The sequence below is a fragment of the Podarcis filfolensis genome, assembly GCF_964270895.1.
Source record: "Podarcis filfolensis genome assembly, chromosome: 17".
Classification (NCBI taxonomy): domain Eukaryota; kingdom Metazoa; phylum Chordata; class Lepidosauria; order Squamata; family Lacertidae; genus Podarcis; species Podarcis filfolensis.
In genome coordinates this window covers 33036908-33141479 of record NC_139621.1, presented here as the reverse complement: position 1 = coordinate 33141479, position 104572 = coordinate 33036908, and the positions used below count along the sequence as shown (strand labels likewise).

The window sequence follows — 104572 nt, the reverse complement described above, 5'->3', positions numbered from 1 at the left end:
TGGCCAGTGCCAATTTGCCAAGTGGAAAAATTCCTACCAGGCCCCACGGACAACCAAGGCGACCAACCAAAGTCCATAGCAAGGCCATTGCCTAACCTGCAAAATAGGGAGGGAGGGAGGGTGATTGAGGAAGCGAGAGAAAGAGGGCGTCCTCTGGCTCGCTCCTCCATTTAAACGGGCCCCGGCCACGCCACGCCCAGCCAGCGGATTGGCTGGCCGGGCTCTGACGTGGCTGGGATCCCCTAGGCAATGGGGGACAAAGTCCCCCGCCCCCGGTGGGGAGTGGGTGGCCATGCTGTCCACCGAAACACCTCCCCACTGGGAAGTGGACCGGATCTGTCCCCCAAATCAAGTAAATAAATAAAAATACTTCACTAACTGACAAATCGTGTCTCAGATAGCCCGCCCCACATAAATCTTGGCTACGCCCATGCAAGCGCACATACAATACCGCATAACACTCTGCTTTGAGAGAACTGGTGGGATTTTTCAAGGGCATTTTGTGGTGTGGCGTGTGGATCAGCTGTTTAAAGGGCAAAGAAAATTTCAAAAAAATATCTCCAGGCATATCTAATCCAATACACCCAGCGTAGCTGAAACAAAACAGCTGGTTTCAAGGTAGGAGAAGCTGCTGACTAACGGTCTTTGTCAATTCGATTGACTGCCCTAGTGTGAAGTGAGCAACACTTTTTTTTATGGATGCTGTCCAGAAATTTGTCCTGCTCTTACCTGATTTCTTTTCAAACATGCAAATGCAATTTTGTGACAAGGTTGCTCACATCAACCATATAGTAATCTATGGCTGCATACGCACTGTGCCTTTAAAGCACCTTCAAAGCCCTCCTCAAAGAATTCTGGGTAGTGTAGTTTCTGGTAATTGTCACTCTGCCCATTCTTTGAGATGGGGGAAGGGCTTTGAAGGGATAGTGTGTGCACAGCCTAAGTCTCATATGTTTATCGTAATTGGTTAAAAGCGTTTGTGCAATCTGTGTGGTGAAATGTGCTGTTGAGATGGAATCCTTAATTGGAAGCTCTTAATTAAGCAAGCCGGAAGTAGAGCTGAAACATACCTACATGACAAATCTACATGAAAATTTGTCCACCCAAAAACTTGCAGGTGGAAACAGTATTGAAAATCAGATCCCTCATAACCATCCTGATACCATCATGAGGACAAATAATTGAATGTGCAATGAAAAAGACATCTGGAGAGGTCCTCTCTTTCTTCAAAATCTGTCACTCTTTAGCAGGACAAAAAAAAGCAGAACCTAGAACTGTACAAAGGTGCAGACAGGAGTTGGTCTTCATTCTCAGTGACTCAGGTTGAGTTCTAGGAGATAAGCAAGACTCGAGGAATGACTGTTATTCATTGCTGTCAGAGGGCAAATCCTGTTTCTTGCAATCACTTTAGAGAAATAGAAGGCAGGGACAGATTTGGAAAAAGGAAATTTGTCTTCACCGCATGCTCTTGCCTGACGTAACACTCTCAGCAGTGGAAGGCAGGGTGGGAAGTAGGGCAGAAGAGGCAATGAAAGGAAATGGAGTTTCGCAGGGCCTCTGACAATATACAGTGGTACCTCAGGTTACATACGCTTCAGATTACAGACTCCGCTAACCCAGAAATAGTGCTTCAGGTTAAGAACTTTGCTTCAGGATGAGAACAGAAATCGTGTTCCGGTGGTGCAGCAGCAGCAGGAGGCCCCATTAGCTAAAGTGGTGCTTCAGGTTAAGAACAGTTTCAGGTTAAGTATGGACCTCTGGAACAAATTAAGTACTTAATCCGAGGTACCACTGTACATACTGTACCTTTTAAAGCACATTTTTCCTCTCAAAGAATTCTGGGGACAGTAGCTTTTTAAGGGTTGCTGAAAATCGTAACACTGAGGGATAAACTACAGTGCCCAGAATTCTTTAAGGGAAAGGTTGAGTTTTGATTGTGTTTCAAAGATACAATGTGTACACAGCCTCTTTTTCCATCCTTCGCATATCCTGCGAAACTTGAGAAATCTTTAGCAAGTGATAAATTCAGGAGTGTATAAATCTAAGCAACATTAGCCTTATTTGATCCTGGCTTTTAATCACCACTGACTTGTTTATATTTGCCAATAAAGCCTCTGACAGTTTAATTTTACTCTCCTTTCAAGATATGGGATCCCATCACTGAAACTTTCCTCAAACCACACAGTTTGTAGTTCTCACTTGAACGTGCCATTTGCAAAGCATGATGCTGCACTTATGAGTTGTTTTTGGCTTTCAGCTTTCATTTCAATATTTTATGGAATCAATTTGATGTGATGCCAAATTCATTCTTGCTATAGGCTCATTAATACCATATTGACCCTGGGAAGAGTCTTCCAGTGTCTTTAAGTGCGAGAGATTGAGATTGCCCTGGAACAATTTGGAACTGGTTTGGCAAAGACCAGTAATGAGCACAGGGTAAAACTTGCCATTCGTGGCTGTCTTGTGAAATAGCTTGCAGTGGATTGAACTGCCTGTGTCTGAATCTCCAAGTAAAGAACACTAAAGAGAAATGCAATAAGTATGGTAGACATGGACTGTAGCTGGCTTTTTCACATGAACTCGGGTGCACTTGCTCAAGTGCTCTCTTCCACACAAATATTTATTAATACAGGAATCTTTCCACTGCTACATTCTGGCCATGATGGTTGTGATATATTTCTGAAGTTATTTTTACATTTCCATTCATTATAGTATGCTTGGGAAATTGTGTGCTTGTGTGTTTTAAGGGCACATCACAAAATTAAGACTCAGTAGTGGCTGGTGTGGTTGGTTGGGTGAGTGAACCGGTCTGCGAACGTTCTTTGGAACCAGAACATTTGACGGGGCTTCCATGGCTTCCAGTTGGCTGCAGGAGTTTCCTGCAGCCAATCGGAAGCTGCACTTTGGTTTCCAAACATTTTGGAAGTCGAACGGATTTCCGGAACGGATTCCAAAGGTCCGTATAGTAAAAGCTATGGTTTTCCCAGTAGTGATGTATGGAAGTGAGAGCTGGACCATAAAGAAGGCTGATCGCCGAAGAATTGATGCTTTTGAATTATGGTGCTGGAGGAGACTCTTGAGAGTCCCATGGACTGCAAGAAGATCAAACCTCTCCATTCTTAAGGAAATCAGCCCTGAGTGCTCACTGGAAGGACAGATCGTGAAGCTGAGGCTCCAATACTTTGGCCGCCTCATGAGAAGAGAAGCCTCCCTGGAAAAGACCCTGATGTTGGGGAAGATGGAGGGCACAAGGAGAAGGGGACAACAGAGGATGAGATGGTTGGACAGTGTTCTCGAAGCTACCAGCATGAGTTTGACCAAATTGCAGGAGGCAGTGGAAGACAGGAGTGCCTGGCGTGCTCTGGTCCATGGGGTCACAAAGAGTCGGACACGACTAAACGACTAAACAACAACAACAACATATGTTTTTGGAAACATTCACACACACACCCTTCTTGCTCTGAGATCTTCATATGCTCCCCTGGTGGAGATACACTGCTATAGGTGCCTGCCTGATCAGCTTGTATATGCAAAAAGCACTATGAGGATACTGCCATTACATAGCTCAGTTTCTACATAACATTGGAGGCTTCTGTTGCTGTTCTTTCTTTTTTAAGAGAGGCAATAAAGTTCTTGCGCAGTGTCCTGGATGGGCTGTCCACTCTAAGGCTTCCTTCCCTGGCAGGTGCCATAACGCTCCAGTGCTTTCTCCATACTAGGGGAACTGTCCCTATGAATTGCTGCTTCCTGACCATTTTCCTGATTCAGGAAATGGGAGCATAAAATAATATTTAATGGTCCCCCCGTATGTTTAGTCCAAGTGCGTCTGTGCTCTCTGGAGAGCCGCTTCAGTTTTGTCCAGCAAGGGTTTGGCCAAACTGACAGAGGAAATCATTTATTGCTGCAGATATCTGTAGGCTGCAATTACAGAACTGCTTTCCGTTTTGCTTTTGCCGTGGCCAAAGTTTTTTTTCTTCCTCCAAGTTCCAAGAGCCAGTCACGGAATCCGGTTTAAACTCACCACCCAAGTGACCGATTAATCATATCTCAGCAGCAAGCGAAGTTATAACAGAATGCTTTTCAGGCAACACCCAGCTGAACTAGACTAAACCGGAGGAACTGTTTAAATATTAGCCATCAGTGGTGTTGCAAGCGGCAGCATGCCCAGAAATGCGTAGCGACTGCCTCTGGGCCAAACGTATATAGGAGTGAAGATTTATCTATCTGGAACACAGTGGTTTCTCTGTGAGGTCTCAGCTGGCCACCCACTATGCGTCATATGCAGAATGTCACTTTAATTTCAGTCTGAAAACTGATCTCAAGAGTGGCTAAAGCTATAGGAGATGCTATAGCTACAACTGTGGCATCAGTCAATCTTGGAGAGCATTTGACATCTAAGGCTGATGGCAGTTGTAGCAACTTAAGTACACTATTGAGTCTGAACCAGTGGCACAGCGTGGGGGGACCCACGGGCAGTTGCTCCTGGTGCAAAATTGTTAGGGGCACAATATTTCAACACCCGGTGCTGCCTCAACGCAACTGCACGCTGGGCTCCATTGAAACGGCTTCTCCATGCAAACCAGGAAGTGACCTCTCCAGACAACAAAATTACTCTTCTTTTCTTATCTCTGCAGTTGCCATCTCCTGGGTGATGCAGACGCAGTTGGGCAGTTGAATATGCATGTGTACTCTGTTTCCCTCACTCCTGCTCCCCCTCCCTGGCAACCCATGCTACACCACTGGTCTGAACACATGTTCAGCGCTCTGGAAAGATATTTCAGAATGTGTGTACAGCTTCGAGCACACTTAAAATGCAATGCCTTCCTTTGGTCTTAGTTCGAAGGGGCAATCAGGTCACACAGTAAGCCAAATGTAATGCTTTATGGTGTCTTTGCTTCTGATTCTTTACATAAAAAGGGTAAAGGGACCCCTGACCATTAGGTCCAGTCATGGACGATTATGGAGTTGCGGTGCTCATCTCGCTTTATTGGCCAAGGGAGCCGGCATACAGCTTCTGGGTCATGTGGCCAGCATGACTAAGCCACTTCTGGCGAACCAGAGCAGCGCACGGAAACGCCGTTTACCTTCCCGCCGGAGCGGTACCTATTTATCTACTTGCACTTTGATGGGCTCTGTGGCTTAGACCACAGCACCACCTGCGTCCCTATTCTTTACATAGGACTCTTTACATAGGATTCTTTACATAGGACCCCAAATATCTCCCCACACACAAGTTTTTTCTCCTTTTAACAGGTGTTTGTTGGGAACTGAGCCCACCTTAACCTCGGCTGTGAGGTCGAGTTTCGCTCTCAGCTGCAATATGAAAGAAGCTCAGTGATGTCTCTGCTTGACATGAAGAAACTGAAACTGAGTTCCTTGAGGGAAGAGTTGGATAGAAATGTAATGAATACCTAAGACCAGGGGGTCAGCAACCTAAGGCCCATGGGCCGGAAGTGGCCCACAGAGGTCGTTTGACTGGCCCACGAACCGCCCCCTGAACCAAGCCGCCTGCTTGCATGCTGTGCTAAGTCAGCGCAGCGCAGGGACTCGCTTCTGTGGTGCCGGAAATCGCATCTGTGCACAGACGCTGAAAATCATGGGCACCGATCTGGCCCAGGCAAGATAAACCTTGCTGACCCATGCCTAAGACCATAATCCTGTGCACACTCACTTGGGAAAAATGTCCCACTGAAATGAATAAACATGCATAGGATTGGCTGTAAGTCAACCTGGCTGTGAGAATCAACTTCTGCCTTTAGTCTCAGTCACATGCAATAATCCTTTTTCAGTTGGCGTGGAATGTTTCTCAGCGTGCCCTGGCCCTGGGCTACATCACTTCCCTCGCTTGGGCTTTAACGGTTATTTCCCAACTCAATGCATACTTGCAGCACTTAAAATAACTGCCAACTGAAACTCTTGCCTTAACTACACCTTAGTGTGTTTGAGAGAAAAGGCTCACTGCGCTACCACTATATCCCCACTACAAGGAAACAAGGAAATTATGGTGTTAATTGGTTGAATGAAGAAACAGTTCTGCTAAATATGCTGAGGGGGCAGGGAATAAATAGCCGCAAATCTAGACTTACTGTTCTGATTATAGTTGACTTTCTCATAGTACAGTGGTACCTCAGGTTAAGTACTTAATTCGTTCCGGAGGTCTGTTCTTAACCTGAAACTGTTCTTAACCTGAAGCACCACTTTAGCTAATGGGGTCTCCTGCTGCTGCTGCGCCGCCAGAGCACTATTTCTGTTCTCATCCTGAAGCAAAGTTCTTAACCCGAGGTACTATTTCTGGGTTAGCGGAGTCTGTAACCTGAAGTGTATGTAACCTGAAGCGTATGTAACCCGAGGTACCACTGTATTGATTTGCAGAGGAGGCCCTATTGTGAGATAACGACCTCAAGTGGTGGAGTTTGGGCACCATAACAGGCATTATTGGCAGATGACAACATATGTTGCACTGGAAGACACACAGGTGAATGAACCTTTGATGTTGTGCTTTTGTTTGAATGTCTACTATTTGTTACAATCTCCCTCCTTCGTATGTATTTGTACCTGCAACTCAGGGCAATAATTCATTCAGTTTGATGCAATAGTAGTCACTAACCACCATTTATCAATGAATTGTATTAAAATTATTATTGAAATAATGAACAAGCTAATAAATATACTGGTTGACTCAGTGCCTTCCATGCATATGGTGCTTTATTGAGAGGTGAAGCTGAGGCTCCAATACTTTGGCCACCTCATGAGAAGAGAAGACTCCCTGGAAAAGACGCTGATGTTGGGAAAGACGGAGGGCACAAGGAGAAGGGGACGACAGAGGACGAGATGGCTGGACATTGTTCTCGAAGCTACCAGCATGAGTTTGACCAAACTGCGGGAGGCAGTGGAAGACAGGAGTGCCTGGCGTGCTCTGGTCCAGGGGGTCACGAAGAGGCGGACACGACTAAACAACAACAACAACAAGGTGTGTGTGTTTGTGTGTCCCGAGGAACTTCTGAGCTGAATTGCCACAGTGGGTGAAAACAGTAGGAAAGGAAATGGGGTGGGGGGAGTGAGACAGGATGAACAGGAAAAAATACAATTCAATCTGTACTTAAGTTGGGCATGAAGACGAAAGGTTTTTTCTTATGGGCTTTGCTTTTGCTGCAGACAGCAAGAGAATAATGTGCTGCCCAGGCATTTCCCCAAGAATCTCTTCCATTCCTGTCTTCACGAAAAGGTGAACGCTTTGTGGTATTTATGTGTTCTGTGCAAGCGCTCACCTACTTTTGCGTTTCAGAGAGGCATGAATAATATATACACAACTGTCTCAGTTCAGCAGCACTCAGCAGACTCCCAAGGGGAAGGGGAGAGGAGAGGAAATCCTACCGGTGTACTGCAGCAAACTGTTTGCTCATTAGGCAGGGAAAGAGAGGAGGGAGAGAGGAGGAGGGATAAAGAGATCTGTTTATATCAGTGTGTGAGCCGTTCATCGAAACAACTCTTGGGTGCATTTGCAAGCTCAGATCACACTGATGATTATTTGCGTTGGAGTTGTTACTGAGGCAGCCATTCCCATGTCCCCCTGCCAAATCCGTCCTCACTCAGGATTGAGAGAGCTGTGTTAATTAAAACCACTCCCAGCCTAGGGGCCGAGGTCTGTTCGGCCCACCTCCCAATAAAATATTTGAGGGGGCCGCCGCACCCTCCCAAGTTGATGGGCGTTGCCAGTCAAACGGTGTGCATGTGCAGTGTTATGTGATGAGTTACCTGGGCTCCCCAATATTTTATTCAAGTTGGCACCCCTGCTCCCAGCTGATGCTAGGAATAGGAAAAAATATAATAATAATAATAATAATAATAATAATAATAATAATAATAATAATAATAATAATATATTTATACCCCGCCCATCTGGCTGAGCTTCCCCAGCGACTCTGGGCGGCTCCCAATCAAGTGTTAAAAACAGTACAGCGTTAAATATTAAAAACTTCCCTGAACAGGGCTGCCTTCAGATGTCTTTTAAAGATAGGATAGCTGCTTATTTCCTTCACATCTGAAGGGAGGGTGTTCCACAGGGTGGGCGTGGCGCCTGTGGAACAGGCCCTCTGTCTGGTTCCCTGTAACCTCACTTCTTGCAATGAGGGAACCGCCAGAAGGCCCTCGGCGCTGGATCTCAGTGTCCGGGCTGAACGATGGGGGTGGAGATGCTCCTTCAGGTATACAGGACTGAGGCCGTTTAGGGCTTTAAAGGTCAGCACCAACACTTTGAATTGTGCTTTGGAATTGTTTCTTTGTAGCCAGCCACAGCTTTCTTTCTTTCTTTATCTTTTTCCCCCCAACTGAAAGCAGATGGACACCATAGCAAATTGGGCAGACGAGTTGCATAGATGCATTTGTTTTCGTCTTGAAAGTACCACAACGTTCTCTGCTGTTTTTCTTCAACACAACTATGCCTCTGCATTTTGACTTCAAGACTACAGCCAGAAAATGTGTTGCTCCTTAGGGCTTGCTAAGGATCGCCCCAGTGGAGCGCCAGCCTTGCAGTGCAAATGAGTTGGCATAAGTGACCAGCCTACCATCTTGGTGATTTAAATATGCTGCATAAATGTCATATGAGCAAGCCAAATGAATAAACTCAAGAGTTGTATCCAACTAAAGCCTCACCTGCACTGTACAGTTAAAGCAGTATCATACCATTATAGTCAAGGGATGCGGGTGGCGCTGTGGGTTAAACCACAGAGCCTAGGACTTGCCGATCAGAAGGTCGGCAGTTCGAATCCCCGCGATGGGGTGAGCTCCCATTGCTCTGTCCCTGCTCCTGCCAACCTAGCAGTTCGAAAGCACATCAAAGTGCAAGTAGATAAATAGGTACCGCTCCGGCAGGAAGGTAAACGGCGTTTCCCTGTGCTGCTCTGGTTCGCCAGAAGAGGCTTAGTCATGCTGGCCACATGACCCGGAAGCTGTACGCCGGCTCCCTCGGCCAGTAAAGCGAGATGAGCGCTGCAACCCCAGAGTCAGCCATGACTGGACCTAATGGTCAGGGGTCCCTCTACCTTTACCATTATAGTCATGGCTTCCCTCACGGAATCCTGGGAACTGTAGTTTGTCAAGGCTTCTGAGAGTTGTTGGCATCTTTCTGTCTCAAGAAACAATGGAGTGCACCTCCAGGGGTGAAGTCACACAGCTGCGCTAGCAGGACCGAAGTGATGCCCTGTCTATCATCTAGGTCATGGAGATGCCAGGGCAAATAGCTCAGTCAACAGAGCACGAGACTCTTAATCTCTGAGTTGTGGTTTTGAGCATCACATTGGGCAAAATATTCCTGACTTGCAGGGGGTTGGACTAGATGACCCTCAGGATCCCTTCCAACTCTGCAATCCTAAAATTCTATTAATGATGCCATTGTGGCTACTCCTAGTGCAGGTCTTCTGCTGACTCATGAAGTGATACCTGCCCTGTGCCTTCAAAGCACATTATTTCCCTCAAGGAATTCTGGGCACTGTAGTTTGTTAAGGATTATAACCGTAGAGTTGGAAGGGACCACAAGGGTCATCTAGTCCAACCGCTTGCAATGTAGGAATATTTTGCCCAACATGGGGCTCGAACCCACGGCCCCGAGATTAAGAGTGGTGGGAATTGTTTTTGGAGGAATGTGTTTTGAACATCTTTAAATGTATAGTGTGTACACAATGGAAACACTCGTTTCATTCTAAAATTGAAAGCTCATTGCAGATTGATTTTTTATTCCCCTGCAGTGTGTCCATTTGAAAACAGTTGTCGGCAGTCCTGACAATTTGGGTGTGGGTGTGCACATCCACATCTGCCCAATGATGTTGTGAGTGGGTGTATATCAAGATTACAAGCACCACTTCCTTCTTTGTTCACTTGGACCATGTGCAGGGAGGGAAATATGTGTATATCCTAAAGAGGAGGGTTTTCAAACACATAACAAGCAGCACATCCAACCTCATGAATAGCAGGATCTAGAAACACTCTAAATTGAAAGCAGCATGTTGAAGATGAGCATGAATGACTCCGGATTGGGAAAATCTACATCTTTTGTAGATTTAAAGAACCTTTTAATGAGGGTGAAAGAGGAGAGCGCAAAATATGGTCTGAAGCTCAACATCAAAAAAACGAAGATCATGGCCACTGGGCCCATCACCTCCTGGCAAATAGAAGGGTAAGAAATGGAGGCAGTGAGAGATTTTACTTTCTTGGGCTCCATGATCACTGCAGATGGTGACAGCAGCCACAAAATTAAAAGACGCCTGCTTCTTGGGAGAAAGGCAGTGACAAACCTAGACAGCATCTTAAAAAGTAGAGACATCAACTTGCCAACAAAGGTCCGTATAGTTAAAGCTATGGTTTTCCCAGTAGTGATGTATGGAAGTGAGAGCTGGACCATAAAGAAGGCTGATCGCCGAAGAATTTATGCTTTTGAATTCTGGTGCTGGAGGAGACTCCTGAGAGCCATGGACTGCAAGAAGATCAAACCTATCCACTCTGAAGGAAACCAGCCCTGAGTGCTCACTGGAAGGACAGATCCTGAAGCTGAGGCTCCAGTACTTTGGCCACCTCATGAGAAGAGAAGACTCCCTGGAAAAGACCCTGATGTTGGGAAAGATGGAGGGGACAAGGAGAAGGGGACAACAGAGGATGAGATGGTTGGACAGTGTTCTCGAAGCTACCAGCATGAGTTTGACCAAACTGCAGGAGGCAGTGGAAGACAGGAGTGCCTGGCATGCTCTGGTCCATGGGGTCACAAAGAGTCGGACACGACTAAACGACTAAACAACAACATCTTTTGTGCTACAGATGGGTTAGGCTGCATACCCACCAAGTCTGAATGGAAAAGCTGGGCTGTTGAAGGTCGTATGTCAGCAATGCTATACTTTACATTTTAAACCAATAGGCTAGGATGAAATGCAGAGGACAGTGTTCCCTAATAGTAGAACAGAAGAAGGCATTCTGATTGGTACAGCTTGTCATGTAGGGGAGAGAAAATCCGCACAGCTATTAAAAGGCACAGAAGTCAAGACAACTTTTTCTTGAGGTACCTCCTACCAAACAAGCAGGAGGCACCGTCTCGTGGCTTTAAAATGCATTCACTGGTCGAGTTCAAACCTTTTCCCAGTCAGCATAACCTGAACTGCAGTGATCTCTGAAAGCAAACAGAATGTCCATATAGGGTTTTGCTTTCAATCATCACTGCTAATTATGTTGAGGCCTTCAGTTCCAAGAAGGGGGACTAGCTTAAATTATATCTTCCTTTTCATCACTTCTAAATCTGTTCCTTGAACCACTCAGGCATATTCTCTGAGAATATCGCTTGCTTGACTAAAATAAGAGTGCTTATGGGGGCAGGCAGGAGAGACGGTTGATCAATGTCGTCCTCCAAACCTTTCCCCTCCACCAACCAGGTATTATATTTCAACAAAGCAATTTTCAAGGGAAAGACGGCCGGTATGCTACAAACAGGAGCAATGATTTAAAATTCACCACCCCTTTCTTTCTTTTTAAGCCAACTTTTTTTAAAAACAAGCACCCAGTCTTCATTCATTCTATCATAGAATGTTCTCTATACATAGGAGTGAGAAGCAACTGCTGTCCTTTCCAACTGTACCCCAGATTACTTTTCCAACTGTATAGCCCATTTACTTTGCTCCATAGAATTCAATGGGCAACACTGAGATCCAAGCCAGCCCCTCTTCCCATAGTCTTTCCCTTATTCTCCTGTGCAGGTCATGTTCTTATAGTTTGTACTCCATGAGATTTGGGTGGATTACAAATTCAGTTCCCTTGTATTTCCATAATGTTTTAATTTGGAATGAAAATACTCATTTCCCATCAAAACCCTGAAGTGACCCCATGTCAAAAATAAAGACATTTGTACCCACTGTATGCTGCAAGGGACTTTTTTATGTGTCATTATGACAGGTGGTGGAAGGAGCGAGCCGCATTCCAGTGAGTGAGCCTGTCCCTGGCTATAGTACTGGTTTTAGCCCTCTCACTGGTCAGAGCTGAAGGAGTTACGGGGCAGAGGGATTAGGAGAGGAAGGCTGGGAAGATGAAACAGGTTTGAAAAGGCAACTGAAACCAGTTTAGGTTAGATGCTTTTCAAAACTATTGGGATTTTTTTATAGAGTAAATGAAGGGATTTCACTCTGCTGAAATTCATCATTTACAACTTTTAAAAGGGACACAGGTAATTTTAACCTGTGATCTCTTTCGTGGTTGATTTCAAATACTGCACACATATATCTTAATCAGGTATCGGTCCCTAAAAGGTGTTAGGAGAGGCATTAAATTTCAGATTAAAAGGAAACTGAAGGTAAATAGAAGATCAAAGAAGACTTAATCCTAATAACACAGGGACAGTAAATTGTAGACAGATAATGGACCTTGAGAAAGTCCCCCCAAAAAGAGTTTAGCCAAGCAAAATTTAAATTGAAAACTCAGAAAAATACCAAGATAGAGATTTTAAAGAGAATCAAGAAAATCAAAAATTCTTAAATGGAAAAGCCAAGAGAAAATGAAGATAAATGAAGGATGAAAAGTGGAAGTACATGAAAGGGCACATGAATATGACGTTTGCTTAAAGAAGAGGGAAGATGAGTATGGAAAATAAAAGGCATTTCTTTTAAAAGGCAACCAGAGAAGTCATTCCATGAAGGGAAAGTTGGGGGTTTTTGTTACTGAAGCTAGAAATGTGCATGTCGAGAGAAAAAAAGCATAGAAGACAAGGAGAGGACAAAGCCATTCCTTCTAATTTCATGTTGGCTCAGGTTGCCTTGGAAGGAGAGAAAAACAGGTAAGTTTAAAACTTGCTGAAAAGGCAAATAAAGCATTTTGAGGATGAACCTGCTGATGGCGACTGGAGAGTGACTGCTCAGGGACATGGCAAGTCCAGGATCCTGGGGGAAAGTGCTTTCTCCAAAGGAAGTTCCTGAGAGAGGTTAGAGTGCTGGATTAGGACCTGAGAGACTAGAGTTCAAATTCTCACTTTGCCATGAAGAGCTCTATCTCACAGCCTAACCAGGATCCAATGAGGAAGCAGACTAGAACATCAACTCCACTAAGCCTTTCCAGCAGAACCTGCAAGATTATGAAAAGATATGGGAAATGGAGCTCAAAAGGTAACTATGGAACAGGCCAGGCAAGATTACCCCTGATGTGTAACGTGGCTCTCTGGTGGTAATAACCAAGGTTTTTGGATTTTATTTTATTTTTGCTAAGCATCTTCTAGGAGCAGCTATTTAGCACAAAGCTCAGACAACACAAAGTGTTGACTCTAAATAATAATAATGATAAAAGGATCCTCCAGCACTGAAGGTAATATATTTAAAATATCCATTTTAAAACCAGATCTAGCAGTCAGCTTCCTTTGCCAGTAACTTCCCACCTGGAAACTAGCGCTGCAGTTGAAGGAAGGTAACTATTAAATACTCTTGACTTTTCAGAGGTGGCAAAAGGTGCAAATCTCTTAACAAGTAAACTTGAAATGCTACATCATAATTAATGTAACAAATCAGTTATATGCATTCTGATTGAAGGGCTTCTAGGTGAGCATCTCGTGTTTGACTGGAGAGAAAATCTCTTTTCAGAGATTTTCCTTCGCTGGGAAGGAAATTTACCGTACTTTTCGCTCTGTAAGATGGACTTTTCCCCTCCTAAAAAGTAAGGGGAAATGTTTGTGCATCCTATGGAGCGAATGCAGGCTGCGCAGCTTTCACTGAAGCCAGGAGAGCAAGAGGGATTGGTGCGCACCGATCCCTCTTGCTCTCCTGCCTTCAGGGATAGCCGCCCGAAGTCTCCTGATCGCAGCGGGAGCGCTCCCACTGTGCTCAGGAGGCTTTGTGTTGCTTTCGCTAAAGCCAGGAGAGCAAGAAGGATCGATCCCTCTTGCACTTCTGGCTTCGCTTCGGTGGAGAGCCGCTGCGCGGCTTTCCCTCTCTGCGTAGCGCCCCTTCAGCGAAGCGGGAGGAGAAATGGAAGGGGTTCCGCTTCTCCCGCCGCTTTGCTGGAGAGGCGCTGCGCAGAGAGGGAGAGAACATTTTTTTTCTTGTTCTCCTCCTCTAGAACTAGGTGCGTCTTATGGTCGGGTGCGTCTTATAGAGCAAAAAATACGATATATTGTCTTCCTTCTGCAACTCTTTGTGCAAAGACTGTTTCAGGTCACAGGAGAAGGACGATCACACCGCCATGAACTCACTGGAGAAAAGGTAGGTTACTGATGTAATAATACATAAAATACACAAGTTCCTAAGGAGCTTGCACTTAGCAACATTGGTCATTCAGTCATTTTTTTCAGATGAGCTGGGAACTGAAGACGCCAGGTGGCCGCCATTCCTGTTTCCAAGGGAACTTCTACTGTCAAGATGTCACTGCAGAGAAGGCCTTTTCCTGTGTTGGTCCACAATGAGGTACACTTGCGGGCGGGACAACGCTCTTTCTTTTGTTCCAGATCTTCTGTTTTACAGACGTCGCAGAGTTCACTATGTCTGAGGCAGAACTGTTTTGTTAACTCCCAAGATGCAATGTGAGTAAGAGCTCTTGATACATCAAGTAAAAACCTGCAGTTATTATTGAGAGAAACTTGCATTTTGATTGTGTAACTTTAGGTAACCTGCTGTTTTTGTTCCTCTGTTTCTGTAGGAGAGAGAAAAGGTGCTGAAGACCCCAGTCTCTTCCAGGTGCATCTCACTGACACCCTCTCTTTACAGTTGTGTCTGAAGAACCCACAACACTCAGATGAAGCCACCTCTTCCTGCAGAGTCACAGAAGTCATGGTGGACATATTTTACAAACAAACAAACAAAAACTGAGAAAAATACCAAGATGGAGATTTTAGAGAATCAAGAAAATTGAAAATACTTAACTGGAAAAGCCAAGAGAAAATGAAGAGGAAGGAAGGAAGGAAGGAAGGAAGGAAGGAAGGAAGGAAGGGGGGAATTCAATTTTGCTTACCTTTCAAACTAAGGAGACTTTGGATGAACAGAAGGAGCACATGAAAGGGTACATGGATATGAAGTCCGCTTAAAGAAGAGGGAAAATGAGTAGGAAAAATAGAAGGCTTTTCTTTTAAAAGGCAACTAGAGAAGTCATTTCGTGAAGGGAAAGATTGAGTTTTTTGTTGCTGAAGCTAGAAATATGCATATGGGGGGGAAGCAAAGAAGACAAGGAGAGGACAAAGCCGTTCCTTCTAATTTCATGTTGGCTCAGGTTGCCTTGGAAAGAGAGAAAAACAGGTAAGTTTAAAACTTGCTGAAAAGGCAAATAAAGCATTTTGAGGATGAACCTGCTGATGGCGACTGGAGAGTGACTGCTCAGGGACATGGCAAGTCCAGGATCCTGTGGGAAAGTGCTTTCTCCAAAGGAAGTTCCTGAGAGCGGCTAGAGTGCTGGATTAGGACCTGGGAGACTCGAGTACAAATCCTCACTCTGCCAAGAAACGCTCTATCTCTCAGCCTAACCTACCTCACAGGGTTGTTGTGAGGATCCAATGAGGAAGCAGACTAGAACATCAACTCCACTAAGCCTTTCCAGCAGAACCGGCAAGTTTTTGAAAAGAAATGGGAAATGGAGCTCAAAAGATAGCTATGGAACAGGCCAGGCAAGATTACCCCGATGCGTAACATGGCTCTCTGGTGGTAATAGCCAAGGTTTTCAGATTTTATTATTTTTTTTGCTACATAGCTCAGACAACACAAAGCGTTGACTCTATACAAAAAAACTTGGTTCCTCCAGCACTGAAGGTAACACATTTAAAATACCAATTTTAAAACCAGGTCTAGCACTCAGCTTCCTTTGCCAGTAACTTCACACCTGGAAACTAGTGCTGCAGTTGAAGGAAGGTAACTATTAAATACTTTTGACTTTTCAAAAGGTGGCGGCAGGTGCAAATGCCTTCTGATTGAAGGGCTTCTAGGTGAGTATCTCGTGTTTGGCTGGAGAGAAAATATCTTTTCCACCTGCAATTCTTGTGCTAAGACACTTTAAAGTCTTAAAGTTTTATTTACCTTACAAACTAATTAGTCTTTGGATGAAGACAACTCAGTGATCTTTTTCAGTGCAATGCTTTTGTACTGGTCTCTCCTTTTTAATCTCTTCACCAGCTTCTTGAAAAAATGACTGTCAAAATGGCACTCTTTGACTGAACCACATCTAGGTGAGTATCCCTTGCTTGACTAGGAAGGAAATATCTAGTCAAAATGGTACTCTGTGATTCCTCATTTGTTTTAAGGTTGCGGCAAGACGGTTTGCGACTTTTTACCACAAAGGATTCTTCTGTATATTCCCATCCTAAAATGGAGCCTTTAACTCTGGAATATGTCTCCAGTGTGTCTTGCAAGTGGAGCTGTACTGAAAGGACTAGCCTTTCCAGCAGCAACGACAGGATGACATAATCCCCCTTGCTTGGCTAGGGAGAAAATCTCTATTTGTGTTCCGTCTGCAACTCATTGTGCTGAGACTCTTTCAGGTTGCAGTGACTGAGTTGTCAGAAGAGGCCCTATTCCGTGTCACCACATTGAGGCTCACCTGATGGTAAGATAAACCAGTGACTCTAGATCGCAGACCAACAGAAGGAGCTGCCAGACACATGAAGTCAAATGGACAAACAAAAGGGTGAGCACTGAGCAATCTTTCCTCTTTCCACACCAAGCTTAATGGCAGACATTTAAGTCTGAATCTTATCTCTCTTTTGTGCCCTTCTAGGTCAATGGCTCATCCAGCTTCAGACAAAAATGGCAGTCAAAATGGTATCCCATTGTTCAAGGGTATTTAGGTCAGTACCCCTTGCTTGACTAGGGAAGAAATCTCTTATCGTGTTCCATCTGCAACTTTTTGCACTAACATTGTTTTCTGCTAAGACTCTTTCAGGTTGCAATCCCTGACTCGTCTGAAGTGGAAGCCCTTTGCAGCAGATTTCTTCATAACTCTTAAGGTTTTTCTTTTTCCTGAGAGAAGATTCGCAGAATGTTCTCTCAGGTTTTGCTTTTCCCCTTGTTGCATTGCTCAAAAAAAAAGCAAAAGACACTGGTGGTCGGCGCTCCTGGTTCCCAGGACGGGGTTCAAATCCCTGCGGTGTCCATGCTTACTTCCAATGCAACTGCTATCTCTCTCTATCCCTCTCTATCTCTCTTGTATCTCTCTATCCCTCTCTGTCTCTCTATCCCTCTCTATCCCACACTGCCGAAATAACGATTGGCTCCATTTTTCTTAAGCCAACGTATTAGCATGGGAGGGTGCTGACTTCAGTGACTGAGCTTGATTCTTAACTCCACCATTGCACCAAAGGACCATTTCAAGCACCACCTTCCAGGTTTCCAGGACGGGGTTCAAGTCCCTGCAGTATCCTCGCTAACTTCTAATGCAACCATCATGCCCCTCTATTTCCCCCTATATCCCTCACTTCCCAAAGTATTAGCATGGGAGTGTTTTTGGGTGGCAATTTCAATGAATAAGCTTGGTTCTGAACTCCGTCATGGCATCTAAGGACCAGTTCAAGCAACCTGTGCACTGTGCCTGGTGCTCTAATGATGCTCCCCTGATGCATCACCAGGTGTGTCTAGATAGGCTGGATCATGTGGGTGCTTCCTATCCTAGCATTCCCAGGTACTAAGGAGTACTACTCCCCTAGTACTTTTTTAAAGAGAGTCTAATTTCACATCTATGTTTGTTTAGGAAGCAACATGCACACACACAAAAAATGCAGCCTATTTAAATTATGTGGAAAATGGACAAGGTCTCAATAACAAAGCAACTGGTACCACACGCACACATTAGCAGAACAAGCAGGGCAAAGACAGGGTGGTCAGTGTCCTCCTTTGGAGAAGACTTGTGTCCATTTGAAGGGCTATCAGAAGGTTAGGATAAGGAGAGGTGGCAGAATAAGGTTAGGATAGGGACGGGATAAGGACAGGTGGCCGTTCTCTCTCTAATGACCTCTATTTGATTGGCTGTCCATTCCAAATCTGGGTTAAAAGTAAAGGAGGAAAGCAGGGGCCCAGAAACTGCCCATCAGCAGCCAGCCCCTTGGCAGACGTCTGAGCACATGCACACAGGCCCTGGTCCTCCCCACTACAGTGAGATGTATTCCTCTAAAAATTACAGAGCGATATCTAACATTAGTCATACTCAAGAGTAAAATCATGCATCCTTCTAATTCATACTCAGACTCACCGAAACCAATGGGTCTACTTTGTATGACTCAGTAGGGTAGTAATCATTTTTAAATATGCATCTGTATACAGCATTTGCAAATTAATCTCTCTGTTTTTTAAGCCATGTGTCAGTGGCCGGGATAAGCAAAGACGCAAATTTCTGCAATTCGGAGAATCTAAGGAAGCAACAAATGGTGAAGGGCAACAAAGTTTAGTGAGCAGGAAGAACCTGTGGATGGAAGCAGTTCAGACTCCGAGGCTGAAGCAGAGGAGGGGCGTCAAGAGACTGATGAGGAATCCAGGGAGTCTCCCTCTCCTGCTGTGACAAGCTCCCCTCCAGCCTTGTCTCCAAGAAGGCACAGAATAATGAGGAGAGTGGAACAGAGGCCAGAGATGCTCAGGTGCTGTTTGAGACTGCTTGGGAGAGGAGGAGCCTCAGAAGGCAGGGACCTCAGTCCTGACAACTGCTCCACAGGGCCAAGACTTACTGGGAAGTGTTGCTGAGTTGTATGTTCATTTCCTTGAATAAAAAGTTGACTGAGCACTGACAACTGGCCTTGCTTCTTTGTGCTGACCTGCATCTGACTCCAGCCCTGGCAGCCCGGCCCTTTGTTTTCCCCCTGATCATGGGAAGTGCAGTTTGACCCTAACTCTGCTTAGACAGGAGAGATTATTGGTCAAGGCCCCGGGTGTCCTGGTAGCTGTCCACCATAAAGGCTGTAGCTCAGTGGGCAGAGCACATGCTTAGCATTTAGAAGGACCTGGGTTCAATTTCTGGCATCTCCAGGTACGGGTGGGTCCAACTCACTATCCTTTGATATGATTACCTGTTGAAAATCTTGGCATATTGCAGAGATGGCAAAATGGATGGCACTGTTAAAACATACAAATTTAGAATATTTTAAGGAAGACTGGAAACCCTTTCTAGTCTAAATAAAAGGTTATTATTTCCCCTATTGAAGGATCACAGCAGATCATCAGTGGATGATCACAGACATATCTCAACCTGAACTACGGTAACCTCACAAGGCTGCTGGGGTGAGGTAGAATGTGAGCTCCTTGGAGGAAGGGTTAGCAAAAGCGAAAAGTAAATAAACAGACACCTGTGTGAACCTTGGTCTCTAATAGTTAACTGCTATCTTCCTCCACAAGGAAGTGGGAATAGAACCAAGAGAACTCAAGAAGCTTGGGTTGGGCAGTGTAGAGAGGGACAAGGAGGCGAGGCCATTGTCTAACTGCAGTAGTGATCCCAAGTTGCTCTTATTTATTTCAGTAGTGCTGGTGTTGCGGACCTTCGGGCTGCCAGATGTTGCTGAACTTCAGTCCCCGTCATCACTGGTCGCTGCACATACTGGGGCTGATGGGAGCTGTAGTTCAGCAACACTAAGCAGGCCAAAGATCCCCCCACATTGGCAGTTAAGTATTGTTCCTGAGAATTGCCCCCATGGATTGAACCAGTTCACAAGCACACACAGAGAGAGGTATGGAGCGCTCCCTGAAATGAATTTAAAAGCTCTCAACTTCAACTAAATGGTTGGCTCTGCCTTGCATGTGTGAATGGGTGGCACTGTGGGTTAAACCACAGAGCCTAGGACTTGCCAATCAGAAGGTCGGCGGTTCGAATCCCCGTGACGGGGTGAGCTCCTGTTTCTCGGTCCCTGCTCCTGCCAACCTAGCAGTTCAAAAGCACATCAAAGTGCAAGTAGATAAATAGGTACCGCTCCAGCGGGAAGGTAAACGGCGTTTCCGTGCGCTGCTCTGGTTCACCAGAAGCGGCTTAGTCATGCTGGCCACATGACCCGGAAGCTGTACGCCGGCTCCCTCGGCCAATAAAGCGAGATGAGCGCCGCAACCCCAGAGTCCGCCACGACTGGACCTAATGGGCAGGGCTCCCTTTACCTTTACCTTAATTATCATTATCTTCTTTACACAGATGGAACTTTCACATTGCAGCACACCAGTCCCCGGAACACCCTGACTTCCTGCAGGTCTGAACCTTAGGTGAAGTCAGGAATGCCAACTTGAATAAAATATGGGGGGGCAGGTAAGCCCCACCCCACCTAATCAATCATAGGACACGCATGGGCATAGCCAGGGGAGAAGGGGGGCAGCTGCCCCCTTAAATCAATAAAAAATGCTTAACTGAGGTTCTGCCCCACACATAAAGCCTGCCCCCCCAACATAAATCCTCATACACCATTTGAATGGCAGTGAGCATCAGCTGGGGGGCTGGCCCCCCTCAAATATTTTATGGGGGGGTGCTAAGGGACCTTGGCCCCTCGGAGTTGCCTCCTTTGGGTGAGGACGGCGAGCCTCGTTCATGGAGGCGAGCCGGCAGCAAAGGGAAGCGAGGAAAAGCTTGCGCTCCAGGCTGGCGCGCCCTTTCCTCCTGCAAGGGCGGCTCCGACCAGGCGTGCACTGACGCGCCGAGGGGCGGCGCTGCTGTTGCCGCCGCCGCCACGGGCACCTCCTCCAGTTTCCTCCCCTCAGTCCCGGTTCGGGAATCCGCCGGCGCCGCCTTGCTGGGAGCGGCCGCCCAGGAGAAAGGATGCTCCTCCGGGCGCGGCGGCGGAGGAAGAGGCGCGGCGGACGGGACATCCCTGCGGCCGGCAGCCTTGCCTAGCGCAAGACGCGCGCAGCCTCCTCCATGGCGAAGCCCCGCGCTACGTTGCAGCGGCGAGGCCCGGCTTGCGGCGGGGAGCCCGGCGGCGGCGGGGGCGGCGCTGGTGCCCGGGCCCATCTTTCCTCTCGCCTCGGTGCGCCCTAAGGACTGCGGCGGCGGCGCTATGGCCGAGACGGAGCGGCCGGAGGAAGCGGCCCGGCTGTGGCGAGACGCCGCCCTGCGCGCCGGCAAGCTGCGGAGCGACCTCGGGCAGCTGGAGCTGGGCTCCCGGGAGGAGAGCGGCCCGCAGGCAGAGCCGGAGCCCAAGTCCGCGCTGCTGCAGCAGCCGCCGCACCAGCAGGAGCAGGAGCCGCCGTCGCCGCTGGAGACGCTGAACCTGAGCGGGCGCGGCCTGGAGGAGCTGCCCGAGGGCTTGTGCGCCGCCGTGGGCAGCAGCCTGAGCGTGCTCTCGATGCGCAGGAACCGGCTGGCGAGGCTGCCCTCGGCCGCCGCCCTGGGGCACCTGGGCCGCCTGGCCGAGCTCGACCTGAGCCACAACCGCCTGCGCTCCCTGCGCGACGACGGCCCGGCGCTGGCGCTCCTGCGCGGGCTGCGCAAGCTCAGCCTCAGCCACAACCAGCTGGGCGCCGGCGGCGACGGAGCACTTCCCGACGCCTTGGGCGAGCTGCGGCAGCTGGAGGAGCTGGACTTGAGCTTCAACCGCCTCAGCCGCCTGCCCGGCGAGGCCCTGGCCCGCCTGCAGCAGCTGCGCGCCCTCGACGTGGACCACAACCAGCTTCCCGCCTTCCCTCCGGCGCTGCTGGCGCTGGGCTCCCTGGAGGAGCTGGACTGCTCCGGCAACCGGCACCTGCGGGCCCTGCCTGAGGGCATCGCGGCCCTGCGGCGCCTGAAGATCTTGTGGCTCAGCGGCACAGGCTTGGCTGCCCTGCCCGAAGGCTTGTGCCAGCTAGGGGCCCTGGAGAGCCTCATGCTGGACGGGAACCGCTTGAGAGGCCTGCCCGCCGGGTTTGGCGGCCTGCAGCGCCTCAAGATGCTGAACCTCTCCTCCAACCTGCTGGCCGACTTCCCCGCAGCTGTGCTGGCCTTGCCTGGCTTGGAAGAGCTGTACCTGAGCCGCAACCAGCTCACCCTGCTGCCCGCTGGGCTGTGCCAGCTGGGCCAGCTGCGGACCCTGTGGCTGGACAACAACCGCATCCGCTACCTGCCCGACTCCATCGTCCAGCTGCATCACCTGGAGGAGCTGGTCCTGCAGGGCAACCAGATCGCCATCCTGCCCGAGGGCTTTGGCCAACTCAACCGCATCAGCCTCTGGAAGATCAAAGACAACCCTCTGATTCAGCCACCCTATGAGGTCTGCATGAAGGGCATCCCTTACATCGCGGCCTATCAGCAGGAGCTGGCCCACTCCCAGCCTGCCCTCAAGCCCCGGCTCAAGCTGGTCCTGATGGGCCTGAAAAACGCAGGCAAGACGCTGCTGCGGAAGTGCCTCGTGGAGGACGAAGACGAGGGACAAGGGCATGGAGAGCTGTCCTTCGCTGCAGCCTGCAAGGACGCTGGGAGAGCTCGGACCAAGGGGTGCTTCATGCAGACCCTAAGAGACCTGCCCCCTCAGCCTCTTTCCCCCAAAGCACAGCCACACCGCCGCCCCATTGTCGAGCAGCCAGAGGCTTCTCCTTTGCCAGCCTCGACCCTGAAATGTTCCCATTTGGGATGTATCTCCAGTGAGCAGTGGGACATGCTCTTTTACCCTTCCCCGAAAGCTGCTGGGCAGACCCAGGTGGGATGTTTTGCTGCTGAGCGGCAGGACGATGCTCCGCTGGCCCCGTCACCAAAAATAAATGGGGAGGCGCACTTAGGATATTACCCTCCCCTACGGCCCATTATGTCCCCAGCTCCCTACGCAGCCGGGTTGCCAGGCAGCAGCAAAGGCATAGAGGTGACCGACTGGACTGCAGACGTGGAAAGGGGCCTGACTTTCATTGTGTACGAGCTGGCGGGAGACCCAAGTTACGACGTGATCCAGCCCTTCTTCCTCTCTCCGGGAGCCCTCTATGTGCTGGTGGTGAACCTGAGCACTTACGTGCCGCAGTGTTTTTATCCCTCCGTGGGGCACTTCCTTCACTGGCTGGGGGCAAAGGTGCCACATGCCGTGGTGTGCATGGTTGGCACCCATGCTGACCTGTGCGCTGAACGGGAGGTGGAAGAGAAGTGTTTAGACATCCACCGCCAGATATCCCGGCAGGAGAAGTGCGACTACGAGGGCCTCCAGAGTCTGGCCCAGCAGGTAGACGAAGCCCTAGGGCAGGATTTCGACCTGCGCTGCTCCAGCCCTCACGTCGCCTTCTACGGGGTGTCGGACAAGAACCTGCGGCGCAAGAAAGCTCAGTTCCAGTATTTGCTCAACCACCGGCCCCAAATCCTTTCCCCGGTGCTGCCTATCAGCTGCTGGGATTGCTGCCAGGTACGCCGCTTGCGAGAGAAGCTCCTTTCGGTAGCCGAGCATAGAGACATCTTTCCCAATTTGCACCGGGTGCTGCCAAGGTCCTGGCAGGTGCTGGAGGAGCTGCACTTCCAACCGCAGGCTCAACAGCTGTGGCTCAGCTGGTGGGACTCGGCTCGGCTTGGCCTGCAGGCAGGGCTGACGGAGGACCGTCTCCAGAGTGCCCTTTCCTACTTGCACGAGAGCGGCAAGCTGCTCTACTTTGAGGAGCACCTCACCCTTCGGGAATACGTTTTCCACAACTTGCCCAGGCTCATTGACATCCTCAACGTCTTCTGCCAAAGGGATGCCACGGTCTTGCTCCAGAAACTGCTTGGCAATGCCCATGTGGACGAGCTGAAGGCCACGCAGCTCCACCACTATGTGGAAGGCTTTTTGCTCCACGGGCTTCTTCCCGCCCATGTCATTCGCCTGCTCCTCAAACCCCACATCCAGAGCAGAGAGGACCTGCAGCTGATCCTGGAGCTGTTGGAGAAGATGGGTCTCTGCTACTGCGTCAACAAGCCCAAGTCCAAGCCCTTGAACGGGGCGACGGCATGGTACAAGTTCCCTTGCTATGTGAAGAACGAGATGCCCCACGCAGAGGCGTGGATCAATGGCTCCAACCTGGGTGGGCAGTCCTTTGTCGCTGAACAGCTGCAGATTGAGTACAGCTTCCCCTTCATCTTCCCATCGGGGCTCTTCGCCCGCTACAGCGTCCAGATCAACAGCCACGTGGTTCAGCGGTCTGATGGGAAATACCAGATCTATGCCTACAGGGGGAAGGTACCTGTCGTAGTAAGTTACAGACCTGCCAAAGGCACCCAGCAGCCAGATACTTTGTCTATCGCTAGTCATGCATCCTTACCAAATATATGGACAGCCTGGCAAGCCATAACCCCACTAGTGGAAGAACTGAATGTCTTGCTTCAAGAATGGCCAGGCCTGTACTATACTGTGCATGTCCTCTGTTCCAAGTGCCTTAAAAGAGGGTCGCCCCACCCGCATACTTTCCCAGGTAAGAATATTTTAATGCTCAGGTGTTTCTTTTGTGTGTGTGCATGCGTGCGCTACTGGGTTACTATCGAGTATGCACATGTAATTGCCTCGTAAGCGGGTGGATAGATAGGTGCAAGCTGTCTTTCTGCAGCCGCTTGCCGCTTTGCAAGATGATGCCGGTAATCTCACCTGGAAACCTGACTACTGCCAGGTGAGAGAGGTTACCCCAGGATAAGTTTGCTTACCTATTTGTGCTCCGTGTTCCATTCTGCCAAGCAGCAAGGAATCTTTGCACTTCTCTGTTCCCCCCAGATTTCTGGCCAGGGTTGAAAATGTCAAATTCTCCCTCGGCGCTTGGCAGAACAATACAGGATTCACTTGTGCTTTGACGTAGGCGGTGAAATTCTTACTTTGATGGTGCAAATAAGTCCATACAGACGATCAGAATACACCCCCAGCGAACTCTGTTGCCATGAAGCATATTAGTCATCCATATTTTCCAGTCAAGTGATAAGTTGGTGTTTTGTGAACATATGTGGTTAAAATGGCTGTCTGCATCTTGGCCGAATAACAGTGATACCTGGCGTATTTTTATAGCCTCACTTTGTCAGCAGCATGCACCCTTGTCACAATTATGTCACTTGGCCAAAGGATCGTCTGTTCCCACCCACTGCTGTGTTTAGTGAAAAAAATCCCCCTCTGCCTCCCTTTGTGCGGCTTTTGCATATGCTGATGTACAAAACAGCCAAAGGAACTGATTTACTTCTGCTGGCTCCTGTACGTGTTTTCATAGAGAGTTCATGTTTGTTTCTTCATTAGATTCCGTATTCTGTTCTTCCTTCAGTCAGGTTGGCAACTTCCTATGTGTGCGGCATGTGTGTGCTCACATATGTTGAGGCTCTGAATCTTAACAAGCCTCCAAAAGCAACCATAGATTGCGGCCAGCCAAGTGTTTGGTATTCTCCCTGCCCGCCCACCACTCCCGCCCCTGCCTGCGACTAAATGCTGAGGATTGAAAAAAGCGGGGGGGGGGGGGGAGCTTGGGAAAGCCACAATAGATGGTTGGTGGGCCTGTGCGTTGTGCAGACCTGATGAATAGTATGTGGATGTATTCTTCATACTTTGGAATACTTGCAAAGCAAATTGATTTAGGGCATGTGTTTCAATTGTTGGCTTTTAAGATGAAAAACCCAAATAATATCTGATTCTAGAATTTTTGTCAAAATTGCCTGTAAGGGGGGGGGGGGAAACGTTAGGTGGAGGTGATTGCTTTTTTGGTTTCTTAATGTTGACAGTGGCCAACAAGAAGGATTACTACATATGGCGTGTATATTCATCCCCCTTTCCCCTCAAGCCTGGTAGGTTTCTGTGTTGTTTCAATGCAAATGTTGACCAGAGGCGATATATGGGAAGCTGTGCCTCTCTCAAACCCCATCAGTTATCTTAAAGATAATGGGCCGGATCCAGCTATGTAGGTGTGCTCGTGGGAGCCAGGGCAACACATTCTGCTAGTGCAGGGCGGTCCAACTTTTCATACCAGGTGGGCCGCAAGAATATGGAACCAACGGGCTGCACTTTGCCATGTCATGCTCCCCCCAACAAGGCCAAAATTTGACAGCTTCCCAAAGCCCAGCATATCACGTACCTGGCTTTGGGAAGCTGGTACAAGGGGCATCAAATGTTGCCAAGGGCCGCCAAAAAGGCCTCAAAGGTTAAGTGTTGGATCACCTTGCCCTAGTGAAACAGGGCTCCCTCCAGCACCTGGGTGCCATCCCAGATCAGCTCTGGGGTGTCTGGAGAACTCCTAGAACAGCATGAAGGACAGAGAGGGGAGATTGTTCTGTTGGGCAAGCTGAAATGTTTGCACTGGTGGAGCCATTAGAGGAGTACAACAACATGGAATTCCTCCCAAGCTATTGTGCAGTCGTACACCAGCAATCCTGAAAACTGTTCAGGTTTAGTCTCCTTTTAACTGTGTCCTAGCTTGCTTTATCACCATAGAATTCAAAGGGAGCCACTGATAAGTCATTCAGGCCCTCTTTGGATAAACTTGTCCGGGGGTTCTTTTTCCCCACTATGACACTAGCCAGTGATGTGGAGCAGAAAATAACCCCAGCAGACTTCCATGGAAAAATTTCTAGCAGTGAAAAATTTCAGCAGTGAATGGATGTCAGCTGATAATAGAATATTTGAAAATACAATATGTGAATCTTGACGGTTTCAAAGTTTTCAGTTTTGTTTACTAAATGCAGGAAAAATAAGAAAAGTAATAAATTAGTAGCAATGAATGGGTGTCAAATGAAAACACAATATTTGAAAATATAGTATTTGAAACTTGACAGTGTCTTAGTTTTCAGTTTTGTTTCCTAAATGCAGGAAAAATAAACATGAACACACTATCTAGGGACATCTGAATTTTGGGGGGTGAAAACTGAAAATTTTATAGTGCACGTTGCCCTAGGAAAAGTCTTCCGATTCAAGCTTTTTTCCGGAAAGTTTGCATCACTGCAAATGACCTTTATGCAGAGAGGCAATTAAGAAGAAGAAAAGATGCACTGGTTTGCTGGAATGATTTCTTCCTTAATTATGAAAGCTACTTCCACTGTTGTGGTCCCCTCTGAGCCCCAGCAAAGAGTGACTCGTGAGTCACTCACTGCAAGAGAGAGTTGCAAAATGACGGCCTCGCTCTCCTCCCCTAGTCTAGGTTTCAATTGTGGGAGCAGGCGAGAGGACAGCCAACACAAAGAGATTGTGGTTGCGGTGGTGACTCACAGCTTCTCTTCAGTGCGATAGCTGGAGACTTTCTGATGATGGTTTGTTTTGAATTCATTACTTGTGTGTAACCAGTTGATACTTTCCTGCTTTAGTAATGCAGACTTGAGTCAGAACGCCGGAAGAGTATTTTTGGCAGGAGGAGCATATGTTGGCATGAAATCAAGACAAACTTCTGACCTTAATAAGCAATGTGTTTATGGGACTTTTCTTTCAACAAAGTACTTGGGAATGTACTTCATAAAGATGGAGGGAGGGGGGATGAGTTAATTTCGCTCTTATTCAAATGTGTGTTTTGGCTCGTTTGCGTTTTTCTTAGAATGTGGTTAGTTTTTGACCTGGCTTGCTGCTGCTGCTTCTACATACCTGGAAGGAAGGGCCAGTAGAAGTCATTTCAGAGGACGCAGTGGTCAGATTCATGACCTAAAGATTGCTCTTTCCTGCTTCTGTTAATGCACTAGGCCCCTGTTGATTTGCAGGTTGAAGCTCTTAGGTTAGAGTTTCTGCTGTCAACATAACAGGGTCAATCAGGGTTGCCCATAGCAAATCTGATGCAGCAAGTTTTTTATATTGTCTCCAAAAAGTGGGACTTCACAGTTTCCTCCATAGCACTCTTGTGTTTCTGTGAGAGAGAGAGCAGCCAATGTCTGGTAGATCTTCTGTGCTTCTTTTTCCTGGCGGCACGCGCCGATACGCAATACCGGCACCTTTCTTCAACAGCTTAAAGTAGGAGAGCAATGACTAGGAAAGGTAAAGGGGCCCCTGACCATTAGGTCCAGTCGTGCCCGACTTTTGGGTTGCGGCACTCATCTCGCTTTATTGGCCGAGGGAGCCAGCGTACAGCTTCCGGGTCATGTGGCCAGCATGACTAAGCCGCTTCTGGCGAACCAGAGCAGTGCACGGAAACGTTACCTTCCCACCGGAGCGGTACCTATTTATCTACTTGCACTTTGACGTGCTTTCGAACTGCTAGGTTGGCAGGAGCAGGGACTGAACAACAGGAGCTCACCCCGTCGCGGGGATTCGAACTGCCGACCTTCTGATCAGCAAGTCCTAGGCTCTGTGGTTTAACCCACAGCGCCACCAGCGTCCTAGAGCAATAACTAGCAGCTGCAAAATCATATGCACCTTGGAAGCACCTCCAGGATCCCCTTTCCCTCCTTCCCACCTTCTCCAGTTTCTTAGCATTGCTGGTCATGAACACCACACTCCACCCAGTTGTCGCTCAACCAATCCCATTGGCCAGAAATTAACCCCGGCCCTGGCCTCAGCTGCCTCCTCAGACCACTCAAATTTGGCCAGTGAGGGAGACTGTTACAGGTGACTAACGACTGGTTTCTTGGTGGATGGGTGAGCAGGTGAGGAGCAGTGACTGGCAACTCTGCAAGCCTATGGAGGCATGATTTGCAAAGGCGGGAGGCGCCAGCAGCCAATGAGCTTTTAGAACAGAGCGGAGGGGGTTGAGGGAAATAGGCTCCGTGAGAAAGGCATTTCCTGTGCCTCGTCCCACCACACAGACACTGTCCCCCGCCCTTTTCCTGTCCTCTTGCGCAGCCATGTCACCAACGGAGACTGCGGCTGCTGCATGCACAGGACCTCGCCTCAGCTGGCTAGTGGGAGCGCTTCTTTTGGGAGTGAGGTGGGTGTGCCTTTGAGTGGTACAGTAAGTACCGGCACCTTTTTTCTGGAAAAAAAAAGCATTGGAGCTTCTGTTCTTGCCTGTCATTATTTAACATAGGGCAATCAATGTACTGGGTGCTTTAGTGAGCAATACAGTGGTACCTCTGGTTGCGCTGTGGGTTAAACCACAGAGCCTAGGACTTGCTGATCAGAAGGTTGGCGGTTCAAATCCCTGCAACGGGGTGAGCTCCCGTTGCTCGGCCCCTGCTCTTGCCACCCTAGCAGTTCGGAAGCACGTCAAAGTACAAGTAGATAAATAGGTACCGCTCTGGCGGGAAGGTAAAAGGCGTTTCCGTGTGCTGCTCTGGTTCGCCAGAAGTGGCTTAGTCATTCTGGCCACATGACCCGGAAGCTATATGGCGGCTCCCTCGGCCAATAAAGCGAGATGAGCACCGCAACCCCAGAGTCGGCCACGACTGGACCTAATGGTCAGGGGTCCCTTTACCTTTACCTTTAATCAATGTACTGGGTGCTTTAGAGAGCAATACAGTAGTACCTCTGGTTGCGAACGGGATCCGTTCCAGAGGCCCGTTCGCAACATGAAAAGAGCGCAACCTGAAGACCATATCTGTGCAGGTGCGCGGCACGATTTGGCGCTTGTGCGCATGCGTGAAGCGCGATTTAGCACTTCTGTGCAAGCGGCGAAACCCGGAAGTAACCCTTTCCGGTACTACCGGGTAGCCGCAGGACGTAACCTGAAAGAACGTAACATGAAGCAAACGTAACATGAGGTACGACACTGATGACAGTTCTTCGCCCTCAGGGTGGTCACAATCTGAGTACAGTGGTACCTCGGGTTACATACGCTTCAGGTTACACACTCTGCTAACCCAGAAATAGTACCTCGGGTTAAGAACTTTGCTTCAGGATGAGAACAGAAATCATGCTCTGGCGGCAGCAGGAGGCACCATTAGCTAAAATGGTGCTTCAGGTTAAGAACAGTTTCAGGTTAAGAACGGACCTCCGGAACGAATTAAGTACTTAACCCGAGGTACCACTGTATTGACTGTGACAGAGAGATCAATGATAACAAGGGGCAATAACTGAGAAAACACAGTTAAGAATCCCTTCAGCCCAATTCTATTTTCCTGCCATTCTTAAATTTATAGTATCTTGTTAACCAAGCCAATCATCCCATAAAGAAAATGAGCATCTGTTTGTGAGCAAAGTTCATTATCCCTCTCTAAAGTGCTTTTTGGAAATGGGTGCCCCCTCCAATTTGGCCTTCTGTTGATAGATACAAAAATTGCATCCAGGCACTAATAATTCTGCAGATAACTGCTAAACGAGATTTTAGTTTTAAGTATATGCGAACCACTGAAAATGTGAACCACACTGCAATCATTCAAGGACAAGATGAGCCCTCTGAGCCCAGAGGATACTGATTAAAGGCTCTGCTATTTTCAGGTCACCTTCATCATTGGATTAAAAACATACAGATGAAGCCATCTTATGCTAAGTCAAACCACTGGACATCTAGCTCAGTGCTGTCGACATAGACTGGGAACAACTTCCCTGGGTTTCAGGCAGGAAACATTTCCTACCTTACCTGGAAATTCTGGAGATTGAATCCTGGGGCTTTTAAAATGCAAAGTGCGTGTTCTACCAGTGAGCTAAAGCCCTTCCTCAAGGGTTACAGATTGCAGGGTCAGAGGAACTCCTTCCTGGGAAGAGATGAGTTCATATATGTTTGGTCCAGGCCTAAATAGTTCAGCTGGTGAGATACCCTTTGTTTCATTCTGAATTTCTCACCTTGTTTGGAAATGTGTTCCTCTTTCCTTCTCAAAAGAAGGAAGAAAAAATACGATTCAGAGCATGACTACATACAGTCATACCACGGGTTGAAGTCGCTTCAGATTGAGCATTTTTGGGTTACGCTCTGCGGCGATCCAGAAGTAACAGAATGCGTTACTTCCGGGTTTCACCACTTGCACATGCGCAGACGCTAAAAATGACGTCATGCGCAGAAGTGGTGAATCGTGACGTGCAGACACGGGTTGCGTTTGCTTCAGGATGCGAACGGGGCTCCAGAACGGATCCCGTTCGCATCCAGAGGTACCACTGTATTACTGTACTTGCAGTTGGTTATAGTGAAGCCCAGCGGTTAGTGCCAACCGTGGTTTACAAATCCACTTAAAAGTAATGGTTTCTGTTTCAGGTTTATGGTAGAACCATAGTTTATATTAAGGGTTGTGCTTGGATTGGTGACTTTAAACCTAGGTTAAGTCTGACAAGGAACAGAGGCAAGGGAAATCACTTGGAGAGCAGCCTTGCATTTTCAAAGCTGGTGCTGCATTTAAAAACTGTTTTCTGGGGAGTCATTATTACGTGGTATTGGAGTGTTGCAGTATAGAAAACCCTAGAGCAGGGAGTGGCTAACAGTGCTAGAAACTCAGGTATAAAAGTTAGGCACCAAATGGCTCGTTAAACCAGGGTTACAGCTGCCAAAACGGAATGCCTGGTTGCCATTTTGGGGCCAGACAGCTCAAAAAACACATTTTTCAATATGACATTGGTTCCTGAAATTTACTCTGTGCAGATAAAATATAATTTTACAGGATGCATTGCTAGTATGTGAAAACAGTCAAGATCCAAGGATTCCCAGGCATGCACCTCCAGATGGTGACGTCATGTGCCATCCTGGTGAATGGGCATCTTTGCTTGGTCACAAGTGGCCAATAGCCACCTGCAAAATGAATTTTGAACACTGGTGGCCCTCTAGTGTTGTTGAACTCTATTTCCCACTATCCTTGATGTGTTAGCCATACTGGCTAGGGTTTATGGGAGATGGAGTCCAACAGCCACAGGAGAGCCACAAGTTAGTTAGCACTGCCCTATAGGAACAGTGTTACATGATAGGGTCACTGTGGGAAAAGCATATTAGCAAACTGGAATATTCGCCAATGGGACCAGGGGCAGGGTGTGTGTGGGGGTTTTAGGAAATGGTCGGAAAAATTATTTTGAGCACCCTGATTAAGAACGATCTTCTATGTTAAAAAGACCACTTAACTTAGCGTTTATTTAAGGCCTGAGTTTTTTATGTTGAACTTGGGGTTCTGGTTTTAGGTATGCCTTGTGAATTTAAGAACACCAGACAGCATGATGTGACAATAAAGGAGCATGCAGAAGATTACCGATGAGATAAGCACATTTCAGAGACTCTCTTGGATACCCCATTGAGGATTTGCTTTGCTGTCTTTTTACAATTGTCTCATTGTGCGTCTGAATATATTCTAGACTAAAGAATCTAATGCATGCTGTCTGAGTCACTAAATGATGCAAAGAGTGCGGCTTCCAGGATCTCCCCAGTCACCCGGATTATGGGAAGAGGAGTGGGTTAAGGAGTTAACTGATTGGTTAAGTGGTTTTTGAGAAAGTTCTGTAAAGTGTGGAATGGTTATTATGGTCCTAATCCCATTTAGTGACTAGAAGGGTAGGATTTAGGGTTTATGTTTCTTCCAGATTAATTAATCTGTGCTAAAGTCATGAAATCTTGTGAACACCCCTCTTGAAATATGAAGATTGTTTTCTAGTGTATGCTTATGTGGTTTGGCTCTGTTGAGACATTTTCTGTAAACAATTCACTGAATTTGTGTTGCTGTCCTATGCATGCTTATTTGGTGATAAATCCTTCTGAAATCAGTGAAGTTATTTCTTGAGTAAACGTGAATGAGATCTGATTATTAGAAAACTAGCTCATAAGGGAGAAAGGTTCTAGCCTAGCCTTCCACCTGAATTGTTTTTCTACATGCAAAAAAGGTTCCTGGGCAGGTATCAAAGCAACATGCAGAGGTACCAAATGTGCAGGTTTGAAGTGCAAAGATACAGGATTGTTGAGAGATAGAGACATTATTGTCAACAGTTGTGATCGTTTCTGAATTAGAGCATTGTGCTCACAATTTGTTCAGATACAACAGCAATGGAGGGGTGGGGAGACAGTATTAGCCTTTATGAAGCTGCTTTGTTTGTTAAATTTATGAGGAACTGCATCTTTAGGAGAAGCTACGTCTGTTTTCTCCCAAATGAAAGCAATCAATGAAGTTGTTCATACTATATAGCTCATCTCAATCTTCAGAACTCAAGAATCCAGCCATTGCATCAGAGAGCTGACTATGAAATACAAGAAACATATTCTTTGAAAGTGTTTTGCTGCCTCTCATGGAAGAGGCATGGTACGGTGGAAGAACTAAACCTCTCCAAAGAGCCTCCATAATAGGCAAATACCACTATGAGTGAAAGGAGAAGAGGTCCAGTGGTACGAAGTGCCATGCAGATGGATGCTGAGGACTAAAAATATCTAGGAGAATGCTGGTCCTGTAATGTTAAAGATGCTGCTTTGAGGGCTAAAGCTGACACTGAACTATACTGATAAGAAAATCTCTTAGTTTTCAAGAGTGTAATCTATATTCCAAATATCACATGGTACAGGCCTCTCAGGTATGTCAAAATAATTGATCCTACACAAACTAGAGTGTCACAAAGAAGACTAGATTAAAAGGTATTATAGCTTATTAAAATGTTAAATTCAGTATTATCGTTGAGTTAAAAATATTTTAGCATAATTTCCCCCAATTTGGAACATCAACTTCCATGTTTACTTTAAAGTGATAAACACAACACAATCCTGGAAGTCAGTCCAGTAGTATTTAATCCCAAGTAAATGTGTTTAGGAATGCAGCCATCATAGTGTTTTTTAAACCCAAGTTTTGATCTTTGAAAAAGCTATTATTTACATTTGTAAGGTTGCACACCACTCACTACCTGCTGCAAGTACTCTTGTAAGATTAATTCTTTGCAACTCAAAATCCCTGGTGGCCTTACTAGTAATGTTTGAGCCACTGGAAGACTTCTCCGGGAGCAATTCCAGACCCCTGTGTTTCCCCCTGCTCTTAGAACTTTCTCAAGTGTTTTGCTTGTAGCATGGTATCAGTTAGAAGGAAATCATACTCCAGCCTTCCACTTTAAAACAAAAGACCCTAAAGAAATTTGCAAATGCTGTCACATATTTGCAATACTTAATGAGCTCACGTTTACATTTGTGCTCCCAAACATGTCTAGTAGGGAGAGTGTAACCAGCCTTGTGTGACAGAATAACGTCTGTTCACGGTTGCTGGGTCAAGCAGTTGCATTGTTGATCATTTGTAAGTTTCAGGAGGAAGCTGGGAGACAGCACGTTCCCTGTTAATCCCTTCCCAACCAAAACTGCACTGGCTAGCTGTTACAGCTTAACTCTAGTGCACCTACCCCATCTTCAGTTGTTAAAAACATCTCGTTTTCCAATAACGTGAATGAGTCTGCACAAGTGTCAGGCGTGTATGCTTCTCTTCATTTGCATGCCACTGGAAGAGATCAGAAAGACATGCTTTTGATTTCAAACTAACCACAGTTTCCTGTGACATCCACACTCAGAGATAACTGGTTTGACTGTAGTTAGTGAAATAAACCAGGAGCAAGTATGATTTTATGTCCTGTTTTTGTTGTTCTCAAATCAACTTACTTAGAGTAGGGGGCCAGGGTAATGCCATGCTGTGTGGCATTGATTGCCAACAATGCCCATATATGCCCATAGAGGCCTTTCCGACTAAGTGTAGGAAGAACCTTCTGACAGTAAGAGTTGTTGGGCAGTGGAACAGACTCTCTAAGAGGGTGGTGGACTCTCCTTCCTTGGAGGTTTGGAAGCAGAGGTTGGATGTCCACCTGTCATGGATGTTTTAGCTGAGATTCCTGCATCACAGGGGCGTTGGACTAGATGACTCTCGGGGTCCCTTCCAACTCTGCAATTCTATGAATGATGCCACTGTGGCTACTCCTAGGCTGCAAGCCTAAGCTGCCATCTTGTGTATGCTTCCTTGGGAGGAAGCCCCACCCAATTCATCCGTGGAATTGAGCTTCATGGCTGCAACCCTAAGCATAGGAACAAAGGAAGCTGCCTTATAACTGAATTAGGCCAGTGCTCCCATCTGGCTTTGTATCAATGACTGACAGTTTCAGTCATTCTCTAAAGATTTTCCCCAGCAGCCATATCTGAAAATCTGTGGCCTCCTCCATACAACACACACACTCCACCACTGTGTTATAGCTGTGCCCCCAAGCACACTGGCCGGATCACTGGGACTTCCTTCTAAGCAGAGTTAGGGTCAAACTGCACTTCCCATGATCAGGGGGGAAACAAAGGGCCAGGCTGCCAGAGCTGGAGTCAGATGCAGATCAGCACAAAGAAGCAAGGCCAGTTGTCAGTGCTCAGTCAACTTTTTATTCAAGGAAATGAACAAACAATTCAATGACACTTCCCAGTAGGTCTTGGCCCTGTGGAGCAGTTGTCAGGACTGAGGTCCCTGCCTTCTGAGGCTCCTCCTCTCCCAAGCAGTCTCAAACAGCACCTGAGCATCTCTGGCCTCTGTTCCACTCTCCTCATTATTCTGTGCGTTCTTGCAGACAAGGCTGGAGGGAAGCTTGTCGCAGCAGGAGAGGGAGACTCCCTGGATTCCTCATCAGTCTCTTGTCGCCCCTCCTCTGCTTCAGCCTCGGAGTCTGAACTGCTTCCATCCACAGGTTCTTCCTGCTCACTAAACTTTGTTGCCCTTCAGCATCCAGCTAGATTCTTTGAATTGCAGAAATTGGCCTCTTTGCTTATAATGGCCACTGACACATGGCTTAAAAAGAAAGAAAGAGGAGACTAATTTGCAAATGCTGTATATAGATAGACACGTAAAAATGATTACTGCCCTACTGAGTAATACAAAGTAGACCCATTGGTTTTGGTGAGTCTGAGTATGAATTAGCTGGATGCATTATTTTACTCTTGAGTATGACTAATGTTAGATATCACCCTATACTTTTTATAGAGGAATACTATACATCTCACTGTAGTGGGGAGAACCAGGGCCTGTGTGCATGTGCTCAGACGTCTGCCAAGGTGCTGGCTGCTGATGGGCAGTTCCTGGGCCCCTGCATTCCGCCTTTACTTTTAAACCAGATTTGGAATGGACAGCCATTCAAACAGAGGACATCATACAGAGAACGGCCACCTGTCCTTATCCCGTCCCTATCCTAACCTTATTCTGCCACCTCTCCTTATCCTAACCTTCTGATAGCCCTTCAAATGGACACAAGTCTTCTCCCAGGGAGGACACTGACCACCCTGTCTTTGCCCTGCTTCTTCTAATGTGTGCATGTGGTACCAGTTGCTCTGCCATTGAGACCTTGTCCATTTCCCACATAATTTAAATAGGTTGCATTTTTTTGGGTGCGTGTAGTTTCCTAAACAAACGAAGATGTGAAATTAGACTCTCTTTTAAAAAGTACTAGGGGAGTAGTACTCCTTAGTACCTGGGAATGCTAGGATAGGAAGCACCCACATGATCCAGCCTATCTAGACACACCTGGTGATGCATCAGGGGAGCATCGTTAGAGCAGCAGGCACAGGGCACAGGTTGCTTGAACTGGTCCTTAGATGCCAGGCGGAGTTCAGAACCAAGCTTATTCATTGAAATTGCCACCCAAAAACACTCCCATGCTAATACTTTGGGAAGTGAGGGATATAGGGGAAAACAGAGGGGCATGATGGTTGCATTAGAAGTTAGCAAGGACATCGCAGGGACTTGAACCCCGTCCTGGAAACCTGGAAGGTGGTGCTTGAAATGGTCCTTTGGTGCAATGGTGGAGTTAAGAATCAAGCTCAGTCACTGAAGTCACCACCCTCCCATGCTAATACTTTGGCTTAAGAAAAATGGAGCCAATTGTTATTTCGGCAGTGTGGGATAGAGAGGGATAGAGAGACAGAGAGAGAGAGGGATAGAGAGAGTTAGCAGTTGCATTGGAAGTAAGCATGGACACCGCAGGGATTTGAACCCCGTCCTGGGAACCAGGAGCGCCGACCACCAGTGTCTTTTGCTTTTTTTTTTGAGCAATGCAACAAGGGGAAAAGCAAAACCTGAGAGAACATTCTGCGAATGTTCTCTCAGGAAAAAGAAAAACCTTAAGAGATATGAAGAAATCTGCTGCAAAGAGCTTCCACTTCTGACGAGTCAGGGATTGCAACCTGAAAGAGTCTTAGCAGAAAACAATGTTAGTGCAAAAACATGCAGATGGAACACGATAAGAGATTTCTTCCCTAGTCAAGCAAGGGGTACTGACCTAAATATCCTTGAACAATGGAATACCATTTTGACTGCCATTTTTGTCTGAAGCTGAATGAGCCATTGACCTAGAAGGGCACAAAAGAGAGATAAGATTCAGACTTAAATGTCTGCCATTAAGCTTGGTGTGGAAAGAGGAAAGATTGCTCAGTGCTCAACCTTTTGTTTGTCCATTTGACTTCATGTGTCTGGCAGCTCCTTCTGTTGGTCTGCGATCTAGAGTCACTGGTTTATCTTTACCATCAGGTGAGCCTCAATGTGGTGACACGGAATAGGGCCTCTTCTGACAGCTCAGTCACTGCAACCTGAAAGAGTCTCAGCACAATGAGTTGCAGACGGAACACAAATAGAGATTTTCTCCCTAGCCAAGCAAGGGGGATTATGTCATCTTGTCGTTGCTGCTGGAAAGGCTAGTCCTTTCAGTACAGCTCCACTTGCAAGACACATTGGAGACATAGTCCACAGTTAAAGGCTCCATTTTAGGATGGGAATATACAGAAGAATCCTTTGTGGTAAAAAGTCGCAAACCGTCTTGCCGCAACCTTAAAACAAATGAGGAATCACAGAGTACCATTTTGACTAGATATTTCCTTCCTAGTCAAGCAAGGGATACTCACCTAGATGTGGTTCAGTCAAAGAGTGCCATTTTGACTGCCATTTTTTCAAGAAGCGGATGAAGAGATTAAAAAGGAGAGGCCAGTACAAAAGCATTGCACTGAAAAAGATCACTGAGTTGTCTTCATCCAAAGACTAATTAGTTTGTAAGGTAAATAAAACTTTAAGACTTTAAAGTGTCTTAGCACAAGAATTGCAGGTGGAAAAGATATTTTCTCTCCAGCCAAACACGAGATACTCACCTAGAAGCCCTTCAATCAGAATGCATTTGCACCTGCCGCCACCTTTTGAAAAGTCGAAAGTATTTAATAGTTACCTTCCTTCAACTGCAGCACTAGTTTCCAGGTGTGAAGTTACTGGCAAAGGAAGCTGACTGCTAGACCTGGTTTTAAAATTGTTATTTTAAATGTGTTACCTTCAGTACTGGAGGAACCAAGTTTTTTTGTACAGAGTCAACGCTTTGTGTTGTCTGAGCTATGTAGCAAAAAAATATAATAAAATCTGAAAACCTTGGTTATTACCACCAGAGAGCCATGTTACGCATCGGGGTAATCTTGCCTGGCCTGTTCCATAGTTACCTTTTGAGCTCCATTTCCCATATCTTTTAGTGGAGTTGATGTTCTAGTCTGCTTCCTCATTTGATCCTCACAACAACCCTGTGAGGTAGGTTAGGCTGAGAGATAGAGCGCTTCGTGGCAGAGTGAGGATTTGAACTCGAGTCTCCCAGGTCCTAATCCAGCACTCTAGCCACTCTCAGGAACCTCCCTCAGAGAAAGCACTTTCCCCCAGGATCCTGGACTTGGCATGTCCCTGAGCAGTCACTCTCCAGTCGCCATCAGCAGGTTCATCCTCAAAATGCTTTATTTGCCTTTTCAGCAAGTTTTAAACTTACCTGTCTTTCTCTCCTTCCAAGGCAACCTGAGCCAACACGAAATTAGAAGAAACAGCTTTGTCCTCTCCTTGCCTTCTTTGCTTTTTTCCTTTCAACATGCACATTTCTAGCTTCAGCAACAAAAAACCCCAACTTTCCGTTCATGAAATGACTTCTCTAGTTGCCTTTTAAAAGAAAAGCCTTCTATTTTCCCTACTCATTTTCGCTCTTCTTTAAGCGGACTTCATATCCATGTACCCTTTCATGTGCTCCTTCTTTTCATCCAAAGTCTCCTTAGTTTGAAGTTTCCTTCATCTTCATTTTCTCTTGGCTTTTCCAGTTAAGTATTTTCATTTTTTTTTTATTCTCTTTAAAATCTCCATCTTGGTATTTTTCTCAGTTTTTGTTTGTTTGTTTGTAAAATACGTCCACCATGACTTCTGTGACTTTGCAGGAAGAGGTGGCTTCATCTGAGTGTTGTGGGCTCTTCAGACACAACTGTAAAGAGAGGGTGTCAATGAGATGCACCTGGAAGAGACTGGGGTCTTCAGCACCTTTTCTCTCTCCTACAGAAACAGAAGACCAAAAACAGCAGGTTACCTAAAGCCGCGCAGTCAAAATGCATGTTTCTCTCAATAATATACTGCTGGTTTTTACTTGATGTATCAAGAGCTCTTACTCACTTTGCATCTTGGGAGTTAACAAAACAGCTCTGCCTCAGACACAGTGAACTCTGCGACGTCTGTAAAACAGAAGATCTGGAACAAAAGAAAGAGTGTTGTCCCGCCCGCAAGTGTACCTCATTGTGGACCAACACAGGAAAAGGCCTTCTCTGCAGTGACATCTTGACAGTAGAAGTTCCCTTGGAAACAGGAATGGCGGCCACCTGGCGTCTTCAGTTCCCAGCTCATCTGAAAAGAATGACTGAATGACCAATGTTGCCAAGTGCAAGCTCCTTAGGAACTTGTGTATTTTATGTATTATTACATCAGTAACCTACCTTTTCTCCAGTGAGCTCATGGCGGTGTGATCGTCCTTCTCCTGTGACCTGAAAAAGTCTTTGCACAAAGAGTTGCAGAAGGAAGACAATATACCGTATTTTTCGCTCAATAAGACGCACCCGACCATAGGACGCACCTAGTTCTAGAGGAGGAGAACAAGAAAAAAAATGTTCTCTTTTTCTCTGCGCAGCGCCTCTCCACCAAAGCGGCAGGAAATGGAAGGGGCTCTGTTTCTCCTGCCACTTCGCTGAAGGGCCCTGCGCAGCTTTCCCTCTCTGCGCAGCTCCCCTTCAGCAAAAACCTTGGTTATTATCACCAGAGAGCCATGTTACACATCAGGGGTAATCTTGCCTGGCCTGTTCCATAGCTGCCTTTTGAGCTCCATTTCCCATTTCTTTTCAAAATCTTGCCAGTTCTGCTGGAAAGGCTTAGTGGAGTTGATGTTCTAGTCTGCTTCCTCATTGGATCATCACAACAACCCTGTGAGGTAGGTTAGGCTGAGAGATAGAGCGCTTCATGGCACAGTGAGGATTTGAACTCAAGTCTCCCAGGTCCTAATCCAGCACTCTAGCCACTCACAGGAACTTCCTTTGGAGAAAGCAGTTTCCCCCAGGATCCTGGACTTGCCATATCCCTGAGCAGTCACTTTCCAGTCGCCATCAGCAGGTTCATCCTCAAAATGCTTTATTTGCCTTTTCAGCAAGTTTTAAACTTACCTGTCTTTCTCTCCTTCCAAGGCAACCTGAGCCAACATGAAATCAGAACAAACGGTTTTGTCCTCGCCCTGTCTTCTTTTTTTCCCATCTGCACATTTCTAGCTTCAGCAATAAAACCACCAAATTTTCCCTTCGTGAAATGACTTCTCTAGTTGCCTTTTAAAAGAAAAGCCTTCTATTTTCCCTACTCATCTTCTCTCTTCTTTAAGCGGACTTCATATCCATGTACCCTTTCATGTGCTTCCTCTTTTCATCCAAAGACTAATGAGTTTGAAAGGTAAATAAAACTTGATTTCCCCTCCTTCACATTCCTTCATTTATCTTCATTTTCTCTTGGTTTTTCCATTTTTAATTTTCTTGATGCATTTCTTGATCCATCTTGGTATTTTTCTGAGTTTTCAGTTTAAATTTTGCTTGGCTAAACTCTTTTGGGGGGGGGGGGACATTCTCAAGATCCATCATCTGTCTACAATTTACTGTCCCTGTGTTATTAGGATTAAGTCTTCTTTGATCTTCTATTTTCCTTCAGTTTCCTCTTAGTTTAAAATTGAATGTCTCTCCTAACACTTTTTAGGGACGAACACCTGATTAAGATATATGCGCACAGTATTTGAAATCAACTACGAAAGAGATCACAGGTTAAAATTACCCGTGTCCCTTTTAAAGTTGTAAATGATGAATTTCAGCAGAGTGAAATCCCTTCATTTACTCTATAAAAAAATCCCAATAGTTTTCAAAAGCAATCTAACTTAAACTGGTTTCAGTTGCCTTTTCAAACCTGTTTCATCTTCCTAGCCTCCTTCTCCTAATCCCTCTGCCCCTTAACTCCTTCAGCTCTGACCAGTGAGAGGGCCAACACCAATACTATAGCCAGGGACAGGCTCACTCACTGGAATGTGGCTCGCTCCTTCCGCCACCAGTAGGTCATAACCACACAGAAAAAAGTCCCTTGTAGCATTAATACAGTGGGTGCAAATGTCTTTATTTTCAACATGGCGTCACTTTGATGGGAAATGAGTATTTTCTTTCCAAATTAAAACATTCTGGAAATACAAGGGAACTGAATTTGAAATCCACCCAAATCTCATGGATTACAAACTATAAGAACATGACCTGCACAGGAGAATAAGGGAAAGACTATGGGAAGAGGGGCTGGCTTGGATCTCAGTGGCCCCCATTGAATTCTATGGAGCAAAGTAAATGGGCTGTACAGTTGGAAAAGTAATCTGGGGTACAGCTGGAAAGGACAGCAGTTGCTTCTCACTCCTATGTATAGAGAACATTCTATGATAGAATGAATGAAGCCTGGGTGCTTATTTTTAAAAAAGTTGGCTTAAAAAGAAAGAAAGTGGTGGTTAATTTTAAATCATTGCTCCCTTTTGTAGCATACTGGCCGTCTTTCCCTTCCTTGAAAATTGCTTTGTTGAAATATAATACCTGGTTGGTGGATGGGAAGGGTTTGGAGTGACTGAAATAGATGTACAGCTCCACTAATTACAGAAGAAATTTCATTTCACTCTGAAGATTAAAAACCTCAGTGTTTGATGCTTAAGAATGCCTTGTGTGGTTTAAAGTTAAGTGCTCTTTTCTCTCTTCTATCTCTGTCTTAACTTTAACCTCCATGACATGATTGCATAATTATTGTAACCTGCAAAACCGGATGAATCTTAGCACAATGTGTAAAGTTACTTTCCAGATAAACATCTCTGAAGTTGGACTGTTATTTTACAGGAAAGCAGTTAGAGGTGAAAGACCGTGTGAAATTGCTTTGGATATGGTTTTTATCCTGCTGTAACCACAGTTGTGTAATGCATGACATCATTAATCTGGTTGCCATTGCCAATAGATTTAAAATTCTCCTAATCAAATGCATTCATTTTAAAGGAATTTGCCTTGTTTGGTGCACTTCTTTCTTGCATTGGGCAAGGAAAACATTGCCACTGAGAGAGAGCAGAAGGCTGATCTATTAGATGGTAAAGTGATATTTTCCTTTAACATTTTAGCAGCCACTGGCCCATTTGAAAATGGGGGCTGACTGGTAGCATTCCAGATAAGACCACACTTGACTTGTCTAGCTTGATATCCTAACTACATATAACGTGACTGCAATAAAAGGTTTTTGCTTGAGATGATAGCTTGTTTGCATAACTATTCAGTAGTTCCTCTTTTAATACCTGACAGGAAAATGTCAGTGACATGACAGATGATTTCTCACTGGGAGAAATGTTTCATTGGGGGTCCATCTGGTTCAGTGTTTATATTAGTGCACTCTGGGAGACAGCCAAGATTCGGAGTAAGGTGCTATTTTGCTCCGTTGTATGTGTAATTTTCCTGCCCACCTAGCAGTTCGATAGCACGTCAAAGTGCAAGTAGATAAATAGGTACCGCTCCGGCGGGAAGGTAAACGGCATTTCCGTGCGCTGCTCTGGTTCGCCAGAAGCGGCTTAGTCATGCTGGCCACAAGACCCGGAAGCTGTACGCCGGCTCCCTGGGCCAATAAAGCGAGATGAGTCGGCCACGACTGGACCTAATGGTCAGGGGTCCCTTTACCTTTACTATGTGTAATTTATTTTTATTTTTATTTTTTGCATGTCCAACAAATGTGTATCTTTCAAGGCCATGAACAAACATGCCTGAATCCAAATCCTTGTACAGTGGTACCTTGGGTTACATACGCTTCAGGTTACATACGCTTCAGGTTACAGACTCCGCTAACCCAGAAATAGTGCTTCAGGTTAAAAACTTTGCTTCAGGATGAGAACAGAAATCGTGCTCCGGTGGCGCGGCAGCAACGGGAGGCCCCATTAGCTAAAGTGGTGCTTCAGGTTAAGAACAGTTTCAGGTTAAGTACGGACCTCCGGAACAAATTAAGTACTTAACCCGAGGTACCACTGTAGTCAGTTCTTGAAGCTGAAGTGCAGAAGGCAAGAAGGTTCTGCTCAGTTGAGATGTGAAAGCCTGGAGGTAAAAATAAAATAAAATAAAGTACAAAGGTGCAGTTGCTTATTTCCCATTTTTTCTGATTTCCCCCCCAGGCCTTCACATCTCTAAGCAAGGGTAAGAGGCAGAATCACTTAAAATTCTAATTCTAGACTACCGCAATGTGCTGTATGCAGTACTGCCCTTGAAGTCCATATTGATCATGTAGGTGCTCCTTTAGTCCAGGTATGGGAGCCTCAGGTGAAGGGGTTAAATGTGGCTCTCCAGAATATCTCTTCTGGCCCTCGGGACTCTTTTCAGGTGACACCCTGCCCTCATGCACAGTTCTTCCCGGGCTACACTCCTCACTAGACTGACTATTCATCCTTTTTCAATGGCTTTGCCTAGCTGGGACGTGTCCTTGAATCACTGTCATCATTGTCGTCGATTGTATAGGCCACTCAGAGCATAAAACCGTCGAAACAGTAAAACAGGATAAAACAAGCTCTAAGAACAATAACATTGATTCGGGAACAATAAAACCATCCATCCAAACTCTAGAAAAAACACCCACTGATATTATAAACCGGCCAATAACTTGGACAGGAAGTCCTAGGTGAGCTTTTTTGGAGTGGATGTGCCGCCACCAATTTCAAAACAGTGGGAACTACCTTATCCTGTAATGATGCATTCACCACATCCCAAACCACCCAAACATGCCCTGCTGGGTAGATTTTATTAACCATGAAGGACAGGGATCAAGGGAGCAACATGGTTAGATGCATCACTGCAAGCGCTTTCTTATAATGCTACAGTGGTACCTCAGGTTAAGAACTTAATTCGTTCCGGAGGTCCGTTCTTAACCTGAAACTGTTCTTAACCTGAAGCACCACTTTAGCTAATGGGGCCTCCTGCTGCCGCCGCGCCGCCGGAGCACAATTTCTGTTCTTATCCTGAAGCAAAGTTCTTAACCCGAGGTACTATTTCTGGGTTAGCGGAGTCTGTAACCTGGAGCGTATGTAACCTGAAGCGTATGTAACCTGAGGTACCACTGTACTTGCTTGCCTGGATGGAATATAAGAGAGGGGTGTGTGAGTCTGTGTAGAAAGTAGACTGTTGTACAAATGTACAGTTTTCCAGTTGGTGCTCCGCTAACTTTTGCCCCTGGCCTTGCCTTGTCCCCCGACATTTCACAGATGAGAGGACAGCCCTCAGTCTGAAAGATGGTCTCTAGCCACTGCTTCAGTAGATTATAGGGTCTGATCTGGCTATGATTTAAGACCGCAGGTTTTGACCTTGCAAGGACTTGAAGGAACTTTAATCTTTATAGCAAAGAAACCTCTCCTCTCCTTTTGTAGGCAGTATAAGGGCACCTCTTATACAGCGAATAAGAATCATGAGGCATTTAAGTGTCCCTAGTGGCTGTTGCTCAGCTCTCAGTTCATTGTCTCTGGAAGTTATCCAGTATCTGAGCTTGGTATTTTCTGGAAATGATGCAAGATGTTTTAATTATAGCATTGTAATATATAAACATGCATGCATGCAGCACCCCAGGTGGTCTCCCATCCGGGCAGCATATGGGACAAGTCCTGATTAGCTTCAGCAATAGATTTCCATCGTGTGCCTTCTAATCATTCTCTGGGAAGAAACACTCTCTTGCTGCTTACAAGGGTGGGGTGAATCAAAGCTCTTCCCCAACCATCAACATTCATTAGGAAGTCACAATGTTTTTTAAAAAAGCAAAACATCTATTGCAGGCATATGGCATTATCTCCTACCACAATGTTTTGCTCGGTGCATGGGAAGAACCTCAATTCATCAAAGGAGAGTTACATTCAGAGATAAGGAGATCCTTAAACACATGGAGAAAAACACTGGGTGCCACCCACGGAATCTGTCGTCTTTGCAATTGCATTAATTAATGTTAAGCTGCTCTTTATGATGAAACTGAAATGCTGTAGGTGACAAGCGCTACCTCTTTGCCTGCTCCGTCCCCATAATACATTCCTTTACAAAAACCATTCAAACATATGTAATGAGAAGCAGATTTCTTCTGTTGGGACTGCTATTAGTACTGTTGCTGTTTCAGAGAACTAGGGCAGTTTGGGGGCTGAGAGACTGAGTTGGGAGCCAGGAAATATCTGGTTCAGATTTCGAGTTGACCCCTAGACAAGCTCCTCTCTGTCATTCACAGCCCCCTTTCCGTGGTCTAGAGATCAGACTTACCCCCGTTGTAATGTTTACTAAAATACATGAAGGAGAACTTGGAGCCGTTCAAAAGCACTGTTATAAATGTTTGGTTTGGTTTGTTATACTTCTAAGCCACTTTCGTTCGAATGAATCCTGAAGCGGCTTACAAACAATAAATAACAGTAACGTGATAAAACATAATAGAACAATGCCAAGCATCATTAATTAAGATTGGCCCCCGTCTGTGAGCTAAGCTGATCTTGATTCTATATGAGAACGATGAAGAGGTTTAGAATGCAGCATGAATGTCACATTTTGTAAATAAGATGGTTTGAGTTTTGTGTGTCTCCTTACTTGTGAGGAAGTATGTGTTGCTCACATGTGGTGGGTTGAATACCCACAATAAGCAGCTGGTGTTTCTCTTCTGTAATAATTATTCAAGACCATATTCCATAGTTGGAGATTTTGTTGTTGTTTAGTCGTGTCCAACTCTTCATGACCCCATGGACCAGAGCACACCAGGCACTCCTGTCTTCCACTGCTTCCCGCAGTTTGGTCAAACTCATGTTGGTAGCTTCGAGAACACTGTCCAACCATCTTGTTCTCTGTCGTCCCCTTCTCCTTGTGCCCTCAGTCTTTCCCAGCATCAGGGTCTTTTCCAGGGAGTCTTCTCTTCTCATGATGTGGCCAAAGTATTGGAACCTCAGCTTCGGGATCAGTTGGAGATTAGGCTGTTGGAATTAGTGCTCCTAGCATATTGAATACATTGAGAGCAAGTATCTGAAAATGGTGATCTGATAAGTTGTCTGAGCATCTTTTTAGATTCTTACCTTCTCCTTCCTCACAGGATTATATTGTCAAAACAGATATGTCATTCCACCATGAACATCTCACCTTGTGTTTATTACTAGAGACAGTTGAGTAGTTTTTTAAAGAGAATTCAAAGTAATTTGAGAGAGGCATTGTTTCTTGTGGTGTCTATCAGAGGCAACATGAAACGTTCGTATCGAAACAGTTCAAAAACTTGCCAGACCTGATTACCAGAGGCAAAAGCAAGAGGAATATACATGCCATAAGCAGAACTCTTTCCTTGAAACTGTCTGGAGAAAAATGATGTTTGTCTTCAAAGCTGAGCAATAATAACCAAATGTGGATAAAATGAGCAGGTTTTGGTGTTTCTTTCTCAAAGGGAGGTTAGTCCAGGCTCTTCATGCAAACTGGGAAATCTTCCATAAACTATAGCTTCCTGTTTTTCCCCAAACAGGTTAATGGTTTCAGAAGTTGGTTGGGCAACTTGTGGCTTATTTGTCCACTTGCTTGTATGAAGGGAGAAGTGAAGGGACTGTTTGTGTGGCAAAAGCACTCGTACATATTTTGGCTTATTCAGATGAGATACGTTCATCTGAATGCAACCGGTGTTTAATGCAGGTCTTTTTTGAGGCAAGCATAATGCCAAAACCTGCCTCCCATCCCTGGAAAGGTCGAGTCAGGGTTCATCCCTGTATTTGTAAGGTGCCATGCCTTGATTTATTTATTTGTGATATTTATGTAGGCTGCCCAGTAGCATGATTCTCTGGGCACTTTGTGAACTTCAGATAATAAAATACAATATTAAAAATCCCAGTCGTAAAACAGTAATTGTAGCTTGAAAAACTACCAGCACGTCCTGAGTTATGCCCACATCCTATCCTTCCATGCTCTTGTATTCCCTCTCATTTACAGGAAATATTACAGAGTTCTTATTATCCATTAGCTTCCTGAAGAAAGTGAAATGTAACCACTGAGGCAGGTGTATGTTACCTGTGCTTAAGTAACCGTTCTATTAAAGTTTAAAGATCTGTGTGTGAACTTTCAAGGCCTATTAGGAGTATCACTTGCTACCTCACAGGTAACTGAAGAGCAAGCTTTTTTCTGCACTCCCTCTCTCCCTTTCCACTCCCACAATAAAGAGAGGTGGAAACTGTTGTGTACTTCACCCATAATTAATGAATGGTTTTTCATTATTGGGTATGTAGAGCGTTGCTGGTAATTGGAAGATTCAGGGCTCAGTTATTTTATTTTATTTGCTTCTCATTTTGCTTCAGGTGGCTAGAGATGGCAAGGAAGGGATTCAGATGTAGCCACTCTCAAACAGCGTACCAGACATTAATTCCTAGTTTCCAGTTGGGAGTGGGGTGTAGAATCATTCTGAATGAGCCTCCATACAAAACAATTTTAGCATTCTGTGCAGGGGTTTGTGTGGGAGAGAGCAGGTCTCTGCAAGTGGTACAGAACAGATACAGTCATACCTTGGCTCCCGAATGCCTTGGGAGTCAAATGTTCCAGCTCCCGGATGATTGAAAACCGGAAGCAAGTGTTCCAGTTGTCAAACGTTTTTTGGGAAGCTGAACATCCGGCACAGGTTCCCCTATTGTCCCTGGTGCACCTGTGCAATTGGAAACCAATTGGAAGCCGCTCTTTGGTTTCCAAACATTTTGGAAGTCAAACGGACTTCTGGAACAGATTCCATTCAACTTCCGAAGTACAACTGTACTGGTCTTACCTCCTCAGTGGAAACTATGCTGACTTTTCAGAGTAGGATAGAACAGTGGCTCTTCAAACTCTGTTCTAGGGAATCCACGGATCCTTGGAGAGTTACCACTTTCAATGATAATTCCACTATCCAACTTGTAGTCTTTGAATTCAGTGCAGAGTACAAAACGACACAGAGATGGTATGGAGAGGGAATACAGAGCTGCTCCATTAATGTGACTGTACAGATAAAAGGGGGCGAGAGCACTTAACTCAATGAGAAATGTGAAAGGCCTTTAAGTGGCAATATTATTGCATGCATTTGGCCAGTCCTCTAACACTAATGCAGAAGCATAGTGGTGCTTATTTCTGCAGCAGCATTGATTGCATTATGTATAGAGCAATCTTCCTTGTTGTAGTGCCTTCCATTTGTTTTGGATTACAGATCCCAGCATCACTAACCATTAGCTATACTGGCTAGGGCTATGAGAGTTGTAGTCCAAAATATCTGATGGGCACCAGGTTGGGGTAGGCTGTTATAGAAAGTGCATGTGAGATAATTTTGAAAAACACTCCTGCCTGTCATAATGTCTCTCTTCCTGGCCTCCCTAAGAATGCATCATCCATGTGCATTGCAAAATACTGCAACTGTCAGGGCCATGGCAGTCTTGAAATTTCATTTATCTGTATAGAAAATGATTTATGAGCTGCCCTTTGTTCTGAAATCACAGGCTGGCATTTTGGTTTGTAGGGAGGTTGGGCAATGACTTGCTAGTTTTCCAAGGTGGATTTCAGATCCAGCATCCCCCATCTGCAGTCTGAAGCAGTTGTTGTTGTTGTTTAGTCGTTTAGTCGTGTCCGACTCTTTGTGACCCCATGGACCAGAGCACGCCAGGCACTCCTGTCTTCCACAGCCTCCCACAATTTGGTCAAACTCATGTTAGTAGCTTCGAGAACATTGTCCAACCATCTCGTCCTCTGTCATCTGAAGCAGTACCGTCTCATAAAAGTTGTGTAGCATGGTTGTGCTGCAGGTTAGATTGTGTCTCGTGTTATGAAAGGGTAGTTGGAGGAGAAAGCTGATCTGCCATTCATATTCAGGGCTGCTGCTTCCGCTACCTTTAAAGACATGGGTGTGTTCATGCAAGTCCTCCCTTATGTCTGGAGAACTCATGAAAATGTCATCTGGGGCCTGCAATGCCAGTGTCACTCTCCGAGATAATGAGCTTTAGAACAATTTCTGGAGTCTTGCTGAGCACAGATCTTGTCTCTTGGTAACTGTGTGGCGTAGTCATGGATCCAGTGCTAATCATCACCTTGGTGATGGTTTTCACCTTGGATAACAGAGGTTGAAAGATTAGGAAGCAGAACTCAATCCCTACTGTAGTTGTGTCCTCCTTGATTGAACCGCGGTGACGTCCAAGAGAAGAGAGGGAGACTTTGGAATGAATTCCTGGTTTAGTTTGTGGATAAGAGCCCCAGGTATGATGAATCTGTCTCACTCTTCTCCCCCACCCCACCCCTTTCCCAGCACTGAACATCCCCTCTTTTTTTTTAATATAATTTTTATTATGTTTTCCTTATTTCATTACATTTCAGTATGAAAAATTTCAGTATAAAAAAATCAAAAAAATCATAACTTAAAGTACTACTTAAATAAAGCATCGACCTCCTTCCCTCCCTCTAACAGACTTCCATATCACTTTACCAATTTTTTCACATTCCTATATTCACTTTTTTACCTTATATAAATCTTTTAGCAATCACCTTCTTATAAGTAAATCAGCTCCTTAATTTCCCATTACCAAACATTTCAACTTAAACCTACAAACGTTTTCAGCTGTTTACAATATTCTTTCATATAAAGTAAAAATTTGCCCCAGTCCTTTTGAAACAATGAACATCCCCTCTGTTCAATGCCCCTGTTCTCAGGTCACCTGTAGTCTTGACTAAGATGCAGAAATCCTTTAAAGGCTGGAAGTTCTTAGTACTGCTTCAAGGAAAGCAAAATTAGCTCTTATAAAAGGGGGGCATAAAATGGCCTCTTTTCCCAAGGACATTGCATGATAAAAACAATTTTTAAATAGTTTCAAAATGGACGCTTCTGTTTACACTGCCCTTTTATGTGAATGCTCGTTAGATAGATGTTTTACTGGCTGCATTACAGGCAAGCAGCAGTGGTCAAAGTGGTGTGTTGTGACTATGAACACTCCATCCTTGATTTCTCTCAGAACCTATTTTCTCCCTGTGAGGTCCAGTGGGTCCTTCCAGTTTTATTTTGCTTGGTCTCAGAATCCTCCCCCTTCTCTCCCTCTCTCCTATTGCGCCCTTCCAGTTCATCTTCAGTGATAACATTACAGCTGGTGATGCAGTATGAAAGCGACTTTGGTCATAAGTGATGAATGTCTGACGATAACTTGCCATGACTTGCTGAAACTGGAAGGGGCAGCTGTGCCCCTGGACATAAACAGGTTCCCTGACACATTGATTTAGTTTCCAGATGTTACTTGTTTCAGTGATGCTGTAGCTAGATATAGCAAAGACAGTCTGTGCGAGCTGGCGGGGAGGAAGAGCTGCCTCTTTTCCTACAGTTCCTTTCAATGTTTTGCTCTACGCTGTACCAATCACATCTTTAGGCACAGTGAGGAGGGACCTGCTGCAGACAGATATTTTGGGGTACCCTTTAAATGCCAACAAAACATTTATTTAGATTTTATTTTTTACCACTGTGGCAAAATGGTGGTTTGGAATTTCTGCCCTGGGTGCCAGAATGTCTTCTTGTTGCTCCGTCCAGTGCAGCAAAGATTCCTTCTGGCCCGTGCATTCTCTGTAATTTACATATATATGTGTTAATTAGGGCAAGGCAGAAATCTGACTTCTGAATAAATTACACCAAGTATGGATGCTTTTAGCATGTTGTTGTTTAGTCGTTTAGTCATGTCCGACTCTTCGTGCCCCATGGACCAGAGCACGCCAGGCACTCCTGTCTTCCACTGCCTCCTGCAGTTTGGTCAAACTCATGCTGGTAGCTTCGAGAACACTGTCCAACCATTTCGTCCTCTGTCGTCCCCTTCTCCTTGTGCCCTCCATCTTTCCCAACATCAGGGTCTTTCCCAGGGAGTCTTCTCTTCTCATGAGGTGGCCAAAGTATTGGAGCCTCAGCTTCACGATCTGTCCTTCCAGTGAGCACTCAGGGCTGATTTCCTTAAGAACGAATAGGTTTGATCTTCTTGCAGTCCATGGGACTCTCAAGAGTCCCCTCCAGCACCGTAATTCAAAAGCATCAATTCTTCGGCGATCAGCCTTCTTAACTTATGCAAAATGGTAAAAGTTGTAGAATAATTCTTCTGCTGCTAGACATGAGGATGAGTAAGTAGTTTTGCAGGAGCAGTGAAGCCCCTGTTGCCCAAATTCACTTGAAATTTCCGTCAGCTGTAGTCTGGTTTCACCTGGAGGCATATCTGTGCAGCCATAAAAGATAACAAAATAAATGAAAAGCGAGATGCTCAGGGAGATGAGTTCTACTGCACCCAAGACTATGTTCTTGAATGGGCCCATGCACATTCCTGAAATGATAATTGCTTTAACCACATACTCTTCATCTGTAGCTTTGGGAACTTAAATTTGTGGGGAAAGGCGCATCTGAGGATTGAAATGGGTGAGGCCAAGACTACAGAGGTCCCAAGGCAGGAAGAGGACCTAAACCTGGGACTACAGATAGAGTAGGAGGAGAGAAGAAACTAGAGCAGTTTTTTTTGTCTACATTTCGGTAACATTGGACAGCCTTTTGAGTCAAGATGGCAGCCCAATCTGTTCCAGACATTACTGATTTGGACAGTGGAACCGGCCCTGATCGCCTCGGTTTGACCCACCTGGAGAAATCCAGGATTGTCATGAGGCAAGGTGTCTGACACTGAGCAGTAATTGATCATACACTGAGGTAACATTCATGATGTAAAACAGTATACCCCCCACCCCTGGCTTTCATCTGTCAGTGTAGTTCCTTCAAACTGCATGGGGAGGTCAGCACCATCTTGAACTAATAAAAATAAAAATAAATTATTATTTGTACCCTGCCCATCTGACTGGGTTGCTTGCCCCCAGACACTCTGGGCAGCTTCCAGCATATCTGAAAACATATATTTAAATAGGTACACAATTATTTATAGCTTATGATCTTAGTAAAATTATTAACTGTGATTATGGTAGTTAATGAACACCTTTTGCTTTGGGCACCTCTGAAGCAGGTTTTTTATTTTGGTTCACTTTTTTGGCCAGGGGGAGGGTACAGGAGGAGGTGGAGGAGAGAGACCAAAGTCTCGTTGCACTTGTGGAGTTCCTGTTGTATAAGTGGGTGGATAATATAATTGCATCTCTATCCTCTTTGCATTAATTTTATATTCCCCATAATTCATTTCTATCTTGTTTTCCACTCTCTGTACGGACATTCTTGCGGGACAGAAGCAGCTCAGCTGAAGAGTCTGATGACCTTGCTCAGTCATCAGCAATAAGTGCTTTCTAAATCAGTTACATAATACATTATCAACATTGGCAAAATTGCGTGGCCTGGCAATTACCTTAAGTCCAGCCTAGAGCTTTTCAAACAGCATTTTCCCTTGGGATAAGGCATTTTCGCATGCTGGGTTAAGTGGGTACAAGCAGTACGTTTTGAGGCAGCCTGATTGCCCTGCCTCTGTTTACTAGTTGTAAAATGTAATAATTTTGCAGTGCAATGTGTGTGTGGTGGAGAGGAGGGTCATAGGGGACTTTGTGCTTATGTGTGTAAGTTATAATTCCTGTACAGACACCTTATCTGCTGTATTATAACCAGCAACAGGCCCTTTCCATTCCATATGCTGAATCTCCACAAGTTAGTTGAAACAGCCATCAGTATTGGCCGCAGCCATGCACTTCAGACACTCATTTTCTCAGTGCTCCATATACAGTGGTACCTCAGGTTACATACACTTCAGGTTACATATACTTCAGGTTACAGACTCCACTAACCCAGAAATAGTACCTCGGGTTAAGGACTTTGCTTCAGGATGAGAACAGAAATTGTGCTCTGGCGGCGCGGCAGCAGCAGGAGGCCCCATTAGCTAAAGTGGTGCTTCAGGTTAAGAACAGTTTCAGGTTAAGAACGGACCTCCGGAACGAATTAAGTACTTAACTCGAGGTACCACTGTAATGTGGTTAGCTTTAGTGTAGATATTCTGACCCACACCCAGAAAAGTCGATAGGGACTGAAATGTCTTTTAATATCATTGAGAAAGTACTGTGTCTGCGATGCTACAGAAGTCCTGTTTGTGGCAATGGATTTGCAATGAGCTCATTCACACTGGTAAGACAGGTATTGAATATGGATGTACGAACTGGCTCCCAAGAGGTCAATCACTGAAGTGGCTCACCCATTTTGTTTGTTTATAACTGGGTTTCCCAAGTTTTTGGGTTCATGGACCCCTTGATGAGTTGATAAAGTCATCCTTTACCCAGAATCTTAGGAATGCAAATGGAATAAAGTCTAGGAATATCAGCATATACCGTATTTTCCCGTGTATAAGACGTCCCCTGTTTTGGGGGACTCCAAATTAAGAAAATGGGGGAAAATTGCCCCATTTATAAGACGTCCCCCCTTTTCTTAACATAATTTTAAAAGAAAAAAACCTAGTCTTACACTCAGAAAAGTACGGTAATCAACATTTAGTTGACATCACTAGGAATCATAAAATGTTAAAAAAGTGAAATACGGTAATAAAAAGTAAAAGTGTACCTGTGTACACAATTTTTTAGCAGCAAAGCAGAATGGTCGGATGCGGTTGTTTTGTGGAATCATCTTATGAAATACAGAGGTTCCTCGTTGAGAAGGAACTCTGTACATGCCTGAGGCTCATAATCTCTGATTAATTTTTTTGCAGTATACCTCGTAAACTTCTTACCCACCCCTCAGCCTTTGTCAGCCCCAGATCTTTAATCATCCCCTGCACAGTCCTATCAACCCCAAGGGATCAGTACTGACCGCTTTTAGGAAACCCTGACTTACTGTAATATTTATTTCTGTCCCCCCTTTCTTACAAGAGGCACAGCAGTTTAAAAAGTCAATACAATTCCACATGCAAAAATAAAAGCAGTAAAACAATTTGGCGTCCCAGTGTTGAAAGAGAAGGGGGGGAAATCAGTCTGTACCTCTGGGTTCTTGGGGTGTTTTGGTGGGTGGATGGGTTAGAAGGAGGCTATTTCTTGGCAATAGAAGAGTTCCTTCACTTTCTGTATTATCTCTCATTTTTATGAAACGGCTTGCCGTCAGGAGCTGGGGTTTACAATTGTGTGTGACATGCCTCAGAAAGAATGTACTATCCAAACACAGACGGGTTGCAAAAGGTCTAGTCGATGAAAAAAGCTGGAGGGATTTGTGTGTGTGTTTGTGTGTTTGTGTGTTTGTGTTTGTGTGTGTGTGTGCGCGCGTGCGCGCCACCTTCACTCTTTCCTGCCCTGTCCCCCTGCTTTCCCTTAATGCACTGAGAGGAAAAGGAGCCAAGAGTTCCTTCTGGCAATGTGACCTTTCTTGACTTTGATCTGCAGAACATTTCTAATTCCTCTTGGACTCCACTGGGGCTTAATTCAGCAGAACAGGAAAATTGTTATTTTTCCCCCCTTAAAGGATGAGTTTATATAATGCTTGGCACTGATTACTCGGGCATGTGGTAGGCTTGATAATGTGATTGGGGAAATGGTCCACAGAGAAACAAATAAGGGTGCTGCATGCTACTCAGAAATGTAATCATTGTGGTCGTCATCCCAGACGCCACTGCTGCTGCGGCTGTTATTAAACTCGTCTTAAATTGTATGTGGCGTCCGCCACCAGAACATATCATCATCCTCAGCATATAGGTCACTGACACGTCCAGATTCCCATTTGAGAGGAGCAGCAGTATGAAAATTAAATAAGCAAACAAACTCTGGCCAAGGTGCCAAGTGTACTTTTCAGAATGGCAAGGGAAATAGAAGAAAAAATGCAAAAACATGGCAGCAGGAGAAGAATCTGCACCCGTGTTCTCTTCATACTACAGATTATATGTAACACTAATAGGTATAAACTATATTATGCCCAGGGACACGTGTGGCGCTGTGGTCTAAACCACTGAGCCTTTTGGGCTTGCCGATCAGAAGGTCGGTGGTTCGAATCCCCACAACGGGGTGAGCTCCTGTTGCTCAGTCCCTGCTCCTGCCCACCTAGCAGTTCGAAAGCACGTCAAAGTGCAAGTAGATAAATAGGTACTGCTCCAGCGGTAAGGTAAACGGCGTTTCCGTGCGCTGCTCTGGTTTCACCAGAAGCGGCTTAGTCATGCTGGCCACATGACCTGGAAAAACTGTCTGCTGACAAATGTCGGCTCCCTTGGCCAGTACAGTGGTACCTTGGGTTACATACGCTTCAGGTTACATACGCTTCAGGTTACAGACTCCGCTAACCCAGAAATAGTGCTTCAGGTTAAGAACTTTGCTTCAGGATGAGAACAGAAATTGTGCTCTGGTGGCGAGGTAACAGCATTAGCTAAAGTGGTGCTTCAGGTTAAGAACAGTTTCAGGTTATGTACGGACCTCCAGAACGAATTAAGTACTTAACCCGAGGTACCACTGTAAAGCGAGATGAGCGCCACAACCCCAGAGTCGTTCGCAACTGGACTTAACTGTCAGGGGTCGTTTACCTTTATATTATACCTAATAAAGTAGGCAGGGTTGTGAGTATTCTGTGCTGCAAATATAAAAACCCTGCAAATTAGAAATGGATTTCTGTGGTCTGTGCGAATTGGGAGTGGGAAAGCTATACCCCTCCAGATGTTGAGCTGCAACTCCCATCAGCCTCAGCCAGCCTGAGGCAACATCTGGAGTGCCACAGGTTCCTCACCCCCAGTACAAATGACGCAGATTGAGCAGATTCGCACTATTGATTTTGCTTAATTTATTATGCATTTTAAAGCTTGTTTGCGGAAATGATTCTGCTTCTGCAAGTAGGGATGAGGGTGAGTCTACTACATTAACTACGGAAAAATTTGCTCAGAGAAACGGAGGATAATCACAAACCACCATCACCCTTTCATAAGACCATTTGTTATTCTCCAAGCTGTTAGTGGAAGAGATTATCAGAGACTTGGGAGGGTGGGCTGGTAAATTAAATTTCACTTTTGGGAGGGGAGACGTACCTTTTGACAAAGTGGCCAGGGGGTGGGGCAGCCATTCCCCCCCCCCCCCGCCATGCAATATCCTCACCTACCATTGTTCCCATTGTCCCACATTTTTGAAAGAAAGGCAGCCAGGCTTCTGAGTACAGCCAATCAGCTGCTTGAAGCTGCAGTTTACTTTTCTTTTAATTAAGAGGGAGACAGAGCTCAGAGGACCCTTGATCATCTTGTCAAAACACAAGCCTCACCCCACCCAAAGTGATGTGACCTTCCCTACCCTGAGATTAATATGACCTTTGGAAAGGTTGTGTGTGTGCATGCGTGCGCAATCATAGAATTGTAGAGTTGGAAGCGACCACTTTCAAGCATATCTTTACATTTGCAAGGACTGGGAATTTGGGGTGGTGTTGTTTTTAATGAAAGCTGAGTGTCGCGAGAAGCCAAGTTGTGCACCCAGTACTATTTTTTGTGCTCCCCCCCCTTTGCATTCCTGTGGGATCTTACCATCACACACACAGCCCTGAACTCAGGCAACGTAGAGACTTCAGTGATTTTTTTAAAATTTCTGTCAGCTTGTAGCTTCTCTGAGCTTCTTTGCAAGGCCAGCTTATGTCAGTAACATGAGCAAGAACAAAAGAGAGGCTGCAAATGCAGAAGAGGGAGAGCAAGCCAGAGCTCCCCAGTAGGAAAGACAGATAATAAGTTCCAGTGGTGACTGTTGCATGTGGGGAAAGTTGTTAATATCTATGACTTGCCACAACTGTCCCCACCCGCTTCAAGTTTTCTTTTGAGCCTTGGTCTCAACTAGGGCCAGAGCCTTTTCAGTACTGGCCCCAACTTGGTGGAACGCTCTGTCACAAGAGACTAGGGCCCTGCAGGACATGACATCTTTCCGCAGGGCCTGTAAGACAGAGCTGTTCCACCTGGCCTTTGGTTTGGACTCAGTCTGACCCTTATGTTTCCCTCCCCTTATGGTTTTGATCTATGGGCTACATTTAAAATGAGGCTGCGTTTTAAATTGTATTTTTAACCTGTATTTTAAATTGTCCCCCCACCCCTTATGTTTTTATTGTAATTTTACTGGTGTTAGCCGCCCTGAGCCCGGCTCTGGCCGGGGAGGGCGGGGTATAAATAAAAATTTATTATTATTATTATTATTATTATTATTATTATTATTATTATTATGTGTAACATGCTCCTTTAGGATTGCATGTGCTTGCCATTTTAAGGACAAATGCTCCTCATCGAACTCTTTACTCTCGCCTATTCATGGGGACTCCAAAGTGCAGGCTGTGTCTACAACCTGTTAACGTTCATATTGCCTTGGATGAGCATGTCCATTTTACGAGGTGGGGGGGTGGGGGTGGGAATTATTCAGAAGTGGCGAAATGCAATAACAAACCCTACATAAAGCTAGTTATTGCTTCATGAAACAAAATGTCACAGTAGTCTCGACAAATTAGTAATTAACTCCTGGAGGGGAAATTAGGTGGAAGGATTTTCCATCCTTTGAAATCTTTAAATTGCTGTTTGCTTTCTTCAATTTAAAAAAAAAAAGTTTCCGCAGCCTGGAAGTTCTGGGGCTGGATGCAGGAACTGCTGAGGATGTTGTTCTGGCCTGTTTAGCACAGAACATCAGATGAAACTGTGTGAACGGCAACGTCCATCCTTTAAACTAAAGAATCTTCAAACTCTGAATATTGCTGTCTTTATTGTTTTCTTTCCTGGGGGAATAAGGGAGGAGGATTTCCCCCCCTTCTTGTAACAGTGCTATTTAATGCTATTGTGTCCCACCCTTCCTCTAACAAACACAACACAGTGTACATGGCATGTTCTCCCCCCCACCCCCCACCCAACATCCCACTCCTCACTTACACCCATGGCACTCTGTGATGTAAGTTTGGGGTTGACTGACCCCAAAAACATCAAGTGAGATTCATGGTCAAAGCTGGGATTTGAACTTGAGTCTCCCCCACTTGACGTCTGACACATTAATTTGTATTCCCTTCTCCCTTCATTGTATTCACCAATATGGTACTTCAGGTTGTAAGCTCATTAGGTCATAGAATCATGTTGTTGTTGTTTAGTCGTTTAGTCGTGTCCGACTCTTTGTGACCCCATGAACCAGAGCACGCCAGGCACTCCTGTCTTCCACTGCCTCCCACAGTTTGGTCAGACTCATGTTTGTAGCTTCGAGAACAATGTCCAACCATCTCGTCCTCTGTCGTCCCCTTCTCCTTGTGCCCTCCATCTTTCCCAACATCAGGGTCTTTTCCAGGGAGTCTTCTCTTCTCATGAGGTGGCCAAAGTATTGGAGCCTCAGCTTCACGATCTGTCCTTCCAGTGAGCACTCAGGGCTGATTTCCTTCAGAATGGAGAGGTTTGATCTTCTTGCAGTCCATGGGACTCTCAAGAGTCTCCTCCAGCACCATAATTCAAAAGCATCAATTCTTCGGTGATCAGCCTTCTTTATGGTCCAGCTCTCACTTCCATAGAATCATAGAACTGTAGAATTGGAAGCGAGCACAAGGGTCATCTTGTCCAACCCCCTACAATGCAGGAAACGTTTGCCCAACATGGGATTCAAACCCATAACTCTGAGCTATTGGGTCATAATCCCCCTTTTTCTTTGCTGGCGTTATTCTATAAAGTGCCATGTACACTTGGAAGCATTGTACACATACTGTATTCTGATGTTATTGTTAGCTGATCTAAATGTTGACTCATTATCAGCTAATAAGACTAATTGGCTACTGTATTTTTTATATAACATTATTTGAAATACATTTGAAAGACTTGAAGAGTTGTGTGTTAATTCTCTCCTCTTCCTGTGCCCTCTGGAGCAGATTTTGAGGGTGTACAGGTAACAACAGTGTTGGACGCAACCCAAAGAAACTAAAGAGACTCCAGAGGAGAACTGATACAACAAAAGATTTGGAATGAGAGCCTACAGTTATTGGGGGTATTTAGATCAAGACCTTGAATTATTAAATATCTAAAGGAGGGAAATGTCAGCATCTGGATACCAGGCCTACCTGGGAAAACCTCCTCATCAACAATCACCTCTCCGTCTGCATTTACTCACCTATCCCGTTACCATAGTCTCTCTCATTTATTTCCCCCTCTTGTTATCTTCGCACACCGTTGAAAGGTGCTCAGCAGCTCCTTAGAAACAGGCAACTGCCTTTCTTTATTTACTCTGTGTTTGCACTAAAGAAACAATAATTTGAGGAGGAGAAATGGTTGCAAGCCATTAGCACAGAAAGGTGTGGGCTGAAAATAGATCATTTCCTAGGGGAAATTACAAATGTCTGATCACTAGAAGAATTTAGGAAAAGTGCTTGCATCCAAAGGCATGTGCAATTGCAGAGGGTCTCTGGAGGGCCTCTCTCACTTTCCACGGCTCTCTTCCGAGGCCGCTGAGAAGGAAGACTGAATTCAGTGCACCCCTGCACTGGAACATACCTAGGCAGGGGTTTAAAGTGTGACTGTGCGTCTGGCTCTTACCAATTCTTCTCATGGCAGGTACAGTTTAATTCATTTATTAAAGCCTTCATTGAGTCAGAGCCCATTTACTCCTAAATCCTAATGGCAATCTCTCTTTTTCTCTGTAGCCTTTCTTTCATTAGACTCTGGGAGTGCATGCATTAAATGTTCAGATTCTACATAAAGATCTCTAGAGTCCATCTGTCTGGTGGTGCAGGTGATTGGAGAGGGAAAGCGATGACAGCTGCTTGCGTTTGTCTTGCTTATAATCCTTCAGACGTTCAGTTTGTCAATACGATAATTGTGTCAGGTGGCATTTTTGCATTACGCTACTTCTCTTCAAAAGAGGGACGCGGGTGACACTAGCAGCCTCGTACCTGGAATTGCTCAGGAATTTTAAGAAAGCAAAAAATCAGTGCAGTTTTGAAAGGTCCAGTCCACAATCTTTATTCAAAATGGTGTCCAATTATATCCAAACAGGCAGAAATGTGCTCCTTGAGCTCAGGAGCCATGATGCAAAATTTGGTTGGCAGTATCTAAAGGCATGTCCAGATGCATAGCAAACAAACAGCTTTCCTAAATACTTTCCTAAAAACCTTCATGTATAACCAGGCCTCTGTCTGTGGCCTTCTAGAAGTGGGCGGGATGTTTTTAATGTATTTCTCTTTCCTCTTGGTTTTTTAATGAATCTATGTAGGGTCTGGGACGCAGGTGGCGCTGTGGGTTAAACCACAGAGCCTAGAACTTGCCGATCAGAAGGTTGGCGGTTCAAATCCCCGCGACGGGGTGAGCTCCCATTGCTCGGTTCCTGCTCCTGCCAACCTAGCAGTTCGAAAGCACGTCAAAGTGCAAGTAGATAAATAGGCACTGCTCCGGCAGGAAGGTAAACGGCGTTTCCGTGTGCTGCTCTGGTTCGCCAGAAGCGGCTTAGTCGTGCTGGCCACATGACCCGGAAGCTGTACTCCGGCTCCCTCGGCCAGTAAAGCGAGATGAGCGCCGCAACCCCAGAGTCGGTCACGACTGGACCTAATGGTCAGGGGTCCCTTTACCTTTACCTTACTTCTCTTCAAGCAGTTAATGATCGCTTGAGTTGTATTTTCCTTATCCACGCTTGGGAACTTACCCTTCTTGTGACTCGAGACCTGAAGCAAGAGGTGTCATGGTTGTCTTAATACCCTCTACCTTGTTTCCCCCGCAGGAGAATTGCTGAGTCAGCCCAGGCCAGAGGGAGTGACTGAGATCATCTGTCCGAAGAACGGTAACGAGCGAGTGAATGTGGCTCTGGTTTACCCCCCTACGCCGACAGTGATCAGCCCTTGTTCCAAGTAACTTCTGGAAGACACCTGCCTTTGCCCCCATATAAGGACGCACCAAACACCCCTTAATCGAACAAGCCCTTCCTAAGCATTTTTGGAAATGTACAGCCCAGAGATGTTTCTGATTACTGGTGGGACCTGGACAACACAGCTTGGGAAATAAAGGTACAGCTATGTTGTTTTCCTTTAGTGAATGGGAAGGTATTTGCAGTGTGGGGTTTTTAGGCTAGATTGCTACAGCAAAGCTGAATTTTGGTGGAGGGTGAGTATTTTACGAGGGTTCCTTGTTTTGCTTATTTATTTATGTTGCAGAATTTACACCTTAAAAGTTTCCGTTTGTCTGTGCTTTTGAAATCCGCTTGCAACTCCTGTTCTGGGCAAACATCAACCACAGCAGAAAAAAAGCCCCACTAAGGAGCATCTCGCAGTTAGCGGCACATGGTTTATTTTTGCATGAGAACCAGCGCCCACACTGCTCTGGTGACGTGTGCATGAAAGAACTATGTCACTAATACACAGAGTGGACAAGTAGTGTCCAGTTTAGATTTGGGATTAAGCAAGTTGCAGTTCTGCAAACGGTTTCGAAATATCCTCCAAAGCAAACGTAGGTTTGTTTGCTTCAGCTGCTCATTTATAATAAATGTTTGTTCATTCCCATAACGTACCAGGACTTATTAAACTATTAAAGCCGTTATTAAATAAATTACGAAGCCATTGTTAAGTAAATAACAAATTTGGTAATTGCCTAACACAGAGCTGTCTCTAGTGACTTACATTCAGTTTTAACTGTCAATAAGTCCGAAGATCCTACTAGTGTCCTGTGTTTTCGATGCACCAACCCATAAATTCCTCCTAATAAAATTATCTATGAATTTAAAAAATAATGTTACAACTTGATGGTTGATCATTATTCAAATTGCAACATTATGGAATGGCTTTGTGCACATTTAGATTTTAATAAGCTTAAGTAAGGTTGGGTTTTAATAAAATCAACCAATACATTGTCCTGTTACTCTTCAGACAACCGCCGCTGAGATTCACGGTAGATTTGCCTGTCAAACACATGTTGACACTAGCAGCCTCATACCTGGAATTGCTCAGGAATTTTAAGAAAGCAAAAAATCAGTGCAGTTTTGAAAGGTCCAGTCCACAATCTTTATTCAAAATGGTGTCCGATTATATCCAAACAGGCAGAAATGTGCTCCTTGAGCTCAGGAACCATGATGCAAAATTTGGTTGGCATTATCCAAAGGCATGGACGCGGGTGGCGCTGTGGGTAAAAGCCTCAGCGCCTAGGACTTGCCGATCGAAAGGTTGGCGGTTCGAATCCCCGCGGTGGGGTGCGCTCCCGTCGCTCGGTCCCAGCGCCTGCCAACCTAGCAGTTCGAAAGCACCCCCGGGTGCAAGTAGATAAATAGTGACCACTTACTAGTGGGAAGGTAAACGGCGTTTCCGTGTGCTTCGTTGGCTCGCCAGATGCAGCTTGTCATGCTGGCCACGTGACCCGGAAGTGTCTGCGGACAGCGCTGGCTCCCGGCCTATAGAGTGAGATGAGCGCACAACCCTAGAGTCTGGCAAGACTGGCCCGTACGGGCAGGGGTACCTTTACCTTTTTATCTAAAGGCATGTCCAGATGCACAGTGTTGTGACGTGGGGTTTGTGATTTCAGCTCTCTTGACATAATACGCTAGAGACAGTTCTGTAGTAACACTTCTTTATTAAAGCAAACAAGACTGAGAACTGAGGAGGGGAGAGCTACATTTATAGGGACAGGGAACTAGCTAGAAAGGATACTTTTTGGAGGGAACAATATCAGGCAATCACAGTCCTGCCTTTTGGAGGAAACCAATAAGACAGAGGATCCAAATACAGCAGCTTAAATGAACCAATAGTAGCTGTACCCTCTGGAACCAAAAGGCAGTTACTTTACCCTAATGCAAATACAGACAATAATAATACAGATATAAAATCCTTTGACTCAATACACAACACACAGCAAACAAACAGCTTTCCTAAATACTTTCCTAAAAACCTTCTTGTATAACCAGGCCTCTGTCTGTGGCCTTCTAGAAGTGGGTGAGATGTTTTTAATGTATTTCTCTTTCCTCCTGGTTTTTTAATGAATCTACGTAGGGTCTATTATCTGTCTGTCTGGTTGTAAGTCACTTTGGGTTGCCCCGGGCTAGATAAAGCAACAAACAAACAAACAAACTAGAAGATGATAGACATGTACAGATGCAGGATAAATATATTATGGTACAGAGAAGGTGGATCCTTAGCGCCATGAACCTTGAGACTTTCTGTTTTGTCTTCTTCAAACATGCAGATTAATGGGAGCAGGTGTGCGGAAAGGCTATGCGCTGGGGTGGACACAAATCTGTAGCCTGCCTGAATTGATCCTTACCATCGGCTGGGGTTGGAGTGGTGTGTTTCCAAGAACTTTGTCCAGAGGCTTATTGAAGCAAGAAAGACAGCAAAGCATCCTCGTCCTGTGCTGCTCTTGGAACTTTTATACACGACAGTCTGAAAACTCTGGGTGGTTTTAATTGCTTCGTAAGCACGGAAACGAGAGCATTGTTGACTGACGGCGATACGCTGGGATTGAGAACTCTGTGGACCTGTCTTGTGCACTTGTTTGGACCCATTGGTGAATGTAAGGTTGTTCTCGGTGTGGTCACTGTTCAGCTGTAGCTGAAAGATATATCTGCTGAAAAGGCACTGTTGGTAACTCGGGTAAGTTTTGACTTTGTCATTGTGTTCCTTGGGGCTTACTCTGGGTTTGCAAGGGCAAGGCACCTGCAGTTGGCCTTTTCTGCAGGGAAGGGACCTGCCATTCTTGCAATGAAAATATCCTTAGTTTCTCTGCTAATCTCTTGATTGCCATTAAAGCAATATGAAAGATGACTTAAGCAGTGGTGGTGTAGCGTGGGTTTCCAGTGCCCGGGGCCACACAGAGTGGGTTTGGGAGGGAGGGAAGTGGACAGAGTATGCATGCATATTCAACTGCCTAACAAGGCCACCCAGGAGATTAGAGCCACAGAGATAAGAAAAGAAGAGTCATTCCCGTTGTCTGGAGAGGTCACTTCCTGGTTCACACGGAGAAGCTGTTTTCAACACAGCCCAGCAATGGAAGCACACAGCTGTATGGAGACAGCACTGGGGGTTGAAATTTTGCACCCCTAACAATTTTGCGCCTGGGACAACTGTCCCTCTGCCCCCCCCGCTATGCCACTGGGTTTAAGGGTTGCTCTTTGTTTCCAGGGCAAGTTTACATACAATATAGAAAGATCACTTGTTTATTTGCGTGTGTGAGCTCTTGGAGATAATAATTGCAGGTAGAAATTGTCATGTTACCATCGTCAACTCTAAACAGTACTTTTCAGTGGAAATAGTCCATTCAGGATTTTAACTAAAGAGTCATGTAAGAGTCCAGGTGATAATACGTGGATGTGTGAACAAACCTGAGATAAAATATTCTGTCGGATAATGATTGGGGTCCAAAATAACCACAATATACTGTATTTTTCACCCTATAGGGAGCACCGGCCCATAGGGCGCACTTAGTTTTTTTGGGGGGGGGAATAAAGGGGAAAAAATTATTCCCCCCCCGGCACGGGGCTGGGGCGGGGGAAGCCCGAGCTTCCCCCGACCCCAGCCCTCAGAACAGGCTGCTATCCGCAAGCCTTGGGAGCCCTGCGGGAACTCCCGCGGTCTCCCCAGGCTTGCGGATATCTGCCTGAAGCCCGGGGCGTGCTCCGCTGCACTCCCTTGGTTTCGGGCTGCAGGCTGCTGTCCGCAAGCCTTGGGAGCCCGGCGGGAAGTCCCGCGGGCTCCCAAGGCTTGCGGATAGCTTCCTGAAGCCTGGAGAGCGAGAGGGGTCGGTGCGCACCAACCCCTCTCACTCTCCAGGCTTCAGAGAAAGCCTGCATCCGCCCCATAGGACGCACACACATTTCCCCTTCACTTTTGGAGGGGAGAAAGTGTGTCATATAGGGCGAAAAATACGGTAACTGGCTCTGGCTTTTCAGTTAATTTTTCTCTCTAGTAATGTTAGTGATTGCTTTCTTTATTTTGCTCACAAGCTCTTGGTATTTCCTTGAGGAATACCTTTGGCTGGTTATAACATTTATTCCTTGGCAAATTGTACAGTTAGGGATAACATTGATTATTATAGTAACTCTTTAAGTAGCAGCAGAACAAAAAAATCTGTTCCCAAATTAACCTTCCTTAGCAAAATTAAACAATTGTCTTTTGTTTTGATATTGTCATGGCTTGCTGCTTACTACAAATATATTACTGGCTGAGGTAAAAGGGAGAAATGCATAGACATTTCATTCCATAAAACAGTTCAATTTGGGTCACAGTTTGATTAAAAAATTCTCCTTTTTATTTCAAAATAGAAAACCAACATATTGTTGAATGCCACATCCTCCATCTCACAGATTCCAGCATTTTAGTTGTTTAATTGTCTGCCTTCCAATGACCGGCTGCTTAGGTCATCAATTTAATAATAATACTATGTAAAAGGTAGTGCACAAAAATTAAAAACAAAAAGCAAGCCCTGCCCACAAACTTGCAATCTAGTACATTTAACTAATTTTGTATACTACTGAAACTTCACTAAGTGCGTTTTGAGATAATGAAGTAAAAAAAAAGTAGAATTAAAGAAGCAAAAGCTATTAAGTGTTGAAAAGAAAGAGCATCTGTATGACAGCAATGCCAAAAGCAAAATGACCTCTGCACAATGTTCCATCCATTTAAAATGTGCCGCCCCTTTCGCTTAAAATTGCCACCTACTAATTAAAGCATTTGTTGATTAAGTGAGATGGATACAACTTTACAACCCTACACATAATAATTCCTAATTATTATCTGAAAGTTAGACGCTGGCTTTATAACCAGTACAATTGAGGGCGGGGAAATGACTGCGGTGGAGAAAAATTCATTACTGTGTAATGAAATTGCTCACATGAAAGGAAAGCAAAAATGTCAGCTAAGTCTACTCAGCCTTTTTGTTCTGCACTTGTGTGCAGATACTTATCTGGCTAGTTTAGCTGCAAGCTTAATTTGTCTTGTTAGCCTGGTATAGGTCTGGGTTCTGCTCAGGCTTGGGGATCAGAAACCTTTGTTGTCTGCAGACAGAAGTGGATCTCTTTTGTCCTCGAGAATAATTTCAATGTTTCGTATATCCTGGCTTCGTTTGTGGGGAGGGCGGTGGAGCTGGCAGGTGAGTTGGGGAGAAAATTCTCACTAATAAATGCTTGACATCAATTCACCGAAACGCAACAAATGCAGATTTCGCTGCTTAGTTTTGCATGTTGAAGAATAACCATGTCCTTTCTCTAAGCATGTACTTGCACATACTGATGTGGTTCTCAACCATAACAATGGTAAAATTGCACCCTGCCCTTCTGCCTTTAAAAAGGTTCTCTTTCCACTGATAAATTTTTATTGATATTACATATATATACATATAGACATATACAAAATCCATTACATAACTTGCACATATTATATCCATTCCAAAAATCATAATACAAAATTGTTTTAGGCTCTGCCAAGCCTTGGACTTCCCTCCACTCCTTTGGTAAGTATCAGATAGGTTTTACAGTCACGTATTTTATCCCTTTTACTTCCTAATCACTTACTGTTAGAGTTATTTCAACCCCGCCAGTGTCGTCTGAAATTTAGTTCCAATATACGTCAAATATTTATTCCAATTATCATGAAATTTCTGTTCGTCTTGATCCCTTAATCTTCCTGTTATTCTAGCAAGCTCGGCATAATTTATCATTTTGACCTGCCAATCACTTATATTGGGTATAACCTCCATTTTCCAATTTTGTGCTAACATGATTCTTGCAGCTGTTGTGGCATATAGAAATAATATCTTCATTTTTAATTTCTTTACCCATCATTCCTAGCAGAAAAGCTTCAGGCTTTTTGGGAAAAGTATATTTACATATTTTTTTTTAAGTTCGTTGTAAATCGATTCCCAAAAGCCTCTCACTTTGCTGCATGACCACCACATGTGGTGGAAGTCACCATCTGCCTTAAAAAGGTTCTACGGTAGATTAAAGTGCATATAAAATCACACAAGCGTAATCGGCTAAATCCAATCAAATATAAAACCAACACACTAATATCACATAGCAGCAAGAAGAAGAAGAAAGTAATATTTGTATATAAATTGCATCCCTCCCTCCTTCATAAATTATTTGGAACAGAAATACTTACCGTATTTTTTGCTCTCTAAGACTCACTTTTTCCCTCCTAAAAAGTAAGGTGAAATGTGTGTGCGTCTTATGGAGCGAATGCAGGCTACGCAGCTATCACAGAAGCCAGAACAGCAAGAGGGATTGCTGCTTTCACTGCGCAGCGATCCCTCTTGCTGTTCTGGCTTCTGAGATTCAGAATATATTTTTTCTTGTTTTCCTCCTCCAAAAACTAGGTGTGTCTTATGGTCTGGTGTGTCTTATAGAGCGAAAAATACGGTACTTAAATTGATTTCCTGAAGCAGAGGGAAATGGGTGACAGGAGAGCAGGGCTGGGAGATCTTTGGCCCACTAGATATTTGCTGAACTGCAACTCCCATTAATTCCAGCAAGCATGGCAAATGGACGGGGAAGATGTAGTTCAGCAATACTTGGAGCACCACAGGCTCACCATATCTGCCGATACATGACGGTTGGGTGGTCATCTGTCATGTGTCATCTAGTTGAGATTCCTTCATTGCAGGGGGTTGGACTAGATGACCCTCGGGACCCCTTCCAACTCTACGATCTGGTGAGCAGGAGTGGGGACAAATCTGTATCCCCGTTTCTGAGCTTCAGCTAGCCACAAACTGCATGCTTCTTATTCAAGTATCTTCAACTGTATGAACAGTCTTTTCCCCTGTTAAAAAACACGCTCCTGTCTTCAGTTTAATCTGAAGGGAACAATCTCTTCCTGCACAAATTATGTTTGCTTTGGAGGCGAATTTGAAGGCTGGCTTCCATCTGCTTGCTGTCTTCAATGTGTTGGAGGCAGCAGGGAGGGAGGGAGTTGAGTACATCTCAGCAAGGCAGAGTTATAACACCACAAAATCTGGATAAGAAGGTCTGGATCAGGGATCAGCTGGATATTGATTATAAGCTCCTAAATGCCCCTTGAGCTTCTTTGGAGAAAGGAAAAGGCTTGCTATGGAATGTAGGCTAGTTGCTCTGCAGACAAGAAGCGTTCTTCCTGCCTCCTGTTGGTTGGGTTCTGTTTGGCCGTCCTTTAGAGGCCTGGGGAGCAAACGATGACTTGTTCTCTTTTTGCTGCTTCGCTGAGAATAGTCTTTATTGGGCCCTCCGTCAGTTTTGTTCGGAACTTCCTTGAGTCAGCAGCTCAGCGCTAACAAGACTGCTGAGCTATGTGGAAATCCAGGAAACATTGGTTACCAAGATAGCAGAAACTAGATATGCCAGTGGTTTACTAAAGGACTTGGGTCATCCCAGGCCTGGCAGAGAATGCATCGCTATCTACCAGCAGCAAGTGAGTTGCACGCCAGCTACTGATAACCAGCCACAAACAGGCGGAAGAGTATTACAGGGCTTATTTTAAAACTCAAGATGGACAACCCTACACACCCTTAGCTGAGACTGCAACTGGGATCTGTGAGCATTATCTGAGAATGCTAAAAACAAAAAAGTGGTTTTGGAGAGGTGTGTGTGTGTGTGTGTGTTTTGAATTGGTTTTACATCTCCTTAACACTGTTTTATAGGAACTGTAGTAGGGGTGTTTGCCTAAGTCTTCCTGGTAACTTCCCAAGTAATAATAATAATAATAATAATAATAATAATAATAATAATAATAATAATTTATTTATACCCCGCCCATCTGGCTGGGCCTCCCCAGCCACTCTGGGCGGCTTCCATAAAAACCAAAAATACAGTAAAATATCACACGTTAAAAACTTCCCTGAACAGGGCTGCCTTAAGATGTCTTCTGAATGTCAGGTAGTTGTTTATCGCTTTGACATCTGCTGGAAGGGCGTTCCACAGGGCGGGCGCCACTACCGAAAAGGCCCTCTGCCTGGTTCCCTGTAGCTTTGCTTCTCGCAATGAGGGAACCGCCAGAAGGCCCTCGGCGCTGGACCTCAGCGTCCGGGCAGAATGATGGGGGTGGAGACGCTCCTTCAGGTATAATCCTAAGGGTGCGTAGGGTTGTCCATCTTGAGTTTTAAAATAAGCCCTGTAATACTCTTCCGCCTGTTTGTGGCTGGTTATCAGTAGCTGGCGTGCAACTCACTTGCTGCTGGTAGATACAAATTTGTACAAGTTTGTACAAATGGGGACATTAGCCTTGTCTGATGGATAGACCCCCTAATTTCTTTGAGAAATATAATGTGAGAAGTTTTGCTCTTCAAAGGCAATGCTCTGCTTATGACAATCAGAGCTGTCTTTCCCATAGGGCTTAGTGGTGTGTTGTGCCAGGGTGTTGGCCTCTCAGGGGCGCCCCAGCAAGTGGGGGAGCTGCGTGGCTTTGCCGCCGACCTCCCTTTCCCTGCATGCCTGCCAGCTGCACCCCGCCAACCATAAGGCTGGTGGGCGCGCAGCTTCCCTGCCAAGCCTCTGCGAGTATCACTCTCCTCCCGAGGAGGCTTCGGAGGGGCGCAACTTCACTCCCAAGCCTCTGTGGGGATCACTCTCCCACAGCGGCATGGGGGAGAGTTGTGGGGGCCCCCCATGGCTGGCAGTGCGCAGCTACGGCCACCCCAACCATATCTGTGGTAATTTGGGGGCTCTGGGCGGATATTTGCACCCCGGCGCCACATCTGCTAAAGACATCCCTGGTGACAATTATGAATATGTGGAATGTTTATGACTTGCTTCTTGTATATAAACTTCCTCTTGTTCTTTCTTTTAGTTTCCCCATAGGAAGAAATTAATAATTCTGTGGCTGTAATGTGCTGTGGAAAAGGACGCAAAATCAAAACTGGAAAATACCTCTTCAGATGGATGCTTTCCCAGGGACTGAGCATATAACTTAACCCCAGAAGTGAAATGGTTTTTAAAGTAATATATTACGTTGCAGATGAATGGTGGACTAAAGGATTCATCACTCGACCCTCAGCCTCAGGATCATTCTCTAGCGAAGAGCTGCTTGCCAACAGAGTAGGACGAAAAACTTCTCAGGGATTATGTTCAATGTGCAGTTTAAAAGCCGCAGCTGCCGTTGACGACAGCAGTATCGGGGGCACTCTGTTTCCAAGTCTGTCAAATGTGAAGGAGGATCACTGCTGAAGTTCACTGCTGTTCAGCAATTTGTTTGTGTGTGTTTTTTTAAGTGTTAATCTTTATTTTTCTAAGTTTTTAATTATCTATGCAGTTTAGAATTAATTTGACACTGGGTACAAAGGTCAGCATGGAGATTGTGCTAAATCAGTTGCTGGGTTCTGGATGTGATGTCAAAACAATGCATGCAGGTATCTATTGTTTAAACACCTGGTTTGTGCACATACATACACATCACGCACACACACACACACACACACACACACACACACACAGATACACACACACACACACAATCTTCAATTTCACTGCAGTTTCATGGTAAAATCCACCTAAATAAACACTAGCACAGATTCTTCTGGGAATGCCTCTGCCTCCACACAACAGTTGAAGCAGTGCTTGAAAGAAGCAAATGTGGTTTTGAGTTTTCTCCCTCTTGCGAGTGGAACATGTCAACGTGGTGGAGAAGGGAAAGACAGCTTTAGTTAAACTTTATTTGTGGAGTATCCAGTTGAGTGGACAGCCGTGTTGTAAGCCAGGAATCCTTCATCCCTAAACAATGCCAAGAATAATTGACCAGGGGGGAAAAATGGAATAATTGAATTGAGGCAGAAATGACTGACAAGGAGCAAAGAGCAGCGTGGAGATGGACACACCTCAGTCCTCCAGCCACTTGGGAGCCTAGAGAAAGCAATTCAGCTATTGGTGACAATGTGCCACAAAGATTGGGCTTTATTGCCAGACCCGGTTTACCTTCGGTGTATTGAAATTAAGCACTTGGAATACCAGCAGCTAAAATGCAGCTCATGTTGCAACGAAGTTGACCACCTCACTTCCAGAATTTTCTTTTCTCGACTATGGATCACGCTGGCTTTATTCATAATGTCCATCATGCTGGGGTGGGGATTGGTTCAGTGTCCTACGAAACGTGGTTTTATTTTCAAAAGAATGTATTAGTCTGGGCCCCACTTTGAACATCGCCTGAGTTATGTATAGTTATGGCACTACACTTTAAGCCATTCTGATAATGGTAGCGCCTTCTGCCCATATGTTTAGAGCAGCATTTGTGCCACATTTGCTAGATTAGGAAACTGAATTATGACACCACCATCCAAACCTACAGCACAGTCTACCTTCAGCGCATTGATTGAAGCTTTTGGTGTTACTGGAATGGTTCAGGAAAGCCACAGAGCAGAGGAAACCACACTACTCAAACCTCAAGATTATTCCCTTGTTTGAAGAATGCAGCCAACAATCTGTAATATCCACTCTTTACAAGTAAACATCACATTTAAAAAAATGTAGGGGCATTTTAACATGTAACTTTGAGGTGGATTTCCATGGGGAAATCATAAAAACAGCTGTTGAATTTTAAGCTTAGCTGAGGGAAAGATATACCTCATTTGAAAAGTGGTTGAAAAGGAGACATGAATCAACAAATGTGTCTGGTGTCACGAGTGAGCTTTTGAATCCCAGTGGCTAATTTTTGTCGGTGTGTGTTGAAAGATGTCCCCCACCCCCCCGGCTTCAGAGTCACTCCATTCGACAACTGTTGTGTACAAGAAGGTTAACTGGGGGATTAACTGCAGTTTTCTGTTGTATTTTGGGTCTTGTGGGCCATTTCAGGTCTAGTGTGAATTTAAGTGGAACATTCCCAGATCTTAATTACCTTAGCGCATCAGGGGCATGTGCTAAGAAGACGTTCCCAAGCAGATTTTGGTGCCACATCACCTAGTAAAATAGTTTGGGCTTCAGAAATGTATTGTTTAGGTTTGCCTTAAGTAGGCTTGAGCAAAACTTGGTCATTCTGTGGGAAAGTGCCAAAACAGCAGTGCTTAACCAGGCTTCAGCCCCACTGAATTTCTGGCAAATACTAGTTGAGATGAGTTTTCTAAGTGTACCTTCATTCTTCAGTGCAACTTTCTAAGTAGCTCTGACTTCTGTAAGGAGGAGCACAACTTGACATGAGTTTTCCCTCTCAAGGCCAAAATGAAGGGGGTTTTTTTGCACCTGTTAAAGTAGATCTTTGCCAGCAATGGGAGATTGATTCTTTGCTGATGTCAGCCTAAACATGGGTGGCGTTTAGTCAGTCTTGTTTTTCAGGCTATTTGCTAAAAATGCTCAGCAACATCGCACTGGAGCGGCTGAGGCGAAACACTTGCTGCGGTTGTCTGAGAACTTTTAAGAGCAAATATAATTTTTTTAAAAAATTATTTTTTGCTATGCAGGACATTTCAATACAGACACTGCAGCCAGACAAAAGATATTTTGGCTGGCGGAGTGTCTCGACAAGATCCTGTTGTGGTAGTATCGGCGGAAGACTTTTCTGGGAAGAAGGCGAGGTTTTGCTCTGTCAGGCACAAAAAAATCGATCAAGCTATTCCTCTTAAAAATGCTGGAGAATTGCCCTTGGAATCAGTCACGTTTTCTATTCCTAGGTTCCATGACAGGAAAAGCTGTTTCCTGGATATGCACCACAGTGCTGCCAAAGAAAACGTGTGCTGTTTTTAATTCCTCAAAAGATTCTCTTCCCTTTGACCCATCTTTGAGTCACTTCTGGAAGGCCAAAAGAAAGGGGTGTTTGGTGTAACATGGGTGGTGATTGTTCAGCAAGGGGCATGGGGGGGGGGCGGCTATACTTATAGCTTATCTGTTAATTCTCCATATTACAGCACAGACTTCTTTTTTTACAAGAAAAAAGAAAAAAAGAAGAAAAAATATTCTCACCAAGACGAAAACCTGAGAATAAAAGTAATCTTACAACTTGAGTTTTCTCTGACTATTTATTGACTGAACTGTAATTTGTACTTTTGCCTGTGCAGGCCACAAATAAATAAGTTGAAGCAGGCTTCTTTTTCCCCACTTTCCAAATTTGCATTGCCAAATGTGAACAGCAGTACTTTTTATTTATTAAGGAAGGTTTACAGATGGCTTAATTGTAAAACTCTTAGGCAGTGTGCACAATAAAATTAGAATAAAATGACCAGTACCATAATACCTTTAAAAGGTAAAGGTACCCCTGCCCGTACAGGCCAGTCTTGACAGACTCTAGGGTTGTGCGCTCATCTCACTCTAGAAGCCGGGAGCCAGCGCTGTCCGCAGACACTTCCGGGTCACGTGGCCAGCGTGACAAGCTGCATCTGGCGAGCCAGCGCAGCACACGGAACGCCGTTTACCTTCCCACTGGTAAGCGGTCCCTATTTATCTACTTGCACCCGGGGGTGCTTTTGAACTGCTAGGTTGGCAGGCGCTGGGACCGAACGGCGGGAGCGCACCCCGCCGCGGGGATTTGAACCGCTGACCTTTCGATCGGCAAGTCCTAGGTGCTGAGGTTTTACCCACAGCGCCACCCGCGTCCCCCTTTACTGGGGGATAATACCTTTACTGGGGGATTAATTTAAAAGCCATAGTTGTAAGCAAGCTTTTGACTTCAAACTGGACTCTTGTTTTGGCCGCACGTTAACCAAAAGAAATGATGGCCATGATGCAAGTATGCTGTTGGAATGCCTGAGGCGTTGTGGAGATTTGCACTAGTTTAGGTTGTACTCTGTGCAGAAAGATCACAGATTGCAGCACAAGTCCTGCCAGGGCAAAGAAGCAATGGCTGAAATTCCCTTTGAAAATACAAAAACCAGCAGTGATTCAGATGTCTCTCTAGGAAGACACATATGGAAAATGTAATTTTGTAGGAAGCGGTCGCTGCTGAACTTTAGAGTAGATTGCTGCCCTTTAATTGCATTCTAGAGATCAAGGTTTTCCTTGTTGCCTACAGGAAGTGATGGGACAAATCCAGAATGGAAAAATTAATTTTGTGGAGGCAAACATCCACATTACAAAACGTGGTTTTCAAGAGACTTCCACCAGTAAATCTGAGGAGAAGGACTCCACTGAATAATGAGAGACAGTTTGGATTTTCCTAATGTTGGAGAAATGCCCTGCTACTACTGTTTTTGGCTTGCATAAATGTGAATCCAAATCGCAGTGCTGTTGCCTGCATCCCTTCCACGAGATTCCCAAATACCATCATATGCCCTCCAGATTTTTTGTGATCAGAGCCTTATGCAGACAACCCTGTCAGTTTGGACAGGAAAGATGGAATTAAATTCCCTACGTTGCAAATCTTCTACAAACTGATGAAAAACATGACCCCAAGCAATACTAACATACATTTTAAAAAGAAGCATCTAGTGGGAAAGCTATTATATTTACGGGTTATAAATTGACAGTGAGATAAAAAACAAACAAGCAGAGTTTTTCTGCATTATACAGCCAAGTGTATAAAGTCGCCACACTCTTAACATTACCCCAAGTTTCTAAAATACAAGCTTTTTGTGTTTTATGAACTGATTATACCTTTGCACCTCAAGAGGAAATCTCTGATTCCACACCAGCCAATAACTGCTAAAATTTCTTCAGCTATTTGAGGTCATTTTAGCAAATGACATTGGCAATCATGGTTGCCTTGGCAAAGTAAAAACCTGTTGCTAGAGAAACCAGACATGTCATTGTTCACCTGGTTTTATCTCTTCGTAATCTAGACTCCTGTCCATCAACGGCATTTTTATCACTGTTTATATTTCTCTTTCTCACTGCTGAAGTCGGCGGTTTGAATCCCCGCGACGGGGTCAGCTCCTGTTGCTCAGTCCCTGCTCCTGCCAACCTAGCAGTTTGAAAGTACGTCAAAGTGCAAGTAGATAAATAGGTACCGCTCCGGCGGGAAGGTAAACAGCGTTTCCGTGCGCTGCTCTGGTTCGCCAGAATTGGCTCGGTCATGCTGGCCACGTGACCCGGAAGCTGTACGCCGGCTCCCTTGGCCAGTAAAGCGAGATGAGCGCTGCAACCCCAGAGTCTGTCACGACTGGACCTAATGGTCAGGGGTCCCTTTACCTTTTAATCTAGACTCCTGTCCGTCAATGGCATTTTTATCACTGTTTATATTTCTCTTTCTCACTGCTGAAGAGGTTACCAGCTAGAATTGATGTTTCAAGAGAACAGACAAATTCATGGATGGGAAGGCTAACAGTGGTTACCAGCCATAATGGCTATGTTCTGCCTCCACTGTTAAATGCTGTTGCACTCAGGTCCTGACTTGCCAGAGGCATTTGGTTGACTCCCTATAAGAACAGAGTGCTGTACAAGATAGGCCCATTTGCTGTTTAGTCGTGTCCAACTCTTCGTGACCCCATGGACCAGAGCATGCCAGGCACTCCTGTCTTCCACTGCCTCCCGCAGTTTGGTCAAACTCATGCTGGTAGCTTCAAGAATAGTATCCAACCATCTCATCCTCTGTCGTCCCCTTCTCCTTGTGCCCTCCATCTTTCCCAACATCAGGGTCTTTTCCAGGGAGTCTTCCCTTCTTATGAGGTGGCCAAAGTATTGGAGCCTCAGCTTCAGGATCTGTCCTTCCAGTGAGCACTCAGGGCTGATTTCCTTAAGAATGGAGAGGTTTGATCTTCTTGCAGTCCACGGGACTCTCAAGAGTCTCCTCCAGCACCATAATTCAAAAGCATCAATTCTTCGGCGATCAGCCTTCTTTATGGTCCAGCTCTCACTTCCATACATCACTACTGGGAAAACCATAGCTTTTACTATATGGACCTTTGTTGGCAAGGTGATGTCTCTGCTTTTTAAGATGTTGTCCAGGTTTGTCATAGGCCCATTACCTTGACCCAACTGCAAGGCTCTCTCCATGTTCTTATAAGAGTTCTGGGGCCCAATCAACAAATTTCTTGCTGAGCAGCAATTTCCCCTCCCCACAGCAAACCCACCCAGAAAAAATTCCGGCATTTTCCAGAAGGCCTGGAGGAACAGTTAAGACTGAGAGATGCTGCAGACAGAACGACTGAGCCTGACCCACAAACCGTGAATCAGAAAGTCCCCATTTCTTCCATGACCTCCCTAGGTGACTTTAGGCAAGCCGTTCCCCCTCAGCCCAACCCCGCTTGCAAAAACACACAGTCACTCGGCTTTTTGCTCAGATATTGGAAGGGAGTCAAGTTAGGAGGCAGGTGGTGCTTTTCTCCAAAGGAAAATAATTGGATTGCTCCAGTAAGCTTGCACATTAAGCACTGAAATAATTCTGCTCCCGAAGGAAAGGAGCACAGGGCAGTGCATGTAAATACCCTGCTGGGAATGTTTTTTTGAGGGGGTTCTTAATATGTTCTACAAGGAAAAGAAAGCATGGGAAGACATGCACTCGCAGCATTTTTCTAACATTTCTGTCAGCCAAAACAGTTCTTGCCTTACTTTTTGCAGCAGGTATGTATATTCCAAGTTTGGCAGGACACTGGTGTTAAGTTGTGGGTGGACATATCAGACAACACAGCGATTCTTCAAACAGCTCTTGTTTATTCTCAGGCCAGAACAGAACTGAACTGAAGGGTTCAGCCAGCCTGCTTATATAGAGCTCCACTAGAACGCAACAGTAACCATTTTCTGTAACTAGCCAATCACTGAACGTCACTTTCAATCCCTTATTTGCATATGTGGACCTGAACTATCTACAGTATCCCGCTGCTGGCCCAGGGTGAGAACTTCAGTACATAACACCTGGCAACTAGACAGTGGCGGTAGTGGAGAAACAAATGGTTATTTCCCCTTGTCTGTTCAGGACAACTGACAGTTGTAGCAGTGTTGTTCCTAGAAGGGTGGGGAAAGCTGGTTCCCAGCAGCTGTGGGTTTTCCAAAGCCAGGATACATTCACATGCATATAGGTTACCTAAAGACTTCCATTCACCTACTGCTGTAAAAGTGGGTGGTGTAGTAAACATTTTCCAGCGGAAGCTTAATATCTTACCAGGTGATGGATGATTAGCTTTCTCCCTTTCCCACTGGCAGGTTTGGGAAAGGGGTTTATTCCAACACACAATTCCCCTCGTGGGCACATCTGCCGCCTACATGCTACACAGAGCAGGATTTGATTCTGCTTGCATAAACTGGCTCTAATAACTACTTGTGAAGGGAGATACGATCTTCTGCCTAGTAGTACACAATGCCTGCAAGGGATCGAAGTGTTTAAAGAAATAAAATAAGGGCTGCTGGGTGGGGAGGGGAGGAGAGATGAGTTTGCCTATACTTGTTGCTAGGGGCACCATTATCACTGGATTCCATTCCTTGTGTAATGTCAAGAATGTGCTTTATTTCTTAACTCGCGCTCTGCAATTACAAGCAGATGCAGAGACAGATTAGCCAATCAAACAAGTGCTATTATCTTCCTCATTTGCCACTGCCATGGGCTGTTTTAGGAACGCACATGGGCAAATGTAACGAGGATTCCAATAGGACATTATCTCTTGAGAACGAAAAATAAAACGCAGGATTTCCTTCTGTGCAGTGAAGTTTAGAAGAGTTAAAATAACGGATTTAGCTTCCTTGGTAGCTGAAGCTTTTTGGACTGAAAAAACGCTTGCGCTGTGTGTGTGTTGCTTGCAAGCGAGTCACTGTTTCCTTGGCTACCACAACAAACAAGGCCACAGGCAGGCACTGGAGCCAGAAGAAAGATAAACTCTAAACTCTACTTGGCAAATCCAACGTGTGCGGAAAGAGCAACAGGAACAAAAATTAGAAAACGTCAAGGTATTTGGTATGGACAGATCTAGCTGAGACATTTCTGTTTCTTTACCATCTCCAATGAGGAAACCATGCCTATTTCTTCAGGGGCTCAGGGACAGGTTGGATTTGGAGTCGACACATCCATTCAATGGCATCCCAAAGGAGATCAAACACTCTGTATGCCACTATCTTTCAAGGTCGACTCCTATCGCCAGAGGTAAGCGGTCCGCTTGTTGTGCCTGGGAAATATTTCGCCCCAGACAAAAATGGCACTTAATTAAAAAGTGCTTTGAAATGAGTGTCTTAATGAATAAGTTGCTGTCATTTGTCACTTACGAAGCACCTAAATATTTATAGGTGCTGTACGGAAATTAAAGGACAGGACAGTCCCTGCCTGCAGGCACTCAATCTAAAAGTCAAGGAGAGACTAGAGGAGACAAGAATAGGGAGGGAAGAGGGAAGTAAACGAGTCCAGGCACTAATTATTGAAGTTACATCATCTCAGCAGTATCATCTGTCCTGGACATGTGGGCCTCCCTCTCTTTTAAGCACACACACAATTCAGCAGTCCTTACTAGTTTCCTGACTGATGGCTTCTCTTCAGTTTTGCAGTCTCAGAGCAACTGGCAGCTGGAACCCAGTGTACTTTCTGGAAGGGAGAAGGGCGTTTCTTGCATATGCTCCTTTTCTAGCCTACGGATGGGGGCCGTGTTGGTCTCCATATTGCCACAATGTTCTCCTTTGAGAGCTGGGGTGCTGTCTCTTGGTCCTCAAGTCGGGCAGAGCCTATGATGTCCTTCCCTTCAGTTCAGAGAGTGTTGCCACACCAAGTTACCACTAGAATGTACAGAGCAAAACTAGGACAATGAGGCATTAAATGACATTGCAGCCTAAATACAACATCTATGCTCCATGTTCACGTTTTCTGCAGATACTTACGCTGCCACCCTGAATCCAAAATCAGATGTTTCACTCAGCACTCAGAAGTAAGTGGCACTCTTTGAGAAGAAAAATGATTGGTTTCACATTTCCTTTGAAAACCTAAATGTTAAGAAGTACAGTAATGCATGAGCAATTCTTCATACCCGGAATGTGCTGCATTGCTTGCCCTCTGGTGGCAAGAAGGGGGAAAATATTAAGAGCAGGAAGTGGCCTGAATATGCTCTTTTTAAAATGTACATAAATTGTTTCAGACTCTCTTTGCATTCCACAGCTGTTTCACCTGTTTATACTTTCTCTGTTTAATATTTCATACACATACCAGCCAATTGAGGATAACACTTAATAAATCTGATGAAGCAAAGTGAACACACACACACACACAACACAGGCCAGTTTCTGATTTAAGATTACTGCTCTTCCTACCCATTGCTAGATTGTTGTTATCTAGTTAATGCACCACAAAGTGGGGATCCTCTGGCCCAGGAGCCAAAAGTGACCCTCAAGATTAACCCCGGGCCATGCCCCACTTCCCCATATCTTAATACCTTTTCTCCCCATAAGCCCCAGTCACCCACTACTGTACTTGTTGACCTGATTCTACGTCCTCCTTGGGGGCTTTTACCTGACTGGAATGAGTCTTTTATGTATCCTGTTAGCCTGGAGGTTTTTTTTGGTGTGTGTGTTCATGCACATATGTGTAAAAACCTCTGGCTTTTGCATGGCTACAATTTATCTTCTCAGTTCTGTTGCCTCTGACCCCAGCCACCACTGGCAGAAGGTAGACCACAAGGGAATGCGACCTACTGAGCTGAAAAACACTCCCCACCGTGTTTTAGCTCTGCCTTACAATTCCTATTCTTTGACCATTTTATCTTTTATTTACCGTACTATTTTATTATTACGTTGCACATTACTTTTGGGGGACAAAATGGCCCATGGTGACCTCACTGAAGGCTGCATCTCAAAGTTGATGTGGCAAAAACTTTCTTTTTATAGGACACATTTTGGTGAGACAAGGTGGTGACACAAAAACCTTTTGTTGTAGCTCCCGCAGAAGCAGCCAGTAATGTGTATTTAAATCTGAAAATGGGAGGATGTGTGGAATCCTGACTAATCAGAGAAAGCACCTCTTGAAATCACAGCAAAAAATCTACATATTATTTTTTAAATTACAACATTTTGGAGGGGCCCTTGTTGTTGTTGTTGTTTAGTCGTTTAGCAATGTCTGACTCTTCGTGACCCCATGAACCAGAGCACGCCAGGCACTTCTGTCTTCCACTGCCTCCCGCAGTTTGGTCAAACTCATGCTGGTAGCTTTGAGAACGCTGTCCAACCATCTCGTCCTCTGTCGTCCCCTTCTCCTTGTGCCCTCCATCTTTCCCAGCATCAGGGTCTTTTCCAGGGAGTCTTCTCTTCTCATGAGGTGGCCAAAGTATTGGAGCCTCAGCTTCAAGATCTGTCCTTCCAGTGAGCGCTCAGGGCTGATTTCCTTAAGAATGGAGAGGTTTGATCTTCTTGCAGTCCATGGGACTCTCAAGAGTCTCCTCCAGCACCATAATTCAAAAGCATCAATTCTTCGGCAATCAGCCTTCTTGATGGTCCAGCTTTCACTTCCATACATCACTACTGGGAAAACCATAGCTGCCCTTGGGGAATCACAAAAAACTGTCCCCATGGTATTACAGCAGGGGACCTATAGAATCAGTCAATATCTTCAACCAACCAACCAACCTGAAAGATCCTTTCAAATTAGGAAAAAAGACTTGGAGGCCACAAAACACTCCAAGGGTGTCAGATACGGCTCACGTGCTGTGGCTTAGCCATTATGTTTTAAAACACTGATTTTCCTTACGGATTTTTCCAATGCAGGCACAAAGCCACAGCCTGCTTGCGGGAAACCACTTTCTCCAAAGCAGGGGTCAGCAAACTTTTCCAGCAGGGGGCCAGTCCACTGTCCCTCAGACCTTGTGGGAGGCCAGACTATATTTGGGGGTGGGGTGGGAAATGAACAAATTCCTATGACCCACAAATAACCCAGAGATTCATTTTAAATAAAAGCACACATTCTACTAAAAACACACTGATTCCCGGACCGTCCGCAGGCCGGATTTAGAAGGTGATTGGGCCAGATTCGGCCCCCGGGCTTTAGTTTGCCTACCCATGCTCCAAAGGAACTATCAAAAGGAGCATCATTGATATATTAAGAAAAAGACCTACATTCACCCACTTATTCAAAGCAGCTTTCCAATTGCTAGAGGATGTTAATGGCCAGCAATGCAAAAATTCTTGGTTGATAAATATCAACATGGTAACATGCATTTATTTAAATTTTATGGATTTGTTTAAGAGCAGATCAGTGGACACACTTATTTTCAAGGAAGTCATAACAACTTATGTAACTTCTTAACAGGTGAAGAGACAGTGCGAAAAAAACCATCCAGGATATGCAGCACTCCAAAGTGGAAACCGTTTAACCATTCCAGCTACCAAAAGTACATTGCTTACCAGTGCAAAAACCAAAGACACAAGCTACAGAAGTAAAGATGACATTTCCAGATTCTCGCTTTGTACCCTACTATAATTATGAGAATGTGATGAAATAGAACTATATTTGATATTACCACATTTATTAAAAATGGAGATAAAAAAGAAGTCAGTGCCATCCAGTGGTACCTCGGGTTACATACGCTTCAGGTTACATACACTTCAGATTACACACTCAGCTAACCCAGAAATAGTGCTTCAGGTTAAGAACTTTGCTTCAGGATAAGAACAGAAATTGGGCTCCGGCGGCGCGGCAGCAGCAGGAGGCCCCATTAGCTAAAGTGGTGCTTCACGTTAACAACAGTTTCAGGTTAAGTACGGACCTCCGGAACGAATTAAGTACTTAACCCGAGGTAGCACTGTACTTCGAAAGGTCTCCTAGGTAGCTATAGGTTTTCTGAAGTTTGTACACAAAAGATCAGCAACCCGTTTGCGTGGACAGCATGACAGTACTAGAGGAGTATTGACATCACGTAAGAAATGTAAACAAACAGTTCTGATTGGTCTTCATACAGTGGACGCTCAGGATGTGAACGTGATCCGTGCGAGAAGCACGTTCGCAACCCACAGTATTTGCAACCCGCAGCATCGCGTCTGCGCACACACGGGTCACAATTCGGTGCTTCTGTGCATGGGCAAAGCACAATTCAGTGCTTCTGCTCATGCGCCGAAACCTAAAAGTAACCCGTTCCGGTACTTCCGGGTTCGGCGCAGTGCGCAACACGAAAACACACAACCTGAAGTGTCTGTAACTGTTATGTACTGAGTTGAATAGGATCCAAAATGCAGCAGTCTGATTGGTCCTAGAACAATAGGATCCAAAATGCAGCAGTCTAATTGGTCCTAGAACAATAGGATTCAGAATGCAGCAGTCTGATTGGTCCTCAGGAGCCACCCAATCCAGCTCCAGATGAAAGTGAATTCACAACCTGATTGGCCTACAGGAGAATCCCGGAATTAGCCAATCACGTGCAGCCCACTGTGTAAATAATGTATATAAAGCAGACATTCTGGGGGAACATTCATTCCTCCTCGCTACTATGAGCTGAATAAAGAGCATGAAATCCACTCTTGACTCTGAGTATATTTCAGTAACCCAAGGTATGACTGTACTGGCTGTTATTAAGGATTTTGGGCACCAAGTTTTGGAAAGGAAGTAAAATTAATTAAGATATATTCGATGTATATATTTTAATGGGTATTTTCGTATAAATACTGGTTTTATTGATATTGTCATTGATACATTATTATTTTGCGCCTTGTGCGGGGGAACTGCCTGCAACCGCCCTAAATCCCAGCCCGGGCAGAGGGCGGGGCAAAGCGGGAGTCTGAGAGGAAGGCCACGCCCCTGACGTCGAAGCGCATTGCCTAAACACTGAGAGCGGGAGTTCTCCACGTGACACTAGACGGGCCGCGGATTGGAGGAGGAGCCGCCAAACGGGAGCTTTCCGTTCTGAAAGGGGCGGGAGGAAAAGAGAGGCGGGGCGCCGGACAAAGACGCGCGGTAGCGGCGGCGCGCACGCGCACTTCCTCCTCCAGGCCCTCTCAGTCTTGAGTTGTTAAGATCAGGGGAGGGGCGTTCCTATCCTAAGTCCCGCCTTCGCGTCAATCGTCAGGTCCAGGTGGGCGGAGCCGTGCGAGCAGAGGCTCTCCGGCAAGCTTGCGTCACTTATCCCGCCCCCCTTTTGTGACGCTGCTGCTGCTTTTGATCTTCTGGCGGCCGCCCGCGCCACAGCGGAAGAGAAGGGAGCGGCGGAACGCGAACGTGCCGACGTCGCAGCAGCAGCAGCCGCTAGCGCTAGAAGAGAACGGAGGAGTGACAGAAGCCGGCTTGCGGGTGAGCGTTGCCGCGGAGAGGCTTCAGAATGGGAATCGCCCTCCCTCTCTCTCCTCCTCCTCCTCCTTCCCACTGTGGCGTCATTGGTCCAGCTCGCGCGCGGCGCCCGGCGAAAGTCACGTGAGGCGGCATTAGCCGTTTGAAGGAGGAATGGCGCTCGCGCGCGAGGGGGGGGAGGGGAGGAGAACGGTCCTGTTTAACGGTCTCAAATCACCACCACCCCGGGCCAAATTTGTGGTGCTTCACATTGTTGGGTTGAAATAATGACAGACAGGTAGTGAGTGTCATCTGGGAGGCATCTCCTGAGCAAGTCTCAAGGAGCCTCTTTTATTGAATATTACAGCATTGCCACATATGTGCTTATTGCTGATTGGTTAACACAAGTACAAAGCAAAGATTACATTAATCACCAATACATTAAAGGCTGGAAAAGGGTGCACAGAACTAGACAGGCATGAAGACCTCCTAATTAAATTATAACCAATGATTAATATATTAAGACTTAAAACAATTACTAATGATTGATATAGGAAACTCAAAAGAGCATAGTAACCACGTTCCGTAGATGTGATCAACTATGCATTAAGAACAGGCACGTTACGGTGTTTCATGAACTCAATATGAACTGAACATTCTGGGGTGGTGAGGGAATGTCTTAGTATTGTTTGTGCAGCATTGTGTGCAGGAGTGAAACTTAAGAGCAAGACTTCCCATCAGGCCACAGTTGTGTATAGGATTATTGCATCCAGCATCCCAGCATCACATTATTATTATTATTATTATTTATTCTTCTCAGAGCGGTTCGCAACATTAAAATGCCGTAGGAAAACCCCCCACACAAAATAGATAATAAAAACAAACCAATAACCCCCTCCTACCACTCCCACAACACGTTTGAAAGGGTTGCGCCGCCATTAATACTCGTGAGAGCAGCACCGTTATGAAGCCCGCCAAAATGCCACAGCATATCCCGCAAGGTTTCGGGTTCTCCAGAGCTCCTCGTCAGGCTGGAGGGTAAACAAACATGGGGCGAAGTGGGTGGAGCAGCGTGCATGTTTCTTGTGAAGGAGGGGAGGACAGGTGCCCCACCCAGGCCCGAAGTCACCCTAAGCCTCAAACTGTCCAAAATTCCCTTTTTCTCTTCTAAAACAGCTTTTCTCTGCTCTTCTCTGCTTTCTCACAAGATGCTGTTGCATAGGCAAAATGTTCCTTTTATCAGTACGAGAGAGCTTCAAAAAGGCTGATGAATAGGCTCTGTCAATGCCAAGCATAAAGCAAGCCTGGGAACTGAGTCTTATCTCACTCTAGGTGCAACACATCTTGGACACTGGACCGCAAGGCTCCTCAACCCCCTTGGCTTCTCATCCCCCTTTCCTGGGAAGGGCGCCAAGAGTCCCAAAGACAGGAGCTTTCTGTTCATGCTCAGGAAACTCATCATGGGGCAGGGCTCCTGAGGAGGAGGAGAAAGGGGAGGGAATATATGCTCTGTGCAAATGGCTGTGAACTTGTGCTTGTTTGTGAAATTATCACACTAGCTCCTTCTACCAAGCCTGGATGGTAGAAATAAAGCTTTTTCTCTGAAAATTATCCCTTGAGTGTCTGTTTGACTCCCATTTCCCTGTCCCGGGCACAATTCTCTTCCCACCCGAGGGCAAAACCTGAAAAGGCTACAATTGTAGACTCTGGTGCTGCTTGTGTGTGGCAAGGTGTGTTTTTTTGGTAGCATCCCCCCCCCCCCAATTTTGTTGAATGGTCTCTATTATTTTTTCCAAATTTTTATTATTAATTTTCCAAAAGATTTTTCAAACAAACAACATAAATCTCAGTTGTATTTAAACCAATCTTAGTAACATTGTTAAGTGACCTCCTCGTATCCCCCTGGTTGAATTTCAGTGTATATCATTTTAACAGTTTTCCAAAACCAGTATTCTTATAAGATGAACTTCATTACTTATCATCTTTCTTTCTTTCAAATTTGGCATTAAACATATTAATTCATCACATTACATATTTAAATCCTAAGCCTATCTGATATTTGCAAGTTTGGGTACTGTGACCAAGAAGGTTCTGCTATGATATTGTGGCACCAGCCACAGTGGAACTATCAGCAAGAACTCCCCAGCAGATCTCAGACTATTGACTGGTAGACTAAATCCGACCCACAAAGCAATATTGACCATCATTTCCTTCATAAAAGAAAAATGATTTCAAAAGTTACGTATGTATGAGGGGGAGAGAGGTTCCAGACTATTACAACTCTGGGGTTTTCTTTATATAATGCCCTGCATCAGGTAAAAAGTGTTTATTAGTTTATATATGGATCAGCAAATCAGCAGGAATGTGTTGAATAAAATACTTATTTTAAGCTTTGGAAGTTGAGGTCGATTGATATAAACTTGATTGTTTTGTATCATTATCACATAGCCTTCCAGAGTAAGCGGCATTATATATTTTATTGTCAAGAAAAGAAAACCATGTCTGGTTCAAGTGACTTCAGCGACCCAGTTTACAAAGAGATTTCTCTGACGAATGGCCATATCAACAGAATGAGCCGAGATGAACTTAGAGCTAAACTTGCTGAATTCAAACTTGACACCAGGTAAGCATTTGTCAGGTGTTTGTCTTTTTTGAGGATACATATGCATTTCTGATTTCATATGTAAGTAATAATAATAATTTTATTATTCATATGACGTTCATCTGACTGGGTTGCCCTAGGCCTAGCCAATGTGGGTGGCTTCTAACAAAATATAGTCGGACCTCGGCTCCTGAACGCCTTGGGAGTTGAACGTTCTGGCTCCCAAACAATCGAAAACCGGAAGTGAGTGTTTCGGTTTTCAAACGTTCTTTTGGAAGCCGAACATCTGATGGGGCTTCCTATTGGCTATAGGAGCTTCCTGCAGCCAATCAGAGGCCGCGCTTTGGTTTCCGAACATTTCAGAAGTTGAATGGACTTCCAGAACGGATTCCATTCGACTTCCGAGGTACGACTGTATTTAAAAACAAAACGAAACATCAATCATTAAAAACTACCCTGAGCAGGGCTGGATTGAGACCGGTATGGTCACCTATTATGCATCCCTATTCCTACAAGCTTTTTACAGCCTGAAGAGTAAGTGAAATTAGAGGGAAAGTTTGTCATTTGTTAGTTATTTAGAGTACATTATAAATGGAATGGAACTGAAGACTTGTGGAGAAACTGAGGATTTGATAGTTACAGCTGCTACTGGTAATGTAATTTCTGAACACATGACTTGTTGCATAATTTGTAATTCTAGAGTTTGCAATATAAGTTATAAGTCTGTATATTCTTCAGTTATACAGCAAAAGGAACATGTAAGAGAAGTTCCATATAGCCTTCCTGAAAGGATAACCTGGTAAGAAAAGGGAAATGAAGGGAGAATGACAGCTAGGAAGAAACTCAATAGGATGGTTTGGATGTAATTATAAACAGTTTACCGTTGTGGGCACAAGTCTCAGAATTGCATGCTCCTCCACTATACTACCCATGCTGGCTGGAGCTGATGGGGGCTGTGCAAAGGATCTGGAGGGCACTAGGATGGGATTGGTGGTTTAGCATTATAGCCAAACCCTAAATTGGTTAATGAGCTATGATTAGCTGAAATAAACTTCTTAGCTGTGTACATAATTGGTACTATTCCTGTTTTGCGATTAATTCCTGTCCTATCATCTATCTATCACTGCAGCTTGCCTGGATATGCTTAAGCTTATATGAATCATGAATCAAATGATTGTTATTTTTTTAAGTGTTTCCATTTCACTGCTGACTTCCTTTGTAAAGAACTGGGGTAACTCTGAATAAGGTGGTCTTTCCATTTTCTAAGACTTGCGATTTTTCTGATTCTTCTAGAGAGATTTTTGGACTTGCTTTAAGGTGGTTATTCCTTTCTCAAGAGAAGACTGTACTGTAGGAGCAACTGCTTTGTGTGGTCTGTGGATCAGAACAGCTCATTGTAATACCTTTTAGGCATTGGCATTTACAAGAGGCAGGGCTAAAGTTTGCAGAGGGAGCCAACCAACAAATAGACCATGAGATTTCTACACTTTGTATTCTACAAATACCATGGCATTTCTACACTCAGCACTTTGCTGAATAAACCTTAGGTGATGGTCAAGCACTGATATATATTTTTCCTTTGGCAGAGGAGTGAAAGATGTTTTGAAAAAGAGACTGAAAAACTACTATAAGAAAGAAAAGTTAATGCAAAACCAGACTATGAATGCAGATAATTACTATGATTACATCTGTGTTATTGACTTTGAAGCAACTTGTGAAGAAGGAAATCCTCCTGAATCTACACATGAAATCATTGAATTTCCTATTGTCTTGTTAAACACTCGGACATTAGAAATTGTAAGTGACCCTGTTTCTTCTTACTTTTTTATGGGTAGCAAACATTAGATACAGTGTGTTTTGTAAAAGAGAATTTGGGCAATACAGTGGTACCTCTGGTTACAGACGGGATCTGTTCCGGAGGCCCGGCCGTATCCCAAAAACTCCGTAACTGGAGGCGCCCTTCTGGGCACGTGCGCGGCGCAATTGAGCTTTTCAGCATACACACGTGACGTGCAGATCGCTTCTGCGTGCAGATCGCTTCTGCGCATGTGCGTGTGGCAAAACAGGAAGTATACACTTCTGGGTTTGCCACATTCGCAACCCGAAGAGTACGTATCCAGAGGGATAACCCGAGGTACCACTGTATATCCTTTTCTTACAGATACTGTTTAACCTCTTAAAAATAACTTTTAGTTTTTGTTCAGCTTTCAGTTTAAAAGCTTTTTACAGGAATTTAAAAGTAATCACGTTTGTTCCTGCAACAAAGGTAACTAGAACCTTCAGGTTTTTTTTTGTGGAAAAGCAGCCAGCAAGAAAAATGTTAAGTTATTACACTGCCACTCCTATATTAAAAACTGCAGCATCCTGCTTTTCATTTTTCAAAGATCTGTTGAGCTTCATTACACATATGTAAGTTTGTCCTCAATAGTGCAAAAAATCACATCTGTACAAGTGTTCAGTGGCTCTGATGATGTGTCCATAGTTCTTTAACAGCTACTGTATGTTAAAAAGGTCTCAGCACTACATATCAGCCGGCAAAGATACCCAAAGTGGAGGCTGTTGAGAATGTCCCTGTTCATAAGAAAATGAGTGTCAGGTTTTCTCTTTCATAAAATGTTGCCATTTCACTGCTTGTGTTCAAATATAAAAAAGCTTGGATGTTGACTGCTTGCATGCTAGTTAATACCTTAATTATTACTCTTTTCTTCTAAAACATTATACATTTTCTGTGATTCTTTTGCATTGTTGCCAAGTGAGCTATGTTTTAATATTATAGGAGGACACATTTCAACAGTATGTGAAACCAGAGATTAATCCTCAGCTTTCAGAATTCTGCATTAATTTGACAGGAATCTCTCAGGTAACATTCTCTGCAGCTGACCACAGTTATGAGTGTAAATGAAGCAAGTGCTTGTTATAATAGTCTCGGCTCCTAGTTCCAAGCATATTTATTGGGTATGTTGATGATTAATTAAGTGTGCTTAGGACAACAATGTCCCCCTTCCTTTCCTGTTTCCAGATTAACATTTCTAAAATCAATATTTCAAGTACATTAATTACGTGTCCATGATTTTCAACCTGTGTTCTTGGGATTCCTAAAGCTCCTTCAGGTCCTTATCAGGGTTTTCTCAATAAGATCGTTGATGGAAGATAGGATTCCCTAAAAGGTAGCTTGAATGATATTGTATCATTCTGAATTTTCCCACACAATGTGCTGGAAACTGTCCCTGGATGGTGTTCAGAATATTCCAGACTGTGCCTCAAAGTAAGAGTTAATCAGCAGGTGTATAATGGTTTCTAGGCAGACAGAGGTTTAAAAGAAAGTTAAAGAGCATTGTTCTGGGAGATAAAAAGGGAAATGTATTGCTCCAGCTATAAGGTATATTCAGATTGTGCTACTATTTTAAATTCTATGGGGATTATGTTGATGGATTGATTTAAAGTTTGTTTTTCCAGTATAAGTGTTAGGAATGCAGCTCCATCTAATGTTGTCAGTCTGTTGTGCAGGGAGTGGTTGAAAGTAGTTACTATCCACTGAATGCAATAGAAAACAATAACGTTTTTAGTTACGTTTTTTTTTTTTTTTTTTTTTTTTTTGGAAATCTGTTGTAGACTTGCTAGCAAGCTTTTAAAGATTTATCTTATCCAAGTCCCAATTTGTGTTAATCTTGCTTTTCACAGTTTCTTGCACAATGTTTTTTTAGATCATACCTTGTACAATATTTTTATTTTTGCTCATTGCTGTTGTTACATATTTTCAGGACCTTGTAGATAAAGCAGATGAATTTCCAAAGGTTCTGCAACATGCTGTGGACTGGATGAAACAGAAAGAACTGGGAAGCAAATATAGCTATTCCATATTAACTGATGGGTATGTATTCAGTTGCTTAAAAATAATACTTTTAACATTGCAAAACCATTAATTTCCAATCAAGAAACATATATTGTAAAAATTAAGCCAAATTGATAATCTTAACTCTGTGCTATTCTTTTATGTTGCATCTTTGGAATTATTCAGGTAACTGAAGCTGTTTTTGCATTTTTATCTGAATAGCATGTCATGATGAATAGTTCTGTAAAAGGACTCCCAAACAAAGTTGAATTCAGTGGGGATAATATGTGTAACTATTTCAAGCATGTTAGTATTCATATGTAAGTATTTAATCCAAGTGGTTCTTACAGCTAGTGTGCTGGTCGCAACCATGCTCCATTATGTTCCTATCCATATCCAGAATTATGTTCCTACCCATAATTAGTATAGCAAAAAAACTCTTCTGCATAAAAGTTGCAATTTTGCTATTTGAGTCCCACCTCTTTAATTCTAGCAAGATTGATTCTATATAAAGTAATGCCAAACACCATTGCACAGTTACAAAAACAAAGTTAGTTAATACAGTGACAGAAATTTTAAAAATCCAGCAGAGTCACATAAAACATCAGCGCATAAATGCAATTTTTATCTCACTGTTAAATTAAAAGATCAGGCAAATAGAACTGGTTTTACCTGGCCTCAAAACTCATTGGTTAAAAGGAGTTTTGCCAGTGCAAGGATTTATCCTTGTGCAGTGGAATACTCTCCCCCTCTCCTCCCTGCATACCCACTAAATCTGTTCTAGGGGTTTCCCCAACCTTCTATAAAAGGAAAGGGGAGAAGACCGGTTGCCACCTGTCCAGCCTCTGAAGGTGCCCAGAAGATGACCTCCAAAGTTCATGTAATCAGAGACACAGGGGAGATCTTCATGTGTTGGTCCTATTAGCATGAAAGGGACACCTAACTCACTCTTAAGATACTATGCATATTTTTTCTTTTTTTAAGATCTTGGGATATGAGTAAATTTTTGAATATCCAGTGTCGCATTAGCCGTCTGAAATATCCTTCTTTTGCTAAGAAGTGGATCAATATTCGCAAATCCTATGGGAACTTCTACAAGGTTTGTGTCTCTGTCACTTACATTGCCTGAAACTCAGTGCTAGGTATTTAAAATTTAAGTATATTGTAGACTTATATTATCAATATGATCTGACATACATCATTTTTGTTCAGATAATTTGTTTAAGTTTGTTTAAAAGAGGGAGCATTCCTTGCTAGTTTTTTGTTTTTGTTTTGCTGTTACAGTTATCCCTGTAGGGATAACCTTTGTTTCCTGTAATGATGATGATTTGTGTTTTCAATATTTATTTTTTCCTCTTTGCAAAAACAAAAATATGCCTTTTTCAGTATTATAGCTAGGAAGCATTTTATGTTCTTAAGCTCTAAATGTAAGTTTATTACTTTCTCAGAAAATAAGTGTTGCATATATTTCAAATCCCCCCCCCCCAAAAAACCCCCCACATTTCTATCTCCATGGCTTCAAAATTTGTGGGAATGTATACATCAAGTCCTAGCTGGCTAGAACTTAGTTTAATCAAAGCTCTGTTCCAGGTGAGGTATACCTCTGGCCAAACCGTTAGCAAACGGCAACCCAGCCTGTAACTGTTGCCTACTGTGCCTTTAGCTCTTCTAAATTGGTTGAGAAGGGTATAATCTTCGTTATTTTGGGTTGTATTGATATTTGTCATACCCAGAGTAGACCCATTGAAATGAATGCATATGGCTGATTTAGGCCTATTATCTTCAGTTGGTCTACTATCAATAGAATTTAGTTGCATATAACCCTTTGTTTGTTTGTATTGTGGCATTAGGCAACTGAACAATTTAATAGCAGCAACAACAACAATAATAATGTAGGTGGGTGTATATATATTGGTTCTCTTTCCTACCTCCTCCTGCTTTAGTATCTTTTATTTTCTTTATCAGGTTCCAAGAAGCCAAATTAGACTTTCAACCATGCTTGAAAAGCTGGGAATGGACTATGATGGACGGCCTCACAGTGGGCTTGATGACTCTAAGAACATTGCGCGCATAGCAATACGTATGCTTCAAGATGGCTGTGAGCTTCGGGTGAATGAAAGATTGCATGGTGGGCTGTTACTGACTGTCTCCTCCACTGTCCCAATAGAGGGAGCTCCTGTACCACTAATGCCAAGTTTACGATAAAAATTAAACATTGAGTTACATTACGTTGAGGACCATACCCAAGAACGCTAGGACTTCAAAAGACTTCCAAGGAGCTTAAAAACTGGTATCTGTTTCCCAGTTTAACAACTCACTGGAATTTACAATTTGTCACAAAACCACTGGTGTTAATGTTGGGTTGTTTTTATGGCTGCCTCGGTTCGTTGTGCTAGGTTTGGTATAAAATATCCAGGTAGTTAAGATGGCTTTCTGTAAAATGTAAAGTCAAAACTAGAAGCATAGAATTGAGTCCACAGGTGTAATACCGTTCTTTTCTCCTTCAATATGAAATAGGTAATTGCAACACTGTTGAACAACACCATTGAATGTGCTGTATCTCTTTTCTTTTGTAGCATACAAGGGTCTGCTTGACTTTGTGAAACAGTGGCCAAATCGACTTTACCTTCTGCTCATATTTCAAAACTTACCTGTTAATTTTTGCAAGTCTTGCTCCAGGAGGGGGAGATTCAGTTTTTAAGTTTGCCTGGCTTTAGCCCAACTAATAGCAATTTCATGCAGTAATAACCAACGTTTTTCTTTTTCGTATTCAGAAATGTTTAGGCCTTTAATTGGCCAAAATTAAGCACTTTTTAGACACCTTAAATTGTTGACTTTAGCATGTGCTTTATGCTCTCCCATTTAAATAAGTGGAACCAGAAAGGGCTTGATTTTGGCTGGAATAGGTTTCTGTTTATTTTTCTTCCTTCCATTATGAATCAAATACTTTGGTTTGATTACTCGACCACTCTACCTCTGTTGTAAAAGGATCAGTGGAGAAGCTTATTTCCACAATATTTTAATAAGATCTGGATTTGATGTGATTATTGCATAAGTTTATTTCTATGACCAAAGACAAACTCTTACATATATAACTATGCCAAACAGCCTGCAAAGTGTATAAAGCTTTGTTTTGATGTTGACATAATAAATACAAGTCAAGTTTCTATTGGTACATAAAATATTACATAAAAGTGCACATCTTTTTTGTGTTGATGAGTGTATGCTTGTCTTTTGAACTATCCTCCCCTTCTCAAGTAGCTCTGATTTGCTTATATGCACGTTACTCTATTTTATCTTCAAAACAACCCAGAAAGAGTGTTTGAGTAGCTCAGATTTCATAAGGCTCTTCAGGGCTGAGCATGAATTCAAACCCATATCTTCAGTTTCCAACACTTATCCATTCCCCTGCACTGGGTTTTTGGTTCTACGTGTAGATAAACTCACAATAATGTTTAACAGTCTATGGTATTTGTTTAATACTTCAAAAAAATTAGAAAGACCATCCAAAGCAATAAAATACAGTAAGCCCGCAACTTACATGTGGGTCACATTCCAGGGATAATGTCTAAAGCAAAGATTGTGTGTAGTAAAAAAACAATGGGTTCAATAGCAGATGGGATTGCCAAAGTCTTTTCCTGGATGCCCGCTCCTTTCTGCCTGCTAGCTAGCTAGCTAGCGATTGATTCATTGATTGATTGATTGATTGATTGATTACCAAACACATAAAGCTGAATGTGCCCAAGTTAAACATGCATAAGTTGCAAGATTACTGTACACCAAAACAAAAGATAATGCATATCCTGTACAAAATATTACTGGGCTATAACTATCTTGTTGTGCAAAATACATAAAAGTCCTCAAATAAACTCTAAGCTAAATCATAGTCACAGTAATACCATAAATACTGTATTTTTCTGTGTATAAGATGCCCCCGTACATAAGACGCCCCGTATCTTGGGGGACTAAATTTAAAGAAAATGAGGGGAGCTGCCCCAAAGTTGTTGAGCTTTTTTAGGGTGATTGCATGTGTGCCATCACCCCAGCAGGGCCGTTGCGGAGGGTTGGCAAAGTGGGCAGCCATTCCCCCCCCCCCACGCCACTGTGGGCGGGAAACGGGGTGCGGGCCGCCAACCAACTGTCTGGCTGTGCGCAGATTCCCCTCCACACTGCTGCGGGAAACGCTCCCTAGAGCGCGCACCTCTCTCAGCGGCATGGGGTGGAGTTGCGTGCACACCAACCTGCAGGCTGGCGGCGTGCAGCTCCCTGCCCCCACTATCCGTGTATAGGATGCCCCCAGTTTTTTGACATGATTTTTGAGTCAAAAAACCTCATCTTATACACGGAAAAATATGGTACTCATCATCTGCTATGAATTCATAAACAACAGAGTCTTGTGGCACCTTAAAGACTAACCCATTTTATTATGGCATAAGCTGTCCTGGTTTGCTGTCCACTTCATGAGAGGCGTATGTTACCTTGAGTTGCAGATCAAATATGATAGCTAACACTGATATTGGTAAGCCGATAAAATAAAAACCCATCTCGAGCCCTAAAATAATTAAAGATGCATCACACTACCAGCTATTGACTTTTGATGTTGATAAATTGATTCAAAGAAGCTTGTCTGCTATTGCTGCAGCAAATATTTCTTTTCACATTATAGTGGTACCTCAGGTTAAGAACTTAATTCATTCTGGAGGTCCGTTCTTAACCTGAAACTGTTCTTAACCTGAGGTACCACTTTAGCAAATGGGGCCTCCTGCCGCCGCCACGCAATTTCTATTATCATCCTGAAGCAAAGTTCTTAACCCAAGGTATGGACTGCAAGAAGATCAAACCTCTCCATTCTGAAGGAAATCAGCCCTGAGTGCTCACTGGAAGGACAGATCCTGAAGCTGAGGCTCCAATACTCTGGCCACCTGAGAAGACTCCCTGGAAAAGACCCTGATGAATGGGAAAGATGGAGGGCACAAGGAGAAGGGGACGACAGAGGACGAGATGGTTGGACAGTGTTCTCGAAGCTACAAACATGAGTTTGACCAAACTGCGGGAGGCAGTGGAAGACAGGAGTGCCTGGCGTGCTCTGGTCCATGGGGTCACGAAGAGGCGGACACGACTAAACAACTAAACAACAACAACTATTTCTGGGTTAGCGGAGTCTGTAACCTGAAGCGTCTGTAACCCGAGGTACCACTGTACATTTCATGCCACAAAATGTGGTGATGCCCTCTAGGTTAAATGGCTTTTAACGGGAGAGATAGACATATTGGCTATTAGGCATGAGAAGGGGGACCAGCAACAAAATATAGTGCAGTGTTCCTGTTTAGTACCCCAGCCAGCCATTGCCCTCTTCCTGGCTTTCTGATTTCCCCCCATCCCAACATTAGCATCCCATTCCCACTAAGCATGCACAGTCCTCATTAGGCTGTTCCTGGGATTTTCCCCACCAGGGTTTCTCCGCCATTTTTAAAATACTTGATACCTCCCTCCTGTGCATGAATGGCATTGTTTTAGCTAGGATCAAACTCAGATAATGAATTCATTAATATAGAGGGTAGCTATTGCTTTTATGCCCTGTTTGTGGTCTTGGAAGCATCTAGTTGGCCACTGTGGAATGCTAGACTAGTCTTTTGAACTGCTCTAGCAACACCCTACTTATGTCCTTGAGTTCTTATGTTTACAGTGTAAAGCCCCTGATGTTCCCTTGAACATTCTTGCATGAAGGGGACTTAATTTTTTTCAAGTGAAGCATGGCAACATACAGTATTAAGGCAGGAGGAACAAGAGAACAAGACTGCCAACTGGGAATTATCAGACATTCCCAATAAATTATGTTCAGGGTAAGCACAAAGTTATCAAACTTCGGTAAACAAGGTAATAGACTGCCAATGTGGATACCTGCCTGTGGAAGGTTTATGGGATAAAGGCTAAAAAAAGAACTCTTGCCACAGGGTAGTCTTTATGTAATCTGTTGCAAAATTCTTATCTTTTGGGTTCTGATCCAGCCAAAGTTAAGCATTTAAGTGCCACTGGCTTCAGTGAATGAGGGCATCTAGAAGGATATAAAAATGCCTAACTTTGTTGGGACTGTGTTCTAAATTTTCAATAGAGTCTACAAACATGAGTCAATGGTCTCATTCACACTTCACTTAAAACCATGGTTTCAACTTAACTGTGGTTTCAAGGTGAATGCCCAGTGTGATAGTGCATGCTGCTGAAATTGCAGTCACTTTGTCCCCCTCCGCTCCTGCTGCTGCACTACAAGGAGCTAAGTCATGGTTTGGTTTAGTATTATGTCTGAGCCCAGGCTCATGGTTTGTCAAGAACAAACCATGGTTACTGGTTGTGGTTTATTACAAGCCCCATTTGGATGTAAAGCTAAGCCAACCCATGGCTTAGCTCACACTAGTGTGGTAGCACCAGGAGTGGCCACAGTTTTCTTCCTGTTCAGCAGCACAATACACAGTCACAATTAAGTCATAGTTGAACTTAACTGGTTGAAAGTGATAAGCAAACCAGGCCATTGAGTCACATCTCCAGGTCCAAATGCCAATAAACTGAATGCACATCCCCATTGAAATAGCAGTAGCCATGTCTGCTGTTCTGATGCATCTGTGGATGCAAATGGAGATTTGTAACTGGCACCATTACCAGTGGCCCATTGACTGTAGCTTGAGCACGGCTTCTATTTCACTCGTGGGACTCTTTAAAACACACTCCCTTTAAAGCTCTTTAAGAAGTGTGGTTGCTTTTATGCTTATTTTGTCTCTTACCTGATTTATTTACTTTACCACTGCAGTAGCAAAGTCCTAGTAGCCAGGTTACTCAATAGCCAATGCAATGCAAACAATTCCACTGAATACCATGTTCTGACCTCTATTACAAAATTAATAAAGTATGATTCACCACTGCTAATTTTAACTGTGCTACTTATTTGTTTTAAAGCATTCTAAACCACTTACCGGAAATATTCTTTTAAAAAACCTCAAAGCAGTACACAAAAATACAACATAAAAACAGTATAATAAAAACAGAGATACATCATAATAACCAGTCCAATGGCATTAGGGAAAAAAAAAGATAAAAGTCAAGAATTCAATAATAATATGGTCCAATCTGATAGGTTGGGGGAGAATATGTCATTACAAGATGTCTGACACAATGCGTTTCAAATAGAAGGGAATTCCACAGTGCAATGAAACTGCTTGTTTTGGGTCACTGATATTCTGTAAGGTACAGTGCCACAAATAAAAAAATGTACGTTATCCAGATCTAAATTGGCTTTAACCAATCCAGGAAAGAGAACCTTAAATTACAGGAGCAAAACTAAAACCATTTCAGTGTTAGAAATTATTAGGAAAGGGGCTGAATATAAAACAGAAAGTACCATATAATAAAGTCACTATATTAGTTATGGTGCATATACATGGAAGGGCTAATTAAACAGAAGCAATGAGAAACAGATTATGATTATTGTTGATTTCCATATTTTCACACTCTGTATCTTCAGTGCTTTATTCTAGCCCAACCTGTTCTCTGTCTGAGATCTGCTCAATCTGTCTGCACAGGAAACCCTCCCAGGAAAACACCATCTTAAGATCTACACTGTAGCCACACGCACTGCACGTATATTTTTCTCACCATGTCTGCGGAAGAATGCTGCGAAACTCATAAACTTGCCTAATAAATCACTTGTTTACATGAAACAGTATTTGCGGTGTTAACGCCCATTTGCCCAACTGAGAGACGTAACAAAACGATGGCTGCAGCAATACAGTGGCATTAATAACATTGGAAAGCAATAAACACATTGATATCTGCATCAGCTTGGCAATTAAATGGCCATGCCACTTTGTCTAGGAGGTTTTCCTCCATGTCAGTTTGGAAGACTTTTTGTCTAGTGTCGAAGGATAATATCCTAATATCCTAGTCCTAGAAGGGGGCTGCCATTTAACTGAGTACTGGTAGCCTGCTAGGGGCTGCATGCCGCAGAACAGCCAGATGTCACACGATCCCAACCTGCCAGTGTTTAGTAAACAGACACAGCTACCGTGAGATTGTAGATTAATACATTCCTGTTGGGAATGGTGGGAGAAGACATTGACAAGAATGACCAGAAACTGTTCTTATACACAGCAACGGTGGCGAGGTTATTGCTGGCTCAGGTATGGAAACAGCAGAAATTGCCTACAATAGAAGAATGGCAGTATAAGGTTATGGAGTATGCAGAAATAGCCAAATTAACAGCAAAAATTTGACATCAGGGGGATGAAACATATCAAAAAGAATGGGGAAAATTTATGTTATATATAGAGAAGATGATGTGAAATAGGGAAACAAGTAGAATTAAAATAATATAACGGGAAAATACAATAAATTTACTGGATAATAATATCAAAATGAATTAAAAATGTATATTAGAATTATTATTGAACAATATTTGTAAATGAATATAGACAGCAAGAATTTGTATATATAGAAAGATTTATTTGTTTATGGACATTTAATGGAAAAAATGAAGAAGAACAATCTTGTGGAAAATGGATAAAGACAATGCGAAAAGTCAAAGAGGGCACAAAAAAGCCAGAAGAAGGAAGGAGGGAAGTCAGCTCAGGAGAGCAAGAACAAATGTGAAATATAATGTATGTGTATGTACAGTATGTAACTAAAAATTCACCAATGGTCCATCTAGTGCATGGGTAGTCAACCTTTTTATACCTACCGCCCACTAATGCATCTTTCTTGATGGTAAAATTTCCTTACTGCCCACCAGTACTCGATGGAAGGAGGATTCAGCTTGTGCCGTAGAGCCCCCTACCGCCCACCTAGAATCCTGAAATGCACACTAGTGGGCAGTAGGGACCAGGCTGACAACCCCTGATCTAGTGCAGCATTGTCTATATGCCATGGGTAGGCAACCTAAGGCCCGGGGCCGGATCTGGCCCAATCGCCTTCGAAATCCGGCCCACAGACAGTTCCGGGAATCAGTGTGTTTTTACATGAATAGAATGTGTCCTTTTATTTAAAATGCATCTCTGGGTTATTTGTGGGGCATAGGAATTAGTTCATTATTATTTTTCAAAATATAGTCTGGCTCCCCACAAGGTCTGAGGGACAGCGGACCGGCTCCCTGCTGAAAAAGTTTGCTCACCCCTGGTCTATGCTAACTTCAGGCTTTGATGGAGATCTGTCAGTTACTCTCTGTTGTGTCAGCAGTTGGGATGCAGAAATAAGGGAGAACTCTCCCAGAGCCTCTGCTGCTGTTCATAGCTTGGAAACAATCCACTGAGCTGCATTATGGGGAGACGAACGCCAGTAGCCAGATTAGAAGTTACCAGGGACCAGACATAGTCCCTTGACTGCTGACAGCCTCTCCTGGTGTGTTTGTTTGTTCCTGGGCTCCACAAGCACAATGCAGAACTATTTGATTACTGTATAATATTTTTTAGGGGAGAGGGTTCAATATTGGTTAACTTTTATGCCCCCCATCTTGTTTCTAGGGATTTTTTTCTGGCCTTCTCTGCTTCAATTCGCCTCCTACTCTTCCATGACCTCCACTGCCTAGAGAGGGATTTAGGGAGCACGTCTGGTTCGGTTGCACTGGTGCAGAGCCTTGGGGGTGACCCTGGGGACTCCACAACTATTATTTAGAATGGGGCGTGAGAGGCGGAGGGGCACCACATTTTAACGTTGCACATGGCGCCACTGAAATATGACACCGCAAGATCTGCCACTCATGCCCCATTCTAAATCATAGTTTCCAGTATGGTGTAGTGGTTAAGAGCGGTAGACTCGTAATCTGGTGAATCGGGTTTGTGTCTCCACTCCTCCAGATGCAGCTGCTGGGTCACCTTGGGCTAGTCACACTTCTTTGCAGTCTCTCACACTTCTTTGAAGTCTCTTTGAAACACCTCACAGAGTGTTTGTAGTGGGGGAGGAAGGGAAAGGAGAATGTTAGCTGCTTTGAGACTCCTTAAAGGTAAAGGTAAAGGTAAAGGGACCCCTGACCATTAGGTCCAGTCATGGCCGACTCTGGGGTTGCGGCGCTCAACTTGGCCAAGGGAGCTGGCGTACAGCTTCCGGGTCATGTGGCCAGCATGACTAAGCTGCTTCTGGCGAACCAGAGCAGCGCACGGAAACGCTGTTTACCTTCGTACCAGAGTGGTACCTATTTATCTACTTGCACTTTGACGTGCTTTCAAACTGCTAGGTTGGCAGGAGCAACGGGAGCTCACTCTGTCGAGGGGATTTGAACCACCAACCTTCTGATCAGCAAGCCCTGTGGGTTAAACCACAGAGCCACCTGCGTCTCTCGAGACTCCTTAGGGTAGTGATAAAGCGGGATATCAAATCCAGACTCCTCTTCTTCTTCTAAACTGTCATCTTATCTTCTTCCTCCTCCATCATTTAGAATAACTTTCCCAGATGTTTTGGACAACAACTCGCAACAGCAACAGCCAGCATGGCTGTGCTGGGAGTTGTAGTACACAACATCTGGAAGGCACCAGGTTGTAGAAGGCTGACTTAAAACAGCCCACATGGTTCCATGGAGGGCAGCCCACCCATGGCATAGACATTATCATGCTTTGTCACACTTCCTTCTTCGAAAAGTGCGGCGTCTAGACTTCATTCTAGACATCATTGTGATGCGAGTTTATTTAGGCCTCTCTCTGGATGAGAGGCTACAAAAGTGCAGATGAGAACTTTGCCAAATGAAAAGAGTTCCAGAGCTGCTGTTTGCTGTGCAGCAACAAGCCAAACGGGTTGCACAGTCCGCCTGACTACAGTTTAGTTCTGTTCTGTTTGTTTTACAAAGCAGTGCCTGAGAATAGCTTTTGCTTCCAGGCCCTCCTTTTGTGTGCACACTTCTGAATGTTTGCTTTTCGCCCTTGCAAAGATTAACTAAAATATGGTTTTTGCTTCTCATTGACAGAAGTGGCTCAACTTGGAGACTTAACAGTGCAGATACAAGCATGTCTGCTTAGAGGTCAGCCCAAACAAACGGAGCTTACATCCAGGTAAATGGATATATATATAGGTTTGGCGCCACAGTGCGGCAATAGATTTGGGGCATCGTTAGGTGGAGAGAGATCTGATCTACAAGCTCAGTTTAAATGAGACCTGTTGCCTCCCTTGTTATCAGCCCTTTTAATTACAGCACTGGGTTTATAAAAAAATAACAGAAATCCTTCAAGAGAGCAGGCTAATTCTGAGGAATTAATTGGCAATTCTAAATTTTACAAGATGCTATATAAAATAAATAAACTGCGCAAAGAAGGCTTTGCACTAGATGGGGAGAAAGGCTTGGGGGGAAATTATCTCAGAAAATATATGACAATATTTATGAACATACGGAATTAAATTATTAACCTGAAAATTATAAGCTATTAGTTTGCTGGCATTTTGTACCACAGAAGCTTAAGAAGGTTCAGTCTAATGTAGATGCATTTTACTACCTATGAAGTCATGCAGGGAAAGACATAAGAACACAGCCTTTCCCAGCCTAGCGTCTCCCAGATGTTTTGAACTACAACTCCCATGATCCCCAGCCACTGATCTTGCTGGCTGGAGCTGATGGGAGTTGTATTCCCAAGACATCTGAAGGATATCAAGCTGGAAAAAACTGATGATAGAACATGTGATGGCAATGTCCAAAAATACTAAGGATGTGTTTCAGAAACACATTATTGGTAAAATAAATGAAGTAAGCTGAATTACAGTCCCATTAAAGAACTGCGGGAGGCAGTGGAAGACAGGAGTGCCTGGCGTGCTCTGGTCCATGGGGTCACGAAGAGTCGGACACGACTAAACAACAACAACAAAAAAGGAAGTAATTCTGGCATAGTTAAAAGAATCCAGCTGGAGATTGAAACAATATTTCACATTATCAAAGCAGCAAGTTGTCAAAAGCTCAACACTACCGTGGTACCTCGGGTTAAGTACTTAATTTGTTCCAGAGGTCAGTTCTTAACCTGAAACTGTTCTTAACCTGAAGCACCACTTTAGCTAATGGGGCCTCCTGCTGCCGCCACACCACTGGAGCACGATTTCTGTTCTCATCCTGAAGCAAAGTTCTTAACCTGAAGCACTATTTCTGGGTTAGCAGAGTCTGTAACCTGAAGCGTATGTAACCTGAAGCGTATGTAACCCGAGGTACCACTGCACTTTAAAAAGTCAATTTAAAAATAGGGAAGCAATGTTGGGTTGTTATCAGTTGCTTTAAAATGACGTATGAAATTAGATGAGGTCGGTTCAAGGATATTAAAAACTTGAACATATTGGAGCAGATATGATTATATATGGTAATTGTCAGGGAACTGACATCGGAGCCAGAGGCGGAGGCAAGGCTCCCAAGCGATGCTGGAGAAGGGCCCAGCAGGGAGAGAGGCAGCTCATCAGCTGGGGAAGGAAATCAGCGTAACACCAGGGATAAAGGGGGGCAGATGGGGGAATCGGTGAGGGGGCTCCAGGACTCCTCGCCGGAGACCAGCGGGGAGAGCATGGGTCCTCCGCTACCCACACCCACCCTGCGCAGAAGACTTCCGCACAGGGAAAGTAGGCGTAGACTTGGCGTCAAAGAACTTCTTTGCTGGAAGAAGTTCAAGAAACGCCCACTGACGGATTCTGCTAGCGACTGAACAGCCACGAAGTGAATGGCTGTCCAGACAGAAAACAAAAAAAAATTTTTCTTTCCAGTAGCACCTTAAAGACCAACTAAGTTAGTTCTTGGTATGAGCTTTTGTGTGCATGCACACTTCGTCAGATACTGGAAAGAAAAAATTTTTTTTGTTTTGACTATGGCAGACCAACACGGCTACCTATCTGTAACCAGACAGAAAACGTTTAACCAGGCAACCTAGCCTAGAGTGGCGGTAACTTACGCACGAGCAACCCCTAAAACCATTACAGTAATACTGACTTGTTGAAATGATTACTTCATGGTAAATTTTTATATTGCATATAATTGATTTTCTGCAAGGACATGGTTGTGGCCATATTTTCAAATGAGCAAGAGCTCAAGAGCATACAGCATTACCACAAAAAATGTACTGTCTGTTCTGGCCAAACAGAACAGACATGAACATTAAATTGTAGGGCTAAACCACAGCTACTTAGTTTTTTTCAGGAACGTTTTTCTGCAATCTGGAGGGGGAAAATATTCTCTCTTTGCAGTGCTAACACACCACTCTTGTGTGTGTGTGTGTGTGTGTTTATATTGCCCTTTCTCTCGTTTGACTTCATTTGCCCTCAGTGATGCAATCATATTGCCAAATCTTACTGGCTAAATAATGCAAGCCACTCTTCTTGCTAACTGCATGTTCCCTAATCACCTTAGGGCAGGAGAAGTCAATATGGTTCTTTCTAGATGTTGCTGGGAGTCCCTCACCCTCAGCCAAACATAGCCAATGGACAGGGTAGGTGGAAGTTGTAGACCAACAATACTTGGAGCGCATCTGCTAAGGTAACCTGTGTGACTTACTGAAGCAGAGGAAGAAGCTGCAACCAAGGATAAAAAGTCCACCAAAGCAATTAAAAAAGATTTTCAAAGTGATTACCATATTTTTTGCTCTATAAGATGCACCAGACCATAAGACACACCTAGTTTTTGGAGGAGGAAAACAAGAAAAAAAAAATATTTTGAATCCCAGAAGCCAGAACAGCAAGAGGGTTCGCTGCGCAGCGAAAGCAGTGATCCCTCTTGCTGTTCTGGCTTCTGGGATAGCTGCGCAGCCTACATTCGCTCCATAAGATGCACACACATTTCCCCTTACTTTTTAGGAGGGAAAAAGTGAGTCTTATAGAGCAAAAAATATGGTATACTAAAAACAAAACAAAACACCTCTGAAGCTCTTATCTTAGGGAATATAGTGACAGAAGCTTTATTAAAAAATAATAATGATTGAGCTGTTTTATGTATGTAACAACATAACTCCTGCTGGGCTCCCAAGGCTTGCGGATAGCTTTCTGAAGCCTGGAGAGCGAGAGGGGTCGGTGCGCACCGACGCCTCTCGCTCTCCAGGCTTCAGGGGAAGCCTGCATTCTCCCCATAGGACGCACACACATTTCCCCTTCATTTTTGGAGGGGAAAAAGTGCATCCTATGGGGCGAAAAATACAGTATATAAAGATAAAACACTGTGGACTTTATTTTCAGATAAATCTTACCCACATTTTGAACGCCCTTCTTCAGCTTTATAATGGAACATATTCAGGGCAGATCTTGTTAAATTCTTAACCATTCATTTCATTTACCCGCCCCGCCCCCCAATGTTTTATACTTCCCAGGATTTCAGCAGGGCCGGCGTATTATGATGACTAAGTTGCTGGGTTGTGGCCACTGAGGTCAAAGACACTGTCTTGCTGGCCTATTATTAGAAGCCAGGTTCAGTAACTCTGCGGCCCCAGAGAACTGCAGAGGCCCGCTGACTTGCCCTTTTAGAGATCCTGGATTCTTGAGGCAAAGCTTACCAGCGTTCTGGAGGAAAGCAACGCTGTTTAATTATCCAAGCTGCAGAGTCATTAAACAGCAGTATAATAAGCGAGTCTGAGCTCTGCTTCTTTTGCAGTTTGTGAAGGCCCATTGTTGTTGCTGCCAAGTAAATACTTCTCTGGGGCATCCCCACAGGGTGACATTCAGCAGCGAGCCAGGTTGCACGTGCTCTTGCATGTATTCTTCCTCTTCCTATTGGGAAGTGTGCAAGCACCAGGAGACTCAGAAGAGTGCCAGATCATCCAAACTCATGGGAACTGCCACTGTCCCTTTTGTCATTTGGGGCTCAGCATTCATGGAATCATAGAATTTCCATTCATTAACGCAGGCGCTGAAGATTTTTAAGCCAAAGAGGGGTGGCATGAGCATGTGCCTAATCCTTTCAGTCCACCAAGCCAAATCTGTCCTCCTGAGAAGTACTCAACCCACAGAAAAGTGGGGCACATGGTAAGTGTGATGACTATGGCAACAGGACAGGCTAGTAGTTGACTTCAGAAGATGGGTAGTATGGTCAACAATTTCCCATTCTCCCCTGAAAGTAGCCTTTCCTGCTAAACCTCTTGCTGGCCAGGGATACATTACTCTGGTTGGGAAATAATTTTATGAGTTCTGACCTCAGCCTTTTTCCTATAAGATGGTAAGGAATCTTTTTCAAATTAGGACCACATTACCTTCTGCCACAAAGGGACACGGGTGGCGCTGTGGGTTAAACCACAGAGCCTAGGACTTGCCGATCAGAAGGTCAGCGGTTCGAATCCCCGCGACGGGGTGAGCTCCTGTTGCTCGGTCCCTGCTCCTGCCCACCTAGCAGTTCGAAAGCACCTCAAAGTGCAAGTAGATAAATAGGTACCACTCCGGCGGGAAGGTAAACGGCATTTCCATGCGCT

At 44.5% G+C, this 104572-nt stretch overlaps 2 protein-coding genes and 5 long non-coding RNA genes across 10 annotated transcripts; 5 read left to right on the top strand and 2 right to left on the bottom strand.

The window, feature by feature from the left end:
- Positions 1–10787: 10787 nt before the first annotated feature.
- LOC310753087 lies at positions 10788–13126 on the top strand. Its single transcript, XR_014543168.1, has 2 exons — positions 10788–12196; positions 12777–13126. It is a non-coding gene; the product is annotated as an uncharacterized lncRNA (long non-coding RNA).
- A 2034-nt stretch (positions 13127–15160) lies between these two features.
- Positions 15161–18706, top strand: LOC310753059. The gene is made up of 2 exons (XR_014543133.1): positions 15161–15239; positions 18277–18706. It is a non-coding gene; the product is annotated as an uncharacterized lncRNA (long non-coding RNA).
- Positions 18707–20629: 1923 nt separating this feature from the next.
- On the top strand, positions 20630–72671 carry MFHAS1 (multifunctional ROCO family signaling regulator 1). The gene is made up of 4 exons (XM_083592917.1): positions 20630–24275; positions 60531–60813; positions 62975–63381; positions 69541–72671. Exons 1-2 carry the CDS (start codon positions 20942–20944, stop codon positions 60659–60661), a joined length of 3465 nt encoding a protein of 1154 aa, XP_083449043.1. The 5' UTR covers positions 20630–20941; the 3' UTR covers positions 60662–60813; positions 62975–63381; positions 69541–72671.
- On the bottom strand, positions 34939–42288 carry LOC310753026. Of its 2 annotated transcripts, none has more exons than XR_014543079.1 (3): positions 41487–42288; positions 36845–41456; positions 34939–35361 (listed from the first exon to the last, which is right to left on the bottom strand). It is a non-coding gene; the product is annotated as an uncharacterized lncRNA (long non-coding RNA). The 2 variants fall into 2 exon arrangements; XR_014543080.1 differs by having other exon boundaries at positions 34939–35741; positions 35975–41456; positions 41487–41501.
- On the bottom strand, positions 59754–62725 carry LOC310753170. The gene is made up of 2 exons (XR_014543253.1): positions 62694–62725; positions 59754–59952 (listed from the first exon to the last, which is right to left on the bottom strand). It is a non-coding gene; the product is annotated as an uncharacterized lncRNA (long non-coding RNA).
- A 4382-nt stretch (positions 72672–77053) lies between the features above and the next one.
- Positions 77054–81041, top strand: LOC310752340. The gene is made up of 3 exons (XR_014542915.1): positions 77054–77676; positions 78391–78445; positions 80812–81041. It is a non-coding gene; the product is annotated as an uncharacterized lncRNA (long non-coding RNA).
- A 1427-nt stretch (positions 81042–82468) lies between these two features.
- ERI1 (exoribonuclease 1) lies at positions 82469–92401 on the top strand. 3 transcript variants are annotated; one of them, XM_083592474.1, is made up of 7 exons: positions 82469–82782; positions 85207–85381; positions 86947–87157; positions 88137–88220; positions 89122–89231; positions 90177–90291; positions 91158–92401. In XM_083592474.1, the coding sequence occupies exons 2-7, from the start codon at positions 85257–85259 to the stop codon at positions 91395–91397; spliced, it is 885 nt and encodes a 294-aa protein (XP_083448600.1). In that variant the 5' UTR covers positions 82469–82782; positions 85207–85256; the 3' UTR covers positions 91398–92401. The 3 variants fall into 3 exon arrangements, with proteins under 3 accessions (XP_083448600.1, XP_083448602.1, XP_083448601.1); XM_083592476.1 differs by lacking the exon at positions 82469–82782 and adding an exon at positions 82923–83019; XM_083592475.1 differs by lacking the exon at positions 82469–82782 and adding an exon at positions 83542–83796.
- Positions 92402–104572: the final 12171 nt, after the last annotated feature.

Bases quoted from the DNA above. Each gene is read 5' to 3' on its own strand.
- MFHAS1 (XM_083592917.1), top strand. From the start codon at position 20,942: ATGGCCGAGACGGAGCGGCCGGAGGAAGCGGCCCGGCTGTGGCGAGAC. The intron at 24,276-60,530 runs GTAAGAATATTT...TTTCCCCCGCAG, and splicing joins CCACCCGCATACTTTCCCAG to GAGAATTGCTGAGTCAGCCC.
- ERI1 (XM_083592474.1), top strand. From the start codon at position 85,257: ATGTCTGGTTCAAGTGACTTCAGCGACCCAGTTTACAAAGAGATTTCT. The intron at 87,158-88,136 runs GTAAGTGACCCT...TTAATATTATAG, and splicing joins ACACTCGGACATTAGAAATT to GAGGACACATTTCAACAGTA. The intron at 90,292-91,157 runs GTTTGTGTCTCT...TTTCTTTATCAG, and splicing joins CCTATGGGAACTTCTACAAG to GTTCCAAGAAGCCAAATTAG.